This window comes from Schistocerca piceifrons, chromosome 3 (assembly GCF_021461385.2).
Source record: "Schistocerca piceifrons isolate TAMUIC-IGC-003096 chromosome 3, iqSchPice1.1, whole genome shotgun sequence".
NCBI classification, from domain to species: domain Eukaryota; kingdom Metazoa; phylum Arthropoda; class Insecta; order Orthoptera; family Acrididae; genus Schistocerca; species Schistocerca piceifrons.
The window spans coordinates 224,194,696-224,338,874 of NC_060140.1; the positions used below are offsets into that span (position 1 = coordinate 224,194,696).

General features: G+C 40.1%; 1 protein-coding gene across 1 annotated transcript; it reads left to right on the top strand.

Annotated features, from left to right (window-relative positions):
- Positions 1–28,647: 28,647 nt before the first annotated feature.
- Positions 28,648–99,223, top strand: LOC124787988 (elongator complex protein 2). The gene is made up of 12 exons (XM_047255020.1): positions 28,648–28,888; positions 29,694–30,018; positions 31,205–31,465; positions 31,542–31,790; positions 51,132–51,358; positions 57,482–57,634; positions 73,334–73,526; positions 73,780–73,920; positions 80,186–80,351; positions 93,004–93,143; positions 93,289–93,616; positions 99,045–99,223. The coding sequence occupies exons 1-12, from the start codon at positions 28,751–28,753 to the stop codon at positions 99,172–99,174; spliced, it is 2,451 nt and encodes an 816-aa protein (XP_047110976.1). The 5' UTR covers positions 28,648–28,750; the 3' UTR covers positions 99,175–99,223.
- The last annotated feature ends 44,956 nt before the right edge of the window (positions 99,224–144,179 follow it).

Here is a 144,179-nt window from a genome sequence, read left to right on the forward strand (position 1 = left end):
CAGGATGGCCTCCTCTCGTTCCACCTTTTAAATCTTACATCTAAACTGTCCCTTGCACTGGATTTCCCAGAATGTGGGATTACTGGAGGACTCACTTCCTCACGGCCTGTCGCTGTTAGCTTCTGGGAAAAAAGTTGAGACACACGCGCAGTACTGGCGGACATATTGCGTTAAAACAGTGTTTTATTACTCAACAACCTCCCATCATTTAGGACATAAGCATTATTGCCATCCAAAAAAGTGCAGTGGGCACCTGTCTGGCGGACCTCTGCACACAAACACAATACACCAGGCCTAATGGCTTCCTGTCCTGCATCTCACCTCCCTCGATGGTGGTGGCATATGCACGTTGAAAGAGCCCATATCTCTTCAGGACTAATGACTCGACATTGGCTCTTCCATCTCTGCTGTGTGAGGATTTGCTCAACATGTACTGAATAGGACTCTTAACTGCTCATTCAAGTAATCCTGCAGAAGAAGGAATTTGAATAAAATTTTAGTAGTCAGATGAGACAATCACTGATATTAACTTTACATTTTCTTTCATTTCTCGAAGGAAATTAGATTAGCTGGCTTCATTAATTTAATGGGGTTTGATTATGATGTGTGGGAGACCTAATAAAACGGTCACATATCAACAGCCCTAAGTAGCTATGGAGAGACGACTTGTCTGGTGTAGCGATGATAAATTATGTACACAAACCTTCCTTATGAATCAGTCCGTCTATTAGTGAAAACTGTTTCAAAATCCCTACCATACTTCCCAAAGCTGGCCCTCACATACAGCCAGAAAAGTACAGTGGGGGACTTTGATTTATAACATGTATGAATGGCAAAAGAAATTCACTACGCCACTTTGCTCACACAAATGACATTAAGATTATTTCAAATAACCAGATATAATAACCATGCCTAGCCTCAAGAGGACGTCATTATCAGGAGAAAGAAAACTGGCGTTCTACGGATCGGAGGGTCGAATGTCAGATCCCTTAATCAGGCAGGTAGGTTAGAAAATTTAAAAAGGAAAATGGATAGGTTAAAGTTTGATATAGTGGGAATTAGTGAAGTTCGGTGGCAGGAGGAAAAAGACTTTTGGTCAGTTGAATACAGGGTTATAAATCCAAAACCAAATAGGGGTAACGCAGGAGTAGGTTTAATAATGAATAAAAAAATAGGAGTGTGGGTAAGCTACTACAAACAGCATAGTGAACGCATTATTGTGGCCAAGATAGACACGAAACCCACGCCTACTACAGTAGTACAAGTTTATATGCCGACTAGCTCTGCAGATGATGAAGAAATTGATGAAATGTATGATGAGATAAAAGAAACTCTTCAGGTAGTGAAGGGAGACGAAAATTTAATAGACATGGGTGACTGGAATTCGGGAGTAGGAAAAGGGAGAGAAGAAAATATACGGTAGTAGGTGAATATGGATTGGTGGTAAGAAATGAAAGAGGCAGCCACCTGGTAGAATTTTGCACAGAGCATAACTTAATCATAGCTAACACTTGGTTCAAGAAACATAAAAGAAGGCTGTATACATGGAAGCAACCTGGAGATACTAGAAGGTATATGATAGATTATATAATGGTAAGACAGAGATTTAGGAACCAGGTTTTAAATTGTAAGACATTTCCAGGGGCAGATGTGGACTCTGACCACAATCTATTGGTTATGAAGTGTAGATTAAAACTGAAGAAACTGCAAAAAGGTGAGAATTTAAGGAGATGGGACCTGGATAAACTGACTAAACCAGAGGTTGTACAGAGTTTCAAGGAGAGCATAAGTGAACAATTGAGAGGAATGGGGGAAAAAATACAGTAGAAGAAGAATGGGTAGCTCTGAGGGATGAAGTAGTGAAGGTAGCAGAGGATCAAGTAGGTAAAAAGACGAGGGGTAGTAGAAATCCTTGGGTAACAGAAGAAATATTGAATTTAATTGATGAAAGGAGAAAATATAAAGATGCAGTAAATGAAGCAGGCAAAAAGGAATACAAATGTCTCAAAAATGAGATCGACAGGAAGTGCAAAATGCCTAAGCAGGGATGGCTAGAGGACAAATGTATGGATGTAGAGGCTTATCTCACTAGGGGTAAGATAGATACTGCCTACAGGAAAATTAAAGAGAGCTTTGGAGAAAAGAGAGCCACTTGTATGAATGTCAATAGCTCAGATGGAAACCCAGTTTTAAGCAAAGAAGGGAAAGCAGAAAGGTGGAAGGAGTATATAGAGGGTCTATACAAGGGCGATGTACTTGAGGACAATATTATGGAAATGTAACAGGATTTAGATGCAGATGAAATGGGAGATACGATACTGCGTGAAGTGTTTGACAGAGCACTGAAAGACCTGAGTCGAAACAAGGCCCCAGGAGTAGACAACATTCCATTAGAGCTACTGACGATCTTTGGAGAGATACACCTGACAAAACTCTCCCATCTGGTGAGCAAGATGTATGAGACAGGCGAAATACCCTCAGACTTCAAGAAGAATATAATAATTCCATTCCCAACGAAAGATGTGAAAATTACCGAACTATCAGTTTAATAAGTCACAGCTGCAAAATACTAACGCGAATTCATAACAGACAAATGGAAAAACTGGTAGAAACCAACCTTGGGGAACATCATTTTGGATTCCGTAGAAATGTTGGAACACGTGAGGCAATACTGACCTTACGACTTATCTTAGAAGAAAGATTAAGGAAAGACAAACCTACGTTTCTAGCATTTGTAGACTTAGAGAAAACTTTTGACAATGTTGACTGGAATACTCTCTTTCAAATTCTAAAGGTGGCAGGGGTAAAATAGAGGGAGCGAAAATCTGTTGACAATTTGTACAGAAACCAGACGGCAGTTATAAGAGTCGAGGGGCATGAAAGGGAAGCAGTGGTTGGGAAGGGAGTGAGACAGGGTTGAAGCCTCTACCCGATGCTATCAAATCTGTATATTGAGCAAGCAGTGAAGGAAACAAAAGAAAAATTCGGAGTAGGTATTAAAATCCATGGAGAAGAAATAAAAACATTGAGGTTCGCCGATGACATTGTAATTCTGTCAGAGACAGCAAAGGACTTGAAAGAGCAGTTGAATGGAATGGACAGTGTCTTGAAAGGAGGGTATAGGATGAACATCAACAAAAGCAAAACAAGGATAATGTAATGTAGTCAAATTAAGACGGGTGATGCTGAGGGAATTAGATTAGGAAATGAGACACTTAAAGTAGTAAAGGAGTTTTTCTATTTGGGGAGCAAAATAACTGATGATGTTCGAAGTAGAGAGGATATAAAATGTAGACTGGCAATGGCAAGGAAAGCGTTTCTGAAGAAGAGAAATTTATTAACATCGAGTATAGATTTAAGTGTCAGGAAGTCGTTTCTGAAAGTACTTGTATGGAGTGTAGCCATGTATGGAAGTGAAACATGGACGATAAATAGTTTGGACAAGAAGAGCATAGAAGCTTTGGAAATGTGGTGCTACAGAAGAATGCTGAAAGTTAGATGGGTAGATCACATGACTAATGAGGAGGTATTGAATAGAATTGGGGAGAAGAGGAGTTTGTGGCACAACTTGACAAGAAGAAGGAACCGGTTGGTAGGACATGTTCTGAGGCATCAAGGGATCACAAATTTAGCATTGGAGAGCAGCGTGGAGGATAAAAATCGTAGAGGGAGACCAAGATATGAATACACTAAGCGGATTCAGAAGGATGTAGGTTGCAGTATGTACTGGGAGATGAAGAAGCTTGCACAGGATAGAGTATCATGGAGAGCTGCATCAAACCAGTCTCAGAACTGAAGACCACAACAACAACAGCCTGAATATCTATAACTCACTTGTCTTTGTTAAAGAAAGTGTAAGTATGACCTATGAAGGACAATACATGATCATGAAAAACAAGTGGCACAGAATTAACATGCCATATGCTATGCTGGCAGAAACCAATAACAGCTAAAAATATATTAGTCTTTTCAGTTTCAACAAATCATCTGAAACTGCTTATGTAGTGCCAGTCAATAAATTTAAAACTGGTGTTGTCAAATAGATGAAAAGTAAAGGATTTTATCCTGCCCAAGACGTTCTTAATTATGAAACAAATGACTTATTTTTTATGTGAATGAACTATAAATAAACAACATACATTAAGTTATGACCATATACACTACCCAATAAAAAGTGAGTGGACACCTACCATTGACCATTAATATGGGGTGTGTCCACCATTCACCTTCATGATGGCTTGAATGCCTAGATGACCCTGTCTAAATGTCTGTGGAGGAATGGCAACCCATTCTTCCTAAAGAGCCGAAATCATAGAAGGTTTTTATCTCGGACTCTGGGATCTCAAGTGAAGTCGACATTATAATTCATCCCAAAAAATTTCCGTTGGGTTGAGGATAGGACTGTGGGCAGGGCATTCCATTTCGGTTATGTTACTATCGACAAACCATTGCCTCATAGATACTGCTTTATGACAGGTTGCACTGTAATGCTGATGCTGTCATCGTCTCTGAAATGTTCCTGTACTTATAAGCAGCACACAGTGCTGTAATGTGTTAATTCTTAAATGCAATAAGGGAACCAGACACTAACCACGAAAAACATCCCTACACTGTAACACCATATGCTGTCTACTTCACTTTAGGCACTACACATATTGGTAGCTAACGTTCTGCAGGCATTTGCCAACTGCAAACCCCTCCATCGGATTATCCACTGGGCGTAGCGCATTTTATCACACCAAACCACTCGTTTCCAGTCACATAGTGTCCAGTGGTGTCGCCCCTTACACCAGCTGAAGGTCGCTTAGCACTGACTAAAGAAATGTATGGCTGATGATGGCCAGCACAAAAGGTCTACTGCCATCTCTGCATAAGGGTTAGTATTCACTAAAGTGAGGTGTCGCAGGATGTGGGTACTGCGATGTTTGCGTACGTCTGGTTAGGATTAACCATTAATACGCGCTTATCTGGAGATAGATTGGTCGAAATCTGACGAAAGGTAGTGGTTTGAAGGGCAGAGGAAAATAAGTGCCAAGGCAAGAGCCAAGGGAAAAAATCCTCTGCGATAGTTAGGTCGGGTGGTAAGAGCAGTAGCGGTTGTCTTGCTGCCTGCGATAGGTTGTGCAAGGATAGGCTTTGTTAGTAGTGGGCATCATGCATGTCGATACCTTGACGTTGTGCTGCTCGGCGGCTGGCGCTGGGTGCTGGTACAGAGTCCTCGTTCAGCGTCAGCAACCTGCAACAGTTAGGTTTGTTATCGATCTTGTGTCCGATAGGTCATATACCGGAAGCACAGTGTGAGGGAATGTTGGCAGATTGTTTGTGCGTCTGTGGGCGAGCTCGTTGGTGTCCCTGCTGTGGCCTGTTGGTAGGCTCTAATAGCAGCTGGTAGTTGCCAGTCAGTGTTGCTGATATGCAGGGGCTTACCGACGTTTGTCGCTGTTTGCGTATGTTAGTTTACCATAGATGACTATGCCCTAGCTAGCAGTGTCTTTGGCCGCTTGTGCTTCCACCTGTGGTAGTGATCGTAGTTTCCCAGAGTGAGGATGAAAGGATTGTTCGACTGTCTCGAGCCTGTATAGTCGTGTGGCGTGTTTTTTGAAAACTTTCTTGAGGGTATCAAGGCGGTATTCATGGTGAAGATCCACGGTGCATGTGTAGCGTGGAGCGTTGCTAATGATTCGTAGCACCTTGTTCTGTATGATCTGCAGGAGGCGCAGTCGTGTAGGAGCTGCATATCCCCAGACGGGAGCTGCGTACGTCATCAGAGGTCTAATCAGTGTCATGTATATGGACCTCGACACCCTCCTATTCAGTGTGCTTTCCCTGTTGAGCATTGGGTAGAGCTGTTTGAGCCTCGCGTGCGCTCGGTTGGCAACGTATTCGATGTGGTCCCCCCATGTAAGTTTCCGGTCCAGCCAGACACCAAGGTACCTGACTTTCTCTCGGAAACGTATTGGGCGTGTGTGTAGTGTTATTGGTCTACAGTGTTGATGTTTGCGCAGTAGTTTCGGTCTGTGTGTGAACAGAACTGCTTCGCACTTGTCGACGTTTACTTTAATACGCCATCGCTCCAACCAAGGCTCAGCTGTTCTGAGTGCTGTCTGTATTCGTGAATTGATGTTCGACGGTTTCCAGTCTTGTGCAAGGATGGCTGTGTCATCCGCGTAGACGGCTAACGTCGTGTTTTGTGTCGCTGGGAAGTCATTAATGTACAGGTTAAACAAGATGGGCCCTAGGATGCTTCCTCGGAGTACTCTAGCTTGGATACCATGTTGTATTGATTGTTTATCCTGCACGTTAGTGTTGAAACATCTGTTCGTGAGATAGGAGTGTATGAGACGTACGAGTCCGTCCGGGAAACCAGCTTCGCTTAGTTTGAGTATGAGTCTGTTGTGCCAGACACGATCGAAAGCCTTTTCGATGTCCAGGAACACGGCCCCCGTGGCTTTGTTCATGTTGTAGCCGTGTGTTATATGTTCGACTACGTGGAGGAGTTGTTGTGTTGTCGAGTGGTGATTGCTAAAGCCGAATTGCTCCGGTCTTAGGTTGTCGTTGGCGATGCAATGCCTAGTGATACGTTTTAGTATTACCTTCTCAACAATCTTGCTGAGCGAACACAGCAGACTGATGGGTCGGTAATTTTGTGGGAGGGAGTGGTCTTTCCCTGGCTTCCTGAACATCAGGACCTTGGCCGCCTTCCAGAAATCAGGGAAGTGTTGGTGTGTCAAGATGGCATTCGTTAAGTTTGTGAAGTATTCTACGGCTTTATCCGAGAACTCCTGGAGGACACGGTTTTGAATGCCATCAGGCCCAGGGGCTTTTCTAGCGTTGGTGTGCTTGATAGCCCATGTGATTTCATTTGTGCTAGTACGTCTTATTTCGTTGCGCGAGGGCTGGGCTACAAGTCGTGTAACCTCCTGGTCCGTTTCAAGTGTGAATGCTGGGTCTGGAGGAACCAGATTCGTTATGAAAGACGCTGCAAGTGTTGTGGCCATAAGCTCTGCCTTGCCATAAACTCTGCCTTCTCCGTCGCGGAGTAGGCTGGGCCGTCTGGTCCTTGTAACGTGGGAATATAACGTTTCTCCCTGGTGAAGTGTCTGGCCAGCTGCCACACGCCAGGACGTGTGGTATCCAGCCCAGCGAGTTTCTGTCCCCATTGCTCGTTTCTGAATGTTTGTATTTTATACCGTGTTATGCCCTGGAGTCTGTTGACGTGCAGTTTATAGAACGGGCGCCTGGTACGCTGCCAGCATCTCCTGAGGCGGTTCCTCATTGAGATAAGGCCCAGGATTTCCTGGGGCAGGGCCGTCGAGTGTTGTCTTGGTGTTGAAAATGGAATGGCGTCAGTCATTGCGTCTTGGACGGCAGTTGTGAGAGCCTCCACAGCCTCACCGATTTGCTGTGTGTTGTTAATTTCGTGGGTGTCAGGAATGCTACTATCAAGCGTTTCCTCGACCATTGTATTCCATTCTTTTTAACTCCCCGTGCACAGTCATTCTTCTGGCTGGACTGCTAGTGGCACTTTGCGATTCATGGGTAATTCCTTCTGCTGCTTTTACGCGATTTTTAACAATGCCCTTCTGCAGTCCTCAACTCTCCCTGTCAGTCAGTACATTAGATCTGCGTAGTCTTGGTTTACATGTGGATTTCCCTTCACGTTTCCGCTTCACAGCCACGTCAACACCAGTCCACTTTGGAAGGACTGAAATGTGCCTGATGGATTTTTCCCTTAGTTGGCATCCGATGACTAGTCTATGTTCAAAGTCGCTGAACTTTCCTGACTGACCCATTCTACTATTACAGCTCCTCTATTGTCAACACAATCCTCCCTCCCTTCTTGTACATTGGCTGGACTACTTCTTGTGACTTCTAGTGGTCAATCCGACATAACAAAGGGGTGTCTGTTTACTTCTGAGCAGATAGTGCTCAGATAGTGCTCAGTAACTGATAGTGCTCAGTAACTATTTTGTTACTGTATTATACTTGTTGTCATTTAATTGTTTAATTACTTGTTGTCTTTATCATTCACCTAACTACATAGTACATTTATCTTGTAATTTGTTTATTATGTAATTATTTAATGCTGTTTTGATTTACTTATTAATACAGTGCATCTATCTTGTACTTTTTTCTCATGCCTAAATACATTTGGCTAAGTTTCTTTTAAAACTTTTGATGAAATCGATTGCATAAAATTTTGTACTTGTATTTGTTGATTCTGTTATTTGCACTTTTTGCTGGTCTGCCTGGTAAGTAAAATTCGTTGTGGTAGGCCTACTAGCTGCCAATAGACAACTTCAGCCACATCGCGAATCTGCTTGAACAGTGCTCATCTACATCACTCAGTAGGCACACACTCACGGAAGCACATGGCTGGCAGTTTACTCACTCAGTATCATGTAAAACTCACTCACATAATGATGGGAAACAGCCACGTGTCTTTACCATATAGGTAAGGAAACAGAGATTCTGCCTATACAGCGACGACAGAACCTAGTGGCAGAGATGGTACCGGCAAGCATTCAGATGCATTTAGAATTAGAATTTCTTTTTAGATGTTGATTTTCCATGTTTTCAGTGGAGAAGGTGTGCGCTATATACCTGAGATTCACCGCAGCATAACGAAAATTAAAGTTATAACCGAATATTGAATGTTATTGAAGGTCAGGTCATTGGTTTAGTCATGGAACTGTGTATTTCTGTGAAATAATAGCTGATGAATTAATGCTGCCCTTCAGTCAGCTTCTAAAATGGCACTGACAATTAGATTATTTGGAAAAAACAAATCAAAAAGATTTACGATGAGTCTGTGACAACAGACTATAACTGTCAACATTGTTTATAATTGACGAAAAAACTTCAATCTAGCTACACTGTAGGATTTCGTGAGTAAATCGGGCAGTGAACTAGTAGTACTAGTTACATTTGATGATATGAGCAGAAAGAGGAAGGAAGAGAAAGGTGTAGCGGTAAAAAGAGATGGGTATTACTCGAATATATTCCTGTCTGGCTAATTATTCGAATAAGTAAGTCATTCAAAGAAATTTATTCGCCAATAAATTATCTGTAAATTTTGTTTGTTTTCTTCATGTACAGAATCAATATTTGCTCCCTTGCCTTGCTGTATTTTCTGTTTTATAAACACCTTGTTGAAGGTTTGTCCAGAAATAAGCCTTTGTGGCTCAGTGGTTAAGTCCCAGACTGCAAAACTTAGTCTTAGGGTTCGATTTCTGGTTCTTTCTACGATTTTCTCTGTTCTTATCGCTTCATTCACCTGTAACGATGGCAATAATGCCAAGTAACGTTACAATATATTTCAGAGTCCATACTGAAATGTAAATCCGCCTGTCTGTATAAGTCTGTTCAGAGGTGAGAGGAAATCAAGGGCACACCACCATGACTACTAACGAACTACAATGCTGAAAGCATCCTTCAAGTTGAGCACAGTTTCACTTGATTTACAGTGTGACAAATGAAACATAAAATTACTTATAGGTGGACAGTCTCTGCAGTTTGGGCTGTAATGCACTAGGCAGCCACAATGTTAAGCAGCCAATTTAATCAGTCAGCTGATGGTTAGTTGTGACCAGTGGGCCAAGCGAGATGGACGTGGAATATATGTTATACCTTTCTCCTCACAACAAACGTACTTTACTACAATTATAAAAATAGTTTCTCCGTCGCTTTACTTGCTTTATGCGCTGCTGATTTTAGGTTCAGTTACATAGATGTTGCGGCATAAGGAAAATATAGTGACTCTCCTACTTTTATGCAGTCAGTTTTGCGTGAAAATCTCGCCAGTAAAAATTTACAAACATCAAAGAAAAGCCCCATAACAAACAAGCAAGTACCGATGCCATCTGGCTATAAATCTGAAGACATATTGTACGTCCCTACAGAACTGGGAATACCTCCAAGTTCTACAAGCTGTCGAAAGTCATTATGAAATTTGTTTCAGGATGCGAAGGAGGTCTGGCTGCTTTGACAAGTATACGCATACTGAAGGCAGCCACTTGTGTTAACCACGATACAGCCTGCTCACAAGTGGCAGTGCAGAGCCTGCTGGCTGTAGCAGTGGCCTAGTATGCGGCCCACAAGCACGCCATTTTTGTACTATCTGCTGCACACGGCGTGCCTGGCACGTTACAGCCTTATTACACTACTGCCTCGGCTCTCTTCACCTGTCTGTGCACCTGCCAACCCGTCTCCCCTCCCACTGCAAACATGGCATAAGAACTCTATGTAAGCAGCCAACGATAACATTGCAGCCGACAAAAACTCTCAATCTTCAAAACTTTTCTTGGATTGCGGATGCTATTGGAGATGTGTATCTACATGGATAAATCAGTTTTTTTTTCACATTGAGAATGGAATTACTGTTTTTCATTTATGTTATTAACAGTATGTAACTGCCTTTATCAATTTTTTTAAATTTTATGTTGATTGATAAAACGTTATTACACTGCAGATTATGTCTGGCTTTCCCTACAGATTAATTTTTTACAGGAATAGGTTTTAAAACTTTGTAGTTAGATTACTTTGCATCATTGTGTAGTATATGTGCCTGAGTGTTACCATCTTTGTCAAACTTCACTTTTGTATTCTGTGTTATCCAGTTTTCGATTGCTCTTCACCACAAATTATTCGTTGACCTATACATATGGATTTGGGTTCCTATGTATGTTTATGCATTTAACACAAGTTTTTCACAACTCGTATATTGCAGTTACAACTGACTGATCATATCAGGCTTTGAGTAGGTGGCTGATCATAAATCGTCATGTCTATGTTTGCACAATGTAGTTTGTGTAAGCAGTTAATGGTCTATATTTATGTGTAACTAATTTATACTGCAGTATTATCGCACATAACTAAGTTGTATAGTGCTGTTTTGAATGTTAGCAACAGAAATCTATATAATATAGTATGTGATATCCATGCTGCCTTGCTAATATTATAAATATGGAAGTAACTCTATTTGTTATGTGTATACAACTAAACTGCTGAACCGATTTTTTTGTTATTTATTTCTGTTGGTGTGTGGATGTGTGTGTTGTTCTCATCATCATTTTATTTTCATCGACATGCAAGTCACTGCAGTCCAATAAAAAGACTTGCACCAATCTCCTGAACATTCCCAGGCAATAAAGTCATACACATTTAATTTAATTTCATTTTACTGATATGATAGTGCATCCATGGGTAACAGCTATAATATGATGCTCATACAGCTTTCAACATGTTAAATCCATGTCAATCATTACTCACATACTACTATTACAAATGAGAAAGTTACTCTGTTCATTATTTATTCATGACTGAATTGCTAAACCGACATCCGTGAAATTTGGCGTGAGATAGATTCGACCTTGTTGAAGACAACAGGGTAATTTACAAAGTGTGTATTACAAGTTATTTATTGATTTGAAGCACTTTATTCAAATTAAGGGAAAATATTTACTCTTTGAAAAAGCTATTTACATTTTGCTTTTTGAACTTTAATGCTTTTTTGGGTGATATATTCTATGCTGTATGTTTCACATAATCAATGCAATGCTTATTCAATACCAGTGCTATTAATTGCAAAAGTAACCCACTTGTTAATTTATTCACGACTCTAATGTTGAACCGATTCCAATGATATTTGGTACCAAGATAGTCTGAATTCTGAGGAAGAACATAGGCTACTTTAGAAAGTTGTATCTTGAAATAAAACAACCCCTTTTTTTACATTTCTTTTTCGATACACTAATAAAAAAACTGTTTCAAGAGGCAATTTATTGCAAGTTTCATAATACCAATTGTATTAATTGTACCTGCAGAAAATAAGTGATTTCGTATAATACATTAAATTTCATAAAATTTATTATTTCATTTCTTTACTTGTATGTTATCTTCATCGAATATATGCTAGCATTATTTTGCATTCACTAATTAATCCATAATTAAGAAAAATTAGGTTGGTATGGTTGTTTTTCACTATTTTATACAATGTGATGTATATCTTACGTAAAAATCTTTTGTATTGTATACACAGGATTAGGCAGAAAAAATGAAATGTTTTTTGTATAATTGTTCATAATAACTTTGAACTTTAATTGTTAATTTTATAAATTTGCACTATAGTTGTGTTAACTTCATTGTTAAGAACATATAAATAAGGGTAGCAAAAGGTTGAGAGGAAGCCCAGTTGGAGACAGTTCACAGACATGACCACTGTGTCACACGTCAGTGTAATAATAATATAATCGTTGTACTACAGTTTTCTGACTGTGTAGCCTGTTATGTGGAAAGGGCTCACACCAAGAAGAAGTTGTGCAGCTTGTCATCAATAAACCACCATAAAACGACTTGGTACCTGGATTATTTCATGGAATTCACATAACTAGATCCAGTTTGCAGATGAAATGGACCGGGACAATAACTTCAGCAGCAGTGGCAGGAAGCAGATTACTCTGAGTTACACTGAACTAAGATATGTATAAGCAATGAACTAAACTTTGTATGTCACTGCAGAGCTAATTACTAAAGTGTAATGTTTGGAAACTGTTCTAGCAGTAAACATATGTATTTGTCTCAAAGTTATATTTGAGTGGTGGAGACCAGAATGATCATTAACAAAGACACCTCCATGATCACACCTTCTTGATGTCATTGGAACAGAAGTATAACAACAAACTTTTCAAATTCTCTGTTTAATCAAATAATCTTTCAATGAGTATTTTCGTTGTATTTTTGCCACAATTCCAGTCTTCCTCCTGCCAAATTCGTTACAATGTTTTTAGTATTATTAATATTTTTAAACATGTCACACATGAGTGGCATGCAGACGACGCTGGTGCGGTGGTTGACAACTCTTATTGTCTATAGACTGTTCTGTGACAAAGAAAATCCAATGTTAGTGTGGGTGTTATTTATGATATTGAGTTCCTACAGCACCAGGCACAGCCAGAGAGTTTTGGTGGAGATACAACACTAAAATCGGACGGTAAGTCCGAGAACCATATTGAAGACTGTTACTATAAGCCTCGCAAATGTAAGTCTGCTTTAGTGCATAGTTCTAAGAGAGCTCCAGCTCTGAAAGTTACTCGAATCCAACAAACCTCAGAGCAGTCCCATGTCCACTGGAACATGGGTGCAGAACGTGAGACAGCCTTAGGAGGTACAGAGACATAACAGTCAAAAGCCCATTGCATTTCAGATTCTGAGTGTCATGCGTCTCTTACAGCTTCCAAGGCGCCTGTATACTCAGATCGATGGCATCATTTATAGGCTGTACCACGAACAGCGAGTTGTACCTTTACATTTGGAGTATGGGAGGCACTTGGTTAGGCTGAAATTGACTCTAATCTAGTAACTGAGTATATTCATCATAAATTACTCTTCACAGGGGGATGGATTAAAAATGGCGGCACCATAATGCAATAAAATGGAGGGGAAAAGGTTGGTATGTGTTGTTCTGGTGGCAAAGTCTCACATCTTGTACTTGTTGAGCCAGAGAAACCCCTAAAAACTTTACTGCTGTGCAAATGACATTTTTAAATATAATTAGAAAATGCTTTCAGATTCGACAGAAAGTGAAATAACAAACACACATTCATTAGATACCTACTTACTGGCATTACATACATTTTTATATATACCTCTCTACACCATTACATACACAGACATACCACAAAATTACTGGCTTGCCTACTCACCATGACTCATCATAACCAAATTTCTGATATGTGAGCAAAGCAGCAGGTGACAGCTAGTATTTTTATAAATGTCAGCAAATACAGATATCTTTAGTTCGTACTTCTCACATTCTTGTAGTATGCCAAATGCTAGGATTCTCTAAGATTATCTCTCGTCTTTTTGGCTTTTTGAAAGCCATACTGAGCTACGGAAGTTTGGAACTGTGTTTCAATCACCAATGGCAGATTCGGTTGAAAGTTTACAAAGTAATATTTCAGAACTAGATCAGAAATATAAGGACTATGGTATGAAGATTAGCATCTCAAAAAGGAAGGTAATGTCAGTGGGTAAGAAATATAAACGGATTGAGTGCCAAATAGGAGGAACAAAGTTGGAGCAGGTGGACAGTTTCAAGTACTTAGGATGCATATTCTCACATGATGGCAACATAGTGAAAGAACTGGAAGCGAGGTGTAGCAAAGCTAATGCAGTGAGCGCTCAGCTACGATCTACTCTCTTCTGCAAGAAGGGAGTCAGTACCAAGATTAAGTTATCTGTGCACCGCTCAATCTTTCGACCAACTTTGTTGTATGGGAGTGAAAGCTGGGTGGATTCAGGTTACCTTATCAACAAGGTTGAGGTTATGGATATGAAAGCAGCTAGGATGATTGCAGGTACTTGTAGATGGGAACAATGGCAGGAGGGTGTCCACAATGAGGAAATCAAAGAAGAACTGGGAATGAACTCTATAGATGTAGCAGTCAGGGCGAACAGGCTTAGATGGTGGGGTCATGTGACACTCATGGGAGAAGCAAGGTTACCCAAGAGACTCATGGGTTCAGCAGTAGAGGGTAGGAGGAGTCGGGGCAGACCAAGGAGAAGGTACCTGGATTCAGTTAAGAATGATTTTGAAGTAATAGGTTTAACATCAGAAGAGGCACCAATGTTAGCACTGAATAGGGGATCATGGAGGAATTTGATAAGGGGGCTATGCTCCAGACTGAACGCTGAAAGGCATAATCAGTCTTAAATGATGATGATGATGATGATGATGGTTTTCCTACCCATGCATATAAATTGACAAACAGGAAGATGCAAGTGTTTCAGTTTTTTTCTTTTTCACAATCGGCATCCCAAGTTGTGTTTTACATTTGTAAAAATGTTCTTGTTTATTAGTAGCCATTAAAGATATATAGTAATAGTTGTAGGGCATCGGGAGATAACCTATGAACTATTTAATGGTGGATATGGCTCATGCTCAAAGATGTGCTGCAGGTTTTATAAATAGCCTGAGGTAGTTCTTCAATAGTAAAAGGCGTATATAGCATACATTAAAAGTTCTGTAGCGATGGAGGAGGAACAATAGTTTGTATTTATGAACTCTTCATTCCATACGTTATTAGAGAAAACAGGTTGGTTGGTTGGTTTGGGGAAGGAGACCAGACAGTGTGGCCATCGGTCTCATCGGACTAGGGAAGGACGGGGAAGGAAGTCGGCCATGCCCTTTCAGAGGAACCATCCCGGCATTTGCCTGGAGTGATTTATGGAAATCACGGAAAACCTAAATCAGGATGGCCGGACGCGGGATTGAACCGTCGTCCTTCCGAATGCGAGTCCAGTGTGAGAAAACAGGTGTTGTTGGTCATCTGTGCCTAAATTATCCCTCATAATTTTGTATCTGAGATAGCCTTGTTCATGGAAATGATATAACACTTGTGAAAGTCCACGTTTATCAACTTGTACTGGGATGTCTTCAGAGATTTTCGTTACCGAAAAACGTTGATCCTGTAGTAGAATGGGATAAACTAGATTCCCTCATAACACTTCTCTGTGATGTTAGTGTGACGTGTAGCATGGCCAACAATAAATACAGGCCTGAGTGCACATCTGTGTGACATCAACAATGCAGTGTTCGTGGCCAATGATAAATACTTATTGAAGAATATAGTAAGGAAGCTTTTATCAAAGATCTTTGATAAAAGTGTGAGGGCCATTGTTTACATCATGGCTGTGTAACTCATATAGAGACTTCTGGTATTATGATATTAGTTTGCTGTCAGCCCACTTGGTGTGTTACGACACTAGTTTGCTGTCAGCCCACTTGGTGCGCTGCAAGTTCATCAATCCATCATCTCGCTTTCTTACTGGCTAATTTTTAGTCTTCCATGTTTGTTTTCGTTTCATAGTTAACAGAAGTTGTTTTAATCACAATCAGCATCTGATCACGACTTTTCATGTATACTGTCTACAGAGAAGCCATGGACTACACAAGGAATAGAGGTATCTTGTAAAACTGTATCTGTCAATCCGAAACAGTTCTGATGTTGATGCTATAGCACATTAGAAGAAATACTACAAAATATTAAAGACTGTAATATGGAAATAAAAGCAAATATATTACAAAGAAAACATAGTCATATCAGATAACAAAATAAAGACAATATGGGATGTAGTGAAAGAGGAGACTGGTAGAACCAGACATGAAGAGGGACAAAAAGCATTAAGAGCAAATGATACATTGGTGACAGATGTGTATAGTGTTGCAGAACATTTTAACAAGCATTTTATAACTGTTAGTGAAAACAAGGGGTTGTCAGGTTCTGTATATGCTGCTATGGAATACCTCATACCAGACATTTCAAGTAACTTCCATAATATGAATTTGACCCTCACAACCCCAGCAGAAGTAATTTCCATCATAAAATCTTTAAAATCAAAAACATCTAGTGGGTATGATGAAATATCAACAAAATTAATTAAAGACTGTGATTCTGTGTTAAGTAACATATTAAGCTATCTGTGTAACCAGTCGTTTATCAGTGGAATATTCCCTGAATGGTTGAAATATGTTGAAGTTAATCCACTGTTTAAGAAGGGAGATAAAGAGATAGCATCAAATTTCTGGCCCATTTCACTTTTGCCAGCATTCTCAAAAATTTTGGAAAAGGTAATGTACAATCAGCTTTATAACCATCTTATCACAAATAACATACTGTCAAAGTCGCAGTTCGGATTTCAAAGGGTTCTGATATTGAGAAGGCTATTTACACTTACAGTGAAAATGTACTTAGTTCATTAGACAAAAAATTGCAGGCAACTGGTATATCCTATGATCTATCAAAGCCATTTGACTGCATAAATCACAATATCCTTCTAAGCAAATTAGAATATTATGGTGTAACAGGAAATGCTGCAAAATGATTCAAATCTTATATCTCTGGCTGGAAACAAAGAATGTTATTAGGAAAGAGACATGTATTGAGCGTGTGGCGACTACCGCACACGTCGATCGCAGCCGAGGCGTAAAATTCGCGCCAACCACAGAGATTATTCTCCACAGTTCGGACGGGAGCCACAGAGAAGAGAGCCGTCGACTGTGATTCTCATACCTACCTTTTTACTCTTTGTTGTTGATTCTCTCTTGTGTATTCTCTTACTTGACAACCTATTATATGGAAAGAAATAAAAAAGAAACTTGAGTTCAGTCTCCGTTGGTTTCCGATTTCTAACTGTGTTTGAATGGGTACACACCTAATTACGCAACATTGGTGACCCCGAATGTAAAACAAACAGCAGATACGGATATGGACACACCAGCAGGATCAAGACTAGCGGTTCGCTTACCACCCTTTTGGCCACGCAACCCAACGCTGTGGTTCGCACAGGTGGAAGCGAGTTTCACGTACGCGGGAATAACTGCAGAAACAACTAAGTTTTCCCTCGTAGTAAGCCAACTCGTTACGCAACTGAAGTTCAGGATATCATAACAGCTCCTCCGACAGAGATTGCATATGAACGGTTAAAGACTGAACTGATACGACGCTTAGCCATTTCTCAAGAAGGTAGAATCCGGCAAGTATTGACGCAAGAAGAAATCGGTGACCGGAAACCTTCGCAGTTCCTGTGCTATCTCCGCAGCAAACTGGACCCCGGCACGAATCCAGACAGCCTTCTGCGTACCCTGTGGAGTTCCCGCCTGCCACCGCAGGTAAAAGCAGTCATCGCCACGCAGAACGAGACGTCACTGCACGCAGTAGCAGAACTCGCCGACCGCATATTGGAAGCGATCACGCCGAACACATAGGTCAGTGTTGTAGACATACCTGTCAGCGTAGCAACTGCATCTACTACGGTGTCTCGGGCGGATTACGATGCACTAACCGCCAAGGTCGATCTCCTATGCACACAGCTCTCGAAACTAATGTCGAATGGCATCATTGTCAATCAGAGAAGCCGTAGCCGACAACGACATGGAAGTCGTTCTGCATCGCAATCTACAACCGTGAACAGGCAGACCATTTGTTGGTATCATAGTCGGTATGGAGAGCAAGCACGTAAATGCATTAGCCCATGCTCTTTCTCCAAATCGGAGCGGAAAGTGGCAGTAGACGCTACCTCCTACCCTCCTGCATCTCGACGCCTTTTTATAACAGATCGTGCGTCAGGCAGGAAATTTTTAATCGACACCGGTTCAGACCTCAGTATACTACCAAGACAGTCCTTGCAATGTTGCCGGCCGCGAACTGCATTTAACTTATCCGCCGCCAACAATTCGCATATTTCAACATACGGGTTGCAACAAGAGAATCTAAACTTGGGACTCCGTAGAGATTTTAAATGGAATTTCACGGTAGCAGACGTCACAGAAGCAATACTAGGAGCTGATTTCTTATCACACTTCAGACTTTTGCCAGACTTGGCCAATGCTCGCCTGATAGACAGTCTCACCAACCTATCAACAGCTTGTTATTATCGTGACACAGATTGTACCAGTATTAAGTTAATTCAAACGGCAGACGCAGAGTACCGCACAATCCTAGCGGATTTTCCTGAATTAACGAAACCGCCAGGAGCACCGCAGAAAGTGTTGCATGATACAGTACACTACATAAAAACCACGGACGGCCTGCCTGTGTCATGTCGAGCTAGCAGACTAGCACCGGAACGCCTCGCTATAGCTAAAGCGGAATTCGAGCTAATGCTTAAAGAAGGAATTATACGCCCGTCATCCAGTCCATGGGCGTCAGCCTTACACCTCGTACCAAAAAACCGTGGAGCCTGGCGTCCGTGTGGCGACTACAGAGCACTGAACGTCAGAACAATTCCGGATCGTTATCCTGTACCTTTGTTAAGGGATTACAATCACGCGCTGCACAGCGCCACAGTCTTTAGTGTGCTAGGTTGCGCAAAGGCCTATACACAAATTCCTGTAGCGCAAGAAGACGTACCAAAGACCGCCATAATAACACCCTTTGGATTGTTTGAAAGTAATTTCATGGCGTTTGGTCTGCGAAATGCCGCACAGACATGGCAACGTTTTCTGGATTCTGTATTACGAGGATTACCCTTCTGTTTTGCCTACCTGGATGACGTTCTCATATAGTCCGCAAACAATGAACAGCACAAGCAGCATTTAAAAGAAGTACTCCAACGCTTAGAGAAGTTTGGAATAATGTTAAATACAGCGAAATGCCTGTTTGGCCAACCCGAAGTGGAATTTCTAGGTCATCGCATATCCGCTACAGTTTCAGCATCCTTACCCAGAAAAGTTGAGGCTATTCTACACATGCCCAAGACTACTACGGTCAAAGAATTGAGAAGATACCTAGGCATGTTAAATTTTTACAGAAGGCATCTACCACGGACAGCTGAACAGCAGGCACCGTTAAACGCGTTATTAGCCGGCCCAAAGGTTCGAAATGCAACCATACAATGGAATGAGGAATCTGATGCAGCATTCGAAGTGACACGTCAGAGCCTGGCTCAGGCCGCACTGCTGGCACATCCTAAACTAGAAGCACCTTTGGCACTGGTGGTGGACGCTAGCCAGTTTGGTGTTGGTGCAGCCCTGCAACAATTGGTGGATGGCGCATGGCAACCTCTGGCATACTATTCGCACAAGTTGTCACCAGCACAACAACGCTGGAGTGCTTACGATAGAGAACTTTTGGCTATATATTTAGCGATCAAACACTTCAGACCACAAGTCGAAGCTCGTGATTTCGCAATTTTTACCGATCATAAGCCCTTGACTTATGCATTCAACAAGAACAGTGACAAATGCTCTCCAAGGTAGTACTCTCGACTGGAGTTCATAAGCCAATTCACCACTGACTTACTTCACATCTCAGGTTTAACTAACGTGGTAGCTGATTGTTTGTCACGAGTATCCAGTATAACACAGCCTGTAACTCTGGCAGAACTAGCGCAAGCCCAGCAGGAAGATGATGAGCTAAATACCCTGTTGAGGACGACAACACGGCGTTGAAGTTACAGCTAGTTGACGTGCCCGGGGAAGACGTACGACTACATTGTGATGTACAACATGGTCGATCACGCCCTTACGTTCCAATCACACATCGCAGAAGAGTGATTGATTGTCTCCACAGCCTATGTCACCCCGGTGTTCAAGCAACTACCAGACTGGTGTCCAAAAGATTTATATGGCCAGGAATAGACCGCGATTGCCGTAACTGGACTAGATCTTGCCCACGCTGTCAGCAATGCAAAGTGAGCAGACACGTGCGCCCTCCAATTGGACAATTCCCGGATGTCAAGGCACGCTTCTCGCGCATTCATTTGAACGTCGTAGGACCTCTTCCACCATCAGATGGTAATCGCTATCTGCTAACAATCACTGACAGGTATACACGCTGGCCAGAAGGAATACCTACCGATAACATCTCGGCGGAAACTCTGGCAACGGCATTCTTGTCAACTTGGATATCGAGGTTCGGCTGCCCACTCCATATAACGACTGATAGAGGACGACAGTTCGAATCAGAACTATTCACTTAGTTAGCAAGATTCTGCAGGTACTGCCATCACCACACCACCGCCTACAATCCGGCAAGCAATGGGATGATAGAAAGATGGCAGCGTACCTTAAAAGCAGCCCTCATGTGCCACAGTACTAAATGGACTGAAGCACTACCCATTGTACTGTTAGGTCTTAGGACGATCTTTAAACCTGATATGGACGCCTCCCCGGCAGAGCTGGTCTACGGAGAAACAATACGTCTGCCCAGAGAGTTCGCTGACTACTCAGTGGTACCGAATGCAGATGACCAGTCAGAATATTTACAAGGATTGAGAGAAACGATCAAGAAAATCAAACATGCGAAAGTGTCCAGACTTGGAGCCCCAGTAACATTCATGCACAACGATTTAAAAACTTGCATGCATGTATTGTTATGCACAGATGGCGTCAAACCACCACTACAACCGCCATACACTGGACCTCATCGCGTGATACGCAGAGATGCACACACCCTAGACATAGTACTGAATGGGAAACAAGCCACCATATCGCTAAGTAGAGTGAAACCCGCTTATATACTTCAAGACAATCCGCCGATGTCAGCGTCGAGCAGCGTTCAGCACATGACATCGATGCAGAACCCCACTCCACTACCTCCGCAGTCAATAAAGCAGCAGCCTCGATGCACCACACGTTGTGACAGACAAGTGCACTTCCCTGCCCGCTATAGAGAGGAACATCCGAGCTCCGCTCTCACCAAGGGGGCTCATGTGGCGACTACCGCACACGTCGATCGCAGCCGACGCGTAAAATTCGCGCCAACCACAGAGATTATTCTCTACAGTTCGCACGGGAGTCATAGAGAAGAGAGCCGTCGACTATGATTCTCATACCTACCTTTTTATTCTTTGTTGTTGATTCTCTTTTATGTATTCTCTTACTTGACAACCTGTTGTATGGAAAGAAATAAAAAAGAAACTTGAGTTCAGACTCCGTTAGTTTCGGATTTCTAACTGTGTTTGCGTGGGTACACACCTACTTATGCAACAAGCTATCAGGCATCATCCAGCTGGGAACTAATTGCATGTAGGGTGCCACAAGGTTCCATATTAGGGCCCTTACCTTTTCTTGTGTATATCAATGACCTTTCATCCAGAACATTACCAGATGCCAAGTTTGTTTTGTTTGCCAATGATACAAACATTGCAATAAACAGCAAATGAAGTATATTCTTAGAAAGATTGGCTAGTAAAATATTTGTGGACATTAATCACTAGTTCCTAACCAATTCTTTGTCACTAAACTTTGAAAAAACACACTAGATGCAGTTCAGAACTTGTAAGGGGTGTCCCACGAGTATATGATGACAAGAAGATAGAAGAAGTGGACAGTGTTAAATTCTTGGGGTTACAGCTTGATAATAAATTCAACTGGGAAGAGCACACCACAGAACTGCTGAAGCCTCTTAACAAATCTCTGTTTGCAATGTGAATTTTGTCAGACATAGGGGACATAAAAATGAAGAATCTGGCATACTATGCTTACTTTCATTCCATAATGTCATATGGGATTATTTTTTGGGGTAATTCATCAAGCCAAGCTACAGTTTTCTGGGCACAAAAACGTGCAATAAGAGTTACATGTGGTGTGAACTCAAGAACATCCTGCAGAAGCCTGTTTAGGGAACTAGGGATACTAACTACTGCTTCCCAATATATTTATTCCTTAATAAAATTTGTCATTCAAAATATATCACTTTTTCAAACCAACAGCTCAATTCATGCAGTCAGTACTAGAAATAAGAATAATCTTCACAAGCATCTAAAGTCACTTACTCTTGTACAAAAAGGTGTGCATTATTCAGGAACACACATTTTCAATAACTTGCCAGCAGCCATAAAAAGCTTAACAAGCAATAAAATTCAGTTTAAGATAAGACATAAGGATTTATTGGTGGTCGACTCCTTCAACGCCATTGATGAATTTCTCAGTAGAACTGACGGATTTGTGTGTGTGTGTGCGTGTGTGTGTAATTACAATCTAACTTCTGCACCGTTTCAGTGCAGTATTGTGTTCATTGTAAATAAGTATTGTAGGAGTTCTATTATATGTCTATTACCTTATAAATAAATAAAACATTTTTTTAAAATTTAAATTCGGTGCATTAATGTGATCTTAGTAAATGAGTGTTTGTAAAATGATTCTTTTATATAGTGTTCATTAAAAAAATGATGATCTTTCCACTTGGGACTCGTGGAAGGTACATCAGCTTATTCGTTTCAGTTGTAAATATTTGTCATGTATTATTGTTTTTCTGACACGTTCTGCATCCTGGAGGACCTCCTCACCATGGATCAATTGAAATGAAAGTAAATCTAATCTAATCTAAACTGCAATCTTTGAATTGCATCATAAATATGTTGCTCGTATTCTGATTGCATTCTTATCGCATCCAAAATATTGTGTGGGGTAAATGATTCCAAATTTGTTTTTCTTTCTTATAAAATGGAAGCTGCTTTCGTTGCATGGCGTTCGGCGGACTTATGTGACCTGTTATTGCTTACGAATCCGAGTGTGAACAGCTCGGCTCTAATGCATTGTAAGTATATTGCTCGTATTCTATATTATTTTTGTTTGCTTTTTTGTGCTTTCTTGCATTTAATGGAGAGATCCATATTATCAGGTTTTGACATTATTGGAATTCATCTTTATTGCATATTCTCATGGAATCAATGTGTAATTCTGCTTTGAATGATGTTGCTGAGTGTCATGCATGCCACAGTGTCTTGTAGAGTATGGATGTAGACGTTGGTGAGTATGACTATGCTTTTTGGTGACTAGAGATGATAAAAATGTGACAGTTGTTACGCAAATATTTCACAGGTATACAAACAGTACATTTTAGCAGAAGTCAAGGAAACTTTCAGTGCCCTCCTTTAAATGCGACGATACAAAGAACAGATGGGAACAAAAATAAAGTAGAATGAGAGCAATATACTTACAATGCATTTTATCAAGCAGATCACACATGGATTTTTAAGCAGCAACAAACAGTTATGGATCCACAGAATACCATGTGACAAAACCAGTTTCTTTATCAAATGAAACAAAAACAAATTTGGACTCATTTAACCCACATAATATTAAGGATGAAAGCAAAAATTAAGCAGAATTTAGGATGATATTTAAAGAGTGCAGTACACACAATAAGGACGTTATCAGGAACATAATTTCCAATTGATAACAGCAACAGGGAGTTGAAATTGCAACACTGGGTATTACAAATAAATCCATTTTACCACCACACTATCAAACCCACCCATAAAGTATAAAAGAAAAATGTGACCGTCTAGGTGCCCACATGTCAGAAAGCAAGAATACAGTATTATCGCTTCATATTTTCCAGAATTCGAATTTCACTGTCTGGCCACTCAGAGAGCTGCAGTCTGTCTCTGTTTCTGTATCGCAAAATGGATCTTGCACTTCTGATATTTTTGTGTTCTATAGTTTCTATGTCGGTTCACTTGCTTTAGTGGATTTAAGCTATAAAATAAGGAAGTATATTTAGTGCATGTCTACCACTACAGTGATCACAGCTAAGTACGAAGAATACGAAATTCTTCTTATCACAAAATGTGCTGACTACAAAAAGTTTTTGTAGTCAGTGCACTTTGTGTTATGAAGAATTTCTTTGGAAGATTTCTACCGCTTATTACAAATGGTTAGAATCTTCCAAAGAAATATGTAAAACGAAAGGATGTGGAAGGAGATGGGGATGTGAAAAGCCAAGTGTGTTCTGAGTGTACATAAGTGGAATAAATGTATTTATTTGTATGCTAAATACCTAACTTACCAGTAACGCTTACAAATTACTCATTAGGTGATTTAGATGTTGGTTCAGATGTGTTTAGAATAATATGTTAAAATGTTACACTGTGGGATTTGAGCTCTACATTCCAAGGTGAAACAGCTTTCGTCTGTTGTTACAAATCTTAACTTAGCTATGAGACGATCTTTAGCAGAAATAGTAATCATGATTTAAATAATGAAACACTGCACAGTTACGTATTTTTCCACGATTTGCACAATACTTTATGGGAATTTATTCTCATGATCAAGAGCAAATAGTTACGTAAGTATTTTATATGAAGTTGGACAAAAGAGATCTGTTCAAAGGCATTTCTCTAATGAGTATCATGTATGCAAATATGAGGGGCCACTTTCAGGAGGTCAAATCGAGATGTTTATTCTCCAGTTTTTAGATAATTTTCGTTGTTCTTTATGTCCTCGCACTGTAACTCAAGAAGCAAATTCTGGTCAACACTTTGAGCTCCTCCTCTCATTAGCCATAGTTTCACCCACAATCATTTCCGTTTCGCTTTCTTTTCAATCAATGTGCTCGCCACCAACATATGCTGTTGTTAACTATTTGGAACCCATTCCTGAACTATAACGAAAAAGTTTACTATCATGAAATAGTTCCAGCGAAGTTGTTTGCTCAAAGAAGTTAGATGAAATTTTTTACAAAGCATGCGTTTGCGTTGGCCATTAGCTAACATTAATACACTGATGTCACACTTACGTGCGCTTAGACATGTAGTTAACATTGGCCATGGACATGTACGTACCCAGTTCCATCATCGGGGACATCTATCGATTGTAATAGTTCTATCGAATTCTGAGAAGGAGGAGAAGACATATTTTATAGGTCGCTATTAGTATGGTCTGTTATCATTAAATATAAACTAAAAACATAATGGCTATTGAAGTCTTCACGATCATCAACTGTAAAACAGTCACCACTGGATCGCATCCTGCTACATCTAATGTTTTTCCATTCACTTGTCCAAAATATGCTGGGACCTCACATGGTTAAGGAAAGTATGTTCTCTAATAACTGACGTTATGTACACTCAAAATAAAAAGTATAAAAAAGATTGATGTATTTGAAAAATAACAAAAAATTACTAAGTCTCAGCTGACAGTAAAGTATAAAAGAAAAATTTACAAACTAGTTATTTTAGAAGATTTATTTTTCAAACAAGAACACTTTATATGTATGAAGATGAAATGTACTGGTACAGGACTGTAATAAAGCTGTTTTTCCTAATTTGTTTCAGTCACTCCCAAATGTGTACAGGAAGAAGTTCATTTTTCTTACAGTGAATTGTAATTTTTCGCACAAATTACAATGTACTTTATGCAGACACCACATGTTTACCATTGGGGCATCTTATTGTTAAGTGGTTTTTATAATACATGATTAATGTATGTAAATAATGAGTATGAAATTCGTAGGTTCTCACTTTCAAAGAAAGGAAAGGCAAGAATAATTACCAAAATTGCCATGAATATACGAATTGAAGACATGAGCTGCTGCTTTAATTTGTGAGCAAGAATTGCTACAACAGCTATTTTCATTTATTTTTATTTACACATCAAGTTCTGTAGGACCAAAATTGAGGAGCAAATCTCCAAGGTCATGAAACGTGTCAGTACAAGAAATTACAACAAAAGTAATAACAGATAAAAATAAAATGTTAATGAATCCGAAAAAAGTCAAGCGATAAGTTTAAGTAAATGCAACTAACAACACAAGAGTCAGCTTAATTTTTCAAGGAACTCCTCATCACAGTAGGAGTGACCTATGAGGAAACTCAAACTGAAAGTGTGTGGACTACCGCTAAGATTTTTGAATTCTAGTGGTAGCTTACTGAAAATGGATGCAACAGTATACTGCACACCTTTCTGCACAAGAATTAAGGAACTCTGATCCAAATGCAGGTTTGATTTCTGTCGAGTGTTAACTGAGTGAAAGCTGCTTATTCTTGGGAAAAAGCTAATATCGTTAACAAGAAATGACAGTTAGGAATACGTATATTGAGTGACCAATGTCAAAATACTCAGACAGGAGAACAGGGGTCGACAAGAGGTTCGTGAACTTACACCACTTATTGCCTGAACCGCCTGTTTCTGAGCCAAAAATATACTTTTATAATGGGAAGGGTTACCCCAAAATATAATACCATATGACATAAGCGAATGAAAATAAGGAAAGTGGACAAATTTTCGTGTCGAACGATCATTCACTTCAGATACTGTTCGAATAGTAAAAATGGCAGCATTAAGTCTTTGAACAAGATCCTGACAATGGGCTTTCCACGACAGTTTACTAACTATCTGACCACCTCGATATTTGAACCGTTCAGTTTCACTAATCATATGCCTATTCTGTGAAATTAAAACGTCAGGTTTTGTTGAACTGTGTGTTAGAAACTCTAGAAGCTGAATCTTACTGCGATTTAGCGTTAGTTTATTTTCTACAAGCCATGAACTTAAGTCATGAACTACACTATTTGAAACCAAGCCAGTGTTGCGCACAAAATCCTTTACTACCAAGCTAATGTCATTATCAAAGAGAAATATTTTAGAATTACCCGAAATACTAGAGGGTATATCAATTATATAAATAAGGAACATGAGTGTCCCCAACAATGATCCCTGTGGCACCCGCCCCCCCCCCACCCTCCCACTTGACCAACCCCACACAGTCGCAACAATACTGTGTGTGGTATCTTTTTACAGTTTCAGAAAATTGTTATGATGACAGCTACCACATGTACTATTTTGATATACAAAGCACATATAATTTTATATATGTGTATAACGAGACAGAATTATGACACATTTGTGGTCCTCAAATTATTAAACTTGTCAATTAAATTGAAGTCAGTAAACAGCTCAGATCAAACATGATGAGAGAATATGTGACTTATCCACTGTTACATAGCCAATAAACCCCTTTCAAGTATTTAACACTAATGAGGCACATACGATGATTGCGTGTTTGAAGGCAGTTTCTGAAAAGAACATAACTTCACCATCCACACATTACTTTAATGCTAGGAAATAATTAGGCATTGAAAACAGCAACCAGTCACATTATTTCAGATCTGTAAATTACTATTGCAAAAAGTTCCTTAGCTGGAATCATGAAAGTGCCAACTTCGAAGTGAATTCGTGAAATTGTAGCTCACTGCGTTGATATCTTTCCGCAAACTCAAGATGGATGATAGTTTCACAGGAGCCTCACCCCACTCAGAAAAGGTCTAAACCACGGTCTAGCATAGCAGTCTCGTTTTTGTTAACCACAGCGATAGCAGCGCTGCAAGCGGCCAGCAAACGGCACTTCTGCCTACGGTATCGGATGAGTTTGAATGCTAACATTTATGTTGATTTATAGCTTAGCTTTTATCGTAAGGAGCGTATTTAGTGCCCGAAAAATCAATAGTAGCGAAACAATGACACCAAATTTTTTAATATTTAGTTTCCTAATGGCCCTGGGAGGAAAGAAACAGTTCAGTACAGAATAGTTTATTTACTATTTTCTTCTAACATACAGACATTTACTGAATAATGTAATTTTCTTTTAATAACAAAGAATTGCTAGTAAATACCAGAACACCTGTCGTTCAGCAAAAAGACATATGTCCACCCAACAAAACAGTTTTTTTTGTTCGCTACACTTTCGGCAAAATAAGTGAATGTGGAACCTAGGAAACGTATATGGAACGTAATACCTAAATTATTTAACGTGCCAAATATGCCACCACAACTGTAGTTTGAGGATAACCACACGGACGCGATAATAAATCGTTAAAAGCAATAAAACTGTTTCCCAATACAGAAGAAACCAATTTCACGATTGTTGCGAAATCTGAGCCACAAACGTCAAGAATCTTGAATGCATTTGTTTTTGAAGCTAAAGTATTTACATTTATAAAAGTGTTTGTGTACCAAAATGTCGAGTGAAGTATAAGAAAGCGCGAATCATTAGCCTCCATATAAACGGCCTATATAATAACAACAGACAACAACAGAAACACGTATGTTTCTCATGCATGAAATATGTGTTTATGTTCTCTTGCTTTCAACGGAATTAACTACAAATATACACATATTCGAAAGTATTTATTCGTGAATAAGTTTGTAGCTTATGTCATTGAATCACTGTGATTCGACTGTTTTTGCATGTATTTCACAATAATTCATGTCTCTTAGTAATTTAGTAACGCATGGAACACACCTACGACGCATATGAGTGTCTGCTTCCTCACCGCTTGGGACACACGTGTCGCTACAGCTGTCAAACTGTAGTAGCGCTTTACCGAGTTGAATCTAGTGTCTCCGTAGCAGACACCACCACGATGTATCTCTGGTTTCTGGTCTGGGCAATGTGTTGTTATGGTGTTGGATGTGTTGTGACGATCTGATGTGCCGGTGAATGTGTTGCTTTTACTCATAAACATGCTGCGCCGTAATAGCGGTAATAACGACTTATACATATCGTGCTCATGTAATCGGACTCCACATTCTTCAGATTGGGGGCGTAATGGGTTAATATGTTTCGGAGCGTGCAACGCGGTTGCAATTTATGACCCGACGGTATGTACACCAAACGTGGGGCGTAATAGTATATGGTTTTAATGATATACAAGGCGTTCATTTCTCTTTCGCCGTGACGTCTACCTAAAACAAATTCACGCATCCACCAATTTCTGTTGCTGGCCGCCAACTGTATTTCTTTCATTTTAATTTGTGTGGCCCCTACTTATGTACAAAACTGATTAAAATCCCATTTTAATGTGAGATGTTTCTTTCTGAAATAGTCTAAAGGACCGATATTGTTATTTCTCTGAATCTGTTAAGTATTCAAGGTTCCTAGAAGCTTAGTAAAGATCACAGAATTAGTAATAACTGTAAAAGTTACGTGCCCAACACATTGAATAGAATGAAGAAAAAGAATGAAAGTTTCTTACAAAGAATGTTTATTCAAACAAATTTTAATAGCAGAATTATCACCTGTTAATAATATATGTATAGCACGTATCACTTGTAGCATCTCCCAGTACTTGATAATTGTGCTTAAGAATCAGGAACTATGGAAAGATTTCAATGTAATGTAATTGATACTAGTTGTAGGTTTCTTGTGACTCGGATATCAGTCTTCATGATTTGAAGCACCCCCCTTCAAATATAGATGGAAAAAGCGATTTTTGCTTGTGATGTTATCGTCAGAATTGCTTGATGAGCTTAAGCTTAAGGAATGGTAGAACTTTTTATGGCGTTCTATTTGTTTTAGTTAAGTGACACCGATATTATAAATATGTTTCCATGTGGACAACAGTAGTAATAAGTGTGTGGCTTCAAAGATGTTTAAACTTACAGCTTCTGCATGTGGATTTTACAGTATGCGGATGCTGGTAAGATTTTGAAGGTACTGTGCCACCACAAAGGAAGGGTAAATGCAGTTCAGTGGATCAAGACAGGAAATTGTTCACCAGAGACAGAATTTGTCTCTGCATCTTCTGATGGCACCGCTGTCTTATGGAGTGCAGATGACATGGGTGGATTTTACGTATCAAGTGTTCTTGAAGGGCATAATAGTGCTGTGACATTTGCTGATGGTATATATTTATCGAACACTGACCATCAAATATGCAAGCAACCACTTATTGTTGTTACTGCGTCTGCAGACTCCTCTTTGAAGATATGGAGAAGGAAGAAAGCTGAAGGTAGTACTCATTTATTTTGATTATAGGAGTGTCCGATTCCACCCATCTGCTTTGACCCATGACATCATCAATATATCGGAAATGGCTGTTGGAAGAGTCTCCAATACGGTGCCTATGATGCCACTACATACAAATAGCAACAAACAGAAAAATACATATAAATAAGAAAATAACATCTCCCTCCAAAAACACAGTCAAAATAACATGACAACTGCAGGAGATTGGGGTTTGTATATATATATATATATATATATATATATATATATATATATATATATATATATATATATATATCAGCTAAAACTACAAAAATTGGACTTGGTCACTTCCCTTACATGTATAGGTCAACCACAACTACTGAGAGCAAAAACCCAACACATACAACTACGAAAAATAAAACCAAAACCACACCTCAAAAATCTAAACATCAAACATCCCTACATAAATTAAAACATATTCAATAGACCATAAATACACACAAAAAAGAACTTACACGCCGACATTGCCACATGTACCTGTACCTTGTCCGAGATGACGGAATTGTGGTCAGCGTCATGTTCTCATGACAAATATTACGCTTCACAATCACAGCAATCAGTCCAAATAACTGGAGGAATTTAACAATGGACAACATGTACTCCTCCATGTCTGACCGCAACATAGCACTATGATATTTCGTCGTCATATCCATACCTAACAACAAAAGCCATACAATAAATTAAACATCTTACCGCACCACAAACGGAAGACTAATAACACCTAACAGAAATGCCAAACACATAAACAAAAAAATTAGTTTGTAACCCACTGAAAGAACTTCCAAACCTTACGTCCCAAACTACAAACACTGCCATTGCTTCACACACCCAGCACCAAGGCTCAAATGAACCCAATACAACACATTACCCCCAGCACAAGCGCGCGCGCGCACACACACACACACACACACACACACACACACACACACACACCAGAGGGCCCCATCAAACACATCAAGACGACATCTACAAACACAACCAACTTATAAACTCAGTGCTGTACTGACGTCACACACCACAACACCCTTACATCGCGGGTCAAGCAGACAGGTGAAATCGAACTCTTCCATTGACCCCATTTATTTATTTCTTTAGTGTAATGCAATGTTAATTTACCAATGAATGTCAACAGTTTATTCTATTTGCAGTAGCAGCTGTGTGCTCACAGACAGTGAATTTTGGTTCTGGATTCTGTTTGTGTGCACGCATATGTATTTTGCCATCCACATCAGACATTCTTATTGCTTGTGCTACTGATGACACCAAGATTCATCTATTTGCTGACAAACAGTATGAAGAGATCTGCATAAGTCCTAAAGAAAATGAAACATTACTGTCACGTTTTGTCAAAGTAGACAGTTTACTTGGCCATGATGACTGGGTGAGAAGCCTTGATTTTGCTATTGAAGGTAACTAGTTTTCTTACAGAAATTTACTTACATTCTCTTGTCAGTGGCCTTAGTTCTTGTACTATTTGGTTTCCAGATTCTGGAGATGTGCTTCTAGCAAGCTGTTCACAAGATACATTTGTTCGGCTATGGAGAATATCTGCTCGTGAATGTGGATCACAGTTACAAAGTCCAGTTAGTGAACTGCCATCATCAGAAGATATTCATGCCGAAGAACATGTATTTGAAATTAAAGGTCGCTGGTTCGTTTGGGCAGTAGAATCAGTGTTACCAGGGCATGAAGGTTGGGTTTACAGTGTCCGGTGGCATCCTGTTATTAATTCAGGTATGCTTAAGCTAAAGTCCAATAAAAGTCTAGAACAAGGGCAGTGCTACTGCATTAATTTGGTTGAGTAGTTTTGGGAGTGTACATTTATAAGGTGTGATGAAAATGGAGGCAATGTCAACAGTCAACTATAAGTATCATATGGACGAGCAACAGGGAAACAATGTGTTTTATAACAAATTATTGAAGCAGTTACATTAAGTCCTGGAACACACTATGTATTTGTGGAAAACAGTGATCATATCCCAAAAGTTTAAAAGATATTTGTCAATACAAAAATATTTTTTGGAATATCCAAGATCGAATAATGACAATGTTATGATGAGGATAGATTGCTACCCACCATATAGTGGAGATATTGAGTTGCAGACTGGTGCAACAAAAAGAAAACTAAACATGGAAGCTTTTGGCAGGAAGGCTGTCTTCTGAAATAGGCAAAACACACACACACACACACACACACATATATATATATATGCGTGCGCACATGCTAATGCAGCTCATACACGCCTGTCCACTGTCTCTGGCTGCTGAGGCCAGACTGAACAACTGCACATGATGGGAGGAGCATTGTGGGTGGTGGGAGTAAGGAGGAGGCTGGGGCAGGGAGGAGGAGGGAGAACAGGGTATGGGTGGGGGACAGTAAGGTGCTGCTTGTGGAAGCATGCAGGGATTAGGTGGAGAGAGGATAGGGCAGCTAGGTTCAGCCATGAAGTAAGACGGGAGGTGCGGGGGGTGGAGGAGTGTGGCAGCAGCAGGAAAAGGAGAGAAGTAAAAAGACGGTGGGTGGTTGCAGAATAGAAGGCTGTGTGGTACTGGAGTGGGAACAGGGAAGGGAATAGGTGGGTGAAGGACAATTACTAACAAAGGTTGAGGCCAGGAGGGTTACAGGAACGTAGAATATATTACAGGGAGAGTTTCCACCTGTGCAATTCAGAAAAGCTAGTGTTGGTGGGAAGAATCCTTCTATTCCACAAGCACACCCAAAGTGTTTTTACTTCTCTCCTTTCCTTCAACCCCCCCCCCCCCCCCCACCCCCCCACCCCTGGCCTCCATCTTACCTTCCAACTGAACCTAGCTGTCCTACCCTCTCTCCACCTCATTCCTGTATGTCCCCACAAGCAGTACCTTACCATCCGCTACCCATACCCTGCTCCCCCTCCCCACCCCAGCCTCCTCTTTACCCCCACCATCCAGATTGCTTCTCCCATCGTGCACAGTTGGTCAAAATCTGGCCTCAGCAGCCAGACAGTGGTCATGTGCATGTGAGCTGCATTAGTGTGGACGTGTGTTTGTATTGTCTATTTCAGAAGAAAGTCTTCTTACCGAGATCGTACGTATTTAGTAGACTTTTTGTTGTGACTATTTGCAACTCAACATCTCTGCTATATAGTGAGTATCAATCTATCCATTTTGTGATATTGTCAAAAAATATTTTTGTGGCATATAATAGATAGCTGAAATTATTGCTTACACTGTTCATTAATTGTAACTAAAATTTTTATTGTGGTATCATGTTCATTGGCTTTGTTACCTCATAACAGAAGTGTTAACCCTCCAAACTAATCTGGACCTTGAGCAATTTTACTGGTCAACCTGTTACCATACCCTTCAATGACAGAGAAGAAAGAAAAAAAAGTAATTGTGCCATCCTTTCATGACCCGAAAGCAACCACATATATTTTTCGAAGAATACAATGTGGTTTTAATTTCGACATAAAAAATAATGACATTAGTTACTGAAACTAACATAATGCCTATCTGTTTATCATAGAAGAAAAAAGCTTTGTCTGGCACAGCCCTTATTATAGACGTAAACCACTCAAAGGCATATGATCTATTTTGTACTAAGTTACCTAAGGTAAAAGTGTAATTAGTGTAATGTTATGGAAAAGCATGTGCAATTTTGTGTGGAAGATGCGTAATTTGGAGTGCCAATTGTGGATCAGCAGAAGCAGTTGGTGGACCCTTCTGCTTGTGAATGCCATTTAAACTCACTTTTGAGAAGCTATGACTGTTATCTGCTAAATTTCACGTGCTAATGACATTGCTACTCCTAACACTCAGGTCTAATGTTCTGTGAGGCTGTAAATCAATTCTTTTTTCTGTTATACTTCTTGCCATTCACCCTATTGTGGCCAGTTACAGTACTTCACTATTTGCGACCATCTTCTACATCGACATTGGCAGAGAGTATGTTCCATCGTACCAGTTATTAGTATTTCCTCCTGTTCCATTCACACATGGAGCACAGGGAGAACGACTGTTTGAATGCCTCTGTGTGTGCAGTAATTAATCTGATCTTATCCTCATGATCTCTGTGTGAGCGATATGTCGGGGGTTGTAGTACATCCCTAGAATAATAATTTGAAGCAGGTTCATGAAACTTTGTTAACAGACTTTCTTGGGATAGATTACATCTGTCTTGAATAGTCTGCCAGTTCAGTTCCTTCAGTATCTCTGACACTCTCCCATGGGTTAAACAAGCCTGTGACCATTTGTGCTGCCCTTCTCTGTAAACGTTCAATATGCTCGCTTAGTCCTGTCTGGTATGGGCCCCACACACTTGAGCAATATTCTAGAACCAGTCGCACGAGTGATTTGTAAGTAATCTCTTTCGTAGACTAATTGCACTTCCCCATTATTCTACCAATAAACCAAAGTTTACCACCTCCTCTACATACAACTAAACCTATGTGATCATCCCATTTCATATCCCTAGAGAGTGTAAAACCCAGGTATTTGTATGAGTTGGCCAATTCCAAGAGTGACTCATTGATATTATAGTCATATTATACTTCATTTCTTCATTTTCTGACAGTTAGAGCAAGTTGTCAGTCTCTGCACCAAGTTGAAATCTTATCAAGATCTGACTGAATATGTATGCAGCTTCTCTCAGATGGCACTTTTCTATAGATACCTTCATCATCTGAAAAAAGCTTGATTTTACTATTAATATTGTCTGCAAGGTCATTGATATACAACATGAACAGCCAGGGTCCCAACACACTTCCTTAGGGGTACACCCAAAGTTACTTATACATCTCATGGTGACTCTCCATCCAAGATAACATGCTGTGTCCTCTCTAACAAAAAATCCTCACAGTTTAACTAGATACCCCAGATGATCATACATTTGACAGTAAACATTGGTGCGGTTTCTTTTCGGGAACCAAGAAACACTACCTCTACCTTGTTGCTTTGATCCAAAGCTTTCAATATGTTATGTGAGAAAAGTGCGAGTTGGGTTTCACAGGACTGATGTTTATGAAATGTATGCTGGATGGCATTGAGGTGGTCGTTGTGTTCTAGATGAATCATTATGTTTGAGTTCAGAACCTCACTGGTTGCTGAATATGGTTCAGTGAGTCATTTTTCATAGGGACCTCATCCTTCAAACTGATGAAGAACTTGGGGCCAATCTGTAACAACGCGCAATTCCTTTTGTTCAGCGTGTTCAGAAAGGTTGTAAGGACAATCACATTGATACCATCACCTTTTTTCTGGCTTTTGAAGGAGGTAGCCTCCCAGAGAAGGTCAAGATTATGTATTATCAATGTGACATCAAGCCGTACATCCCACCGCTCATCAGACCCTCTGTGTGGTGACTGTGGACACGCACTCCCTGAGGAGAGCCCTTGTGTTCCACCACCCATGTGTGTTAATTGTCATGACCATCACTCTCAATGCACACCAGATTGCCCAGTGTATAAGAAAGAAAAGAAGATACAAATTTATAAGTGCCTGGATCGTTTAGCTTACATTGAGAATCATCGGAAATATGATGGAGTTCATCCTTTGTCGATGATGTCTACTTTTGCCTCTGTAACGTCTTTCCTCCTCCTCCTCCCTCTTCCTTACCCTAGATCCGTTCCCCCTGCGGGTTCGGGGGTAAGAATCGGCCCGCGGTATTCCTGCCTGTCGTAAGAGGCGACTAAAAGGAGTCTCAAACGTTTCGGCCTTCTGTGATGGTCCCCTCTTGGGTTTGACCTCCTTTTTTTTCCAAATTTCTGTTGTTAGTGTGTGCCATTTGGGGAAGGACGCCTTACGTGGTGTTTTCTATTGGTCCCTCATGCACCACCATCTTGCATGTTACCTATTGTCGTGTGGGGGGGATTACACGCAACATCTTCTGGGTTGTCTCCTTCTCGTCTTGTACGCAATCCTCTTCTTAGCGCCCACGACAACTGTGGACCCTTTCAACACCTAAAATCCAGCACGGTAGCCAGTCCGTTGTGGTGGGGTCGTCATGTACCCTCTTGGTGGTAGCCCCCTGACCACGCAGGGATCGCACTACAGATGCCAGAGCTGTTTCCTCCCCATGCATGCCAAGGAGTATGTGCCCATCTTGTCTGGGGCACGGGGACTCCGGGCAACGGGATATCGGCCAGGTACCCGTTGCTTTGGCTGGGTGGCGCCCTTGGGGAGAGCCCTCGTTCGGAGTAGGTGGCATCTGGGCGGATGTGGCGCAATGAAGCGCAATAAATCACACCAAGCTGGTGGTCGCACAGCCACCAGCGTCTCTAAGTGAGGCAGAGTAGACTTTGATGCTGCACAATATGACCCTCAGTCGTTCCCCTCGTTGGCTGCGCCATGGGAGGGACGTCGATCTAGTGCCAAACGGGAGCCTTATGTACCACAATACCTTGTCTGCAGCAGGACTGATGGTGACTCCTTTCTTACGACAAAGCCTCTGTTTTTTGTGGAACACCTGGAGGATAAGTTTGGGGAAGTGGCGGGGTTGTCTAAAATGAGGAATGGGTCCATCCTCCTCAAGACGTCTTCCCCAGCCCAGTCACGAGCGTTGCTCTTGTGTGATAAGCTGGGTGACGTCCCTGTTACTGTCACTCCCCACAGTAGCTTAAATATGGTCCAGGGGATTATTTACCATCGTGACCTCTTGTTACAATCCGACGACGAGCTGAGAGCCGACTTGGAACGACGTGGTGTACATTTTGTCCGTCGTGTACATAGAGGGCCCAAGACTAACAGGGTGGCCACCGGTGCCTTTATCTTGGCCTTCGAGGGTGATGTCTTGCCCGAGAAGGTCAAGGTAATGGTTTACCGTTGTGACATCAAGCCATACGTCCCTCCCCCGATGCGGTGCTTCCAGTGCTGGAAGTTTGGGCATATGTCCTCCCGTTGCCCATCCAGCGCTACATGTCGAGATTGCGGACGCCCCTCTCATCCCGATTCTCCATGTGCGCCTCTGCCTGTATGTGTCAACTGTGGGGAGCACCACTCTCCGTGCTCGCCGGATTGCCCCGTTCTTCATAAGGAGTGGAAGATAATGGAATTTAAGACCCTGGACCAGCTTACTTATTGAGAGGCAAAACTGAAGTTTGAATGGTTGTATCCTGCTTCGCTTCGCCCCTCTTATGCTGCAGCCACGTTATCGTCGCCCTCGCAAGCGACGGTTGTCGCCTCATCTGTGCCGCCTTCAGTGGGCCCTCGGGGCCGTGCATCTCTGTCTGCCCCCCTCATGTCTGGGGGCAAGCCTTCCTCTGTTGCCCCCTTAGCGGTTGGGGGCACACCTTCTTCTGTCGCTCCCCCCACGCTTACTTCGGGGGTGACATCTCCTCCAAAACCGGTGGGCTCGATCCCTCCCCCTTCTTCTCCACCGGCGTTGCCTCTGCCTGTTCCTCTCTCACGGAAGGGGTCCCTCGGGGCTCTCTCTTCCTCTGTTTCTTCTCCTACCCAGTCGGATGTCAGCCAGTGGCTGAAGGTTCCACCCCTGCTGGTCGTAGGGCTTCTGCGTCGTCGTCAGCCTCCGATACTCCTTCAGAGAAGCTCTCCCAGCACTCTCACCCTAAGGGCCGACGCGAGAAGAAGGAACGGAATGTGTCCAAGAAGAAGGATGTTCCGGTGGTTTCAGTACCGCCTGCTGTACATAGTCCTGGCTCCGAGGATGAGGTGGAGATCCTCGCCTCTGCCGCGGATCTCGCCCTCACGGAACCCCTGGGGGCCTTTCCTATGGACACAGCTGACTCTCCCCTGGTGGCGGCAGTTGGCTCTGAGGCGCCGTCTGCCTCTCAGTCGCATTCACGCCCTCCCAGTCCCCTCCTGCTTCCATTCTCCAGTGGAACTGTGGCGGTTATTTCCCCCACCTGCCTGAGCTCTGGATGCTTCTGAGTGTTTCCCCTGTTCTCTGCATTGCTCTGCAGGAAACTTGGTTTCCTGCAATGCGGACCCCCGCCCTTCGCGGTTATCGGGGATACTGTAAGAACCGTGCTGCCTGTCACCGAGCGTCAGGTGGAGTTTGCCTCTTTGTTCACCACTCTGTCTGTAGCTCGCCAGTACCCCTTCAGACGCCTTTAGAGGCAGTCGCTGCCAGGGTTGAGCTCTCGCCGGATATTACTGTTTGCTCTGTTTACATTCCTCCGGATGGGGAGTTCCCCTGCCATGTCTTGGCTGCGCTGCTGGCACAACTCCCGCCACCATTGCTGCTTCTGGGCGATTTCAATGCCCACAACCCTCTGTGGGGTGGGATTGTCTCCGATGACCGCGGTCAGACCGTGGAGCATTTGTTGGCTCAGCTCGACCTTAGCCTCTTGAACACCGGTGCTCCCACGCATTTCAGTGTGGCCCATGGCTCGTTCTCGGCCATCGATCTCTCTCTTTGCAGCACCGGACTTGTCCCATCCCTCCACTGGAGGGTGCATCCTGACCTGTGTGGTAGTGACCATTTTCCCATCTATTTGTCACTGCCTCAGTGTCATTCTTCTGGGCGCCTGCCCCGCTGGGCTCTCCACAGGGCTGACTGGCCGGCTTTTACTTCCGCTGCAACCATCGAGTCTCCCCCACAGGGTGACACTGACGAGGTGGTCCGTGTCTTAACCACGTCCATTATTTCGGCGGCCGAGGCTGCCATCCCCCGTTCTTCTGGACTCCCTCGGAGGAAGGCTGTACCCTGGTGGTCGCCGGGTCGCCGGAGATTGCTGAGGCTATTCGCGACCGTAGGCGAGCTCTCCAGCGTCATAGGCGGCACCCGTCTCTGGAGGCCCTCATCGCCTTTAAGAGGCTCCGTGCCTTGGCCCGTCGTCTTATTGCACGGCGTAAGCAGGAGTGCTGGGAGAGGTACGTCTCAATCCTGGGCTCCCGTGTCTCCCCCTCGCTCGTGTGGTCCCGGATCCGGCGGATTTATGGATACCAGGTCCCTATGGGTGTCCCTGGGATCTCCCCGGACGGCACTGTCTGCACGGACACTGCCACCATTGCTGAACACCTTGCTGCGCACTTTGCTAAGAGCTCTGCGACTGCAACTTATCCCCCCGCCTTTCGCTCTCTCAAGGAGCGGGCCGAGCAGACGCCATTATCATTCCACACGCGTCGTTCTGAAAAATACAATGCTCCTTTCAGCGAGAGGGAATTCCTCGCTGCCCTCACCGATTGCCCTGATACAGCACCAGGACCGGACTGCATCCAGGCACAGATGCTGAAGCATCTCTCCAGGGACTGCCAGCGACACATCCTCACCATCTTTAACCGCATTTGGAGTGAGGGCGTGTTCCCGTCGCAATGGCGAGAGGGTGTTATTGTCCCCATCTTGAAGCCCGGTGCGGACCCACTGGCGGTGGACAGCTATCGTCCCATTACCGTCACCAACGTTTTGTGCAAATTGCTCGAACGTATGGTGGGGCGGCATTTGTATTGGGTCCTTGAGTCGTGCGGTCTCCTCGCTCCATCCCAGGGTGGCTTCCGTCGGGGCCGGTCTGCAGCGGACAGTTTGGTGCGGCTGGAATCTGCTATCCGTACGGCCTTTGCCCGACGTCAGCATCTCGTTGCTGTATTTTTTGATCTGCGGAAGGCCTATGACACCACATGGAGGCATCACATCCTTGCTACGTTGCATGAGTGGGGTCTTCGTGGTCAGCTCCCGGCTTTTCTTCAAACCTTTTCATTGCGCCGCTCTTTCCGGGTGCAAGTGGGTGCCGCCTCTAGTTCCTCTTATATACAGGAAAATGGGGTCCCGCAGGGCTCGGTGTTGAGCGTCTCCTTATTTCTAGTGGCCTTTAATGGTCTGGCTGTAGCTGTGGGATCGTCGGTGTCTCCTTCTTTGTATGCCGACGACTTCTGCGTCTCATTTTGCTCCACAACTACGGGAGTCGCCGAACGCAGGCTGCAAGTCGCCGTTCGCAAGGCAGCCTCATGGGCTCTGACTCATGGTTTTCAGTTCTCTGCAGCCAAGACTCGCGTTATGCACTTCTGCAGGCGTCGGACGGTCCACCCTCATCCTGAACTTTACCTCGACGGGCACCTGCTTGAAGTGGTGGACACTTGCCGCTTCTTAGGACTCGTGTTTGATGCCCGGCTCACATGGGTTCCTCATATTACTCAGCTGAAGGAAAAGTGCTGGCGGCACCTCAACGCCCTCCGCTGCCTCAGCCACACATCTTGGGGTGCGGATTGCTGCACGCTGTTGCGATTGTACAGAGCCCTTGCGCATTCCAGGCTTGATTATGGGAGCCTGGCCTATGGGTCTGCATCACCCTCAGTGTTGAAGTTGTTAGATCCCATAACCACTGTGGGGTTCGGCTTGCAACGGGCGCTTTTCGTACGAGCCCCGTGGATAGTCTACTGGTGGAGGCCGGGGTTCCCCCACTGCGGATTCGCCGCCATAGACTGCTCGCCGACTATGCTGTCCACGTGCATTGCTCGCCGGGCCATCCCAATCGTCGCCTGCTTTTCCCTGTCACGGTCCTCCATCTGCCCGAACGGCGACCTCGGTCTGGGCTTTCCATAGCTGTCCGCGTCCAGTCCCTGCTGTCGGAACTGGGGTCATTCCCTCTTCTGCCTCCCTTCCGGGTCCATGCACCTACGCCTCCCTGGTGTTTGCCCCGGCCGTCCATCCGTCTGGACTTGGCACAAGGACCCGAGGACTCGGTTCCGCCTGTGGCCCTCCGTCGCCGTTTTCTTGCGCTCCTCGCCTCATTTCCGGGCTGTGAGACTGTCTACACTGATGGTTCCCTGGTTGATGGTCGCACTGCCTACGCTTTTTCTCACGCTGCTCATGTTGAACAGCGCTCCTTGCCGGCTGGCTGCAGTATTTTTACTGCAGAGCTGGTGGCCATATTGCGCGCTCTTGAGCATATGCGTTCCTGCTCAGGTACGTCCATCGTCGTCTGCAGTGACTCCCTGAGCAGCCTCCAGGCCATTGACTGCTGCTATCCCTCTTCTCCTCTGGTGTCCTTTATTCGGGAGTCTGTTTCCACCATTACCCGCTCTGGAAGTCCGGTGGTCTTTGTTTGGACACCAGGTCACGTTGGCATCCCGGGGAACGAACGTGTCGACAGGCTGGCCAAAGGGGCGATCGACGCCCCAGCTTTGGAGATCGGCCTCCCAGCTCGGGATCAGCAGTTGGTGTTGCGCCATAAGGTGCTTGGGATGTGGGCTGCTGAGTGGCATGGCCTGACATCCCCGAATAAACTGCGGACTGTTAAGGAGACGACCGATGTGTGGCCTTCCTCCCTGCGGGCTTCTCGCAGGGACTCTGTAATCCTGTGTCGGCTGCGCATTGGCCATACCTACGTGACGCACGGGCATCTTTTGCGTCAGGAGGATCCCCCCCTGTGTCGGTGTGGGTCCCGGCTGACGGTCGCCCACATTTTATTGGAGTGTCCCCGACTGCGCACCCTCTGGCAGTCTTTTAATCTCCCGGGCACTTTGCCTTTGGTTTTATGCGACGATGCCTCCATGGCTGATGACGTTTTAAATTTTATCCGTGGTAGTCCTTTTTATGGTTCTATTTAGGGAGGTCCTGCACCTTTCCCTTTCTGTATCTCTTGTCCTCGCGTCTCTCAATATTTGTTGCTGTTTTGGTGTGTCGTCGGATGGTTGACTCTTTCCCTTTTTTTTGTTCTCATGGTCAGTCAACCAGTCTCCGGCCATCTTCTTTTCTTCTGTTTCTTTCTGTCTGGTGTTTATGTGTACTCTTCTTGTCTTTAGTGTTTGTTGTTGCATTTGTGTTCTTTTAGTGCCTGGGGGGGGAGTCTCCTCCCCCCTTTGGTTTTTACCTGCTCCGCCGATTTTAGGCTCGCCTGTTTTTGGAATGGGGGACTGATGGCCTTTGCTGTTTAGTCCCCCTTAAACATCCCAACAACCACCACCACCTAGATCCGTCCCCCTCTCCTCTCCCTCTCCCCAGTGATTGCCATGCCCTTCCCTCCAGATGCCACTCTACCTCCCCAGCCAAAGAAGTGCCCCCATTCTTCGATGCCCGCTAGTGATGGGGGCTCACTTCCGAGACCTTTCTCCTCAGCATCTCTCAGGCTCCATTCACCTTTAGCCAGTTCCGTGGTGGAGCATAGCCATTGCCATTGCTGTTCATGGTCATCATCAAGCCTTGCAATGTCTTTAGCTACGCCGGTCTTACTACCTATAAATGTCTTCACGCCATTGCCCACTACTTAATGAAACGAAGTAAATGGGTGTTTCGGGAAGGCTTTATCTCCTCTCTAAGTTCTTTGGCCGCTTCGTCATGGTGTGGGCTACACTCTCCACACTCCAAGGTTGTCAGCAGCAGTCTTTCTTTCCGGGCCGTGCCCATTCCCGTGGCCTTTGTACAGATCCATTAGTTCTCATGGAACACCTCGGGATTCATTTTGCTATGGTATTGGCATCAGCCTACCATCCAGCTGCCTTCCATCTCTGGAAACAGCAGGCTGAAGTTTCCTGCTTTTTCACCCCTTGTCAGGTGTAATCCTACAATGAATCTTTTAATGAATGGGAACCTTTTGTGGAAACCTCTTCTCCCACAATTCAGCTCATGACCATGATTCCATCCAAAACCAATTGCTACAACACCAATATCTCCTTCTGGTGTTTAATGATATTTGGCTCCAAGACATTTTCCTCTCTCAGTGGAGAGAAAGAATTGTGGTTCCTGTCCTTATACCTGGCAAGGATCCGCCATCCCTTCTGGGTGGGATGATCTCTGATCGATCATCTACTTCGATTGGAAACCACAATTAATTCAGCAGGCCTTTTCTCAGTGCCACCATCTTGTCACATCTGTTGGGAACCGTTCTCAGCTCTCCATAGAACCAGGAGAATAGTGTTCCCCAGGACTCCGTATTAAATGTCTAACTTTTTTTCATCGCTATTAATGGACTTATGGCCTCTGCTGAACCACTGGCCACCTCTTCTCTGTATTTGCATGATTTCTGTATTTGGTGGCCTAGCCCCTGTGCAGTGGCCTATGCAGAATGACAGCTCCAGAGTGCCATCCGGCATGTTTCCACATGGACACACTCTCACAGTTTTCATTGGAGGGTGGTTCATTTCTCTACCTGTAGTATGGTCTATCCTGATCTAGGGGTTTGCCTTGAAGCCCAGCATCTGACTGTGGTCTACAGTTTCATTTCTTCGGTCTTATTTTGAACAACAATCTTGTTTGATTGCCCCATATCCATCATCTGAAGGTTGGCTGTTCTCATAAACTCAGTGTTCTTCACTTCCTTGCCCACACCTCTTGAGGTGTGGATTGTTTGACCCTTCATCACCTTTACTGGGCATTCATTCTGTCTCATCTGGATTATAGTTGTCATGTTTATGGATCAACTGTCCATTCTACTTTGCCCCTCTTGGACCTGGTTCACCACATTGGTATCTGTATAGCCATAGGAGCTTTTTGTACTGTCCCTGTTAATAGTCTTCTGGTTGACTCTGGCATCCCTCCTCTTTCAGTCTGGTGCTCCCAACTCCTGGTTTCCTATGCCATCACTATCCATTCTTCCCCTGCTCAGCCCTGATAGTCTTTCCATGGCATGGGGTTGTCACCTGCCAGCTGCCAACTCTCACGTGCATTTACCAGTTGGGCTCCACTTCGCTTCTCTCAGCCATGACTTCCCTCTCTCCTCCTTGTTCTCTTCCACATGTTCTCTGCCGATTACCCACCCTTTGTTAGTTCCTTGGCCACGGATTCGGATGGATATCTTCCGGGGTCAGAAAACCTCCATTGCTCCAATGGTGTTCTGTTTTTTGTTCTGAACACTCTTACAGGAGTTTCAGGGTGCCATTGTTTTTTATGCCAATGGCTCTAAATCTGCCAATCATGTGGGATATGCCTTCACATCTTTTGTTGACACAGAACACTACCTCTTGCCTGCCACATGTGGGGTGTTTACTGCAGAACTGATGACCATCTATCAGCCCCTCTGCTTCATTAAACTGTCCTTACTCACTTGAGTTTGTTATGTATGGACTCAGTGAGTGACCTCTTGCCTGCCACATGTGAGGTGTTTACTGCAGAACTGATGACCATCTATCAGCCCCTCTGCTTCATTAAACTGTCCTTACTCACTTGAGTTTGTTATGTATGGACTCAGTGAATGACGTCTTGCCTGCCACATGTGGGGTGTTTACTGCAGAACTGATGACCATCTATCAGCCCCTCTGCTTCATTAAACTGTCCTTACTCACTTGAGTTTGTTATGTATGGACTCAGTGAATGACCTTCAGGCTAAAACATGGAGTTTTTTCCACCATTCCTTGGTTTCTTCCTTCCATGACCTTCTCGCTGATCTTGGTGATGTTGCGTGTTCCGTTGGTTTCCTGGCCACATAGGTATCCCAGGTAATGAACTTGCTGAACATCAGGCTGGGGGGGGGGGGGGGGGGGGGGGGAGGGAGGGAATCCACCTGCCCTCCTCCCCTTTCTTTGTGAGTTCTCAATGGGCAGATTTGTGGCATTACAGCAAATGCATTTTTGCTCAATTGTGGGCTGACTCTTGGGAGGTTACCCCCCTGTCTAGTAAACTTTGCACTATCAAGAACACTCCCATCATGTGATGTTCTCCGTCTGCGTCTCCCGACAGGAATCTACCATTCTCAGCCATCTTCTTAGTGGCCATAAGGTTGACTTATCATTTTTTACTCCACAATGAGCTGCCCTCCTCCCCCCTTTTGTAATTGCGGAGCTCCTCTCAGGGTGATATGTATTTTGCTGGACAGCTCCTGCCTGTTGGCCCTTTGCACGAAGTGTGACCTCCTACCTTCCTTGTCTCGGGCGTTAGTGGATGATCCTCATGTGGTATGATTGTCGTCTGTTTTATTTTTACTCTCAGGTATAAGTCCTTGAATGCCCCTGTGGAGTTTGCGTTCCTCAGTTAGTGAAGGCCTTGATCCTGCCTCCACACCTGCCAGCTTCTCCCTTCCTTTTCCCTACATTTTGTCTGGTCTGTTGTGCCCCCCCCCCCCCCCTTTATTGTGTCTTCTTCCTCTGATGTTGTCCCTATTGTATCATGATAATGGTATTGTGTGGCTGTTGGGATGGGTCAGTGTCAGTGCTGGTGCTCCCACTGCATGCAGCGTTTCTGGGGCACCACTGTGCTCTCTGCATTTCCACCCACCCCACTCCTGTGCTTTCCTCTTCTTACTGCCCCGATGTCCGATTTTCCTCTTTGTTTGCATGTTATCCCGTCCTCTTTACTGGACTGCGCTGTTTGTGTTGTTCTTCCCTTGATTTCTGCCGTCCTAGATCATGGGCCCGATGATCTCACTGTTTGATCCTCTTCTCTGAATAAACCAATCAGCCAACAAACATGTAAATACGTTATTTATGCAGGGTGTTTCAGTGGCCCCCTGCTGCTGGGTTTTATGCAACCTGCAATACCTTCAAATGCCGCGAGCAAGATTTTCGTATTCTATCGCTCACAACACTCAAAACTATTACTCCTGCAGAAAAAATTAAAAGGACCTTTTTGTAGGAAATTTACGGAGTTAAATTTTATTCTAGAGTGTGTTTTTGCTAGTGGCCATAGTTTTTGAATTATTCAACAAAAATGTGCAAAAGTAGCCTTCAGATGCATTTTTCTGGAATAACTTGAAATCTATGCCCTTCAGTGAAAACATATCCCAGTACAAAATTTAACTACATTAAATGTCCTACAAAAAGGTCATTTTAATTTTTTCTGCAGGAGTAATAGTTTGAGTGTTATGAGTGATAGAATACGAAAATCTTGCTCATGGTGTTTGAAGGCATTGCAGTCTGCATAAAACCCATCGTCCTGTATGTAACTAGCAGCTATGAGGTTATGTCAGAAATAAGTAAATGAATGAATGAATGAATAAATAAATAAATAAATAAATTTACGACGTCCAAGTACACAGAGGAGCAAACATTGATTCAGACCATTACCTAACTAGAATTAAAATCAAGTTTACAGCACGAAGAAGTCATCAGAAGAAAACAGAAATACAGAAATATGACACCAAGAAGATTAAAGAATCTAAAGTAAAAGAAGAATGGGAGAAGGAAAAGGCAAACACATGGGAAGAATTTCATTCTAAAATCACGCGAATAGCTAAGGAAACTATTCCCTTGAAAAAGATATTCAAACACCCTTGGTGGGATTCAGACTGTGAAAATGCATTGGAAAGGAGAAAAAAGGCATTTCAAGAATATAACAGTAAAAAATCACAAGAAAGTCTACATTTATTTAACGAGGTTAGAAAACAGGTTTCAAAATCTATTAGGCAAGCAAAAAGGAAGTACACAAAGGCACAACTGGATGCCATAGAAGAAAATTTCCAAAACTATAATACAAGAGACTTCTACAGAACTTTCGCAGATAAAATACGAGGATATATCCCTCAAAATTTATGTTTCAGAAAACCAGATGGTAAATTAGCCCTAACAAACCAGGAAAACTGTCAAGTATTGGCTCAATATTTTTCTAACCTACTAAATTGTTCAGAACCTAGTTTAAGGTTTCCCAAAGAAATCAGTGCCAACGCTCAACCGGATTCATTACCACCAACACAGGAAGAAATCAAATGTCACATTAAAAACTTAAAAAATAATAGAACATCTGGCGAAGATGGCATTGTTGCAGAGCTATTAAAAAACCTAGGACCAAAGACGTTGCAAGAGCTCACAAAAATATGGGAAACAGAAAAATTACCAGAGGATTGGAAATGTGCCCTTATTCACCCGTTACATAAAAAAGGAGACAGAACAAATGTCAATAACTACAGGGGAATCTCACTTTTACAAGTCACCTACAAAATTCTCTCAACATGCCTGCTGAAAAGAACACAAGAGCAGCTGGAACGCCAAATTGGTGATTATCAAGCAGGCTTCCGCCCCGGTCGCTCATCCATAGAACAGATATTTAATTTAAAGACAATATTAAAACACAAAGCAATTAGAAATGCCCCCATAATTTGTACATTTGTAGATTTTAAGAAAGCCTATGACTCAATTGACCGGCAATCTTTGTTTAACATTTTAGAGGAACTTGGACTTTACTCCAAAACACTAAGGCTTATCAAAGAATCACTGACAGACACTGTATCTAAAGTTAAATTCAGGGGAGAAATCTCTGAACCTTTTCTCATAAAAACTGGAGTACGTCAAGGTGACGGGCTATCTCCACTTCTGTTTAATATAGTCCTGGATAAAGTCATTAAGGAATGGGAAAAAGAATTAAAAAATCAATCCTACTGGAAACCAATCCATCTTGGTAGAACCAAAGACAACGTGGAGATATCTTGTTTAGCATTCGCGGACGACTTGGCCATACTTGCAGATGATGAAGAAATCGCCACCAAACAAATAGAGATCCTTAAGGAATGCGCGGACAAAGTAGGTTTACAAATTTCGTTTCAAAAGACAGAATTTTTCTGTACGAAATTCCATATAAACAGTTTGAACACAAAATATGGAAAAATAAATAGAGTAAAACATTTTAAATACCTAGGTGAAATTTTGGAGCCAACCGGAGGAGAGAAAGTTGCACAGAAGATCAGACAACAGAAAATGAAGAGAGCATATGGTATGACACATGAAATATACAATAAAAAATGCATCTCCTCGAACACAAAAATCAGACACTACTGCGCAGTAATTAAGCCAGCAGCACTATATGCTAGTGAAACGCTCACACTCCACACAAAATGTGATTTAGAAAAAATACTAAAAGAAGAACGCAAAATTATGAGAAAGATTTTAGGTCCAAAATTAACAGAAGAAGGATACCGGATACAATCAAGAAGAACCACAGAAACTATATCAAACCTGGCAGCAGACATAAGAAGGTGAAGATTAAAATTTTATGGACATGTCACTAGACTTCCCCCCACACGACTCACCAACAGAATTCTCACTTACATAGAAAAAGTCAAATCAACAACACCATGGATTAGCCAAGTAAAATTAGATTTATAAAAAGCAAATATTGACCTTAAAGATGTCAAAGATAGAAAAACTTTTAGAAATAAGGTGGAAAAGTGGATTGTATTGTCGGAGAAGGAAGCACTAAAGAGACCAGGAACAAAATGGACAGAAGAAAGAAAAAGAAAACATGGAGAACGAATGAAAGAAGTATGGGAGAAAAGACATCAGAAAGCTTTGCGTGATCCTTCTGGGTCCATTCGCGATAAGTAAGTAAGTAGTAATAAATAAATAGAGCTTAATCCACTTGTTATGTATAAGATAATTTGATCATATGCTGTGCATAAGACGATATATGGAGATACATATACATATCTTGTTAATTTCTGAAGTAACATAATATTGACAATCAGCAACAGTTTCAAATTATATTGTTATACAACTGAGACTTCAAGTGCTAATAAATAAATAATGTAATCTACAGCTTTAGCAGTACTCTTTTAAATTACAAAGCCTGACAAGCCTAAACCTCGGCATACAGATGAGTTAAGACTGGGTATCATATAATGTAGGGTAAGTAATATGCAGGAACTGTTGTACAGCATTAGTATTATGTTACTCTACTGGCTAACTGTAGCCACAGACTATGTCAACTGTTCAAATTTTTCTGGTAAGTAACCATTTGCGCATTTGTACAATGACAGATGTCGAATTGTTCATTCTTTCTGTTCAGGCGAAGCCAATTTGTAGTTTTTTCTGTCACTTAAACCATTTATTGGTCTTTTGCTGAAAAAATTCTTTAGTGTTTTAGATGACTGAGCTATCTATTCATTCTTCTGACAAAAACTGGTAGTATGTAGTACTTTTATTTCGTGAAGTAAACCAATAGTGTACAACCAAAGTATGCATATCCCCGTATGATAATCTTACCGTGGGGTGCGTGATGACATCTCAGGGGGATACACAAAGGTTGAAAAGAGCATTATACATGTTCATTTAATTATGTGCCAAATTGGCTAATTCTTCTTAATTTAAAACTGATTATTAAGTTGCCAATTATTAAGTTGTTCCATATGCAGTTAACATGTAGCTAATTAAGCTGATGTATCATTGGGGGCTCAAAGTTAACCATAGAAGTTTCCTTGGGAGTATGGGAAGGAGAAAGGAACACTGCTGAATTTTAGTGATTGTTTGCATTCCATATTACAGAAAAAATGTGAAGATATCCACTGATTATATTACTATAGGTGCATCCTACTCCAGATTGAGGAAGGAGATAACATGCACTGAGAAGTCAGATCCTTCTCTGACAGAAGCAATGTGATTAGTTAAAGCCTATTAAACTGTCCCTACAGCTCTGAGTTTGTTAATGACAGAAGATGGTGTCATGGCAGTCATTCCTCCAGCACTGATCGTGTATGACGCGCCCCACCTCTGGCAGGGTTCTCACCTTAGTAATAGGACAAGTGACTGCTTTTAACAACCAGCTGGTCAATCACTGGTTTTTTTGTTCACTTGGTTTCTTCAGTTGAATGAAACTAGTCTCTGTGGCCACATTTTTGAATCTACCCCCTCCAGATTCTGTGTGCATGCTGCGCACTATATGTCGGCCTCATTCTGTCGCTCAGAGTAGAGCCACCATGAGGGCACGGCCTGCTACTGCAAGGCACAACAGGCGGTCCAGGTGCAGTTGCAGCCCAGGCTGCTGGTCTGCTTCCTCATGCTGGCTGTGCTTCTGACAGCAGCAGGAGACTGAGAGTTTCAGTGCCATGCACCTGACCCCAAGGCTGCTGCTACATACGGGAAAAGACTAAAAAAAAAATAGGTAAGTGAAATCGCTGAACAAAAAAACAGTTGACTGACCAGTTGGTTGTTAAAAACAGTCACTTGTCCTATCACTAAGGTGAGAACCATGCTAGAGGTGGGGTGTGTCCTGCATGATCAGTGTTGGAGGAATGACTGCCGTGACTTCATCTTCTGTTATAAACAAAATCAGAGCCGTGGGGGCAGCTTAATAGGCTTTAGCTATTCACATTGCTTCTGTCAGAGAAGGATCTGGTTTCTCAGTGCATGTTATCTCCCTCCTTAATCTGGAGTAAGACGCTATAGTATCCTTAATTAGAGAGATAGCTTAGTTCTGCCTGTGCAGACATTCAGAATTACAATTCCAACGTAATTTGTGTAGGTTGGTGGCCAGTCTGAATTAGATTTATTGCGGCCCCAGTTTTGGTGCAGTATCGTGCTTATTCATTTAAAAAAATGGTTTTGTAATAAAGGAAATATTGTAAGCAATTTGCCCCCCCCCCCCCCCCCCCTGGATTCATGAATGTTTCTAGTTTCTCTGTGTTAGATGGTACAGTTCAGGATTTCCTGGCAAGAACATTACATTTTGTCTTTCCCTGTCAGAAATTGGCAAACCAAAAAATGTAACTACAATCATTAGCGGTAAGCATCCCACCGTTCACTTGGTTCATTAAAGGGTGGAAAATACGTAGATACGTGTGGCATGGGAGACATACCTGTTGCATTTGCTAATGCATGTATGGTCCATAACTTTATGGCTATTGACTCTTGATAACTCCATGTAGTTGGCATCAGCTCTTCTTGCAATTGCTCCTTGATTGAAAACCCACGCTCTCGCCTAATAACAAAAATGTTGAAGTCTGGTTTGCACATGCCACAGGTTCTGCATCATTGCCATTATATACGTGATGTACACACACAATCAGTGGAGATTTGTATCAATTTATTGGACAAATAGATATATATTACAGAGTGTGTAGTGGTGCCACAGCAGTCGCCAGTAATGTTGTGTGAGATACTCGGTTTCCATAGTGACATAGCACAGCTACAGATAGCAAAACTCAAAGCTTCTCTGTCACAGGTGTTATATATTTCTTGTATTTCAAGCAGTTTTAATTTAGACATGGGAATGTGTTATAAATTTTGCCATGTTAGTTTCATTAATTACATTAGAAAAAAAAAGAGCTAAACTGAAATTTCTCCATAGTTTATCACTGACAACAGTTGAAGGAAAATGTAACAGTGAGTCAGATGCCTGAAGAAAGAGTGAAAATTTTGCAGGGACACAGTTTTGTGTACGGCTTAAAAGATCATTTTATTTGTGTTACAAAGGTCTGTTTCATAACATTTTATACCATCTTAGATGTTATATTACAGGTTAAGTGTTCGTAATAATGGGCTTCTGTACAAGATGCTTTGTTACAGAAAGTAAAAATCATCAGCCATTGCGAATGCTTTCGTCATCCCTTGACAAGACTATGGTTTTGTGGGCATTCGATGCACAGTCTGGTTTGTGGACAGAGGAAGTTCGAGTTGGAGAACTGGGTGGAAACTCCCTTGGATTCTATGGAGGCATGTTTGGACCGGAGGGCCGTAGCATTATGGGTCATGGTTATCAAGGTGCATTTCACATATGGCATCAGTCAGAAGAGGTATGTGCTGCTTTCCTGGTATCTTCAATGTTTTTTGTATGTGTGTTGGTCTTTTAGCTGCTCCAACTTATCCATATTGAAGGGGGTAACCATCATAAACTTCAGAACAAATTATTAAAAGTTTGAGTAATGTATAATGGTGTTTTAGGAAAACTGGTCTAAAAATAATTCTGCTCTAATTTAGGCGGGAAATTATGTTGTGTGAAGTCAAATGACAGAGGGATCATTCCATGAAATTTCAGTTCCTTTCTCTATGTGTCTCAGTGTTAATTACTTTTATATTTTAGTATGTCACAATACATACAGCAAAAATTGCCTGGTTTGTGGTGAAATATATGTTTTGTTATATTTTGTTAAAGTTATGATTAAAAGTAGTTTAAATATTTAGTGCAAAGCTAAGAAAAAAATCCAACTTTCTCTGAAACCAATAAATGACAGTAATTTTCTCTAGCTTCACATTAAACAAAACTAACATTAGAGAACATTTCTTTCAGAGCAGATGAGCCATTTTTTGCTACATCACACCAGGAAGGAAAATTTTAATAAGTAATAGTATCAGTTATGTTACTTTGATACTTTCCTGTTCTGTTCCAGGGGAAATTTAAGAAATGTAGAAAATTGGTGTCAAATCATGATTTATGTGGTAGGAAAGTTCAGGTAGAACAAAAATGTTTTAGGAGTAAAGGAGCCCACTCACAAAATAGTATAATAAGCATTTAGTTAACCTTACAAGAAGTCGCTGCAGTAATGTGACAATATGCCCCTACTTTATCGTTTCACCAATGAAGACTTTGATCAAAAGTCTGTTACCGGCCTTTTTTTTACAGCTCCATGTTAAGTTGCATAATTTTATGTACCCAGGTACTTTAGGGTGCTATCACTACTTGGCACTGGGGTTTAGTTATTGAGAGCCTCATTTCTTCAGAAGTTTTATGTCTCCTGAACATGAAGCAGAGCATATTATGAGGCCATTGTCTGCTACCTATACCTCATTAATTCCTCTTTCCATTGAAGACAGTGCAATTTGCAATAAAAATTTTACTTCTTAATCAGGATGCATGCAGCATATCATGCAACACTCTTAACAGGAAGCTGCTGAAGTGAATATTAACGGGGCACTCTACCACCAACTGGTAGTATTTCAAATATGCACAAATTCTCCCTCCAGCCTGCGTGCCCCTATCTCCACCACAACCGTTAAAACAGTCAGCCTGCCACAACAGAGACACAAGAGTGCAAGTGTATTGAAGCACAGTCATCAAAGCAGGCCAACTTGGGTTTCCGCAAGCCTGGCAAGCTTCACAGGACCCATTCAGCCTGTTGCACATGACAACAGTTAGTACCTTCAACCCAGCATGACTAGCCAACTATACGTTTGCATAGGTGGTTTCACTGCAGCTCATTTATCATAATGATGAGAGCAGCAAAACGAGCAAACTACACTTAAAGGGGAGTGAGGAGAAATTAAGAATTGGGGAGTGTATACCAGTCATGAATCACAACCCAAGTCCAGCAGGGGAAAAGTTTTCATGTGTTTGAGGCCGCTTCAAAAAATTGGTAGGTTTCTCACAATCTAAATTGTGTAAATAATTACTGAACACTTATTCATGACCCTTGAGTATGTTATGACATGTCTGTAAATTTGACCAACAGTTTCCTCATTCCATAAATATTTTTAAAGAGGACAAAGACAAGTAGCTGACAAGAGTATGGAAATGTATGCTAAGGAGTTGAAGCCATTTAGCAATACATTGGCTTTCTAAATTTAGTGCTAATATCAATTGAAGTAGGAAATATATGGCTCAGTGGATATTAACAACCATATTGGGATGGTGTGCAACATAGTGTGAAGAAAGCTTACATTAGTATGATAGAAAAGTTTCTTCTTTCTGACATGTTCTTTTTAGATTAACATAAAATGAAAAATGAACTTTGTTTTGCTAAAATGCATTTGGGGAATTTAGAATAAACTATTTTGGCCACTTAGAATGAATTCAGCAAACTTGCAATGTACACAGCCTGGAAATGTAATTAAAAACAGTAGAACTTGTGCCTTGTTTGGCTGAAACACACTAAGGTTACAGAAACTCGACTTCAAAAATCTTAGTTTAGTTGGTGTTGCAGTATAATAGACATCTTCATGTTCTTAGGTGCAAAGGATCTTGACTTTCAAAGATGGTTCTGCGCACTACAGAAAACATATACTAGAGGTGACTTGATGATGGTAGGAACTAACAACAGAACAGCCAGCACTGGTTGAAAGAAGGTGACATTGCAAAGAAAACCATTCAGATCGAAATAAACAAACAAGTCCGGAATATGCTGAGAAGGAAAAACAGGACCAATAAAATACACTATTTTCTGACTTAGAAATATGTAAAATGAATATATATTGAGCCTCATCTTGTGATACTCGGATGAAATAAGATTTTTCATTTGCTTCCAAACTGCTCATAACACTACAAGGAAAGTATACAGAATAAACTGCTACATAGTGTAGCGCAGTGGTAAGACAGACAGGCAGGCAAGCAAGATACCTTTTGCATGCTTGGATTGGGCATAGCTTGGCTTGGATGGGGGTAAAGCAGCTTGCCCATTCAGCTGGTAACATGTGGCAGCTTGTCTGCCTGGCTAACAGGCAAGCATGGGTAAGTTACAGGTGGAATGTGTACATCTCTGCTGTATTTGCAAAGTGTGATGTGTTGCAATGATAATTCCCACCTAAATGTATCAGAGAAGTGGGTGTTAGAGGGAAGGGCTCAGATGTCATGGGTTGTCAAGCCCCCTATTGAAATTCTACATGTTGTGCTTAGCCATGTGTTCTGCCACAAGGTGGTCTACTCTGCTTTTGGCTGCAGTTTGGCAGCAACCATTTGTTCTGGTGAATAGCTAGTTGGTGGTCATGCTCACATAAATGATGTGCAGAAATTGCAGCAGAACTGGTATGTGACGTAACAGTTTTTACAGACAGTCCTGCCTGTAATAGGATAGGATAAGCCTTAACAGGAGTGGAGAAGAGTGTGTTGGGATGGACTAGCACATAGACTTTCCATGGGAATATTACGCATGTGGCAAGGGTGTGAGATTAGACAGAGCATAAGGGTGGACTAGATTATTACACAAGAGGGTTGGAACTTAAATAGTGGCAACTATTTATTCACAACCAATTCAAAAGAGTTAAATGTTTGCACCTGTTGTGGTCCTTCAAAGTGGTCACCAGTGTCGTGTAGAACCCATTGCCAGCAATGTGGAAGGTGTAGTGTACCGTTATCAGAACCTGTTCTGTTGATGGTGTGAATGGAGTGGTCTACTGCCTGCCGAATCTCTGGAACAGTTCTGAAATGAATGCCATGAAGTGGTTCCATCGTCTTCATAATCAAATTAGTCACAAGGACTTATGTCTGGGGAGTATGGTGGATGGTACAGTACTTCCCAGTCCCATCGACTGAACAGAGCAGCCACAGCTTGCGCTGTATGTGCAAAATGATAGTTGAGTTGTGCAGAAAGTGTCGCCACTTCTTTTGCAAAGCTGGTCGCAGGTGATGCTCCAAAAACGAACAGTAATGCTGTGCATTGATGGTCTGCTGTGGAGGAACGTAATGAGTTGTGAGAGAAATTATTCAAAAGCAAAAATGTTCTGACCAGCTGTAAATAAGAAAGTAAATAAACATAATTGTGTTTTGTAAATGTATCATTTTTGTACCTTCCCTAATGAAGGGTTTTCAGACCCATTTCATATGAACTTTTTGTTATGTTTGATGTCAAGAATAAATCCCAAGAGTTTCTGACATGTTTTTATAATGCCCATATCCTGTGGAATGGTGTGTCAGTGTTCGGGCCAGCAAATTGCAGCTAATTATGTTAATTACAGTTTACAGAAGAGAACTATGACATGTGTGACTGAGATTAGCAAATTACCTCTCTATGATTCCAGCCTATGTATTGATGGCTATTCTGGAAATAAGATATTTGGTAAATTTAAATGCATAGGGTACTTTGAATGGGGGCCAATGCAAAAAATTAAAAAAGTAAATACAATATTTCATTTTACTACTGCATCAAAAAGAATGGAACACATCTAACGTAGGCGGAAGTGCATACAGATATCTCCTGTATATAGGAGAGACTTTAAAACCAAAATTCTGTAATTCGTCAGATGGTTTGATCCACTACCTGACTCGTCATTGTCCATACGAAGCACATCTGTATACATAATAGATAAATGATATTTGCAGTTGTGACAGTGCGGGCACTTAGGGACGTATATTATGGGACTGTGCTCTATGCCACTATACTGTGTTTTGCGACAGGTGTTGAGGAATGAGTTTACCTGGTCCTTCTGCCTTTACACTGCTGCCCAGTATCCAAGAACGCCAAGGAGACATTAATAAGAAAGTCGGCTATGTGACAGGATATTGCCTTCCTTGCCAGTCAACATTTTAGATTTATGAGTAGATGGTAACTGAAGTTGGCAAGCACCAAAGAAAGTTGATTGAAAGACTGTTTATTACAGAAGTGCACATGACTTCAGAAATGTGGCAGCGTGAGCAACTTTTTTTAAAAATGTGATTTTGTGAATTTTGTAATCAATTACTACAATAGGAACACTGTCAAAATGTCATTCTGTGGTCAAGTAATCTGGCAGGCAGTGAGTGTTTACCAGGGTAGATAACTTATCAAATAGTGAAAAACAGTCATGTGCAGCTTTAAATAGATTGGTTCCAAAAGGAAATGTTGAGTTTAATAAGTGAACTAATGAGGGAGGGCTAATTTAGCAGATGGTAAAAAGCAATCAATGTACAGTTTCAAATAGGTTAATTCCAAAAGGAAATGTTGGCTTTAGTAAGTGAACTAATGAGGGAGTTACTGTAGTGACAGTAGTCACAATAGCAGTGGTAGAAGCACTATTACTAGTAGCTGGATAGTGGTGTAAATCTGCCTACAACTCAAAATGTCATTGTGGGAAGTAGTGCCACAGAGTCTTTTATTATATCAAAAGTAAAACTCACCAAAGAAAACTGTAACTACAAAGAGACAAAATAACTGGCCAGTGCTCACCTTCAGGAGGTGAAGTTCCAAGTACTACCTATAGACACAAAAACCTCCTAGCTTTTGGAACCATTTGCTTATTCATCAGGAAGGGGAATAGATTGGGGAAGGTTGGAAAGGAGGAGCAGGTCACTCACACCCCAGGTTGCTATGGACCTACCAGTCCTGAGAGACAAAAGAAAAATGAAATGGGACATGAACAGTGCAGTTTAGGAGAAAAGAGGAAAAGTAGAAGTAAAACCCAAACAGAAAATGAGGAAAGGAAAGATGACGATAAAAAGTAAATAATTGAGTGGTGATGATAACAGAGGTTAAGTCCTGGAGAATGGTGGAATGTACTTTCCCATTCCTAAGTTCCAGGAAATTAGTACTTGGCGGCATAATCCAAATGACGTGTATGGCGTAGAAGGCAGTCAGATCCCTTGAGTAATTCTGAAGAGCATGCCCAGCAGATCTGTACTTTGTGTCATCCAGGCAACCAGTTCTGCGTTAGTTCATGCGCTGAGCCCTGTTTAGTGGTAATCTTCCTATGTAAAAAGCCGTGTGCTGAAGGCATATTAGTTGGCAAACAACATGTGTGGTTTTGGATGTTGTTCTGTCTTTGATATTATAGGATTTACCAGTGGAGGATATGAAGTGAGTGGTAATGAGTAGTTGCAAAGGGCAGGATTTTATGTGCGTCTGTTGACTGGACTCAGAATTTTGCCTCCTGAAGCTAAGTACTGGTAATCTATTCTATCTCCTCGTAATTTTAAAGTATCTTGTTAAATGGATGGGACAGTAATTATTCATCATGTTTCTAGCCTTCTGCTTTCTTGGTGATCTGCGTAACTCAAGTGAATTACAATGTATTAGATAGAACTTTTTCCAGTGAGAAATGGGATGTATAAAGTTATTTGTAAGTCTTGTGCTTCTTTCACTCCTCCTCATACATATAGTTAATATTTCATGCCTGAATCCTAATAACTATGTCTATATTACATTGCTTGTTCATAGAAAAAGAGTGTTAACAGTTAGCAAGCTGAATTCCACAGGAAAACTGACATTATTCACTTCACCATTTTTATTTTGTAGGGTAGAAATGAATGGCTACCAAGAACAGCAGCTGGAGGACACTTTGGCCCTGTGGTTGACTTACAGTGGGAACCAAGAGGTCAGTTCCTACTTACTGTCAGTACAGACCAGACCACTCGGTTGCATGCTCCTTGGGATCGTGATAACAAGGAGGTTTGTGTTTCTCTGTTTCTCGTATTTGTTTTATGTCTGAGCAGTACGTATCTACTTACTCTTAGGATGTCATCCTGCTTGTTATGTACGTATAGCAGTTAAGTAACCAAGTACATTGATAAGTGGGAAAACTTTGATGTAATTACAGTACTATTTGTTTGACGTCTTGACTGAATATTGTGTTTGGTGCAATATTAGTTTCATGACTTAAATAGTTCATGTGAATTTACCAGTTAGGAACCTCTGACAGTAATATTGTTGCACTCTACATTCATTAAGAATTTAATTTAACCAAGATTTTTCCGTTTCTTTTATTTTCTTATTGCGCGCGCAATAAAACTTGAATTACAATAACCATAGAGTAACAGACTTGTTTTTTTTGTTAAATTCCAAACAATAATAATGCTATTATGCCAACATTATCACAGCAAACACTTTACAAACATATGCAAATAGTAATTTGTCATGTTTCCCTATCACCCACTTCTCAGTAACATAGTTTGAGGACTTCAACTAATCCTGCTGGAAATCAAATTTCATGACCAGATCTTGTTGTTCTTCTTCTTGGTTTTTCAACCTCTGTAGAGTCTGGTTGTTGGTCCTGGACTGAGGGTTCAACTGGGCTGTCTTCAGGCTGTTTAGCATTCTCATTCATCAGGTATGTGGGTTTCAATTGATCAGTGGAGATATTCTTTCTGTGGTCTTTCACCTTAACTCCAAAAAATTTTGGAGTACTTTCACTTCATGTGGGCCTTCACGTGGAGGCTCTAATGCCTTCTTCACTTGGCCAGCCTTTGCAGTACATGTGTTGAGTTTCATAGGTCATTATGTATGAATGGTGTTCGTTTTACTTTGTGGTGGTATTGTACAAGTTTCATACGATTCATATACCATTTCACTTGTGACACAAATTGAAGTAAGTCTGCATCACTTTTTGTGCCGTACTGTTGAAAGGGGGTGGGGGGATAATCAACTGTTATGATAGACAAGCCATAAACAGTTTCTGCAGTTGTAGCTTTAGTGTTTTCTTTTATGGAGCATTGAAGACCAAGAGGATTACAGGCATCAGTGGAGTCCATCTAGCAGTTGTGTGGGCACAGATGACTGCTTTAAGTGTTCGACGAAATCTCTCATTTTTTGCATTTGATTGAGGATAATATGCTGTGGTTTGGATCTGATTACAGCCACATATTTTTGAAATTACTTGGAATATCTCCATGATTGGTCGCTGTTTGTATAGTGTTCCAAATCTTATGATCCAACAACTGAATAATGCTCATGCTATTGCTTTGCTTTTATGTCTCAAAGAGGTGCTACCTCTTCCCAGTTTGTAACTCTCAATGCATGTTAAAAAATAAGCATATTCGTTAAAAGGAGGCATTGGTCATATGTGAAGATGAATTATTTTGAAGCATTTATCATTCATAGAAAGGCATCCTAATGGGGCATAAACATTCATGGTACTTTGTTTTCCTGGCAAGCAGTGCATTTTTTCGCCCAGTTTCAGACATAATTTTTTTTATATTGATCCAGACATACCTTGATGGGATCATGTTTACAGTCATCTTAATGTCTGGATGAGACGAATTTATGATAGTGTTGGAACATAGGGTATCTAAATACTTCAGTAATATAAGAGCATAATTTGTGTTGACACATCACACCACAATTGTTTCCCTCAATGTGTCAAATAGTATTTTAATGTAAGCAATGCATGATGGATGCACTGTATTAGATGAAGCTCATCATCATCTTTGTATGCTTCAGCTGTATATTCATAGTTAATTGGAAATAATTCTTCAGGTCTTCATAAATTGTCAACAAAATTTTCTTTACTAGATACATGTCACAAATCTGTAGTAAATTGTGAAATATATTGGAGATAACGTAATTGGATTGGCATTACTCTCTCATTCTTTTGCTTAAATGGATATGTTAGAGGAACATAGTCCATGTAATTAATGAAGTCAACTTCCTTCTAACAGATACTTGAAATATTTGGCAGTAATGTATGTACTAAGCAGCTGTCTGTCATATGTGGAATACTTCTTTTGTGCCATTGTGAACCTTGGCAAAAAAAAAAAAAAAAAAAAAATCCAGTCAGTCTCCACTCTTATTGTGCCACTGTTGTAGTGTACAACCTGCTGCAGAATTTGATGCCTCCACAAATAATCCAAGTTGATTGCACAAACCAGGACATATCAAAAGCTTGTCATTTGCAATATCTTCTCTGCATTTTTTGGAACTGAGTGGTTGTTTCTTCTGTACAGTCAATACGTGTTTGGTCTGTTGAGTTGAATCTTCTATGTAATCATCCAGCAAAACTTGCTTTTCAGCAGCATGTTCCAAAAGCCAGTGATAGAAATGTATGATTCCTAAAAAATGCTCTGAGTTCACGAACTGTTTTGTGTTGTGTTTGTAGTTCATTATTGTCATATCCTTTTGTGGATCTGGCTTTGTTCCTGCAGATGTAATTAAATATCGCAAGAATGTTAGCTATTGTGCTCCGAACACTGATTTCCTACGTGTTACAAGACATATTTATTCAGCTGTTTAAAGAATGAATTTTGATGCTTGGCATGTTGCTCTGGAGATTCAGATGCTATTAAAATATAATCGAAACGCAAGAAATGGAAATCTTGTTTTGTTACAACTTCACGTGTAAACCTCTGAAACGTACTAGGTGCATTATGAAGTCCAAAGGGCGTGTAATTAAATCCATAAAGACCAAAAGATGTAATAATAGCTGATTTTGGTTTATCTTTTTTGGCTAATGGAATTTGTGATAGTCTCCAAAAACTCGCCATTGACCGTTTGGCTTCACACAAGTTGTAGTAGACTACCCCGTTGTGATTGTGATGAACCTATGTATATTTAACAGAAACTGAACTTCATTTTTAGCAAATTGCAATTTATGTGGGTCAAGTCAACAAGCACACTGATGGACCACTAGACATAGTGATGTAATGATGCACTTATTGCTTCAACACATTTGGTATTGTGGATGATTTTCTCAGCCCAAACAATTTCTCCGAATGTTTGAAAAACTGGCATGTTGCATAGAGTGAGCCTAATGTGCCTTTAGCATTCACAATGATTTATTCATCATGTCAAAAGTACAGAAATATAAAATATACGTATATATAAATGTTAACATAATTTTACACAGAAGAAGACCAAAAATTGGACACTTCATGTGCATTTGGTGTAGCTCTCATAAGGTCTTGCATGGTGCAGGTGGCTGGTGATGAGGAACAATGAAGGAAATGGCCGTTAATTTGTTTAGTGCCACAATGGCAAAGAACTGAGGCCACAGAGAAGCCACAAGTCTGCAGATTGGTCTTGCATCTTATTGTGTTTGATTGTAATCTATTGAGAGACCTCCATATTAACCACTTCTCCGAATGTCCAGGGGGAAGTTCTTCCTTTGGAGCCATCCATTCTCCCACATACTGACATTTCTCCCGCCATCGCGAGATTTTTGCCACATGTGGATTCTTGATGAGAGCCTCAGTAGTTGTCAAGAAGCTCGCTCTTGATTTCAGCCTACGATGTGCGGGCTGACAACCATATAGTGGATGGGCGTCCTTGTTGTGGCCTTACTTTTCTCATATCTCGCAGCTACCTCACGTCTGATTTCAGGAGGAGCTATGCCAGTGAGGCAATGGAGTTTGTCCACGGGAGTAAGTCTTAAGCAACCCGTGATAATCCGGCAAGACTCATTTAGAGCAACATCTATGTTCCTGGCATGACTGGACTTGTACCATACCGAATATGCATATTCAGCAGTGGAATAACATAGAGCAAGCACGCTTGAGCGCACAGTGCATGGATTAGCACCCCATGATGTACCTGTCAATTTTCGCACTTTGTTATTTCTGTCTGCCACTTTCTGTTTGGTGTTTAGACAATGCTTTTTATATGTTGGAGCATGATCCAGAGTTACTCCAAGATATTTGGGAGTAGGGTTATGTTAGAGTATGATGCCGCCCCAGGATATATTTTAGGATCTATTTGCCTGTTGATTCTCCAGGTGGACAGCGCAGGTCTGAGTCTTGGCAGGATTAGGTTTCAAGTAATTCCCATGATAGTAAACATTGAATTCTTCCAAAGATTTTGATAGTGTGTCTTTTACAGTATCAAAACAGTCAGCCTGAATAGTGATAGTCATCAGCATAAATAAAGCTTGGAGTTCCTTCAGGGATAGGTTGATCATCACTATAGATGTTGAATAATAGCGGTGCAAGCCGCAATGCCTTGTGGTAGCCCATTTTTCTGAGTTCTCCATTTACTTTTCTTACCCTGAAATTCGACAAAAAATCTGCAGTTCTGGAGAAGGTTTCTAATATAGCACATTAGTGTGAAGTCTTTAGTTATATCATAAACTTTATTCAGAAGGAGCCAATGGTTGATCGTATCATAAGCCGCAGATAGATCGATAAAGACAGCACCTCTAATGAGCTGTTTCTCATATCTCTCTTAGATAGTTGTGTTCAGTTTAATATTTGAGACATGCAACTTTTCCCTTCTCTGAAACCTGCTTGCTGTGGTATTAGAAGAGGCTCCACCTTTCTAATCATTCTCTGAAGAATGAGTCTCTCCAGTATTTTGTAGAGGTGACAGAGTAAGGAGATAGGTTTATAATTTTTGGGATCTTTCCTATCCTTTCCTGTTTTCACTATGGAAATTACTCTTGCTTTTCGCCATACTTTAGGAATCTTGAATTCTCGAATACAGTTGTTCATAAACTCCAGTAACCAAAACATTGTAGAAGGACCAAAACTCTTGATTTGTTCAGCTCTAATGTCATCCAGTCCTGCTGCTTTTCCCAATTTACATTTATTCAGGGCCGAATTCAATTCTTCAAGAGAGAAAGAATGATTAACTGTTGGAAAGGTTTTGCATAATTGTATTTGTGTGTGTTTGTAGTTCTTGTTCTTGTTGATGCTCTCATTCTGACTGCTAGTGCATAGTGTTTATTTTGTGAGCGCAGCTGTTTATGTTAGTCTTCTTTACAGTAGTAGTATTCTCTGAATTTTTTTGTTGCATGTGAAAGTCAGCCATTGTAAAGAAAGCCAGTTATTATAATTAATAAAATAAGTTCATACACAGCATTATTAATCTCTCTTAGCAAACCTCCACTATGCACATCAGGTTATGTGCCCAGTCATTGCTCAGTTTGCGTGAGGAAAAACTTTCAGTATCCCAACTCTGACGTGTTTGGACGAAAAGAAGAGAGAAGAAATCTGCAATGGCTGAAGAAATATCTTCAAAATACATCTCAGATCTGGACGTGAAGAATTGTCAGACATGGAAATTCCAGATAACTGCAATTTTGAAGGCTTATGGAATTTTTGTTGTTGTAATTTGTACACGAGGTCAACCTAATGAAGACGACAATGCCGGCTTGAAAGCATGGGCAAAAGGAAGTGCAAAAGGTATGTTTCTGATTTCCACGTCAATAGACAATACACAACTGCAAAGCCTGTTGGTTTGTGAGACAGCCCACGATATATGGAACAAGTTGAGATCAATACATGAGCAATGGTTAGAAGCCAGCAAACTAACAATAACTCACTGTTTTCATGAATGAATGTTGGATGAATGCAAATGATTGTGTAGTTGCACATGTAGCTAAAGTTGAAAATCTAGCATTACAACTTGGAAATGTTGGAGAAAAGGTTTCAGATGTAGCTGTAATGGCAGAAGTCATTGCATCTTTACCATCAAAATAAAATGCATTTAAAACAGCTTGGGACAGTGTGCCAGCTCGACAGCAAAACTTGGAAACCTCGACGGAACATCTTATTGAAGAAGAATCCCAGTTAAATATGAGTGACGAAGAAATTGGTGCATTTTCAGTGATGTCCATCTACAGACAAAAGGAAAAAAAAAGATATCCTGATAAAACCAAAAGTTCACAAGATCGAAAAACGAGATCAGATGTCGAGTGTTTTTACTGCAAGAAGCATGGTCATATAGCTCGCGAGTGCCAGTAGAAAAAGTGAGACACAGGGAAATGTAAGAGTGGTGAAAATAAATCCGGGTGTGCATTTATTGTGTCAGCAGATAATGTGTTGAGTTGTCAGAAAGTCTAGAGAGACGTACGCTAAGTGGTTTGAATGTGATCAGTAAGATGTGTGGCTGTTGAACAGTGGTGCATTGTGTCACATGAATTTTCGTCGGGAATGGTTTTCAAAGTTCTGTCCAGTGACTGGGGAGCATTCGTTACTGGGTAATGATAAAGAATGCCAAGTTGTTGGTGTTGGTACTATTTTTGTCAGCAAAGAAGTTAGCGCCAAATGGAGTGAGGCACATCTCGAAAATGTTTTGTATGTACCAGGTATCAAAAAGAACTTGTTTAGTGTTGGAGTATGCATGGCGAAAAGAAAATCATTGCAGCTTTCAAACAAAAACAATACGTGACGGAAAGACTGTAGCTGAAGGTGTGAAGGAAGAGAACAATATTTATAGGATGCGTTTCATGACAGAATCAACAATAGGGAGTGAAGTTAATGTTGCAGTGACTGATCTGAAACAGTGGCATGAACGGTTAGGACATGTCAGCACACAAACAATTCAACAGATGTCAGCATGATTTTTGTGTGAATCATGCCAGCTAGGCAAGGCACATTGACTGAAGTTCAGCAACAAAGAGACAAATCGTTCAACAAAACCGTGGGAATTTATTCATTCAGACGTGTGTAGGCCAATGTCAATTGAATCAATTGTTGGTTCAAAGATGATGATACAGAGTTGTTTATTTTTTAAGACACAAATCTGATGTTATTGATCGGCTTTGTGAATTTAGTAATCTTTATGTCGAACATGTTTGGTCAGAATGTTGACACATTATATGTGGACAGTGGAACTGAATACATTGACTATGGTATGAAACAGTCTCTGAGGAATCACAGAATTCAGGTAGAAACAACTGCTCCATACACGCCAGAACAGAACGGTCATTCTGAGAGGGACAGTTGCACAATGTCGAAAGTGCATGCGCTATATTGGAAGCCAAAAACTTGAAGTTTTTATGGGCAGAGGCTGTTAAGACTGATGTATACATATGAAATAGAGTTGCAACAAAACACAATTTGGAGCAAACTCCATATGAGTTGTGGAATGTACGAAAACCACATGTTGGACATCTTCGAGTGGTTGGGTCAGATGCCTTTGCTCATGTACCAAAACAATTTCACAGCAAGTTTGATGCTAGATCCAGGAAAGTTGTACTTTTTGGTTAGCAAGGAGAATCAACAAATTATCGACTTTATGATCCCACGAGTCACAAAGTGTTTGTATTGAGGAATGTCACATTCAATGAGGTTAGCAGCAGCTCAGTGTCTGCACAACAAGAAGCTGACACATAGTTAAACTTCAAAACTGATGAAGAACAAGATATCGTGGATTGGCACAAGGAAGTTACTGGTGAACCAGTGCAAGCACAGGAAGAGATGGAAATTTCAGGAAATGACGTAAGTAAGGCTAAACTGGAAACTGAAGAGCAACCTACCAAAGGGCAGTCGATGCACCTGTGAGATCGTTCTATCATCCGCAAGCCAGCAAGATATGAAGCTGATTTTGCTCAGTATAATAATCCTTACAGATTCAAAGAAGCAATTTCTGGTCCTGGCTCAAAACACTGGAAAAAAGCGATTGCAGAGGAAGTGGAAGCTCATGAAGACAACAAAACCTGAAAGATACTTCCTAGAACTAATAGTCAGAGAGTTATTGACTCAAAAAGGATGTTCAAGGTTTTATTTGACACAGATGGTAAGATAACTTGGTACAAAGCACGGCTATGCACAAGAGATTTCAAACAGAAGTATGGTGTTAACTACAATGAGATTTTTTCACCAGTGATACGACATGATTCACTCAGTTTTCTTGGCAGTTTTCACTTATAATGACCTAGAGATGGTACAGTTCAATGTTCGCTCAGTGTTTCTGTATGGAAGGCTTGAAGTAGTAGTTTACATGGACATACCTGAGGGAGTGGTGCCTAAAACAGAGAAACCTGTAGTTTGCTTCAGAAATCACTGTATGGACTTAAGCCAGCTCCTCGGTGTTGGAGCAATAAATTTATAGACTTTCTTTCATGTTGTAGTTGTCAAGTAACTGACGCTGATCCATGTTTATTCAGTAGTGTAATCAGTGGTGATGTTAACTTGTTAGAATTATTTGTAGATGATGGTCTTATTGCATCAAAGTCAGTTGAAGAAATTCATAAAGTTGGTACATCACTAAAAGAAATCTTTCAAATCACTGTCAGTGAAGGTCATTGCTTTGTTGGAGTGGAAATTGAGCGAGATTGTGTGGGAAACACCAGTATACGAGAAGAGTAATTGAGAAATTTGGAATGTCTGAAGAAAAGGTTTAAGTGTCCCTGCTGATCCTCATGTGAGTCTGTTACCTAACAATGAAGAGTTCAGTGATGAAAAAAATACCATATCATGAAGCGGTTGGATCTCTTATGTTTTTGTCAGCTATCTCTCGACCAGATATTTTATTTGCAGTGAACAGTGTGAGCAGATTTTTGAACAGCCATCCTAATGCGCATTGGCAAGCAGTGAAAAGAATTTACAGGTACTTACTTGAAACACCAGATTACGGTATGGAGTACTCAAACAGCGGGAGCAAAATGCAACTGGTTGGTTTTTCTGGTGCTGAATATGCAGGTGATCTTACATTGTGGAAATCAACAACAGGATTTGTATTTCTTTTGGCTGGTGGTCCTGTAACCTGTACTTCTCAGGGGCAAAAGGTTGTTGCTGCAAGTACAACTGAATCTGAATATTTAGCTGCTGCTAAGGATGCAATTTGGCTGAGAAAATTACTAGGTGGTCTGGGAATCAAGTTTCAAGAACCAACTACTTTACAAATCAACCACCAGAGTGCAATCAAGTTATCGAAAAATCATGAATATCACAAACGCACCAAACATGTAGATGTACACTTTCATTTCTTACGTGGAAAAGTGCAGTGTAAAGAGATAACAGTTTTTTACGTGTGTACCAAAGAACAACTTGCTGATATGTTGACAAAAGCATTAACCAAAGAAAAAATTGTATATTTGCACTCAAAGCTCAATGTTGTTAATTGGTAAATGCAATCACTTAAACAGTGGGAGTGTTGGAAAGGTTTTGCATAATTGCAGTTGTGTGTGTTCGCAGTTCTTGTTCTTGTTGATGCTCACATTCTGACCACTAGTGCGTAGAGTTTATTTATGTGAGTGCAGCTGTTTGTGTTTGTCTTCTTTGCAGTGGACGTATTTTTTGAATTTTTTTGTTGCTTGTGAAAAGTCAGCCATTTTAAAGAAAGCCAGTTATTTAATTAATAAAATAAGTTCATACACAGCTTTATTAATCTCTCATAGCAAACCTCCACTATCTGCATCATTACCTCTGCTGAAATGTTTAATTTGGTGATGTATATCAACTTTCTGTTTTTGAGATCAGTGAGTAAACCATAATGATAAAGGGAATTAGCTCCCAATATGCCTTTTGACGTGTCTTCTACAATGAATGGCAGTTCAAAATAGCATTTGAGCCCTAAATCAATGGTTAACAGCTTTGAACTGTAATTTTTATCTCTGATCGATTTGCAGCATAAGATTAAAGTTGGAGTCTTAACTTCCTTGCCATTTGAAACTGGTATGACAGACCTGCACTGCTATCTACCAGAAAATATCTTCCACAATTTTGATCTGTGACAATTAGGTGATACTGGCAGTTAGATGTGGGTAGTAGGGTAAAACTCTATTTCAACTTGCCGCAGAAAATGGTGGACTGCATGTTGAACATGTTTTGCGCTAGTCACATGGAAATTAATAATCCGATTTGATTTTGATTGATGCTTTTTATGCAGTTTTTGGCCTCATGGCAATTAAAAGCTGATTTTCCCCATTTGATGTGATACGACCTTGCCGTGGTGGATTGGCTTATGTAATTAACAGTATGACACCTGTACACCCATGCACGCTGAGTAGTACGGTTTGTTTAATGTCAAACTTACACCTTAGGCATTGTTATATGATTCATTTGTCATTCGTAGTCGACCACTATTAAATTATGATGCTTACAGCGTCATCTATTGCTACATTTTGTAACTATTTATTTTTCTTCTGCCATACATTTTCCCCCCTTCTCTGATAATATTCCGTTGCAATTTGACATCATTATGACCAGTGGTGTTATTTCTACAGTGGTTTGAAAGTTTAACTGTCATCATCCTGTACTACAGGTGTTAAATCGGAATAATTTAACGCATGTGGGGTCTATGGTAACTGGTGAAAGATCTCAAATCAAAAACTCCAGAAAACTAGACAAAAACTTCTGGTTAAAATTTTATGCTCACTTACATGAAATGAAGGAAGGCAAGCTCACAAAGAAAATTCTCAACGTAGCTCAATCGATGAGGAACTGAAACAAACAAAAATACCTAAAGGAGATTAGAATATGTGAAGAATGATTTTGAGGTAAAACAAAATTTAGTACCGTAACTAACAGTCAAAAATTTGCTGAGAAGTCTTATTGACAAGCTAGAGGATGGTCTGAATATGGAGGAAGAAACACAGTGAACAGATGAAGAAATATGGACAGAAAGAGAGGAAATGAAATGCTACATAAGTTCAGACATAACTTGGGTACAATGAGGAGAAAATTGAAAGGAGACCACATTACAAATGTGGCATTTGAAGGTAAAAGTTAAACAAATAATTCTAATCAGGCGTGCTTAGGTGAAATTCTGTTCACGCCTTCCCATTCCAACAGTGTTACACAACGTTGCGTAAAACATGGATTCTGTGTGTGTGAACATTGATTGTAACCACAGAGGCATTAGACTTAAGTACCAAAGGTTATGTCAAGTAAGCAAAATAAAGTATACTCATTTGAAAATTAAAAAAAAAAAAAAAAGAATTGTAATAAAATCTTCTAAAAATTGTAGAGTCCACCTGCAGCTGCTAATCCTTGTTTAATGTGAAATCAAGGCACAGCCAGTTTTGTGATAGTGAATTGCATCTTTAGGTTTAATCTACAGCAACATATATATGGATTAGAGGCTTTTAAGTGAAAAAAACTAATGGTGCAAACTATGAAGAAGATAGAAAAGTGGTCACTTTGCTGGATTACATTAAGACATTAAACCAAAGTGATGTCCCAATATTCAATAAGGCACATATCTTGACACCATCAAATGCAGTAGATGTTGAAAGATCCAACAGTAATCTTAGATAATTATGGGTCATCATTGGGGAGCATTCTAATTTGGAATTGGAAAAATAACATGGATAAGCAAAACAACACAAAAGTATGGCATCAGAATCCGGTAAATATAGTACAGTAGCAACTTACCAGTGTTGGACTCCTAATAGTACTTAGAAAAAATAGCTTTCTGGACTGCAATGAAGAAACGGTAACATTGTGTGAAGATGCAGTTAAGTCATAGCGGAAACTGACACAAGCTGTGAGCTGCACCTACTGTCAGAGAGCTATTGGATGCTGGTAGAGGGCATGAGTGTTGTGTAAGAACATAGTACCTTATTTTTCAAAGATTGGGAATTGTTTCACAAATGAAATTGTCAGTTGAAGATAAAGTGTACAATAACATGCATTTGTTGCTTGTCATTGGTAACATTGCTAAAGCTTTTAACACAGTGGAAAAACTCTGTATATTGTGCTTACTTTTTTTAGTTTTTTGTACAAATCCTACTAATTAAAAATTAAAACTAATTAAATTGTGAGTTACTGAAATTGGGATTTTTGTCCCAGGAACAACTAGGTTAAATTAGATTAACGAATATGATTGTGTAGTAAATTATGAAATAGCTGACATTGAAAATGGAATCATGCTAGATACAATGTATAATAAAACTAGGTGAGTGTGAACAAAAAGTCAAAATGCAGTGAATATAAGATAACTGTTGTTGTTGTTATTGCAAATGGGCTACTCATAGAGGAGGCCATAAAAAATCGAAATTCAAGAGAGTGGCTCTGTGTCTCAGATCCAGAGAAAGTTTTAGTATGTAACTTCCATTGTATTTTGTGTTTTGGTTTTCATTTACCTAGTTTTAGTATAAATTTTTACATAGCCCTTGTCAGTTTTAGCTATTTCCCTAATTTATCTCACATTTGTAATCATTAACCTAATTTAACCTAGTTGTTCCTGGAACTGGAAGCCCATTTTAATCAGTCTTATTTTTATCAAATTTAATTCTTAATTAGTAGTATTTGTACAAAAAAAGAAAGCACACTACACAGAATTTTTCCACTGTGTTAAAAGTGTTAGCAATTTTACCAACGAAAAGCAACACCTGTTGTTGTACTATAATTGCCAATCTTCGATTGGCCATTTCATTTGTAAAATGACTCCCAATCTTCGAAAAAGAAGATACTTTGGTCTTATACAACCCACACAACCCCTATCGATATACAGTCGCGTAACATGTACAGCCCACTGCTTGTGTTAATTTCTGCTATGACTTAAACTAGCAGCTGCGGCTGCACACATTGTTATCATTTCATCATTGCATCTGAGATAGCTGTACCTCCAAGTACTATCCTCCTCGTCAGTGTTTTCTCCATATTCCTTTCCTCTCCCATTCTATGCAGAACCATCTCATTCCTTACCTTATCAGTCCACCTAATTTTCAACATTTGTTTGTAGCACCACATCTCTAGTGCTTCGATTCTCTTGTGTTTCAGTTTTCCCATAGTCAAAGGTCGACAGATCCTATGAATGTGTCTTGATTTTTCTTTAGTCTTGCTTTCTTTATCAACTGCAATGCTAGAAAGCCTCTCTGGTGCTTTTACCTTTCCTAAAGCCAAACGGATTTCATCTGTCACATATTTGGTTTTCTTTTCCTTTCTTCTGTATACTATTCTTGTCATTAACTTGGATGCATGAGCTGTTAATGTGATAGTGTGATAGTTCTCACACTTCTCAGCTCTTGTTGTCTTTGGAATTGTGTGGATAGTATGTTTCTGAAAGTTGATGGTGTATCGCCAGACTCACATGTTTTATACACAAATGTGAATAGTCATATTGTTGCCACTTCCTCCCAATGTTTTGGAACTTATGATGGAATGTCATCTTTCTCTTCTGCCTTATTTGATCTTAAAGTCTTCCAAAGCTCTTCTGATTCTAATACTTGATTTTGTGTCTCTTCTGAATTGACTCCTGTTTTTTCTTCTGTCACATCAGACAAATTTTCCTCCTTGTAAAGGCTCTCCATGTACTCTTTCCACCTATACTCTCTCTCCTCTGCATTTAACAGTGGGATTCCCATTGCATTCTTAAAGTTGGCACCTTTGCTTTCAATTTCACCAAAGGTTGTGTTGACTTTCTCATCTGCTACATCAGTCCTTCTGACAATCATTTCTTTTTCGATTTTTTCATATTTTTCATGTAGTTATCTTGCATTTTCTTTTTGTTTCATTCCTCAGTGACTTGTGTTTCTATATTCCTGAATTTCTGTGAACATTTTTGTACTTCCTTCTTTCGCTGATCCACTGAAGTATTTCTTCTGTTACTCATGGTTTCTTCATAGTTACCTTATTTGTACCTGTGTTTTTCTTTTCCAACTTCTGTGATTACCCTTTTTAGAAATGTCCATTCCTCTTCAATTGTACTGCCTACTGAGCTATTCCTTATTGCAGTACCTATAATGTTAGAGAACTTCAACCATATCTAGTCATTCCTTAGTACTTCTGTATCTCACTTCTTCACGTATTGATTCTTCCTGACTAATCTCTTAAACTTCAGCCTGTTCTTCATCACTACTACATTGCATCTGTGTCTGTATCTGCTTGTGGGTACACCTTACAGTCTAGTATCCGATTTTGGAATCTCTATCTGACCATGATGTAATCTAACTTAAATCTTCCTGTATCTCCCGTTCTTTTAGAAATATACTTCCTCTGCTTGGGAATCTTGAATAGAGTATTTACTGTTCCTAGCTGAAATTTATTGCAGGACTTAATTAGTCTTTCTCCTCTCTCATTTTCTTCTATTCCTTCCCCTACAAATGCATTCCAGTCCCCCTTGACTATAAGATTTTCATGTCTCTTTATGAACTGCATTATCCATTCAATATCCTCATAAGTTTTCTCTATCTTGCTATTTTCAGCTTGTGAGTTCGGCATGTATACATGAACTATTGTTGCTGGTGTTGGTTTGGTGTCGATTCTTATGAGAACAACCCTTTCACTGTGTTGTTCACAGTAACACACTCTCTGCCCTACCTTCCTATTCATAATGAATCCTTCTCCCGTTACACCATTTTCTGCTGCTGTTGATGTTACCCTATACTCATCGACCAGAAATGTTAGTCGTCTTTCCATTTCACTTCACTGACCATCACTATATCTAGATTCAGCCTTTGGATTTCGCTTTCCATATTTTATAGCTTCTTTACCACATTCAGGCTTCTGACAATCCACACCCCGACTCATACAACACTGTCCTTTTGTTGGTTATTCAGTCTGTTTCTCATGGTCACCTCCCCCTTAGCAGTCCCCTTCTGGACATCCAAATGGCGGGCTGTTCTGGAATCTTTTGCCAGTGGAAAGATCATCATGACACTTTTTCAATTACAGGCTGCTTGTACTGAGTGAGGTGGCCCATTGATTAGCACACTGGACTCGCATTCAGGAGGACGACAGTTCAATTCTGCGTCTGGCCATCCTGATTTAGGTTTTCTGTGATTTCCCTAAATCACTCCACGCAAATGCCAGGATGGTTCCTTTGAAAGGATATGGCCGACTTCCTTCCCCATCCTTCCCTAATCCGATGAGACCGATGATCTTGCTGTTTGGTCTCTTCCCCAAAATAACCCAACCCAACCCAACCCAACCCAGGCCACATGTCCTGTGGGTACACATTATGTGTATTTAATGCAGTGGTTTACATAGCCTTTTACATCCTCATGCTGTTGATAAGTACTGATTCTTCAGCCTTTAGTAGCAGTTTCCCCATCCCAAGGGTAACAGAGTGCCATCAACCTCTGTCCACTCCTCCCCTCTCTTTGAAAAGGCCATTGGCAGAATGAGGATAACTTCTTAGACCAGGAGCATTTGGCTGCCAATGCTAATTATTATCCAAAATTTAAGTGGTGGCAAGATTCGAACCTGGGACCGAGGATGTTTCAATTACTAATCAAAGATGCTACCCCTTAGCACTGACCCTAGACCACTTACACTCTCTTTTTTTCAGGTCCAAATTAGAATATCCCTCAGTGATGACCCATAATTATCTCAGATTATTGATGGATCTTTCAACATTCATTGCATTTGATGAAACCAGGCTATATGCCATAGAGAACACTGGGAGGTTGTATTGGTTTAAGGTCTTAATGTAATCCAGGCAAGTGACTACTTTTCAGTCTCCTTCATAGTATGCTCTATTTATCTTTTCACTTAACATTTCTAATTCAAATGTATGTTGTTGCAGATTTAACCTGAAGATGTGATTAATTATCCCGAAACCAGTAGTACCTTGATTTCACAATAAATGAGGATCAGCAGCTACAGGTTGACTCCACAGTTTTGTAGCCTAGATGATTTTGCCACAATTTTTTTTAGGAAGAGTTTTCAAGTGTGCATAGATTAAGCTGTGGTTTCCCACACTGAAAAATTGTGTGTTAAAGCATTCTGAGATAGTTATTTTTCTAATATATGATTTGTTTCTGGTTTACAGATAACCTGGCATGAACTCGCAAGACCACAAGTACATGGCTATGATATGTCATGTCTTGCAATTCTTTCAAGGTATTGCTTTGCATCTGGATCAGAGGAGAAGGTTGTAAGAACGTTTAAGGCCCCCAGTAATTTTGTAACTAATTTTCAGTCCATATGTAAAGTGCGAGAAGATAGCACAGAATTTGCAGAAGGTACATAAACTTAATTTTCCAGTCTATAACTTGAGTATTGTATTACCTAAAAGATAAATGTTACAATTTGTGTTTGATATTTGTTTATGATTTTTTTTTAATATTTAAGTTGTGGACACCATTAATGCATCCACAGTAACTGCCACTTAAGAACAATTACTGATGTGCGCACATAAAAACTGCCAATGGAAAACAATTACTGGTTGCTTTAACTTCATGATAGGTAAATTTATGGCAACGAATTCTGTTTCAGAAATTCCCCAGGGAGCTGCAGTGCCAACACTGGGATTATCAAATAAAGCAGTTTATGAGGGACAACAAGTGCAGTTGGAAGAGAGGCATGTGAAAGATGAATTTCCTGAATCATCTTATTTTATTCCTGTAAAATTAACAGGTATTTTGTCTGGTTTTTGTATTGTAAGCTTACCTTGATTTCTCATTCATGGGAAGCGGCTGTGATACTGCTGCAACAACAGTCGTTCTTACTTGCTGATATTTATTTATTTTCTGTCTCTGCTCAAACAAGTTGCTCCCAAAAATTTGTGACTGATTTGGCCTTGTCATTAACCGTAGATGAATCCTCTTGGTTGCTGGGGTTGTCCAGCAGATTGTATTTCAACATATACTCTGGATCTTGCATTTCACCACAGACTTGGAGAATGTCCATTTCTATTCACTGTTCTTGCAGCATGGCACTCCTCATCCACATTCTGTTCAGCTTCCACCACACTGGGTAGTGGAGGTCACAGTTAGCAGTATATTGCTCTTTTGGTTGAGTATCTGGGCTTTTTAGTTCTGTCCTCCCTCTCTCCTGTCAGAGGTTATAATGGGCATCAACTACGACCTGAATTCTTAAGCACCTTCCGTCGGTCTGAGATCCATGCATTGGATGGCGGGGACTGGCTCCCACTGTTACCCTCTTCATATAAGTCACATTGGCATTTTGCACACGAGCGGGTGCAATAACAGTGAGTGAGCAGAGCTTCTGCACTGGTTTTGGCTGTTGTCAACTGGCATCTTGTCACATTGTGCACTGACTCACTATTTATTCACCTTCTTTGCTCATAATGCATTAAGAGTAATTCGTTCATGACAAGATGAGACCATACTTTTAAGAAACAAATAACAGCATATTGAATATAATAATGTTGGCTGTTTATTTGTCGCTTTCTCAAGCCTTTATGTTAGGTGGAGAGGAGAAAAGGGAGGAAGGAAGGAGGGAGGGCGTTAATAATGGCCTGTGACATTTGTAACATTTTCTCAACTACATATGATTTCTCATGTGGTAATTAATTATAAATGTGTACATTCTCTAGCATCCAATATCTGCTTTATCAGCCAAACCTATGCAGTGTGCTGTCTACTCATGTGTTCCGGTTCACTGTCTGCACTGTGAATGAAGTTGGATTCCTGCTTCATTCAGTATCAAAATTCTCAACACAATTTGTGGGCTTACAATGAGTTCTTGATGCCCACACAATAAAAGGGGTCTTTAAATTCATGTGTTGGGTCTCACTTTAACAAGATGTGACTATAAATGAAACCTTTAAATCAACAAAGAGATAGAGGGGCTGGCCAGTACTTACCTCAGCTCAGTACAGCCGATAGATACACAAAAAACAGAACCGATAATTTACGTTCCTAGCTTTCTGAACAAATGTTCCTTCATCAGGGAGGGGAGAGGGGAAAGAAAGGGAAGAAGGGAAAGTGGATTCAGTTACTCACAACCCAGGTTAAGAAGCAACAGGGAAAGGAAAACAGGGAGGGTAGCAAGGATGGAGGCATGATTGTCAGAGGGAAGCCAAAGATATTCTACTGTAAGTACTGTGCCAGCTTCAAACCAAAGAGGGTGCATACAGAAGTAAAGATGTATATAGTATAAAGATGAACACAACTATGTAGGATGAAAAGATCCGTGAATGGCTAAAGAGGAAAGGGAAAGAGGAGAAGACTGAAGAGTAAATGGGAGTGAGGTTATTTAGCGTAGGTTCAGTCCAGGGGGATGGCGGGATGAAAGGATGTGTTGGAGTGCAAGTTCCCATCTCCGCAGTTCAGAGGGACTGGTGTTGGTTGGGAGAAGCCAAATGGCACATACGGTGTAGCAGGTTCCTAGGTCCCTAGAATTATGCTGGAGGGCATGCTCCACTACTGGGTATTGGACATCTCCTAGGTGGACAGTTTGTGTCCGTTCATGCACTCAGCCAGTTTAGTTGTTGTCATTCCGATGTAAAAGGCTGTGCAGTGCAGGCACGTCAGCTGATAAATGACGTGTAGTTTCACACATGGCCCTGCCTTGAATTGTGTATGTTTTACCAGTAGCGGGGCTGTAGTAGGTGGTTGTGGGGGGATGCATGGGGCAGGTTTTCCAGCGGGTTCGGTTACAGGGGTAGGAACCGCTGGGTAGAGAAGGTAGTCTGGGAATATTGTAGGGTTTAACAAGGATGTTATGGAGGTTAGGGGGGCAACGAAAGGCAACTCTGGGTGGTGTGGGGAGAATTTTGTCAAGGGATGATCTCATTTCAGGGGTTGACTTGAGAAAGTCATATACCTGGCAGAGTAATTTGTTGATGTATTACGAGGCCAGGATAATATTGGGGGACAAGGGGGATGCTTCTGTGTGGTCTGGGGGTAGGAACATTGTTGTTGGACAGGGAGGACTGTATTTCTCGGGAGATCTGTTTGTGGACAAGGTCTGCAGAATAGTTGCGGGAGAGGAAAGCACTGGTCAGGTTATTGGTGTAATTGTTGAGGGATTCGTCACCGGAGCAGATACGTTTGCCATGAATACCTAGGCTGTAGGGAAGGGAGCGTGTGATGTGGAATGGATGGCAGCTATCAAAGTGAAGGTACTGCTGTTTGTTTGTGGGTTTGATATGGACAGAGGTGTGGATGTGAGCTTCAACAACATGAAGGTCAACATCCAGGAAGGTGGCTTGGGTTTTGGAGAAGGACCGGGCGAAATTCAGATTCGAAAAGGAGTTGAGGTTATGGAGGCAATTAAGGTTGGTTGGTTGGTTGGTTTGTGGGATTAAAGGGACCAGACGGCAACGGTCGTAAACATTAGTAATCTTGAGATTGGGTATGTTGAGTTGAGTTGATGTTAGTCAAGAATGCCATTCATGGCAATGGTGGACATAAGAGTGTACAATCACAAGAAGACCAGGCTCTGGATGGTCACGTAGCGCTACTGAGAGGGAACACCATTGTGTTGGGTGTGGGGCCATGGCGCATTGTATTGCATCTGCAGCAGCAGTTGGAGCAATAGTTGGCACAACGGTGACACAGTGAACTGTTACAGATTGGTTACTTCGAGGACAGCTCATTGGAAGGTAGGGTGGAGGTCTGTTGTGTTTTCTGATGAAAGTTGGGTCTGCCTTGATGCCAGGGATGGCCTTGTGTTTGTTAGGAGGAGCCACTTCAGGGCCTGAAACCAACCTGTCTACATGCTAGACACAGTGGACCTGCAGATGGAGTTATGATCTGGGGTGCAATTTGTACAACTGCTGGAACACACTCGTGGTTAACCCACACATCCTGACTGCAAATTTGTATGTCAGTCTGGTGATTCAACCTGTTCTGCTGCCATTCATGAACAGCATTCCAGAGGGTATTTTCCAACAGGATAATGTTTGTCCACAAACTGCCGTTGTAACCAAACATGCTCTACAGGGTGTATACATATTGCCTTGACCCTGCTCGATCACCTGATCTGTCTCCAGTCTAGTACATATGGGGTACCATCAGATGACAACTCCAGCATCATTCACAAACAGCATTAACTATCCCTGTATTGACTGACCAAGTGCAACATGCATGGCACTCCGTCCCACAAACTGACATCGACACCTGTACAACATAATGCGTGTAAGTTCGCATGCTTGCATCCAACCTTCTGGCATTGTTAAAGCACCAGCATTTCACATTTGCAGTGGCCTATCTTACACTTACATTAGCCTGTTATCTCGCATTGCTAATCACTTAAGTATGTTTCCTAGAGAAATGTTTTCCCGAAATTTCAATATTGTACATTAATTATTTTTTGGTGTTGTGAATTTTTTTCCCCTATCAGTGTATATACCTAGAATTAATTGAATATGCACTCCACTGTTGTTTTATTTTACTAGTTTAGCGCTTCTCCTTTATCCTCTTAAAATTTGTTCCATCATGAGAGAAACATGCTGTTAGTGAATGAAGTGCATTTAATGTATAAAAGGAATAATTCAATTTTTTACGCAAGTTTTATCATCATTTCTAGTAGACATACAGTGACAGAGGTAAATAATGGTAAACAGTTTTTAGGGAAAGGATAGTAGGTTTTAGTTTCTGCATAGGAGTATTCTCTTGGCCTTGGAGGAAGAAAGCAATAATATATTCAGCTCTTCAAAGCAATAAGTACATCATCATTTAAAACTCTGAAGTGGAGGTTCTTAAATAACTCACTTTAATAATTCATACTAACATTATAAAACCAAAAGGAACTCTATCTGTTACACTTTCATGACAAAAACCACTCAATTGTAATAAAACTTGATACAGAGACTGCTTGAGTGCTGAGGAAGGCTACATCAGAAAGTGTGTAGTACAACGTATTTATTGATTTGAAGAATATAAAGTGAAATATGGAACAGAAATTACTCTTTGAAAAAGCTGTTTACTGTTTGACTTTTGAACTTTATCATATTTGTGTAAATGCTTGTATTGGTTGATATGTTCTGCATAATATGATTCAAATTAATGAATGCAATGTTTACACAATCCTCTACATGTTTAACCCATAATTCCATACTAATACCAATGCTAATATCAATAATAATACTAATTAAATGCAAAAGTAACTCTGTCATGTTTTCACGACTCTACCACTGAACCGATGAACCAATGAAATTTTATATGGAGGTAGGTTGAACCCCAAGGAAGATCACAGGCTATCTTGTAAAAATGTATCTTTTTGAGTATAGTTAACATTTTAAAATATGGTGTATGTGAGTGGCATGCAGGTGATGCTGGGGTGATGGTTGGCGACTCTTAGTGTCTGTATATTATTGTGTGGCAGTGCAAATGAAATAATGTGCACCTGGTTTATGATATTGAGTTCCTTCACCACGTGGCATGGCCGGAGAGTTTTGGCGGAAATACAACAATAAAATAACATGGTAAACCAGAGAACTATAATTAAAACTACTACTATAAGCCTCACAAAACTACTGATTTAGCTCATAGTTCTTAGGGAACTGAAGCTGTGAAAGTTATTCGAATCCAACAAACCACAGAGCAATCTCATAACCAGTGGAGCTTGGATGCAGAACATTTGGCAGCCTTGAGATCTACAGAGACATTAGAACAACTTCAAGCCTGTTACATTTTAGACATTAAGTGTCACATGTCTCTTACAGTTTCCAGGATGCTTGAACACACAATGACAGCATCTGTTAAAGGCTGTACGGCAAATAGAGTCATACCTTTACATGTGGAATGCGGGGGACTTTTGGTGAGGGTGCTCTTGATTATGATCTATTAACTGACTGTTAATCGTAAATTAGTTATCATTAGGAGGATGGATCAAAAATGTAGGCACCACAATGCATTAAAATGGGAGGCCAAAAATGGTTGGTGTATGTTGCTCTGCTGGCAAAATTTAGTACTAGGTGAGCCAGAGAAACCCCGTAAAAACTCTGCCTTTGCGTGAATGTAGTGAATCGAGGCATTGTTAAATGTAGTTAGAAAATATAATACTTGCCTTCAGATTCAAAACACGTTCATTATTTACATCCATAATGGCACTGCATGAATTTTTTATACAAACGTCTCTAGATCACTGTACCTACGCAGATATCTTGTGGAATTACTTGTTTGCTTACTTGCCATCATTCATCACAGCAAAACTACTGATACATGAGAGAGGCAGTGGGAAACAGCTAGTACTTAATAATAATAATAATAATAATAAAAATAATAATAATAATAATATAATAATAATAATAATATTAATAATAAAAAGGTCCGCATCACTTTCCATTTTTAACCAGACATAACTTCTGAGAAAGGAAAGAATGTACATAATTATAGTACTAGACATTCTTGCAATTACAGTTATTGGTAACTTTTTCTGTTAAAAATAAATAAATAAAAAGAGGAAGAAGAAAGAAGTACATATTGACAAGACGAGCTGTAATTAGCTGCCCTCTGTTATCAAATACCTGCCAAATAGCCAGCTTGACTTTATTGCCATACTGAAAATATTTCTTCCTGACAATGCCTTCTATTTCACTGCTGAAAATTCCATTTTGGCACATCTTTGTGGATGTAATAGAAAAATGTTAAAGAAAGTACTGATGTCACTTTAGTTTAGCAGTTTTTAACATTATGCCCTTGTGTCCACAAATGTCTAGTTTGTTACCTTTTGCCCTTGATGTATAAAATCAGTCATTTTCAATAACCTGTGAAATTACTCTGTTCACATATTTACAATGTGTGTCAATAATTTAAGGAAAATTGCTCTTACTAAACATATGGATATTAAAAACACAAATGTTTGACTTGCTTAACAACATTCTGTCATCATTATGATACCACTTTAATGTAAAATACCTGTCACACCTTTGTTGTAGAGATGAAGTTATCTCTGGAACTAATTTTAAATTTTACATTTTGTGCGATAGAACCACCAACAGAAGATAATCTTCTACAGAATACACTGTGGCCAGAAATTCAAAAATTGTATGGACATGGTTATGAGCTCTATTCCTTAGCAGCAAGATCAGATGGGAAAGTTCTGGCATCAGCTTGCAAAGCTACGACTACAGAACATGCAGCGATCATATTGTGGTGTGTAACATTTATTTACAGACAACTTTGTAGATCATCTTACTTATCTGTAAACCTCTTGATTTTTTTCAACTCTAAAACTCTGTCTCTCACTAAATTATTATTATTATTATTATTATTTAAAGTGACATATTAGTCTTGCATTCTGTTCACCTCTCTTGTTCTTTTACGGTCTTATGCACATTGTACTGGAGTATTCCATGATTAATTGTATCTACTAAGATATGTGACTGAAGTGTATGTAATGACTAAGACACTTTTTGACATTGTGCTTATGTTGGCAGTTCATGGTCACTAGTTTTGTGTCGGCAATGAAGAGAGTGATTGCTGACCATGTGTTTTTAATGCAAGAATGGCAAATTTATGAATTTCAAATATACTGGATGTCTGGAAAAAAAAAATCAACAATGCTTAGTATGTTCTACATCTATACTTGGCAAACACCAATGAAGTGCAACACAGATTGTACCACCCATTGTACCACATATTAGGGTTTTTGCCCATTCTGTTCACATATGAAACACAGGAAAAATGACTGGTTAAATACCTCAGTGTGTGTTGTAATTAGTTTAATCCCGTCTTTGCAGTCTCTATGAGAGCAGCGTGTAGTGGGCAGTAGTCGATTTGTAGCTTCCTCACTTGATACCGATTCTTGAGACTTTGCAAGTAGCTTTCATGTGATATTGGCATCCATATGCAGTTTTTTGCTAGTTCAGGTTTGTCAACAGACCTGTCAGTCAGACAAACCTGTGACGATTTGTGGTTCCATTTATATTCATTTAATACCATCCCCTGTATGGATCCCACACACTTAAGTGATATTATAGGATGAATTCCAGGCGTGTTTTGTAGACTGACTGCACTTTACCAGTGTTATCAGTGAACTAAGGTGTTCCACCTGCATTACCCACAATAAGGCTTATGTGATTACTCCATTCCATACTCCCTTAATTTTTTTGCATGTAGGAATTCGTATGAGTGGACTGATTGCAGCCATGGCTCATTGATATTGTTTTCATAAGATATTACATTTTGTGAAATGCATAGTTAACATTTCTGAACATTTCAACATTTCTAAATCTTAAAAAGATCTGATTGAATATTTGTGCAGCTTGTTTCATTTGGTACTTCACTGTATATAACTGCATCATCTGCTAAGATTCTGAGATTACTATTCATATTGCCTGCCAGGTCAGTAAAATACAATATGAACAGCAAGGCACACAGATCATTCAATGATTGTCCATCCAAGATCTTACTCCGGTCAGAAATTTTCTTTGATACTCCATACGATCATGCTGTTGTTACTAAGTGTTAGTGTGGTACTGCATCAAGTACTTTACAGAAGTAAAGAAATAATGTGCTCCTACGTGATGTGGTAAAAGTAGCAGTTGGGTTTCACAGGACTAATACTTTTGGAATGCATACTGGTTGCTGTGGATGAGGTCATTCTGGTCAAAACACCTTAACAGGCCCATTGAAGGAAGGTTATCAGACAGAGTACTCCTTCAGAGGTCACACACACACACACACACACACACACACACACACACACACACACACACACACAAAACCTGTTGCCTCTGGGCAGAGTGAGCAGTAATCTCAGGAGGATTAGTGGTGTGGTACAGAAGAGGCATTGGATAGAGAGGGAGAGGGATACTAGGTACTAGGTTAGGGGTGGAGGGAAAATGCTGTAGTGGTACCTGTGTTAGTCTGCAGGATGGGGCAGGATGGGGGGCTGCTAGGTGCAGCATTTTTGAGGCTGTGCTGGATTCGTTTTACACCTGTTGTGCTATACTTGCTGTTTCTTCAGAAGTTTCTTTACTGTGACACCATACTGTTGAAATGTCTTTCATCTCAAACTCCTCTACTAGGTAGATACTTAGCCTGCGTGTGATCAACAATTCTTGTAAACATTAGCAATATTTCTCTAAATGCTCCTGACCAAAGCTGAATGTTTCAGGTTCTTCCCTGAGATATGAAATTGCTGTCTTTTTATCTAGTTTACTGAAAATATAAATCTTTCTGCTTGTTTTACTTGACCTTTCTTCTTCTGCAGTTGTTGTTGCTACAGCTGTTTTGTAGTTACTGACATTTTCCTTGAGGACACCTTCAAAGAGACTATGTCTATTTTTTGATAGTAGGTGTAATATATTTCAGAGGTCTGCTCTAAGTAATTTTAAGAGAAGGCTGCTACATCTGTTTCCTCATACAGCAAGGTCGATGGCCTGCTATATACAGTGCAATAGACTTGTCCCCTTTTGGCAATTAAGAGGTGGCTATCAACACCAAATTGGGATGAGGTTGTATAATAGGGCTACAAGAAGCTGAATGTTCACTCCACAGTATTGCAGAAAGACCTGGCAGGAATGTAGCCACTGTAAGATTCCTCGCAGCTGTGGCCAAGGGAAAGTGTGGTTGCAACAAAACTGGGCCCAGGACTGCCACATGACAGTACCGAGAGAGACCATCGTGTTTGGCTTGTGGCACTGGTGCATCATACTGCATCTGCAGCAGCAATTTGAACAGTAGTTAGTACCACAGTGACACAACAAACTGTTACAAATCACTTACTTCAAGCATACTCTGAGCTAGATGCCCAGTAGTGTTGTGCATTCAACCAACCCCAAACCACTGCCATTTGAGAGTTGATTGGTGTAAAGTGAGAGCACGTTGGACAGCAGGGTGGACATCTGTTATATTTTGTAATGAAAGCTGGCTGGAGCACTCTAGCAGTTGCCCCATGGACACGGATTGCAAAATTGTGCATCAGTCTGTTATGCTGCCATTCCTGAAAAGCATTCCAGGGAGTGGTCTCCACCAGGATAACATTTGCCCACACACTGCTGTTGTAACCAAACACTTTCTGCAGTGAGTCAACATGCTGCCTTGGCTTGCTCGATCACCAGATCTCCACAAGAAACATTAACCATCCTGTACTGACTGACCAAGTGCAACAGACATGGAACTCCATTCCAGAAACTGATATCTGACACCTGTACAGCACAACACATGCATGTTTGCATGCTTTCATTCAACACTCTAGTGGTTACACTGATTATTAATGTACCAGCATTTCACATTTGCAATGGCTTATCTCATGCATACATTAACCTGTGATCTTGCACTGTTAATCACTTAGATATGAGGGGAGTTAAAAAAGGAACGGGCTGCCATAATTACAGAAACCAGTACCTGTATATTAGAAGTATTGGCCCTGGCTGTTGAGACACATATCCCACTGTGACACAAGGCAGTGAATGGCTGTCTCATAAAATTCCCAGGTCAGCGATGTTAACCAGTTCCGCACGTACAGCTGGATGTCGTTATCTGTGGTGAATCGTTTGCCCCTCAGAGTCTTTTTAAGGGGACCAAAATTGGCGTAATCACAGGGAGAGAGGTCCGGACTGTATGGGGGGTGGCCGAGAACCTTCCATTTTGAATTTCTGCAGGAGTGCCACGACCGTGTCAGCTGTATGAGGCTTTGCATTATCGTGGAGCGGAATGGCCCATGGGTGAGATTGCCTGGTCATTTTGATTTCATTACTTGACGAAAGGTAGTCAAGGGGTTTTGGAGTAACACTGAGCATTCACTGTTGTCCCATGCTGCAGGAAGTGAATCAACAGGGGTCCATCTTGGCCAACGAAGAATGTCAGCATAACTTTTCCTGCACTCATGTGGATGGCCTTGCCGTTTTTGGTGGTGGTGACCCTAGATTCTTCCCCTGGAGACTTTGTCATTTTGATTCTGGTTCGAAGTGATGACACCATGACTCATCTCCAGACACTACTCGTGCCAGGAACGCATTCCCTCCCCGAGCATAGTGCTGCAGATGAGCAAGACAGTGGGCCATTCAACATGCTTCCTGGTGTGGTTGAAGACTGTGGGGCACCTGTTGGGCACACACTTTGTGCATGTGCAATCGTTCCTTCATGATGGTGTGAACACTTCCGATGCTCAATCTGACCATGACGGCTATGGCTTTCTCTGTCACTCGGCGGTCCTGTGTAATGAGCGCATCCACCAGCTGGACGATGTCATCTGTAATGCAGTGTGGTGCTCCAGACTGTGCGTCATTGGCTAACGACACCCGTCCTTCCATGAAGCACTTGTGCCATGTCTTGACCCTTGCACGGGACTTGCAGAGTTTGCCGTACACTTGTGACATTTGTTGATGAAAGTCTGTTCTTCCTACTACCTCCGCTGTCGGTAAATGAACGACACCTCTTTGCTCTTCTGTTGACACCTCCATGTCACTGTTTGCAATGCGACTGGCAGCATTGGACGATTGATGCATGCTGCTGCTAGTTCTGTATAGTCACGTGACATGCATGCGTGCCCTCTAGCGATGGGCTGTGAACTTCCACACACTGCTCGGAACCACACCTTCAATACAGACCACGATATTACCCTCCTGTCACTGGTTTGCGCATTCCAGACTTTGGCTCATTTCTTTTTGAATGCCCCTTTATGTTACCAAAAGACAAATGTATTCCCAAAATTTCATTACTCTACGTTAATTATTTTTTGGGGTTGCAATTTTTTCCATCAGTCTACGTAAACTGCTTTACAAGGAGCAGCAAACTGGCCATTTTTCAAAAGGGACCCCTGTCTGGGAATGCGTAATTTTGAGGCTGTAGAGTGTGGATATTTAAGGTGGTTGGACTCGAGAGCTTCTTCAGGTTGTGTTTAGTAACCAAATTACTGATGCAGCACGTTAGCTGCCTGTGAGAGGTGGATGCACAGGCTGTGCCTAATAGTTTTTTTTTTGTCGTTACTATAACTGAGTGCAGTAATGTTGTGGACCATGTTATAACACAAGTAGTGAAAGGATTGATTTGCTGTTTATATATCATAAAAGTGATGGAAATAGCAAAGCTTGTGTATGATTGTGTATGGAAATGTTTCGCTAACAGAACTACTCCACACCATTTGACATAAAGAACAGTTGAAAGGAGAATAATAGAGGCAAGAAAATTGTAAGTAAATACTGTAGCTTGCATCTTGGGTAACTTCAAAGCTGTAGGATGTGTGAATTGAAAAGTACATGTTGTTTGCTTGTTTCATTTACTCTTTGAAGAAACTGTGCAATGTGAAATTGAGAAATTTTCATATGGTATGCCTTTTGAATATTTTACCAATTAGTCTGCACTTCTGCCGGTGTTAGGTGTTGGAAATGATAAAGTGCATCTACTTTCAATTCAGACCATTGCTTCTGTGGAAGATGTTATGATACACGTCATTGGGAAGCCATATATGGTCACATGTGTCATTCTAACATGTTGAACTATTGTTTTTACACAACAGCTGTCACCATAGTAGTTGATGTCTATCCATTGTGCAATTGTATTGACAGCCTTGTGTATTTCAGTCACAATCTCAGACATTTTTGCTACTCACTGATGAATGCACATTCACTGAAGACACCTCCGTAAACTAGCACAACAATCATATTTAGGCATAAAATCCACATTCACACTTCCTACTGTATTGGACGTATTGTCAAAAAACGTTTGTCAGGAAATATGATTGCAAAACAACAGCGCTCCAGATCACTTTGAAGCAATTATGCTGCTCCATGTGGATGACACACACACACACACACACACACACACACACACACACACACACAGATTGGTGGATTGTGAAAAGGGGATCTGTTCATTTCCACCACAGTCAGGAAATTTTGCAGCTGTTCACTGTCTTCTGGGGGTAATATGAAGACAATGTAATCACCTTCTTGCATAGCTCCATACTGGAACTAAAATGACGAGTGCACAGTTGCACTTACTTTACTGTTTGTTCAAGTCTTTACATTGCTGATGTACACCCTACCATCAAGTGGAGATAGAAATTTTGCACTCCTTTTGAATTATTATTATTATTATTATTATTATTATTATTTTATTTTTTTCCCCACAGATGTACACACCGATATGTGAAATGTGAAACTTCTGGACATGTGTTCTTCCTTGAAAAATGAGCAGTTCATGATCCCACTAAACCAGCTAAGCATTCTACAGGTGCAGTCCATGCACCTTATACAAATAATTATGATAGAAAGAAACTTTGTAAATACTGTTCTCAAACTTCAGTGCCGCATTTTGGACAGGATATTCCTCTTTAGAAATGACTAACTTGCCTTTCTGCATAACATACTAATAATTGACATTTATATTTTATACAGCCTATGTATTTCAGCTTGTGGTTGTGGTTACATTGGGACACACAAGGGTATTGTAAATTTCCATGAGAAAAGTAAGGAGCACTAACAGATCAGCAGTCGTTGTCACTGGCTACTGACAGCCTTCGTTTCGGATATACAACAATCTGGGCAATCTGAGGTTGTGCTTTGGTTATAAAGGAGAGGTTAGCTAAAATTCATCTCTGGAAACATATAATTTATTTACTCTTTTGTCATTGGCCACTCATGGCAACTGCACAAAATACCGACTTCTATGAATTAGCTCTGCTGGATTTTTCAGTATCTGTTACAGGTATTGGAAGTGTTGTATATCATTGAAGATTGCAAATTCACACATTTGTGACATATTTTGAAAAAAGAAAACAATCGTTTTCTTGTGTACGAGGATGGTTTGAAAAGTTCTCAGAACAGAATAGAAAAAAAAAGAACTTACAGCACTGAAACATTTTTTTTATTTTCAATGTTGTCTCCTTGTACATTAATGCACTTAGTTCAATGACGTTCCAGAGCCTTGATCCCATCTCCAAAATGAGTTTCCTACGGGCCTGCAAAATAGTTGTCAACTCCGGCTATCAATTCTTTGTTTGAAGTGAATCTTCATCCACCAAGAAAAATTTTCAGTTTTGGGAAGAAATTGAAGTATGACGTAGACGTATCAGGTGAATAAGGCAGTTGTGGCAACAATTCATACCTTAGTTTGCCATGGCGACACATGTGTGGACACACATTGTCTTGATGGAAGATGACTTTCTTCCTTGCTGATGTGTGCGATGTCCTTAGGTTAGTTAGGTTTAAGTAGTTCTAAGTCTAGGGGACTGTTGACCTCAGATGTTCAAAGTCACATAGCGCTTAAAACCTTCCTTGCTGAACCTGGCCTTTTTTCGCATATCTTTTGTTGCAATTTGTCCAGGAGGTTAGCATATTATTCTCCAGTAATTGTTTGCCCAGTGGGGATATAATCTACGAACAGAATCCCCTTCGCATCCCAGAAAACTGATGCCATGACCTTTCCCGCCGAAGGAATTGTCTTTGCTTTCATTGGTGGCGGAGAATCAGCATGTTTCCACTGTTTTGACTGTTGTTTTGTCTCTAGGGTATAGTAGTGCACCCAAGTTTCTGTGGTCACAAACTGGCACAAAAAATCTTGTTTGTTTCTCCTAAAACGGGCCAAACATTGTTCTGATATGTCCATTCTCACACATTTTTGATCCAGCATCAAGAGTTGTGGCAATCATCTTGCAGATAATTTTTTCATTTCTAATTCTGCAGTTAAAATTTGATTTACCCTTTCAGATGACATATGGCAAGCATGAACAATTTCACGCACTTTCAGTCATCGATCCTCCATGACAATTTTGTGCACTTTTACAATGATTTCTGGAGTAGTCACACATCTTGGCCGACCACTGTGCGAATCATCATTTAAGCTTTCCCAACCAAATTTAAATTCATTTTTCCACTTGGCAACAGTTGAATATGAAGAAGCAGAGTCCCTCAGTGTATTCTGGAAATTGGGATGATTGTTATTTGCTTTCATACCTTTCTTTACGAAGTACTTAATCACTGCTAAAATCTCGATGTTTTTTTTTTTAATTAATTTTGTTTTTTTTATTTTTTTTTTTAATTTTGATTTTTTTTTTCTTTATTTGCAAATCACTCGCGGGAACAACAACAGAGCCACGTCACCACCACAGCTCTCTTCCAAGAGCACTGACACGGCACGTGTTTACAGGCAACAATCCAATGAATATCACGTGAACAACTCGTTGCACTAGTGCTGACTCTCGTGGTGATTCAGAGAACTTTTCAAACCACCCTTGTACATAGACTAAAGAAGTGGGTGAAATTTTGTACCAAAGCTGGGAATCAAACCTGGGCCTCCTGCTTACCAGGCAGGTGCACTAGCCACTAAGCCACTTTAGCACAATGGTTCACACAACTGCACAGATTACCCCGGCACGCCTCCCACTTCGATCCAAAGTCTCACTGCCACCCCAGTCTACTTTAAATCCCTTTACACATGAACAGAATTGCCGAAGCAGTGTGAACTGTTGTGCCAAGATGGCTTAGTGGCTAATGCACCTGCCTAGTAAACAGGAGACCCCGGTTCAGTTCTGTGCCTTGGTACAAATTTTCACTCAGCGATTCGGTCTGTATACATAAAATCTTACCTGTATGAGACAACCAGTAAAGTCTCTGAAACTGAGTCATTTGAATTATTTTCTTCAAAATTGAGCATTTATTTAAAAACAAATAACTGCTCAGTATTCCAGAATTGAGATTTTTGTAGTTACAAGTCAAGCTTGTTGCCATGCATGACCTGTTGAAATTGTCTGGTTGAAATGCAACATTTGCTGTTGTTATTGTATGTTGAAAATGAGCTTTTACAAAACTCAGTATGTGCTCTCAGCCAAGGACATCATTGTCAATAATAATGTGAGAGAGGTTTCTGTGGAGAGGGAGGGGTGTGGTCACGGTATAGGGAAGTATTTGCCACTTGAACCAACATTATAAATTAGTCATTTACACAACAACATACCTGTGTTAAGGAGAAGTTTGCAGTAAAAGAGTAGGTTGTTAAACTATGAAATGGAGGTTAATAGAAGTGATTCAGAAAATGTTGTATATTTGACTGAGTGCATTGGTTGCAAGAATTCCTGGCTGAGAGTGAAATCATCCAAAAGAAGAAGTGCAGTAAGAACAACAAAATGCCAGATAATGCACTTTGGAATGGGCTACCAGACATACCAGTGAACCAAAAAGCCTTAGGAAGAAAAGAATGCAGAACAAGCAGACCTCACGTATGATGATATCACAGCTTTTCATTGTCACATAAATAGTTTAAACAAAACTGAGTATGATAAATTGTTACTGAAATATGTGATAATCACATCACCAGAATGCAGGAACATCAAGAAAGAAGCAAAACGGAAGAATATTGGTCTGACAAAGGACAGTACAAGGAAAAATAGATGACCAGACAGTATCTGTATGTGCTCCAAAATTTCAAGCAACATAAGGTACCCAAAGAAACACTCTCAAATTTGGCCAATAAATTTCATGTAATAGGGAAGTTATCAGCTGAAAATGGAAGGGCAGGCCACAGCACTACTGAAGATAAGAAAGTTATACAAGTTATAAGGAATGATATCAAAACATTCAGGTGTAGAGAGAGACACTATTCAAAGAAAAAGTCCGAAAGGGGATATTTACAATCCTAACTGAATACAGTCAAAATGTGGAAACATTTCTGTAAAAAAAAAAAAAAAAAAGGAAGTCTCAGGCCTTCCTACTTGCTCTTTATCGAAGTAAAAACATATTTTCTGTCACTGCTTTACTTGACATTTAAAATTCCCCATACAGATTCATGCTCAACATGCAAAATTGTGTACTGAAATTAAAAAAAGGCACACAATCTGAAAAAAAAATCAGTTAGTAATAAACTACTAGTTGCACAAACATTGTACAAAAAGAGTTCTATGCAGTAATGAAGGAGTAAAATACAAATGTGGTTAAAATAACAACAGAAATAATCAGTTATTGATAATAAATGTAAATGGATTGATAAAAAAATCTACTCACCAAGCGGTGACGGGACACACACACACACACACACACACACACACACACACACACACACAAGGATTTAACTTTTACAAGCTTTCAGACCCGTTTGCTCATTCTTCTGGCAGAAGAGTTGAAGGGGAAGGAAGAGGGGTGAAGGAAAAGAACTGGAGATGTTTAGGGAAAGGGGTACAATTTAGAAAAGTCTCCCAGAACCCCGGGTCAGGGGAGACTTACCGGGCAGGATCAGAAGGAAAGACAGATTATTGGGGACTGCCAATGGTGTGCACACCATTGATCTTCATGGAAGAAAGCAGAAAATTTAATAAGCTGGTACCTTATTTTCTATTCGTGATCACAGCTATATGCCTCTTGACAGACTGTTTGGTAGAGTGGAAAAAGACTACCAAAAAAGTAAGATATGTGTTCACCGAATGAGTACTGTAAAATGCTGAAACAAAAAGGCATTGTCAAGATACAAAATAAAGATTTGGAAGCAAAGGACCTCAACTCCATTGCACCTAATCTAAGATACCTTTCAAAATAACTGCTCAGAGATTGATGACTTATGAAAAGTCTAAGAAGAAGATATTGTTGTCAGTATCGGACACTTAAAATGTAGTCCTGTAGATTTTGAAGTATGAAAATCCAGAAACTGCAGCCAGGAAGTGAGGAAAGCAGCCACACTGGAAAAGAAGAACATGGTTGGCAAAGAAAAGAATACGGATGTTCTAAAACTTAAGAGGCATTTTAATATACCATAAGGAGCAGAAGAGTTTTATATGGAGCTTATTGAAAGTGATCAATAGATTTCCACTTCAGTATTGCTGTAGCCAGTGTTTTGTGTTCTATGTCAATTGTTTGTTACCATTTTCACTTCAGCTTATCAAATATTAAGGAAAAAGTGTGATACTAAGGTGTGACATTGTAATGCGTTATTGTTTTTCTATGCAAAATGAACAGTAAAGTAACTTTCTTTGTAATTAATGTTAAAGATAAAAACAAGTAGGAAAAAATCGCTTTCAATGTGTACATTAACCAAAATTTTAGCCTCCATCTTTGCATGTATCAACTTCTGAAAAAACTTGGAAACTTTAGAATGATAATTTTAGGAAATTCAAATGCACAGCCAGAATCGTGCTTACGAAAGTAGTGCAAATATTAAATTATCTCATTTATGTAATTACTACTTCAGTGTGATATTTAAAAAAAAAAGTGTTTCCTCAGTAAAATACATTTTGAAGTTCTTGATTTCTGAAAAAGTGCTCCTCAATTGCTTAGTCAGTGTTGCCTGAGAATGACTAGATAAGAGAGGATGAGAAAAATTTCATGGTAAGAGAGAATGGGACTGAGGCAGGAAAAGCGAAAGCAGTGCACTCATTTGTAGTTGAAAGGAAGAAAAAGGGGAAGAGAGAAAAGTTTGTGGTAAGGGGAGGTCAGAAAGAAACACACATATTTAGGTATAGTTAAGCAACAACATTGATGATTGTTTCCAAAGCTGTTTTCCTCAAATTATTCAATTTGTTGGTATAATGTTAGTATTGGATAGTTGCTGTTCTTTTTATTCATTTACTGGACAAACATAAATGTTTGTGATGTTTGACATAATTACAACCAGTTTTGTATTATTTGGTGTTAATACACTGGTCAGCCAGAACATTATGACCACCTACGAATAGCCAGTATGTTCACCTTTGGCAGGAATAACAGCAGTGATGCATCATGGCATGGAAGCAGTGAGGTCTTGGTAGGTTACTAGAGGATTTTTCATCACATGTGCACACACAAGTCACCTAATTCCCATAAATTACAGTGAACAATAACGATGAGCTGTAATGCCACATTCAATCACATCACATGTTTGTTTGATCGGGTTCAGATCCGGCAAGTTGGGGGGCCAGCACGTCAATTGGAACTCACCAGTGTGTTTCTCGAACCACTTCATCAGAAAACATTATCGTCATGAAGGGGTGTATGTGGTCTGCAACCAGTGTATGACACTCCTTGGTGGTAATGGTGCCTTGCATGAGCTCCACTGGACCCATGGATGCCCTTATAAATGTTCCCCAGAGCATACAGGAGCACCCACTAGCTTGTCTCCAACTTGCAGTAGAAGTGTCAAGGGGCTGTTCTCCTGGAAGACAGCAGATTCGTGCTCTCCCATCAGACTGATGAAAACCGTATCAGAATTCATCAGACCATGCAGAGCTCTGCCACTACACCAATGTCTTGTGCTGATGATCATTTGCCCATTTTAGACATAGTTGCCGATGTCGTGGTGTTAACTTTGGCACTTGCATGGGTCTTCGGGTGCAGAGGCCCATCATTAGGAGTGTTTGGTGCACTGTGTGTTCACACACACTTGTACTCTGCCCAGGATTAAAGTCTGATGTTAGTTCTACCACAGTTCACCACCTGTCCTGTTTTAGCAGTCTGCCCAGCCTACGACATCCAACATCTTTAATGAGTGGTGGCCGCCAACCCCACGATGTTTGGACATTGTTTCTCGTTGGTTGTGTCACTTATTAAAGGTATCCCCAAAGCACTTCTTGAACACCCGACAGTTCATGCAGTTTCTGAAATGCTCATGCCAAGCCTCCAGGCCTTTGTGATCTTCCCTTGGTCAAACTCGGATAGATGACACACCTTTTCCATTCTACACAGGGACAGCATGCTTACTAATACTGTGTGCTCCGTGCATGTGTCTGACGAGTAGTCATTCCTCACCAGGCGACTGCTATTCCTTGGAATGGGTTTATATTGATAGTGTGTCAGTGGTCAAAATGTTCTAGTTGATCAGTGTATTTGCAATAGTTGTAGTCAGCTACAGTTACGTTTTTCAGTTAGCAGATGTCACTAGCCCTTCAAATCTTCTTTAGGTTAGTGGACTCATGGCAGCAGTATCAGAAGCTCACTTTTCACCAGTTGACTGTGACACAGTTGGCCTTTTCTCCTGATGGTGTGTACTTACTATCTGTGTCACGAGACAGACGTTGGGGCTTGTTTCAGCGAACTGCCAGTAAGATGATGATCTGTATTATTATATGATGATTAATATGTTGCTTGACTTGGAATTCTGATTGAAGTTATTTTATTGAAATAATTTCTTTTCCTGGCTTTATAATAATTCTGTATTATAATAACTTTGTGAAAATATTTTCCAGACAGCGAAAGATATGAATTAGTTGTTGGATCAGATAAAAAGTCAGGCATACATACTCGTATTATATGGTGCTGTGCCTGGACTCATGATTCATCTCACTTTGCAACTGGATCCCGTGATGGCAAAGTGGCTATTTGGAATGTAAAAGGGGAAAGCAGGACAGTACCTTTGGAGCTGAAAGGACAGTCAGTAACTGCACTGGCATTTGCACCTCATTTACCCACTGATGAAAATGCTCATGTTCTGGCTGTGGGACTTGATTCTGGAATAATAATGATATATGAATGGAATCTTTCTGAATGGACCAAGTGCTTGATTTTAGGTAATAAGTATCCTTTTCTCTTGAATTTATTGTGTTGTATTTATTTGTGAGCTTGTTGCATAGAAAAAAAGTCAGTTGAAACCCTGAAGTGTGTGTGTGTGTGTGTGTGTGTGTGTGTGATGAAAATTTTAAATAGTAAAGCATTAACTGTGCTTACATACTGTGGCTTAGGAAAAACTGGAGTAGGACTGACTGACATAGAAATTAAAGTGCTTTGGTGGATCTTATGTATTTAGAATTTTTGAAGATTGCTTCACCAGAAATAGGGTAAAGTAAGGGATTTAAGGAACAAAAGAAATAAAAAGAAAAGAGAGAGAGAGAGAGAGAGAGAGAGAGAGAGAGAGAGAGAGAGAGAGACAGGTTTTTATAATGTTTTTATTTCCATTATTCTTGCTATTTCACAGAAATGCTGGAGGTTTCCAGTCATTGCATTACAGATCATTTGTGTTGGTCAGATTTGAAATTCGTTCGGTGCGCATTTTGAAAAGCTGTGCTAAATCAAGCATTTGTAGGATATGATCTTTTGGAAAATAGCTGTCTTAACTGCTTTCCTTTTTAAGTCTTGTGCTCCAATATTTGACAATACAGACAACATCTGGATAGAGTTGACGTGAAAGATCAGTTGCCAGATTTAATGTCCTTATTCAATTGCTCATGAATCTTAGTTGCTGGGATACAGTTTTCTCCATAGGAGATCACAGCATCCTTTGGTGGAATGCGCCAGCAGAATGGTAGAGGAACGTAAGATTATTTACATCAATACTATAGTTGGCTTCTTGTTAACTTATCGAGGAGTGCTTTGGAGTTGAATTTCTTTTACGCATTCTTGCAGTGATGCTTAAATGACAGAGATTGGACAATGGTGACTTAAGAGATTTTTGTACAGATGTCATATCATCGACACTATCAAAGCTTATATGCAGTTCATTGCAGGCTGCAGGTGGGACACACACACTTCATATTTACTTGGGGTTTGTTCAATCTCCTTATCACTATTATTGCACAGTATTTCCTTCACATTGCTCAGGATTGACAGGCTAATTTAATGTCATTTGCAGAAAATAACTCCATCTATACAGTAGCGAACATTCTGGAAATACAGGATGAACAACATAGACGCTAAGATTGACACTTGCAGTATCACATTATCATAGATCTCCCTGTACTCGTTTCTGCATTCAGAAATCCTTCAAAACTAATTAAGAAGTGAATTATTTTTCAATCAGTCCGTCATGAGACTGGGAAATGCAATTGTTGCCTTTATTCCTTTATTGAATCCACATTCAATGAGGTACTGATAATGAGTAAGTCAAAGATAACAAATAAATTCAGAATAAATCACAGTTTGCAAATGCAGACTAAAAATTCGAGACTGAAAAAAGAGAAGAAAAGATAGAGACGGGGGACGGGGGGGGGATATGATGAAGATGAGAAGAAAGTAAATGTTTAAGAAATGGCTGCAGCTAATCTAGAGTGAGATATAAATATCTTCATACAGAGAGACCAGTACTCAACACAAAAAGGCATTGAACAGCAGACAGGCAAGTACAGGGTCCACCAGAGAAAATACTTTTATTTGTGAACAATAAATACTATGCCATATTACAATAGCTGGTTTTTAAAACTTCGTCTGGTAAATAGCGTACTCCATTGTTGACAGATTGGTGAAGCCTTTCTTCATGGCATTTCCAGTGGAATTTCAGCGACTTGTTGGGCAGGTGTACCTTTAAGCGGTTATTACATGACAATCCGCTGCAAATGGTACTGGTCTGTCGGGACAACCATCTAGTGGTAGAATGGGTGTAACTACGAAAATTAGCAGACATTATCTGTGCCAGAATAGAGAGCAGTTCTAAACTGCCGTCAATCCACGCATGTGCAGTAGGCAGCGATAACTTGCACACATGCAGAAGGGTGGACCACAGTGGTTTCTGCGTGTTGTTTGGTTAATGTTAGGCGGCTAGTGTTAGGTGGCTAGTGGCTGATTTCAGATTTTCGTGTTGGGGATTTTTCATGTTGGGGATTTTCCACACTTTTTTTTCAGTTAGCAGGTTTCATAAATGCAGAAAAGAAACTTTTTTTGCAGTAGACTCTTTTATACTAGCTATTTGTGAAAGGACTTTTTCTATTGATAGCTTCATATTCTAGTAATGAATTGGAGCAAAGAGGCGTTAAGCATCTTAAATCAGGCGTACAGCGGGGAAAGATGAATGTATGACCCATTGTATGATAATAAGGTAGTTAGAAATCTTTTCTTTCTGAGTAATATGCATTGTACGGTGATTATCGGTTTGTATCATAATGCCTTAGTTTACGAAAGTTCAGGTTTGATTTGACTGCATCTCTTGCCTGATTTCAGAATGCCAGAAAAGAGAAACTGGCAAAGAAAAGGAGAACGTTCTTGCAGTTTGGTCCAGTGCGACAGACAAGGACTGCAAAACTCTTAGTAGCACATACATAGTCCAAACTTGGAAAAATAACACAAGTACACCTTTAAGTATTGGTCATTTAAAGTGTTGCAAATTGAAGTTTGTGTATCCACAACAACTTTTGAAATGGTGGGCTGTGCTATTCCGTAGCTAAAAGCCAGACTCTTAAAAGATTCCCCAGTCACCATGAAATGTAATGTTACATCCAGCCTGCAAAATTACAGGGCATTTACCGGTATTTTGTTTGTGAGCTAGGCTGGTATAATCACAAAACATACAGACATATGATTTAATTCTTACTTTTGAGAATGTGAGGCAGCCTCCCTCATGACTGTGTCACACTTGCTAATTCCATCTTCTATCATAGACAGCAGCTTCTCGAAACAATCCATGTCCATTCTCGCGAAGCTCCAAAATTCATGTGGATCTTTGAGCCTCAGTTCTTTCATAAGCAGTGAATATAATCCCCTGCCTTTGTCCCTTCTTTTCAGCCAGGATTGAACTCAGCATTGTTATGCCCTAATCCGAAGAATTACTGTCACTACCAGGGAAATAGCTCCAAATACAAGTGGATCCTCCATATGCATAATGCTGTATAAATATGAAATTAACTGTTATGTCTGTAATTCAGAACAGTAGTAACCTACATAAGAGAATAACAATTACTTAATAAATAAGGATAAACATTTTCTTATGAAATAGGCACCTTGAGTCATATAAATAATTCGAACAGATGACGTTCCAATATGTCACATGGTCCCCCTTGCATTTCGTGTGGTAGAACGAATGACTTTAGAAGAGATCAGACAGTTCTGTTTGTGTTTCACATGTTATCACTGTCTACTGCACATGCATGCAGGGTATATCCCACTTGGATGGTGTAATAGATCTACGTGAATCAGCCTGTAGTTACAGATAAGGGTGCTGGTGCATAGGTCTATGGTTTAGGTGCTTTGAGTAATAAGGGCTTTAAGCACTTTCAGGGTTGTGGGGGCAACGTGTGTACACTTGAGTCTCGAAGTGTCCCCAAAGAAAAAAATTACAGGGTGATAAATTGAGTGACTTTGGGGCCAGGTGATGTCTCCTCATGAGCAGCCATCTAGGAAACAACTCTCACAAAATTTCTAGAAGTGCTTGTGACAATCTTTGTGCAGGATTCTTCTTAAACTCCTCTATATGACAATCTCAGGACAGCTGCATGTTTTAGTGCTGAACTCTTTGGAGATTGATGGATGGACACTCTCACACTCACCACATTTTCCAGCATTGTTACTGTCCGAGGTCAGCCAGTAGATTTTCTTTTCAGTGCAGGTCCTGATTCTCTAAATTCTGATACCCAAAATTGAATAGTTTTTCTACGAGGAACAGAATGTCAGTCACATTTGAACTGAATGCGAAATGCCCACTGACTTCTACTCATAGAAACGCCATTACGAATATACTCTTCCATGACAAAAGCATGATGCTCACTTAGCCAAAGCTGAAAGGGAGTGATAATGCAGAATGGAGTAGAAAGGGAGGAGAGAAGCTGAAAGGTCAGATCTAAGTATTGACCGGTCTGAGTGAAGTGCTTATGAAAGAATCAGGTCCAACGTGTGGTTTTTGAAGGTCCTGGATGGAATATTGACTATATTATGAAAAGGATGGATTGTTACTCACCATATAGTTGAGTTGTTGATAGGCACAACAAAAAGACTGTCAAACAAGTAAGCTTTTGGCCAAAAAGACCTTCCATCTGAATTAGACAAAAAACACATTATCTGTTTGCAACTCAACATTGTCGCTATGTCATGAGTAGCAGTCTATTCTTTCAATAATATTGTCATTGGAAACTTTGAAGAAAGCAAGATTAACATTTTTGGTGACAAGCAGGATGTTGTCTAGAAGCCGAAAAAGTACGTGGGTTTGATACCGTGAATTAAATTATTTTTTTTTTTTTTTTTTTTTTTTTTTTTTTTTTTTTTTTTTTTTTTTTTTTTTTTTTTTTAAAATGTAATATGCTATGGGGGCTTTGAGTGATTGAACTTAATATACTGATCAGTAAGTACTAAAACAAACACGTTAAATCCTTCTATAGTCTTGACATCTAGCTTTTGCATTTCTAGGAAAGGGTAGGAAATGAAAATTGTAAACGATACATTTAGTGGAGCAGCAAATAAAATAAAATTTAATTTTAAAGAAAGGATATGATAAAGGAAATTTTATGTTCCTATATTGGATATTGACCAACATTTAAATAGTGTCATTTAAGAATGAGATCTTCTCATCTTTTGGTGGAAGTGAATAGGGATGAGGATTTTCAGTTTCATTTAAGAATGAGATCTTCTCATCTTTTGGTGGAAGTGAATAGGGATGAGGATTTTCAGTGAAGACCTACATTGAAAGCTTATGGAGCAGAATGTTTTCTGTTTGATAATTGTTTTCAGAAGTACAATCACATTAATTTATAAATGAAAGTTTTGTCTGTGAAGATCTCAAGGAAATAGAGAGCAATAGCAATTCACTTAAGAAAAGTATAAATCTTACGTGGGCCTAATTCATTTCTGGCATATGACTGCTGTAGATAATTCCTTTGCCAAGGCCAGATTTTAAACTCTATATCTAATTTTGAGAGTTATGTAAATATACGTAAAATGCATGTTACTTTGAGTATTTGTATAAAATTTTTGCCTTGTAAACTTATTATAAGGAACTAGGCAAAATTGATTTCCGCCTGTTTATCAAAAACATGTCTTCTTGAAAATATTTTGAGGTCTGGCCTGCTCACTGATCGGATTTTTAAAGAGCCGCGGTATTTTGACCGTGCAAAGGTAGCATAATCATTAGTCTCTTAATTAGTGGCTGGAATGAATGGCTTGATGAGAAATCAACTGTCTCTTAATAAATTTTTGAATTTAACCTTTGAGTCAAAAGGCTTAAATTCTTCTTTAGGATGAGTGTATGTGTAATTTATTGAAAACATTTTTTTCCTGAACTTGTTAATGTTTTGCCTTAATTTGAGTATAGTTCTGCTCATCATCTTACAGTGAAAAGAGTGGCTTTTAGACCAGTGGAGAACGAAGAATCACCTAGGCTACAACTAGCTAGTTGTGGTGCTGACCACATTGTGAGGATTCAGCTTGTAGATCTTAATTAAATTTTTTATTCATTGCCTATGGATTTTGAAATACATATTTTTTATATCACTCTCTTTCTTTCCCTCTCTCTTCCTTTCTCGCTCCTCCTATGCATCCTTCTCCCCAATCCTCTTTTCTGTCTGCAGCAATATAGCAGTATACCTGTACTATTTTGCCATTTTAATTCAGTTTTACAGTTTTCTCTGTCACTGGTCTTTAACATTATTATTTTTTTTTTTTTTTTTTTTTTTTTTTTGTTTTTGTTTTCTATTTCCTCAAGTTTTAATGCAAAAAAACCATTTTGGCTCCTTATCTTCAGATGTTGATAATACTTTTTTGCCATGTTTTCTGTAGATTCCTTTAGTTGGTTATGGGAAATGCTGGGGTTGTTCTTTTGAAAAAGATGCAGCCTATTTCCTTTAAAACCAGTCCAAATTCGACGTTGTGCTCTGTGCCTCATCATCGATGGACTTTAAATCTGAATCTTCCTTTTTATACACACTTCACAATAAAGTGAGATTTACATGTAAGGACCTGGTCAATCCACTGCAGACTGTGTAGATGTGTTGCACACCATCAGCTACACTAGTGACTGCTTTGGAATGGTAGGCTGTGCACTCTGGGAGCTTGGGTGGGGTCATAACATGCTGCTATTCAGTTGATATGAGGGTCCCCAAATGGCTGGTTGAAATAATATGGGGCTATTCTGGATATAACAATTAGCAGAAAATGCTCATCTTCACTTTTTGCCAAACTCTGATACTGGAATGGTTGTGAAAAGAGTTATGCATATCTGCTCCACCAAATTTGCTGGAAGCTCCTGAGCTCTTGATGGCATAGCTGATGATTTGGTATGCCAAGAGAAAAGTCAAGTAATTGGGTTGACACACAGTTTCACTTTCACAATTACATGTTTATTGCACAGAAACTGTTACAGAACTGTCACAAAACTGTCACCGTCAAAATCTGTAGCAAAACTGGCCCTCCATGGCTGATTTGCCTGTGCATAAATATTGTTCTAATAATTACACGTGATGTCATTCATTATTACAAACAGAAAATTTTAAGATTACAATCAAAAACTTGTCGGGGTTTACAAACTGACAGTAAAAAACTAGATATTAGTTCAGTCCTCCCACACTGGTACATTTACATAATACATTTGCTAACAATGCATTTTACAATGTCACTTATATCCTGAGAATTATTAGCTGGAAAATGTTCCTAATATGTACAAGAGTTTTTTGCGTAAATAGAAAAGAAAAGTTAGTTTGCCTTCTCAGGAACAGTATTCTGGAAGTACGAAAAGACAATTGTTAATGATTTATGTTCAAGTATTGACTAGTAGCAGTTGAACCGGAGCACAGATGTTTGTGTGCTCAATAAAAATGAAATGAAATTAATGAAAGTGTTATAAATTGATTTAAAATGATCAGATAAGTGAAATAAAAATCCTAATGATCGTACACTCCTGGAAATTGAAATAAGAACACCGTGAATTCATTGTCCCAGGAAGGGGAAACTATATTGACACATTCCTGGGGTCAGATACATCACATGATCACACTGACAGAACCACAGGCACATAGACACAGGCAACAGAGCATGCACAATGTCGGCACTAGTACAGTGTATATCCACCTTTCGCAGCAATGCAGGCTGCTATTCTCCCATGGAGACGATCGTAGAGATGCTGGATGTAGTCCTGTGGAACGGCTTGCCATGCCATTTCCACCTGGCGCCTCAGTTGGACCAGCGTTCGTGCTGGACGTGCAGACCGCGTGAGACGACGCTTCATCCAGTCCCAAACATGCTCAATGGGGGACAGATCCGGAGATCTTGCTGGCCAGGGTAGTTGACTTACACCTTCTAGAGCACGTTGGGTGGCACGGGATACATGCGGACGTGCATTGTCCTGTTGGAACAGCAAGTTCCCTTGCCGGTCTAGGAATGGTAGAACGATGGGTTCGATGACGGTTTGGATGTACCGTGCACTATTCAGTGTCCCCTCGACGATCACCAGTGGTGTACGGCCAGTGTAGGAGATCGCTCCCCACACCGTGATGCCGGGTGTTGGCCCTGTGTGCCTCGGTCGTATGCAGTCCTGATTGTGGCGCTCACCTACACGGCGCCAAACACGCATACGACCATCATTGGCACCAAGGCAGAAGCGACTCTCATCGCTGAAGACGACACGTCTCCATTCGTCCCTCCATTCACGCCTGTCGCGACACCACTGGAGGCGGGCTGCACGATGTTGGGGCATGAGCGGAAGACGGCCTAACGGTGTGCGGGACCGTAGCCCAGCTTCATGGAGACGGTTGCGAATGGTCCTCGCCGATACCCCAGGAGCAACAGTGTCCCTAATTTGCTGGGAAGTGGCGGTACGGTCCCCTACGGCACTGCGTAGGATCCTACGGTCTTGGCGTGCATCCGTGCGTCGCTGCGATCCGATCCCAGGTCGACGGGCACGTGCACCTTCCGCCGACCACTGGCGACAACATCGATGTACTGTGGAGACCTCACGCCCCACGTGTTGAGCAATTCGGCGGTACGTCCACCCAGCCTCCCGCATGCTCACTATACGCCCTCGCTCAAAGTCCGTCAACTGCACATACGGTTCACGTCCACGCTGTCGCGGCATGCTACCAGTGTTAAAGACTGCGATGGAGCTCCGTATGCCACGGCAAACTGGCTGACACTGACGGCGGCGGTGCACAAATGCTGCGCAGCTAGCGCCATTCGACGGCCAACACCGCGGTTCCTGGTGTGTCCGCTGTGCCGTGCGTGTGATCATTGCTTGTACAGCCCTCTCGCAGTGTCCGGAGCAAGTATGGTGGGTCTGACACACCGGTGTCAATGTGTTCTTTTTTCCATTTTCAGGAGTGTATATTGGTATGTTTCAGTGCCCCTCCCCCTCCATCTCCCCCAGAGTGTGTAGGTGAGAATCAATATTATGAAAAGGGAAAATGCTACTCACCATAGTGGAGATGCTGAGTCGTAGATAAGCATGAACAAAAAGACTGTCACAAATAAGCTTTTGGCCAACAAGACCTTTGTCAAAAATAGGACGCGCGCACACACACACACACACACACACACACACACACACACACACACACACACACACACACACGACTGCAGCCTCTGGCAGCTGAAGCCACATTGCGAGAAGCAGCAGCAGCAGCAGTGCATGATGGGACTGGCAACTGGGTGGGGGTTAGGAGAAGGCTGGGACAGGGAGAGGGAGGGATAGTAGGGTAGGGGTGGGGGCAGTGAAGTGGCACTGTAAAGTGCACAAGGATAAGGTGGATGATGTTTGGTTTGTGGGGCTCTCAACTGCGCGTTCATCAGTGCCTGTACAAAGTCCCAGTTTTTCCAAATTCCAATTTTTTCACAGTCCAATCTAGCCACAGTCACAAATGATGAGGATGATGATGAAATGATGAGGACAACACAAACACCCAGTCCCCGGGTAGAGAAAATCGCCAACCCGGCCAGGAATCGAACCCGGGACCCTGTGATCCAAAGGTAGCAATGCTAGCCACTAGACCATGAGCTGCAGACAGGATGAGGTGGAGAGATGGTAGGGCAAGTAGGTGCAGTCAGGAGGTTAGATGGAGGGCAGGGGAGGGGGGGGGGGGCGGTAGCGGAAAAGGAGAGAAGTAAAAAGACTGGGTGCATTGGTGGAATGAGGGCTGGAGGGCTGTGTAATGCTGGAAAGGGAACAGGGAAGGGGCTGGATGGGTGAGGACAGTTACTAACAAAGGTTGAGGCCAGGAGGGTTACAGGAACAGAGGATATATTGCAGGGAGAGTTCCCACCTGCGCAATTCAGAAAAGCTGGTGTTCATGGGAAGATTAATACGGCACACCGTGCGAAGCAGTCATTGAAATGAAGGCTGTTGTGTTGAGCAGCATGCTCAGCAACAGGATGGTCCACTTGTTTCTTGGCCACAGTTTGTTGGTGGCTATTCATGTGAACAGGCAGCTTGGTGGTTGTTGTGCCCACATAGAGTGCAGCACAGTGGTTGTAGCGTAGCTTGTAGATTACATGACTGGTTTCACAGGTAGCCCTGCCTTCGATGGGATAAGTGATGCATGTGACTCAAGTGGTGTAGGTAGTGGTGGGAGGATGTATGGGACAGGTCTTGCATCTACGTCTTTTACAGGAATACAAGCCATTAGGTAAGGGGATGGGAGCAGGGGTTGTGTAAGAATGGACGAGTGTATTGTGTAGGTTCGGTGGACGGCGGAACATCACTGTGGGAGGTGTGGGAAGGATAGTGGGCAGGACATTTCTCATTTGATGGCATGACGAGAGGTGGTTGAAACCCTGGTGGAGAGTGTAATTCAGTTACTCTAGTACTGCGTGGTACTGAGTTATGAGGGGAATGCTCCTCTGTGGCCAGACTGTGAGACTTTGTGAGGCTGGAAAGATAAGGCATGGCTGATCTGTTTTTGTACAAGGTTGGGAGGATAATTACAGTCTGTGACGGCTTCAATGAGACCCTTGGTATATTTTGAGACGGATCACTTGTTGTTGCAGATGCGACGACCAATGGTGTCTAGGGTGTATGGAAGGGACTTCTTGGTATGGAACAGGTGGCAGTTGAGGAAGTGGAGGTATTGCTGATGGTTAGTAGTTTTGATATGGACAGAGGTACTGATGTAGCTATCTTTGAGATGGAGGTCAACATCCAGGAACATGGCTTGTTGGGCTGAGTAGGATGAGGTGAAGCAAATGGAGGATAAGCTATTGAGGTTCTGGAGGAATGTGGATAGGGTGTCCTCACCCTCAATCCAGATCGCAAAGATGTCATCAATGAATCTGAACCAGATGAGGGGTTTAGGATTCTGGTTGTTAGGAAGGATTCCTCTAGATGGCCCCTGAATAGGTTGACATAGGATGATGCCATGCAGGTGCCCATAGCCGTACCCCAGACTTGTTAGTAGGTAATGCCTTCAAATCAGAAGTAATTGTGGATGAGAATATAGTTGGTCATTGTGACTAGGAATGAGGTTGTTGGTATGGAATCCATCAAGTGTTGGGAAAGGTAGTGTTCAATAGCAGTAAGGCCATGGGCATTAGGGATGTTAGTGTAAAGGGAGGTGGCATCAATAGTGATGAGCAGGCCACCTTGTGCTATAGGGACAGGAACTGTGGAGAGTCGGTGGAGGAAGTAGTTGGTATCTTTCATATAGGAGGCTAGGTTCCGGATAATAGGTTAAAGGTGTTGGTCTACAAGAGCAGAGATTCTCTCAGTGGGGGCACAGTAACCGGCCACAATGGTATCTTCTGGATGGTTGGGTTTATGGCCTTCAGGAAGCAGAGAATCAGATACAATGCTCTGCGAAAAATCAAACTGCAATCAATTGCTAGAAACATAGTATAAAGGAATAATCCCCTGAAAGCTACCATTCAGCACAGTGTGAAGTTGACTTTCAGAGTTCAGTGAACATTAGCTGTAACAATGACTTTAGCAGATCTGGTATGCAATTACTATAAGTATATATGCAAAGCATAGCTTAGTAAAATGATTCAGATTCAAACATTGTCCATTTCCACATTATTTGAAAAAGAAATAAAAGAATCAGTTACGTAAAGATGTAAAATATATACTTTCTTTAATGTTATATGTTTGTGCCTGTGCTTGAGAAAATCCCACTCCATTTGTGGTAACACCTCCTTCCAGCCTCTTTATATTCCTATGGTGCTCCCAGGCACACAGACTGTGTTCAGTAATTTCTGCGTATGCATACAATTGATTTTTAGTCACTATTCACCAGTCCCACATACACATCATAGTGTACAAAGAAACAGAACAGGAAACATGATATTAAATAGTTCTAGCTTCATTAACATTGTGCAACTATGGTTTCATAAACAGTAGGTTCCTAAGATAAGTTTTGTCAATTTTACCAATACAAGTGCTTCACTACCCTAAAAGTCATATGTGGGTAACACGCACATTCTCAAATATCTCCTCCATCATAGAATGCAAGTTAAAATAGTGTATAGGTAGCATGATAATTAGTTTGTGTTTTTGTTGACATAAGTTACTTTCTTATATATATATATATATCTGAAACAAAGATGATGTGACTTACCAAATGAAAGTGCTGGCAGGTCGACACACACACAAACAAACACAAACATACACACAAAATTCAAGCTTTCGCAACAAACTGTTGCCTCATCAGGAAAGAGGGAAGGAGAGGGAAAGACGAAAGGAAGTGGGTTTTAAGGGAGAGGGTAAGGAGTCATTCCAATCCCGGGAGCGGAAAGACTTACCTTAGGGGGAAAAAAGGACGGGTATACACTCGCACACACACACATATCCATCCACACATATACAGACACAAGCAGACATATTTAAAGACCAATATATATATATATATATATATATATAATTTGTATATTCATTTTTGTATATTCATTTTGACATTACACTTGCTCTCTCTGCAAATTAGTGCATAATTCATAAAACATCAAAATATTAAATAATAAAAATCTTTTGTTGAGTAGAGGGAAACACTGCAGGCATATGGTTTTGTTCAATAATTCCCCACATTGATATGTAAAAAATTTTAATATAATGACAGATTGATATGTTTAGTGTTCTAATTATACAATTAACAGTTAGTAATCCAGTCTGATGTATTAAGTTCTGTTCAACCATCTCCTTTTCTGATCTAACAATGTTACATTACAGTGAGACGATAATTATCCTATACCATGTCTCATCCAAAGTAACCCTCCTTTCATATTCAGTTACAAATTCTGTGTAAATGGCATCAATTGTGCTTGTAATACAAATATTCTTTTAACATAACATGCTGTAAGTGTACATGTCATGGTGTGATTAGTAAATTCGCATGTCAACACCTCTGTGACCTATCATAAATAATTCACATAAGTGTTGCAATTATGTATATCTCAAAGTGCAATAAAAGTGAAATTGTGTATACAAGTGCATACCTCATCAAACAAATGAGTTTAAATAAAAGTTTACAAGTATGCCACTGACGCTATGTGCCTTCACCACAGTAAATGTGAAATACAAGTGTAATAAAATAACATGATACGCCACAAAACTCTCTAGTCATCCTGATCCTTACAATATGTGAACAGTGAACTGTTCATAAATACAACATTGTAAGAATGTGTGAATCTGACAAGAGTATTGACTAAATGGGTTCACAAACGACTGTGACTTAAATCACTCGGACAAACTTTTCAACATATTATTGAATATTCCTTTGCATTGATTCTGTATGTGTACCCTAAAGCATAAATAATTCGTTTCATCAATAGGATATTTACAGTAACATCATAGGGTATGTACACTCAGTTAAAATCACTTTTCGTAGTAGTGTAGACAATGTAGGACTCTTTCACGTGTGAATGTTTGAGCCGTTATGTCGACACATCCCAACTACTTCTTCGTAAAAGTCTGCCAGACCCTCAACAGTTTGATGGCAAAAACAATAGTTTAAAGTAATATTCATCACATTCATTGTGTATCACTAACTCCATTTTCCTTGACCAGTACCATTGAAATCATGGGAAATAGCATATGAAGGCAGTATGTATCTATAAAGTAGCTTCAAGTGAAATGCGTGTTCGTTAGTTCAAAACAGTATCCATTTCCTCATTATTCATTACAACTGGACCAGAAAGTTCTCCACAATATGTATGTAAAGTACATAAAATGAATTCACAGCAGTATTTTCAAAATAATATTGTCGCAGAAGAAGCTGAGCAGCACAGTCACCGTGGTTGTGATACTACGCCGTTGCGTGGAGGGTCGTGTGTTCAAAACTCACCTGAACTGTAAAATTTTAATTTCTATATTCGGTTCAAGTACAATCTAGAAATATCCACAAATGTCAAGAATCATTATACTGGAATGTTCTGTAACTGTGTATATACCGTATGTGTTCAGGCTGGAGGCAGTTCACTCCGCTATCTTGTATGTGCAAGTGCTGAATAAACCTTCATTAAGTGAAGTTAGTGTTTGTCATTCATCTAATTACACCTTCTTCTATGTGACATTATTCTGGTGGAGGCGCTGGGTATTGGAACTTGTGATAGCGCACATTATCGATGACACAGTGGCTCCCATCAGGCCACAACAGAGCTGCTGTTTACGTGGCGAGAAACATGAGTTCGAGCCATATTCAACAGATCAAAATCTATCGGAGGCAGAAGAAGAAGACATTTTACAATGACAGCAACTGTGTGCCACCACATGAGAAATCCTTCCGGGTCCTCTGGTGACGATGGCCAAGATCCAAACAAGTGGCTGAAGGTAAATGAGTGTATAGCCAAATTTAACAAATGGGATGACACCGTGCGTTTGGCTAATGTATTTTCCTACTTGGAGAGCACTGCCAAGCAATGTTTTAGAACAACAAGGAAAAGTTGATAAGCTGGGAAGTATTCCAGGTGGAACTGCACTAGTATTTTGGCGACAAACAATGACAGAAGATAAATTATTAAAGTGCAAGGCAGAGCGTCTAGGAGAAGCGACAGCATCCTACATTCGAGACGTCTTGTAGCTGTGTAAAATAGTGGATCCTCGAATGAAGGAGGAAGATAAGGTTGCACATTTCATGTAGGGTGATACTGAGGACATGTATCAAGCCGTACTCCTGAAGGAGGTTTCGACACCAGACAACCTCATAAAATGGTGCCAGTATATCGAGACAGTGCACCAAAAAAGAATTACACACAAGAAGTTTGAATGGCTTCAAAACATTGTATCAATGTCTGTGATGGAGGAAGGAACTGGTTTCACAAGTGATCTTCATCAGATAGTGAGAGAGGAAGTTGAGAAAGCACTTGGATTGCATGGCGAGCAAAAGGCCGAGACACTTTAAGAGGTCATAATGGAGGAAGTGGAACAGACATTGAACCCAACTCTCGTCCATCATTTCCCTTTAAAACGGTGAAAAATTCGAGACCCAGGCGAAGTTACAGTCCTACAATGCTGCATGAGGAACCTGTTTGGGCACCAAGGAAGACTGACGTCTGGACGACCCAGGATAATCAACCAGTATGTTTCCACTACAGACGACAAGGATATGTGGTGCGCTATTGTCAAAAAAGGCGGCGGATATTTGATGACGCCCACGCCAGAAGACAGCAGGCCGATCTTACCTGACCACCAACTCCGGGACGATGAAGATGAACAAGATGATGTGGGTGCAAGATGACGTAGGTCACCATTTCTGCAAGCCAGACGCTGGAGAGGATGCTCCCCAACATGCCGATCAAGGTCTCCATCGCCGTTTAGAAGCTCCAGCCAATCACCTAGCTGCTGCAACCTGGAAAGCTAAAGGAGGTGAGGCCACCGAAGAGAAAAATCCTCCACTCGATCACTACGAAAATGATGAAGAATGACATCATTCAGCCTTTGCAGAGCCCATGGTTGTCACCAGTGGTTTTCGTCAGGAAGAAGAATGGCAGTTGGCGCTTTTGTGTTGATTACAGGAAGCTTAATAAGATAACTAAAAAGGACGTTTGCCCCCTTCCACGAATTGACGATACACTATATTGTCTGGAGGGGGCTAAGTTTTTCTCAGCCATGGAAATGTACGCGGGATACTGGCAAATCAAAGTACAAGAGGCTGATCGTGACATTTGATGAACACACAAAAAGACTGAAGGCTGTTCTGAAGTGTCTCCAACAAGGCGGACAGGAACTTCATCTGAGGAAGTGTCTCTTTGGAGTAAAAGAAATCAAAATGCTTGGACACCTTGTGTCAAACGAAGGTGTGCAGCCAGACCCAGAAAAGGTGAGGTCTATAACAGAATTTCCTGTTCCTAAAAGTATTAGAGATGTGAGAAACTTCCTCGGATTATGTTCCCAATACTTTGTATCAAATCCAGGCCACTCCAAGAGTTGATAAAAGCCAATGCTAAATATATCTGGGGTGGCGCTCAGCAACATTCTTTCGATGAGCTGCGAAAAGCTCTGATGACTGACCCTGTACTTGGTCTGTATGGTGAGAGAGCACCTACAGAATGACACAGATGCCAGTGGGTATGGGATTGGTGCTGTTCTGGTGCAAATTTCGGATGGAAAAGAGAAGGCTATAGCCTATGCTTCTAGGACACGTACAAAAGCCAAGATAAACTACTCGACTACAGAAAGAGAATGTCTTGCTGTGATCGGGGCCATGTGCAAATTTCAGCAGTATCTCTATCGAAGGCCATTCACAGTTGTTACAGACCATCATTCACTTTGTTGCTTGACAGGTCTTAAGGATCCAACAGGATGACTCACCAGATGGGCACTACGTCTTCAAGAGTATGACATTACAATAGTGTACAAAAGTGGAAGAAAACACCAAGATGCCAACTGTCTCTCAAGAAATCCTGTGCAAGGCCATCAAGACTTTGATGAAGATAGTGACTGTCTCGCTGCACTCCAGGATCTCTCTGCTGAGCAGAAGGAGGACACCAAGATATCTCAAATTATGCTTGCCTTAAATCGGTCAGAGGATGTGAAAGGACAATTTAAGGTAAGTAATGGATTACTTTGCAAGAAAAACTTAGATCCGTTTGGAAAGAAGTGGCTACCAGTGATTGCTAAACACATGTGCTTAGATGTTCTACAGAAATTCCATGACACACCTGAGGCCGGATATCTAGAATTTATTAAGACATATGACAATATTCACAAGAGATTTTTCTGGCCAGGGTTATTTAGGAGTGTCCGTCACTGTGTGTTGCACTGTTGAGAGTGCCAGAGGTGGAAGGCAGTTCTTCAGGCCATCTGGCCGACTCGTACCAATTCCACCAGCCGAAACGCCTTTTCGTCAAGTTGGGATTGACCTCCTCAGACGATTTCCAACATCTGCTAGTGGCAATAGATGGATTATTGTTTACACTGATTATCTGACACACTATGCCATTACAAAAGCCGTGAAAACAGCCGAAGCATTCGAGGTAGCCAAATTCATTGTGGAAGGCATTGTATTAAAACACCATACCCCGAGGCCGTTAATTACGGATCAAGGGAAAGTTTTTCAATCGAATCTTGTGACAGATAAACCGCCAGTGCAACATTACTCATCACACGACGACTGCCTACCATCCGCAAACTAACGGGCTTACTGAACGCCTTAATAAGACCTTGGCCGACATGCTATGAATGTTTGTCACTGCTGAGCAGAGCAACTGGGATGAGATGCTACCTGTTGTGACGTTCGCCTACACCACCACCAAACAAGACACTCAGGACTTACGCCTTTTTTTCTGGTGGGCGTGAGGCTATTACGACGATGGACACTGTGTTTCCATTACATCCTGATGACGTGGATAATGACTACATCGGGAGGGTGTTAACTAGAGCTGAGGAAGCTCAGCAGTTAGCTCGACTCTGCACGCTGCAGGCTCAAGGAAATGATCGCCGAAGGTATGACGCGAGCCACCGCCCTGTTGTCTACCAGCATAGTGACATCATCTAGATCTTCACTCCTGTTCGGATGGTTGATCTCTGAGAAGATTTCGACCCTGACACAAGACGACAAAAGATCAGAGATACAGTCCACATCCTTTGCATGAAGCCCTATAAGGATGCTGCAGCCCAGGGTAAATTTGAAGCTCCAGCGACAGGCAATAAGTGGAAAGGTGACGAAGAGTGTAGCGGCAAAGGAAGTTCTAAGAAGATCACCACCAGGGTGAACATCAGTCATCAGGAGTCAGAGGACCCATGACTCGTTCCTGGACTAGAAGGACGTAACACTGCGATGCAGTTCTCGTAAGGAGGGAGCAATGTCGCAGAAGAAGCTGAGTAGCACAGTCACTGTGGTGTAGCGGTTATGACAATAGTCTGTTGCATGGAGGTTGTGAGTTCAAAACTCACCTGAACTGTAAAATTTTAATTTCTATATATGGTTCGAGTACATTCTAAAAGTATCCACAAATGTCAAGAATCATTGTACTGGACTGTTCTGTAGCTGTGTATAAACTGTATGTGTTCTGGCTGGAGGCAGTTCGCTCTGCACTCTTGTATGTGCAAGTGCTGAATAAACCTTCGTTAAGTGAAGTTAGCCGGCGGGAGTGGCCATGCAGTTCTAGGCGCTACAGTCTGGAACCGCTAGACCACTACGGTCGCAGGTTCGAATCCTGCCTTGGGCATGGATGTGTGCGACGTCCTTAGGTTAGTTAGGTTTAGGTAGTTCTAAGTTCTAGGGGACTGATGACCTCAGAAGTAGAGTCCCATAGTGCTCAGAGCCATTTTTTAAAGTGAAGTTAGTGTTTGTCATTCATCTAATTACACCTTCTTCTACTTGACTATATAGTGCTTTATGGCAAAGTACTTGTCACGTAGTAATTATTTAAACAAGGTAGCTCCCTTATGTCTTCACAACCTAAAGAAATATTTCTTTCAGTCTGTGGCTTCTCTCTTAAGATTGCTAGTACAACTGATTGATTTCAAGTATAAAATTTTCTGTGTGTAGTTACATATTCACTTCAAAACAGCTCAGCAAAGTTTAGTTTTAAATAGTGTATGTGTATGTTTCTAAGTGTGTACAGCCCACTCCATCAACGAACTCTTCCAACATCAAGTCGAATGTCTCTCGTGTGTTACATAACTTTCAGAATATAGTTGTTTAGTTGACTGACTTATAGAATACAAGTAACATGAAATTAATACGTAAAGAAAATAAAGTTTATGTACTTAGACTGAGATTCTTTGCAAGATTAACATTTCATCTTTTGTAACTGACTAACTTTTCTATGTGCCTTAAGCATTTTTCTTCCAAGTTTGCAAAATGAATATAATTCCACAGCATTAGTTAAATGAAAATTGACATTTACAAGTCATACATCAGTACCAAGGACAGACTAAAAGAATAGTCAGAGAATAACTATACTATCAGAACTTACAGCAATAAATGGTACAGGGTTGTGGGTCCTTAGAGGTTGCCACACTCTTAATGTGGAAAGATAACACTTTTCCTTGAGGAAACAATGAAACTTTGGTAAAATAAAAATCATATATCACACTTTATGTATTCAGAAAATAGTATGTAAAAGATTTCTAACTTTTCCATTCCACATCACATGCAATTTTCTTTCTCTTTCCTTGCCTTTTTCTTGTTTTTGGGATAAACTGATTTTTAAGCATTTGGATGAGGATTTGATATCACTTGCATTAGTCCAATGTGTATGTCAAAAAACTTTGTGTTTCTTAGCTAATTAGTCTAGATCTTCCATTGGTCTTCACAAGGACCAGATCCTCAGTTCTGAATTGTTTGGTTTTTATGTTTCTGTCATGTCTCTGTTTGAAACTCCCTGGCAGATTAAAACTGTGTGCCGGACCGAGACTCGAACTCAGGACCTTTGCCTTTCGCGGGCAAGTGCTCTACCATCTGAGCTACCCAAGCACGACTCACAACCCCTCCTCACAGCTCTACTTCTGCCAGTACCTAGTCTCCTACCTTCCAAACTTTACAGAAGCCCTCCTGAGAACCTTACAGAACTAGCACTCCTGAAAGAAAGGATATTGCAGAGACATGGCTTAGCCACAGCCTGGGGATGTTTCCAGAATGAGATTTTCACTCTTCAGCAGAGTGTGCACTGATGTGAAACTTCCTGGCAGATTAAAACAGTTTTAATCCGGCACACAGTTTTAATTCACCAGGAAGTTTCACATCAGCGCACACTCCGCTGCAGAGTGACAATCTCATTCTATGTCTCTGTTTTCTTAAATTATGCTGCTGTTTCATGGTCCTTGTAACAATTTCTTCCCCAGTTTTTTTGTTCTTAGTTAAGGTTATTAGCCGCACTAACTTTTGAATTTACCAGTTCACAATACCGCCTTCTTCTTGTTCTCATCATTGCTGCATTCTTCATCAGTTACGTAGCTGCTGCCCTCATTATAAACACTCTCTTCTATCTGATTGGTTTCATATCATATGCGTTGCCCCCCTCCCCCTTCAACCCCCTGCCCCCCCTCCTGGGTGAATCATCGTCCCCACTTACAGCGTCATCTCCCTTTAAAACATCATCTTTACTCTCCACATCAATCATCCCATCTAACCCCTCGTTAAAAATAATCTCAGTTCTGAAAACATCATCAGTTCCATCTACAACATAATCACCTACAGCATCACAGACTCTCAGTATTAATTTTATAAATCACAGAATCATTATCAACCTCCTCAGCCTCACAAACCATAGAATCATAATCAAGATCTTCAGCCTTGGCATTGCAATTAACACTTGTTTATTTCCCCCGTTGACACAAAATCATCAGACTGACTAGTTTCAACATAATAACAAACAGATTTACTCATACTTCCCATACCTTCATTACTCATCTTGTTATTTATACCATAAAAATAAAAGTTATCATCATTAACACTTCCACTCCTCATATTCTTACTACAGAGGAACGATTTTACTTTTTTCATGATCCTGTGCTGTAACTCATAAATCAGTGCTAAAAATTCTCCAATTTTACATTTCTTCCAAGTAAGGTTTACCATGATTCTAGATTTTTACTCGACGTCTCACTCGACTTCATCCCATTTTCTTACTACCTACATTTTATGTGACTGAGTGAGTTATAAGTGAAACAAGACAAATGATTCACACTGCGGGTGGTGGTGGATTTCAGGGAATATTTCAGGCCACTGCGAAGAGGGGAGACGTGAGAGATCGGCATTGCCAACACAACTTGCAATGTTCAGTGTCACCATGCAATTATGATACAATTACTGGTAGGTTGCAGCAGCAATGGAAAAACATGACAGTCGACGTGAAGGAGTTCAGAGTGAGCCGACATGTGATGAAGTGGCCCAGCGGCCACCTTTTCTTGTGCCACTTTTAACTTGGACTCATCTTTTTGCATTTATTTCCAAAGTACTGTATTTAGTAACAATATTGATTGTCAGTGTTTTTAATTCAAACACTGTGTCTCGAAGAATATGCTCAGTCAGAATCAACGAAACATCGGTCATTTCCATCTAGTGAGCTGTTATTGACCAAAGACTTGTTACATCTCCCAGCAACCGCCAGCCACACTAACACACATAAAATGAGCTTGCCACTTTGCTTAGCTCCAAAGAGATAGAATGTACATAGGGAGGCTGTGACACATTGTTCAGCACTCCCTGCAGTGCCACACTAGACTGTTATCCACTACATTTTTGGAAGTCATCATGTATGAGTGACTAAAATCAGGAAGTCTGTTGTGTGCAACTGGCATTTGAAAATTGGTCGCATGGCATTAATTGTTTGCTGTGTGGTGCGATGTTTGTCTTGGCCGCCAAATTTATGAAAACGTTGTTAAGGATTTGATGGCAGCTAAATATTGGTGGCAAACAAGACTATAAATATGACTGCCGTGTATTTAATTTGCAGTAGTTCAAGCTGTGCTCTTAGATTCCTTTCTATTCACGCACTCTGAAGTCTCACCATATTTGGAAATAAACAGCCAAGTATTATGACATGCCATGTCGCAGCTGCTCATTTCACTCACAGCTATTGTATATGGTTTCTTCCTAACCACACTCTTTGAAATCATGAAATATTCTGGTGGAATGGAGGAGAGGAGGGGGAGGTCAGATATTTATGACAACAAGAGATATAAATGTCATTGCTGGTTGTTTCACTCACATCATTCTTTTTTTAATCTGAATGAAGTCACGAAATCAAAGAAACTCATACCTGATGGAACAAGCTCTTATATGTAGATAACATTGAATGTTGCAGCTTATAATTTTGTTATATGAATAAGAAAGTCCCAAAGTGTGTTACAAATGCTAAGGTGGGGGGGGGGGGGGGGGGGGGGGGGAAAGGGCTTGTTCCAGGACGTAGTTCCTCCGATTCCCGTATTGCACGTCTTAACCACATGACCTCAGCAATCAGTTACAATTTCAAAAATTATCATCATTCAATTTAGTCTTGTAAGGACTTCTACAGTTGATGTTTCCTTAACTGACATTTAATTATAACAAAATGTAGAGTGACATGATCGTGATAAATCTCGGTGCTCTGTTGCGCTATAACAGCATACTATCATACCACGCGAGTTATAATACGGAAACAATGAAATATGATGAATCTTCTCAAAATTAAAGAACATCATGTGATAGATGTCTGATTTCAGATGAATACAAGTCGAAAGCGGTTGTGGCTTCTTCATTTTAGTCATTTGTCATTCTGTGATTGTTTTAAAAGCGAGATAGTATGTACGCAAACTTGCAAGTTATGCAATTGCGGAATTTCTTATCGATATCATGCCTAAGGTTTGCGCAGTCCATAACTGCAGGCACAAAAGCAGTAAAACTATGAATATACCTCATTTCATGTGTGCACTCTTTAAAAATGTTATCTGTTGGTATTTTTGTTAATTTGTGTTATACCTGAGCACAGAAAGAACTTTCATGAATTTAACTTTACATGAATTTGTTATTTTAGGCTAGGTTTTGTAATTTCCTGTACCATGCCCCTTTGTTTTGACTTCCAAAAACACAGCAAAGGGCTGTTCTATTTGTTTCATTCTGATTGCAATGTTGCCTCTCTATGGTATTCTAGCTCTCTGTTTAGCTCACTACCTAATAAGTTTACAGACTTTAGCCTACAAACCATTTGAAATTCCTGAAGTACTGGATTATAAAGTATAAACAAGCACAGAAGCTATAAACCAAAGCCGTTGTGAGAATTTCATTCTTCTCCTCCTAGGTAGCAGTTTTGCCAACACTCATAATGCCAGCTGACATACCCAAATCACTAATCTTTAAACAGGCAAGAAAGAAATTTCGAAGTTTTGTGTCATGATAGACCTGTTAGGAAAAAAAAAAGTGGGCTTTGTCACTAGTAAGACTGTGTGGTATGTAACTGGAAAGACTGCCACTTTCGCTAATGATATACGAGGTAACGGAGCCATTTCCCAACACACCACTGTGACAGATTTCATTTTATGTTCACCTCAAAAATATCAAAAATTTATAGTCTTCATGGTGAAATAAACTGAAAACTGTCAAATATGGTGAAAATTGCTGGATTACACTCAAGTGTTTGTAACATTTTGGATGTTTGTGTTCCACATGCAGCGAATAGCTGTGGAGCAGGGTGATGTCATACTAATGCAGTGGCATGTAGCATATAGTGAGATAAACAGCAGACTTACTTGGCAGCTTGTTCAAAAGTATGGCTGATGAGATTGGTGTAGAGCAAATGTAATGGCCAGGGATTCCACTTAGGTTTAATTTATATAGTTATACATCGTAAGCTATTCACTACCATGCATTAACTTTAGTTACAGTAGTTCTACTCAGAACCTGCGACAGAGTCTGGAACTTATAATGCCTCTACCGACTGCAGCCAATGTAGGCTACTCCATTTGCTATGTCTATCAAATAGGACGTGTGCAGTGAACAGTTGTGCAGTGGCCTGTTTGTCTGTGTTACCGCCTTCGATGGTGTGTAATGCTTGTGATGGCAGATCGCTTGTTATAAATGTAACGGATCGCTGGGACAGAGAAACACTGAAATCACAGAAAGCTTAATTTTATTTCATATTCATTGATATAACTAGTAACACACGTGAAGGAAAACTTGTGTGTATATACATGCTTTCATGAAACAAGCAGTGTGTACACTACGGCTGTGCGACGAGTTTGAAGTGCAAACGGTGTGCATAGGCAATACTGTAGAATGCTCCACTTCGACCACTCAGCACAATGAACAAAGGAAAAGCTTACAAGCAGTACATTAGAGGTCACTGCTGTTGCGTCACAAGAGTATGCTGCACTGCCATTGGCTTTATAAAGAAAACACAAACCTACACCTGTTAGACTCCGGTGCCTTTCACCATACTTCACGATTTTTGGTTTAATTCATTAATTCACCATGTTATCAATTTTTTTCTGGGTGATCAGAAAGAAAAGATATCTCAAAATCACATGTTTTGATGTATAATTTGTGGTCATAGCATGTTAGAAAAAGCGCGATCACCTTGTACCCAGATAACAATTCGGTTTTTGATAAGTTTTTACTTGCTGTTACACATCCGTGATTTTTTAAGAACTCATGAAATTCTTTACCACAAATTTTTGTATAAACATTGTGTAGTACATTTTATTTCCTTCACTTATTCAGATTGTATAAAATGTATTGGAGAGGATTATGATCTTTAATCATATATGCCATTTACATATGTTTTTCCTCATATTTTGGAGGTTTTAACAGTTTCCTCAATTTTGCATTTTTTAAGTCTGGACTGCACAAAATGTAAAATAGAGGTTTTACTGTGTTCTCTTAACTGTACAGAATATGTAAACTTTCTGCATCCAGTTGACATTCACAGCTTTCCACACTTCCTAAATTACTTCTACTGCATTCATCAAACTTCATTGCCCTCCAAACATTCTATCAAAGCATAGTCTTGGTGAGACACCTAACTACTGGATGTGTGGGATTTTACATTGCTTCTCTTGTCCTATAATGTTTTGTGTGATCCAGAAAATTTCTTCTGCCCCAAACTGACAGGCAGCTGTTGAGGTGTCCTTCAGTTCCTGATGGTTGCCTCTGTTGTCTTGTTGCAAGTTATGATAAATTCCCTACTCTCTCTCTCTCTCTCTCTCTCTCTCTCTCTCTCTCTCATAATCTGTTCCGTTATTTGCTTCTCTGTTTCTGTTCCTATCTCTATCTCTCTATTGATCATCTGTTCTGTTTCTTCCCCTGTGCAATCATTTCTGAAATTTTTGCCATCTCTCCTCACACAATTAACCCTGTTATTACAGTAGTCTCTTAATTTTTAGTATTCTACGCCTGACTTACTATTGTTTAATACATTTTTCAATGCAACACAATTACCTTCTTCAGAACAACTCTGAAATTGTGTTTGTTATGAGCAATTTCCCCTTTGAGTTCTGTTTTGGCAGGAAAATTTCTGGCTTCCACAGATCCAACTCGATCATCAATCTGTTTCTTTGGTATCTCCTCTTCATTTTTAGTCAGTTTTATATTAGTATTTTTCACTTGTGTTTTAAGGTCCTTCAAAGTATTGATTGTATTAGCAAGCTGGCCACCTAAGGTACCAGCTAAAATGTTAACTGTTTCAGTACTTCTGCCACCTAAAGTGTTAGTTGTTAAAAAAATTCTCCCAGCTAAAGTGTTAGTTGTTTCGATAATTTTGCCACCTGAAGCTTCACCTGCTTCAGTAATTCTGCGAGTTATATTCTTAGTTTTAGCTGTTAAGTTGGACAATAATTCTACAGTCCCACTGTTTGAGCCTGGAGCTTCAGTTTTGTCAAAACCAAGGAGTGATTAACAAGCTCCCACATTAACACTTCCTGTGGCTGCTGTTCAAACTCACAACATTATCTATTACCTGTTCCTGATTTTCTACTGGTGTATTACCTTGATTACTGTTTTCCGTGCCACAAATGTCTTCCTTTTTCTTTTTTATCTTTTTGTGGCCAGTTTTTACTTATTGCCTCTTTAGTCGCCTTCTTGCATCAATAGGCGTATATAGTCAATTTCAGATTTCCATGCCAGTGCTTTCTTTTAAATTTTCCAATGTTTCAGGGTCCATTATTCCGTAAATCAACCTAAACTCCAAATTCTGTTAGCAAAACCTCATAACCGGGGCAGCTGTAATACCAGGATCCTGCACCACAATTGAAGTATTATGTGGTTATTCTGGGTGTAGCAGTCAATAGAAAATACTCATCTTCATTTTTCATTGAACTGTGATGCCACAGTGTCTGTAAAAATAATTATGAATACCTGGTCCATCAAATTTGCTGCAACCTCTTGAACTCTTTACAGTGTAGCAAATGATTTGCTGTGCCAAGAGAAATTGCATGCAATCAGGTTGACATGAAATCTCACTTTCACATTACATGTTTATTGCACAAAAACTGTTACAAACTATTGCACAACTAGCACCCTCAAAAATATAGCAAAACTGCCCCCCCCCCCATTCCCATGGCTGATTCACCACCCAAAGAAACTGGCATAGTCATGAGTATTCAAATCCAGAGATATGTAAACAGGCATGGCCGGGCACTGCAGTCTACAACATCTATATAAGACTAGAAGTCTGTAACACAGTTGTTAGATTGGTTACTGCTGCTTCAGTGGCAGGTTATCAAGATTTAAGTGAATGCGGTGTTATAGTTGGTGCATGAGCAATGAGACACAGTATCTCCGAGGTAGTGATGAGTGGAGATTTGCCCGTACGACTACTTCACGAGTGTACTGTGAATATCAGGAATCCGGTAAAACATTAAATCTCTGACATCGCTGTGGCTGGAAATAGATCCTGCAAGAACGGGACCAACGATGACTAGAGAATTATTCAACATGGCAAAAGTGGAACTCTTCTGCAAATTGCTGCAGATTTCAATTCTGGGCCATCAAAAAGTGTCAGCATGTGAACCATTCAACAAAACATCATCAATATGGCCTTTTGGAGCAGATGGTCCACTTACCCTAGATGACTCCATGACACAAAGCTTTACCCCTTGCCTAGGTCCGTCATCACCGACATTGGACTGTTGATGACTGGAAACATGTTGCCTTGTCAGACAAGTCTTGTTTCAAATCATATTGAGTGGATGGGTATGTATGGGTATGAAGACACCCTCATGAATCCACGGACCCTGCATGTCAGCAGGGGACTGTTCAAGCTGGTAGAGGCTCTGTAATTAGATTAGATTTAATGGTGTGGGGCATGCGCAGTTGGTGTGATATGGAACCCCTGATATGTCTAGATAAGACTTGTTGACAGGTGACATGCATGTAAGCATCCTGTGTGATCACCTCCATCCATTTATGTCCATTGTGCATTCCAACGGACTTGGGCAATTCCAACTGGACAATGCGACTCCCCCACATGTCCAGAATTGCTAAAGAGTGGATCCAGGAATACTCTTCTGAGTTCAAATACTTTGCTGGCCACCAAACTCCCCAGACTTGAACATAATTGAGCATATCTGGGATGCCTTGAAATGTGGTGTTCAGAAGAGATCTCCACCCTCTCGTACATGTATGGATTTATGGACAGCCCTGCAGGATTCATGGTGTCAGTTCTCTCCAGCACTACTTCAGACATTAGCTGAGTCCATGCCACGTCATGTTGTGGCACTTCTGCGTGCTCGCGAGTGCCGTACACGATATTAGGTAGGTTCACCAGTTTCTTTGGCTCTTCAGTGTATATCATTGTAATAATTACATGTTATGTCATCCATTATTGCAGACAGAAAATTTTATGGATTACAATAAAAAACCTATTGTCACTTTTGGCATTTACAAACTGATAGTTCCTTTTTAGTACTGAAATTTACAAAATATGTTCGCTAACAGTGTGTTTGAGAATGTCGTTTGTATCATGAGAGTGTTAGCTGGAAAATGTTCCTAACATGTACATGAGCTCTTTACATAGATAAAAACAGAAAGTTAGTTTCTCTTCTTGTGAAAAGTTTTCTGGGATTACAAAATGAGAATTGTTTGTGGTTTACCTTCAAGTATTGAATAGTAGTGGTCGAACCAGATCAGAGATGTTTTTATACTTGATAAAACTGAAATTAAATTAATGGCAGTATAATAAATTGATTTTTAAACTGATGGATAAATGAAATATGAATGTCACAAAGCTTATCTGAGCCTGCAAATATGCCAGCCTGACACTTGTGGCCAACACTTCATGCAATACTTATCCCAAAGATCATATATTGGTATGTTTCATGGTCAGTACTAGAGCAGATATCATCACTAGAGTATCATCTATATGTGCACAACTGCAGGTTGCCCAGCTGGATGAGTTGGAGAGGTGCCACATCTTGGAGCTGCTGGAGGCTGGGTGGTCCTGTCATCATACTGTGTGCTACAACAGTCATATGGAAATCACTATTGCCCGTTGTTAGCAGCAATGGATACAGGAAGGCACACATCCTCATGTAGCATCTGGATGTCCAAAATGCATCACAAAGAGAGCACACTGATGGATTGTGTGCTAAATGCGAGCAGATCCAACAGCAATGATAGAGGCCATTCAGTAAACTGTCCTGCCTTCTACGCACCATTCTGTAAGTGCTAATACCATTGACAGTTGATGGCATGACACAAGGATTGTTGCACACTGACCATTACAAAGCCTTCCACTTACACCCTCGCAGTGTTGTGCCTGACTCACCTGGTGTTCACGACATTGGATTTAGGTCCCTGCAGACTGGCAGCAGGTTATCTTTGATTAAGTTCCACTTCTACCTTGAAGGGGGAGACTACCAGCTTTTTTTCTGGTAGCACAGTGGAGAGTGCCATGAAGAATGGTTTGTGGTCTCCCATCACACATCTCGCCAGCATCATGTGAGGAACGATGTCCTTGGGTGTTCATCCACTGTTAGTGCTCCTAATGGACTGAGTGACAGGTGCATGGTTCATGGATGAAGTCCTGCCATCTGTTGCTCTGCTGTTCGTGAACTTCCATACCCTATTTCAAATTGACAAATCTTGTCCTCATACTGCCGCCACCTCCCAAGCATGTCTTGAAGCTGTGGGTACTGTACCACGACCAATCACATTGCCCAGTCGGGAATTTGTGGAGTGCCTTGTGGAGTGTGTCATCAGAACTCCACACTCTCCACCCACCAGTGTGTTTGATCTGCACACTTGAGTGCAAGTGGCATGGGATGGAGTGTCACAGGACTACATCCAAGACCTGTACAACATCCATGCTGTGACGTTTGGAAGCTTGTATTCACAACTGTGGGGATCTGATGCATACTAGCACATATGTTTTGGTATGTTTTCTTGTAATGTAACACAGTACAAAGTGTTGAAGGTATAATCATTTTGTACGTGTGGTATCATCTGCCTGCCTTCCAACAATGACCAAAATCTGTAGTGTCCTTATGGATGTAGCTAGCTACTTTTTGTAAACAATACTATAATTGTACCAAATTTGCAGAAAGTTCTCCCTGCCCACCCTTTCTCCCCCCTCTCTCTCCCTCCCCCGCCTCCTCTCTCCCTCCCCCGCCTCTCTCTCTCTCTCTCTCCCCCCCACCTCTCTCTCTCTCTCTCTCCCCCACCTCTCTCTCTCTCTCTCTCTCTCTCTCTCTCTCTCGAGTGTGTGTGTGTGTGTGTGTGTGTGTGTGTGTGTGTGTGAGAGAGAGAGAGAGAGAGAGAGAGAGAGAGAGAGAGAGAGAGAGAGAGAGAGAGAGAAATATTAAAAAATATCTCTTAGGCTTCCAGAAGAGCAAGATAACAGATAACATGCATGAGATTTTCCATGATCTGATACTAATGATCTGATACTATACAGTTTGATATCTGTTCAGATTTGTGTGTTCTATGGGTCTCTACATTGCTCAGTGTAGCTGCTAAACCTAATGTGTCCATTGTGAATTAAGTATTCTATTGCTTTCTCTAAATTTATCTAAGTGATGGTTCTTGTTGCATGCACTGAATATGTGCATTAATTGAATGACTAAGGCACTTTATTTCTAAGGTAAGATCTGCAATATTGGCAGGACTAATTTTATCATGACAACAAACTTAAGCTTTCGGAGAATTCCTTCCATTGTTCTACACAAATACTGACTCTTCTTCTTTTTTTCTGTTCCATTTCATGCATATTCATGGAGCTGGCATGTTCATCTGGATTTAGCAATGTTACAGTACAGGGTGGCCAATGCCCTTCTTCTTGTCACAACCCACAACCCCTCTTCACTCCTGGAGTAGAAATTGTGTACGTGTCTTATTGCATCTGTTATCATCCATGCGAAAGTGTGAGAAAGTTTTAAAAAATGTTTGTGTGAATGTCCTATATATGTTGAGTGATATTAAAGTAACTTTACTTGTGGAATTTTGGATATCCAGTTACGTAGATTTTTATACATGCTAATCATTACACACACCCATAAAACAGGAAAATAAATAAACCAGACAGTAGTATACAGTATCCACAAGAAACTCCAGAAACAAGTGAGATGAAGATGTAATGCTACAGATTGTCAACAGAACATGGACTGCTATGTTCTCGGTATAGGAAAATTTTAGTAGTATAATGAATATTACACTGTTATTCTTTCTACATATTATTGTAAAAGTTTTGCATCACTTAAGATTATTATTGTTTGTTAAACATGTGAAGAAATTCACAGCACTTTGAAGTTTTTCATTTGATATTTGAGCTACTATTTCTTTATCTCTTCCTCTTTAGTTCTTTCATTCCTGGCATTTATTTAATCCCTGGAGTTCCTTAAGACTGTGTTCTACCATTTGAAATCAATATAGAACATTGCCGACATATTACTTTATAGATGCTAGCATCTTCTATGGCTCATGATCGCAGTTTAATTTCTGCTCCTATTTGTTAGTTGTATACAATCATATTTTTTATCTTGTTTGTTTTGAAAGAGGTTGTGAAGTATTGCCAGTATAGGGGATGTTAATTATACATAGATTCTTTTTTACTGTTTGTTTTGGAAGAAAACTCTCTTACTGCAGCAAGTAGTCGAATACAGCAGGAAACAGAATCTTTCTTCATATGCAGTGTAATAAAATGAGGAATGTGTCATGAAAACATAAGAGGCATGTCCAGAAAGTAAGTACCATTTTGATCTACTGCCACTGTAGCACTAGAGTTGCAGTTCTGCACTCGTCTCTCTGGTTCATGACCTTTCACTGATGCCATTACAGCCAGATTGTGTTGTGTTATCATTTGTTAGTGATCATTCGAAATGTTTAAAAGACAATCACTGAGCCTGCTAACTATGAAGTGTGTTCTATAATACAGTTTTTCAATGCAAAGAGTGATAAGCTAGCTGAAATTCATTGACAACTTATAGAGGTTTGTGGTGAAAAGTAATGACTGATAAAATGATGAGAAAGTGGATGACACAGTTCAATCGTGCACGAACCAGTGTTCATAACGAAGCACAGAGTGGGCGGCCTTTTGTCGTCAGTGATGGTTTGGTGGAGAAAGTGAATGAGAAAATTCGTGAAAACAGGCAGTTCACAATAAGAATGCTTTTTGATGAGTTTCCACAAATTTCAAAAGCTGTTTTGCATGATATTGTCACAAATTGCTTATGCTTTTGCAAATTGTGTTCCTGTTAGGTTCTGAAACTGCTTATAGTTGTATACAAAATTAAGCAAGCTGGCAGTGATTTGACATTTCTTACCTGATACAGTGATAGAGGAGAATTCTTAAAGAGAATTGTGACTGGTGATGAAACTTTGGTCTGTCATGACACTCCTGAATCAAAACAACAATTGATGGAATAGATGCCCTCACAATCCTTCACAAAACAACATTGTCAGCACAAAAATCAAATGCACTGTGTTGTGGGACAGACGGGGCAATCTGCTTCTCGATTTCCTTCCCAGAGGTGAAACCGTCAATGCAGTATGATACTGTGAAAATTGAGGAAACCCCAGTGCGCAAGTCAAAACAAAAGATGTAGGACACTCAGCCAAGGCATTGTGTTGCTTCATGTCAATGCACGTCCCCATTCAGCTAGTGTCACTCAAAGCCTTATTCAACAATGCAGTTAGCAGCAGTTCGATAGCCCTGATCTCGCACCTTGTAATTACCAGAGTTTCTTGAATTTGAAGAATGATTTTGGAGGAGGTCTTTTGGACAGCAGTGGCAATGCAAAAAATAAGTGTTCAGCAGTGGCTGTGTTCTATGGCAGCATATTTCTGTGAAGATGCCATACAAAAGTTGGTTTCCAGCTATGACAGATGTCTGAACAATGATGCCAACTATGGAGAAAAATAGTTTAAGATATGCTCTACCTTGTAAAAATAAACTTTGGTTGAAAAAAACTTTTTTTCCCAGGACAGTAATTACTTTCTGCACATATCTCATACCAACTTTAGAATGGCAATGTCACAAAGGTTTTTGTGTCTCTCTCTCTCTCTCTCTCTCTCTCTCTCTCTCTCTGTGTGTGTGTGTGTGTGTGTGTGTGTGTGTGTGTGTGTGTGTGTTGAGAGAGAGAGATAGAATGGAAAAGAAAAGGTATTGAATTAAACTGGATTCACCTTATCACTGAAAACTAAAGAAGTTTTGGGTGTTATCTGAAAGGGTTAAAGAATTGATTCTGGTTGTTGTTGTTGGTGGTGGTGGAGATGATGGGACGCTTAATAGCATGGTTTTAAGGGCAGTTACTGGAACATTCTGATATGAAATGTGGCTCAAAGGCAACTATAATAGGGGAGAGACTGACAGATCAACTGTTGCAGAGCATACTTTGCAGCCAGGAGACGACCACATTCATTTTGATAGGGCTCAGTTAGTGGCAGCCACAAGTGGATACCATGAAAGGCTCTACAGAGTGGCCATAGAGATTGTTAAATGCCTCAGGAATTTCAGTAGGAAGGAGGAGGGTGTAAAATAGAATGACATCTGGATCTCAGTGCTGAAGAAGATGTGCAACAGTCATTCATCAAGGGAAAATAGCAGCAGCGGATGACAGCAGCTAATATCTGCCAACTGCGCTTGGGTATTCAAAGTATGTGATATCATACCAATCCATGAGAGCAAACACAAACAGAATTTTGGTGCAGTCAGTAGCAAGCCGGGGTGTGAATGAGACACTCAAAGAAGCTACAATTCCTTTTGAAAGTACCTTCTGCAGATGGGTACAAAACATTGTGTTTTAATGTGAAATCCAACCAACAGTGGCATAATAGCTCAGAATATTTTATTAATTAGAAAAAAGAATATCCAGTTATGTAGTACACAAATTGTATTATACTTCGATTGAAATAAATTATTTTCAACAAAAACGAGTGTTTAATCATTTCTTGTTCCATCCCCCATATTTGCAGCACTTCCAAAAAAAGTTAGAGAAAATAAAAACCAACTTAATTCTGCAATTATGATTATAAACTGAAATGAAGTGAATTTTTAAAATATGTCACTCTGTTGTCTGTAAATAGAAAGGCATTTCAGATTATCTGTCTTAAAAATATACACTATTTCACTGTACATTATAAGAGCATAAATTCAAAGCTTTTCTTATTGTGTCTTCATGTTGTGTAACAACAGTGACTGAAAATATGCAGTAAATTATTCTTTGCGGTGAATGTGTGAAGAAAGGATGTACTTTCTGAAACATGACAGCCAGCCAGCAGATTGACATGGTTATTAAACAGAGATATTAGCAGATCAACATGTAGTGAAAACACTTACCTGCACATATAAATATTATGGTGTCTTTTATGAAAGTGCAGCCTAGTTTGTGATCAGACATAATGTGCCATCATCACAGCTGGTAACACACACAATTACGTATTATAAACCAGAAGATAGTAATGACTGCCATGTAAGTTGTGCAAGGGTGTGACTAGCAAGTATAACAGAAAACAAAATTTGTAATAGTCTTTTATTACTGGTATGGTAAAGGATTTGGGAAACCTTTTTTCAAAAAACACAGTAAATTACAAGAGAATGCTTCCTAACAGTAAACTGCATCACGAGAGAAAAGGTGGTAGAAGCAACCGCAGAAAGAGTTAAGAAGCAAATCAAGTAGTGATGGAAGATTGTGAAACAGACTTTGGCAGTATCATAAGCCCAGTTACAAATAAAAAGGAAGGCAACCACTAGAAATAACAAATTTTATGTAATTAGTTTTTTACTCTGTGATGCACTTATTGCTAACTTTTTGTCATGCTCTTGATTCCTACTTGTGAAAGTGTGTTTACAATACACATTGCTCATAATGGGCAATCACTTTTTGAGGGATTGAGAATAGAATAAAGTAAACTTGAAATAATGATAATATCAGCTTTATGTTACAATGTTCTGGCACTACTGCAAATGGCATTAATCAGGGTGATAATGTGCCATAATAATCAATGGTAAGTAAACACATTCAACCATGTGAAGTAATTTGCATTAATGTATTTCACTCATCACTTCCTAATTATTGCCTCTTTTCAAGAATTACACATTGATACAGTAACGTTTCACTCCATTAACATTCTTTGTTTATTACACACTACAGGTATGAATAACTTTCAGGGTTTTCTTTCTCGTTGTTATGGTTGTTCATGGTTTTCGTAACTTCTCATTATTGTATGATTTGTTATGGCTGACACCAAATTTCACAATGATACATTCTGTTATCAATGCTAATCTCGCGTTTCACTTGCTAGCACTTCTGCTTAGTCAGCAATTGTTCCAACCTACAATGAACACAGAATTAGATTACTTGACAGTTATATTAAAAAGTCTTATTTAAAACAGAAAGTACAAAATAAATGAAAAAGAGAGAAAAATGGAACAACCATCTTCCCTAGCAAAACAAATTACTATATGCTTGAAATATGAAAGGGACCTGCAGCATACTTAAAATTTCAAACACTAGAACTGAAGTATTATGAGCTTAAGCTAAAGAAAAATTTGTTGAGTCTTCATGGGAATGACACATGGAAAAAACAATCACAAGAAGTAGCCAGCATCATCAAAGAAATTAATTTTGAAAACTAACAGCTTTATTAAGTATTATAGGAAAGAATATGTTCACGTGGTGACTCTATACTGTATTTACTTACTGAAGAGAACCTAATAGGAATGCCGGGGAAAACTTTTCCATGAATAATGACGGTAAAATAATTTCCTAAAAGTGGTTCTGATTATATCAACATAAAATGTTACAATGTTCTGGCACTACAGCAAGGGGTATTAATCAAGGTGATGATGTGCTGTAATAATCAATGGGATTCAACCATGTGGAGTAATTTGCATTCACATATTTCACTCATCACTTCCTGATAATTACCCATAGTTGAGAAATATACATTGATACAGTAATGTCTCATTCCAATGACGTTCTTGGTTTATTGTTCACTGCAAGTATGAATTATTTTCAGGGTTTTTCTTTCCTACTATATTACCATTCTAATTAAGGTCTGTAGCATTTTGTAATATGAAGCAATGTACTGTTGTTTCTTACTTTGACAGTAAATTTATTTTATTTACTTAATTTGATCACATTAGGACCTTCAGGCCCTGTCTTACATCAAAACTACACTGACATCAGTAATGACACTCATTTCTTAATGTCTTTTTGAGACTGTCCCTGTATCAAATCCCCTGGTTACACATTTGTAGTACTGTGTACATGTGCCTTTAACTCAATTAGTGAAACTGTTGACAAATGATATGTCTGAATTGCATGAGTGAGTGGTATGAAATTTATGAAGTGGAAACAATAGATCATCCAAGAAAATCACATAATTGTAACAGCTGGGTGCTACTTTTAATGAAGTTCAAAAATATTATTGTTATCACTTTTGTACAAAAATATGAGTAAGTACCCTACCCACAGAATTATAACAGATACTGCTATACTACTTGAAGATTTTTCTCCCTAGTAGGGCTTTTTTCTACGTGTGACTGTGACAAGATATAACAACACTACTAATGTGGGTACTGTTTCAGGCAGCCTTCATCAGAGTAGTCTCCACATAACTTACGTATTTCCAGAATTAAATATGCTGGCTTCTCCACTTATTTGATTTGATTATTCATCCCATGACAATTTACATTGCATGGGCTTTGTCCACTTATCTGTGAAAGTTACAAATACAAAATTACAACGTGAAGTACAAGTAAATAAATTTCAGTCTGTCCCTCTTTTGCACTACATAAATAATAGCAAATAAAAAGTTATCGGTTTGGCACTTCACTTATGATTCGTTCTCAATATATACGTGGCAGATGCAAAAATTTTCACTTTTCGTTAGTACCTGTAATTCAGTAATTTCACATCAGATGCATAATTTTCAGTTGAATTGCCTTCTTGTACACCACAAAGAATACACCTATATAAAATAAATATGATACCACATAAAGTATGCTGTTTTTCATTCAGTCAACACTTCCTTTTTTATTCGTCTACAGTCTCAATTGCAATGACATACCCCTCTGTGCTGAGTAAAAGCAGCTGTCAATTAAAAAAGTTTCTAAATTTTACAAGCGATTTTGTGTATTGTGGCAGACTGTTAATAGTTCTATACTATGGTAATAAATACTCTTGAAGCTATTTTTCTGTTCATCCTTGGAATGTGAATGTCTTTGTGAAGTCTAATAATAGGGCTGTGAACAGATCTGTTTGCAGAATATGTGGTAATGTGTTTTTATATCTGAAAGCACAGTTAGGATGAAAGGCATTTTTAACGCATTAGTACAGTGTGTATTTCTTTTACTACTTGTTATGATTCTTGTACAGAATTCCAACACTTAAATATGGTAAAAAGATTCTGAGGATTTTTTCCTCAAACAAGAACTTAAGCTTCCATGAACCTGTGTAAAATACCGTGTTCAGAAGCACACTGTTATGTATTGAGGTTAGAATTCTAAGAATATGAGATACAGAAAAAAATCTTTTTGCTGTTGTGCTAGTGTGCTCATCCCAGTTCAGCTGATGATAACTAATCATACATGGAAATTTTGGCTTTGATACTCTTTCAGGTTTGGCCTTAGGTGCATTTAAAATTGTGGTATGCTAATATGTAAAGGAAGTCTTAAACCAATGGCCTAGTATGAGGAATGTGTCAACATTTAGTAAATTATCATTTACATGTACTTAAATATTCTGGATGCTAATGGGTTGAAACTTTTCTCTGTACTTTTAAACATTAAAACAGACCAATTCCTACTGTTTTTGACAGAACTTATAATGCATACTCATGTGACCAGTAAGAAAAGGAGAGATACAGTATTCATCTTGTAGTAGTGTAGCAGTAATGGTATCTGAGTATGATAATTTAATCATCTAAAATAAATAAGTTGTTTTATTTGTAGTTATTTCTTGTTCAGTTGTGGTAAGAAATTTCAAAATTTACTATTAACAAATGTACTCAAGATAAATCAAAGGAAACCATAGTATACCACAAATGACTTGAAGAAGAAACTGCCTGGTAGTTGGAAAAAAGCACAGGTCACACCTGTCTACATGAATGGTAGCAGAATTGGGCCACTAAACTACAGTCCAATATCACTGACATCCATTTGTTATAGAATTTTAAAACACATTTTGAGTTCAAATGTAAAGAGGTGTATCAAACAGAGATCTCTCTCATTCCACCCAGTATAGATTCTGAAAACATCAGTCATAGAAATCCCTACTGTTCTCACCTGATATCCTGAAAGCCGTAGATTAAGTCAATCAGGTAGGTGCAGTGTTTATTGACTTTCAGAAAGTACCACACCAATGTCTGTGATCATATGATGTATCAAATGAAATTAGTGGCTGGGCTTAGGGTTTCTTGGTGGGAAGAATACATGTTATCTTAGATGTAAATACATGAGCAGATACAGGAATAACTCAAGGCATGCCCCAGGGAAGTGTATTGGGATACTGGGTGTTCACGTTATGTATTTATAACCTGGCAGACAACACTTCGCAGCAACTTCAGACTACTTGTAGTTATCTACAGTGAAGTACTATCTGAAAAAAGCTGCACAAATATTCATTATATTTTGATAAGTGGTTCAACGATTGGTAACTTGCTTGAAATGTACAGAAATGTAAAATTGTGCATTTCACAAAAGACTAAAACTTAATATTCTGCAACAATAATACATGGCAAAATGGGAAGTGCTCTATGCCATGCACTGTACAGTGGTTTGCAGAATGTAGTACCAGACACAGAATCAGACACACACTTATGATTTCAGTGAACTGATACTTGGCACTGAGAGAAAGTGCTTATTTACCTTGGAATTATTTGCTACTGCTCTCCAATGAGCTCTGTGGTTTGCAAAATTCAAACCATAATATTTCTTACAAAGTGGTTAAAAATTGAGACCTGTTGCATCAGCATTAAGAGATAAGAAAAGTTGTTCCTATAATTTATTTCTTGTATTGTTTTAGGCACTGGAAATTTTTCTTGTTTGGGGCAACTTTTACAATTAACTAACTCAAGAAAAATGGAAGTGAAGTAGATACATTTAAGTCAAGTAGTACAATTGCCTGATATTTGACAGAAGCAGTGTAATTTAAACATTGTGTGTCAGAGCAATTCCCAACCTCTATCTTTTGCAGTGAGCGGAACTTATGAATAGCAGATTCAAATGACGGAAATGACATGCTCAACATTACCTTGCATGACATTGATAAACTCAAGATTATTTGAGGCGCTGAGAACGTTAAGGGCCTAAAGTATGCTTTTGTTGAGTCTAAATTTAAGTGAATGTCAGAGAAACTGGTGAGACAGCTTTTTGGAATGTTCATATATACCATGTGGATGTACAGCACACACAAGCATGAATACATGCCACAATCTCACAATTGACGATGATGTGGTTTAGGCTGTTATTGTTTTCAGTGCCTCATTTGACTATTTTTCCCTTTTCGAGTTCATAAGGATACTTCTCCATAAAAGCCCTTAGTTAGTTTCTTCCATGATTTTATCAAATGTAATAACATCCTCTGAGAGAAAATGAGAAACTAACTTGCTTCTTTTATCATTGAAAAATATAAATATACAGCTAATGTCACCATTGTGGCACAGGAAAAATTAACTGTTTCATACAAATACTTATGTTTTGCTGCATCATAACTATTTGGACAGGGCACTAGGTTTTATGGTCAAAATTTCTGATCTACAGTGGGCTTTAATCAAGAGTTAAATGCATCATGGAAGGAATTTTGGTTATTTGTAACAGAACTAAAGATGTGGTAGGCAGTATATTTTTCCCAATAAGCGCACTGTATGCCGTTGCTCTGCTGAAAACTGGATGTATTTTGTTAGATCTTTTATAGTTAGCACATATTAATTTTTGATGCTGCTTCAGCCACTGGGAAGAGTTATTAAAACTGATAACATTAAAAAGACATTTAACTATATTGTAGCAGGAAAAAGAACCATGCAAAATAGTGTGGAAAAGCACAGACATGCAGCTGTTTTCATAATATAGAAGGTATTTTTCTTTAATAAGAAGAATTATAAAAAATGAAACAGTAATTCATGTCAGAAAATAACAATTCTGAAAATAAAACTAAAACAATATGGGATGCGATTTGAAGTGCGACTAGAAAATCTGGCAGGGAAAAAATGATCTAGTAATTAAAAACATTGACCGAATTGTAAATGACAACAAATATGTAGCTAGTGTGTCTAACAGGCACTTTCTGAACATAAAAGAGAAGTCTTTCATAGTCAGGTCAAAAGAAAAAGCATTGCAGTATAGGTAACAGTCATCAGTATGACAGCTATTCAGTCAATTTGAGAATGCACCAACTTCTCCAGGAAAATAATTAACTCTCTGAAGAGCAAAAATTCTCAAGCACTGTTAAATCTATTATTTAGTTCTCCTGCCCACCTCTAATCATTCATTTACTGCATACCACATCTTTCAGGAATATACACAAATAGTTATTTATTCACCTGTCAACTTACCAAATAATTTTTAAAAACATAGGTCTGTTAATTTCTCTGTCAGAGATGAAAGCAAAGTTAAATTCAGTTCCTCCAAACCTCTCCAACTCTAGGCTATTAAAATATTTTCTCTGCAATCATTCATGAATATACATAGACAGAAATCTTTTATTATATACTGAAGAGCATTATTTTCCACCATAACTACCTTGTATTGATAGCTACAGAATCTTTTCATTTGTATATTGATTGTTAATTTGATTTTAAGTAACTTATAATGTCTGAAACTTCATATAAATGCACATCTGCAGCCAGACCTCATAACCATTCTCTTTTTTGCATCCTGTTTGCTGTTTTTGACAATAAAATCATTTTATTCTTCTGTTCTCACACATCCATCTGCAATGAGAGGGACAGTTAAGCACAATACCAAGGACTAATTGTAATGTTGCTAGTTTCCAAAGCTGGAAGAGACAGTTAATTTATTATTATTTCAAAGAGAATACTAATTGCTTCTTGAATGCTGAAAACAATAACGTACATGCAGATGCATGCATTTTGGAAACAGTGGTTTCTGTTATGCCACTAAAGAGCTTTAAAAATACTTTCAAACACATTACCAAAAAAGGAGCACATCAAGTATTGAGACATTTCCATAATTCTATAGTATGTAGTCAAAATATATTGCAGCTTACTGTAAAATCTTATGTACAAGCTCTGTGTAGGATGAGATACTAACTGCCTTCCATCTTCTGTTAACTTAAGATCGTAGTTGTACATTTAGGGAGGCACAAATGAGGAAATACAAAGGATGTTACACAAAGGCACAAGTATTGTCATTCATGATGTTGGCAGAAAGAGAGAGAGAGACATACACAGACCATTGAAACAATATGAATAACTAGTGTCCTAAAACTTCTTAAGATTATATGAATGTCTCATGTACAAGCATTTTTTAAGATTATTGGTTTACTTGTTTACATATATGTATACAGAAAACAACATATGTAAAATGTAAAGCCTTTGGCAGATAAAATGAGAGATGTATTTTTTATCCCAATAGGTTCATAACAAGATTATCTTCCAGGATGTAGAACATATGTATATAATAATGTGACTTTAACTATGAAGTGTTGAAGCTATAGTGTGTCGAGATGAAGAGTGTATAATCATTTTTTTAATTATTATTAAGCCAACTTGTTCCAGGTATGTACAAACATACAAGAAATACATTGCACATAACTGAAAGACACAGTACATTTGTTAAGACACTGACATCAGATTCAGGAGGATGAAGGTTTATGCTCAGTCTGGTCATCTTGATTTAGGTTTCTCATTTATTTCCCAAATAACCTCAGATGAGTGTTGGGATGGTTCTTTCAAGAAGGCCACTGTCAACCAATTGACCTCTCCTCTTTATATAAACGTGTGTGTATTCATATTTCTGTAAATATGATCTTTGTTTTTCCAAGTATTAAGCTGACAAATCCCCTATGACTGTAAAATGGGCCTAGGTAGAATGAAGTGCTAGTATTAATATTTACAACTTAGCTTTTCAGTTGTGGATCTCTTTGTATTAAGATAACATTAAAATATATTTTGAAAGTGATCTATGGGATAACTTAAATACTTCTGTGATATTTGCATAAATAGATGCAAAGTTAAAAAAATGGCATATTTATTTAAGTTACACACCATCCATGAGTTTCCAGGTGGCATATGCTTAAACTGCACCCCCATGATTTATTTATTTATTTCTTCCTCCATCAATCCAAATGTGATAAACTTACAAGAATATAGAGTGTCTCAGTAAATATGATCAAGAGTAATGGTCCATATTTATCTGTTTCATTCCCTCCTCTCCCAAACATATATAATGGTGCATTTGTAGGAAGTCAATAAATATCTATAAGATTTTAAGGCTTGAGTGTGACTTATCATACTTATTATTCTTTGTGACAATTTATAAGCATTAACGCAGTATTTCTGTAGAAATGACGTAAGTACTTTTTCAATTTGCTTTTTGAAAAAAAAAAAAAAACCAAATACGTCTATTTGAGGCTAACTGTGCTTCAAGGTAGTCTTACCTTTGCCAACAGTTATCTGTATTTATGAGTTTTACAACAAAATAAACATCTGGATGTCATAATGAATGAAGATGTTTGTACTGCTTGACTGGTGGTGGTCAACTAATACAGAAAACTGGTAGTATTGCGAGAAATGTTGTTAAGATGGGATTCTCATTTCACCAAGGAACGTCAGTCGATATTGAGGAATTATGTAACTAGGCGCTACTTCTAAGCAGTATGTGGTTTTTCTGTCTCCAACAGTTAAATTTGACAGTTAGAATTTGCTGAGGTGGTGGTTATTATTTTTTATTTGAAGCTAACGGACCTATTCTTCTGAAGAGCTCGGAGGCATATCATAAAGTAACGTTAAATGTTATTCAGAATTAGAATTAGTCACGGGGAATCAAATTATTAGAGCAATCTACTTTTTTTTTAAGGCATGGAACCAGCTTCGTGTCTTTAGGAGAAACAAAGACGAGGCGTACATAATTCCTGAAGAGACTACAATACTCTGAGTTAATTTAAGAAGTTTTGTGGTGTGAGAGGATCGTGTTTTTTCATTAAGTGTGGAAACTGAAACGGTGTTTGCGGTAGTGTGGAGTCGCCGGAGCGCAAGATTCGAAACTTCGCGCGACCGCGAAATTTAAATGGCAGTAGCTATGCTACGTCGCTACAAATATGATGCTACTGTTCCTATGTTTAACGGGCCACCGACAAATTATTTCTACGGTATTTCACCTTCCAAAATGATTCCCAAACAACTGAGAGTCGAGACGCTATCAAAAGTCCTTTAAAAAGTCCCGTTACAGGTGTAATTTCAGTTACGTTACCTGAGGTGTTTAAAATTAAAAAAAAAACTTTTTCCTAAATAACAGGATTTACTAACATTTACTTAGCTCGAAATGAAGTCTTATTTATGTACTTCAGCTGGTAAATGATATTTGTAGGTTAAGTGCTGACGCCCAGCCCGTCAGCGGGAAATACAAGATGGCGGCTCATATTATTGATTACGCCGCCCTCACGGAGCGTGCGTGGGGACCCAGCAGGCAGTGCGAGGGAAGTTGAGCCCGTTTAGCGCTGGAGGTTCTCATACTTATTCAAAGCTTCGCCCGGAGTTCTACCAGATGGCAGCATGGAGAATGTTCCAAATTTTATTGAACTTGAAGTCAGAGCTGTGCAAAGCGTCGGCTGCTCAGGTCGATAGTGTTGGGGCTTGGCGTTTGGAGGGGAAAAACGGTGTGATTTGATTGAAAACTGGAATCCTGATATTGCACAATGGCCGTGGAAAATGCCGTTAAAACGTAAAAAATGTGGTGGTTATTCTGTGGACTGGTTCTGTCTCTCGCCGGAGCGCCGGGGCCAGCGGGGACCGCTTCAACATCGAAACGAGGTAACAATGTTCGATTGTGTCATTGCAGTGATGTGAATTTTCGTGTGCGCTGTTTTTCGTCGAATGTGGTTGCCTGTGAAAGCTGTCGTAGACACTGCTAGTTGTCTGTGGTATTTTTCGCCGATGTAAATACACATCCCGCCGAAACAGACGCTGGATCAGCAAGTGTTTGACATGAGCTGTGGCTGAGACAGACGAAACTGTCATTCGTCGTGGAGAACTGTCATTCCAGCATCTGCAAAATTTCTTGAGAGCGGAGACGCGGAGATGTAGGATGAAAATTCTTGGAATAGTTGCGTGTGTCGGCGTGCACGTCGGGCGGTGTAGCAGGGAAGCGTGGTTGTTTGTTTACTTTGTCAAAAATGCGTGGTGATTCCATGTTTAACGAGACGTATCTTCTCTTACCAATGACCGTCACTGTTTAAATGTTTTTAGATGACTTTGACTTAATTGTAGCTCCAAATACTTGCAGACGGAACATCGTAACGCTGTTGTACGTGGTTGTAGTAGGAGTGTATTACACAGTTGTTTCAGAAAAGTGCTTTCGCTAAGGTTGTCGCGTTAATGCGCTCGTAGGTTGGAAAGAGAATACTTATTAGAGCGAATACGTTATATTTTGGGAATGACAATCTGAGAAATTTGTCAGGACACTAAGGGAGATAGATAAGTTGTTTTACTTTCTTGTTTGGGATTATCTTATATTTTAACATTAAATGCGGTGTGCTGTTAACTTCGCATTTTCTAGGCATACGGTGCTGCTATTATTTTACTAAAACCCTTTAATTAGACTCCTTTTGTTTAGAATTGCTGTTATATTGCGTCTTTGTTAGTACCGAAAGTTGTTTATCGTCAAAACTCCGAACATTTGGTGCTTTAAACTTCACGCAAACCCCGGATCTACTGTATATTCCATGATCCATAGCATGAAAATTCAATTACTGGTTTTCGCCACAGACTGTATGCTGAATACCAAACTTTATTGCGAATGCCGAAAGCCACATTCGTAAATCGAATTTTGTACAATTTCCATTAGAAGGAAACAACATTACTGCTTGAGACTAACTTAACGTAAACGTCGAGGTTATCGAAATTCTACACGTTAGTTTTACGGTGCATCGACAGATTCAAAAACTGTATCAGTAGGTGTTAATTTTAATTAATCCAGATTCTGTTAAATATTTTCGAAGTTCAGAGTATGGGTTTGCAGTGACAACGTGCACTAATTTAAGCTCACGAAGTAATAAAATCGGAGTATATTTTTTTCATTTAAACCTGTACTGTATCAATATGAAACTTGTGCACATTTGCCACAGATTCATTTCATAAATTAGCTACCATCGTTACAAACAACAGACAAACATAATTTTTTGAGACGGCAGAACGCCCAATCCATCAGGATACTGTGTTATTCGTTACCAATAACAGCAATTTTTGTCGATGCCTTTCAGTCGACATCCAGTGAGCAAAAAGTTTCTAATGACTTACATACTGTCTTTTTCCGTGTCAAATTTAGGGTAAAACCCAGATTCATAGTAAACTGTCTAAGATAAACGTGTGTGTTGATGTTAACGAAATGCTCTGACGGACCATTTCTCTGCAGAATAAACGAATTACGATATGTAATAATACTGTTTCCTGACTTTGTCTTTCCTGTAAATTTTTACGCCTCTCTCTCTCTCTCCCTCTCTCCCTCTCTCCCTCTCTCCCTCTCTCCCTCTCTCCCTCTCTCCCTCTCTCCCTCTCTCCCTCCCTCCCTCCCTCTCTCCCTCCCTCCCTCCCTCCCTCCCTCCCTCCCTCCCTCACGTTCTCGCCCTTGGAGTAACGGTATCTGACTGGTTAGAAAAAGGTCGTTTTTTTTTCTTTTTCTTTAGTAATATAAAGACAGTCCTTTCCAAGAAATAACGTAAGTTTTATTAGACCTATTCAACATTTTTTTCAAAACCAGCCGAATGTACGTATCCTGCATGAATATTTGGTTGCGGGAATATTATAAACTCTAATATCTGTTTTTAAAGAAAAAAATAGTTGCTAAATAGTGCAGATACAAGACCACGTGGCTGTGAATTGCCACAGTTAAGATGATGTACTTAAGACAAAATACGGGAAAGAGAACCAGCGCGTCGTTGCTTTGATGACGCACCATTTCCTTCCGTGGACTGGAACGCGCGAACTTGCTACGGAATGACGTTTAGCAACCACGTTGTCGGCTTCTTGCAGCAGGCAGTCTTCAAGCGAACGCCAGTGCAACAGACCTGCCTTCTTCCACGGCGTAATAAAGTCCACGCACGTCCTTCTTGCGCTCGCAACACGGCTTCAATTGGGGAGAAATTACTGACTTTCATTAAATTAAGAAAGAACCCAAGAAAATCCGTTTATCTGTTACAGCGGTTTATGTTTAACGCAAAAAGCTACTACTGTCTTGTTCGCGATTAATTGTTTTTTTGCATTCTATTTTGAATTTTAGGAGGAGGATTAGGAGAGAAATATTGCCACTATTTTTGTCCATGAAGATTTTTCTTGGTAGGAAGTATCAGGTTATGTTAATTACTGCGCGAAATATAAGTACAACGTGATGTACTTTCTGACGGGAAAATACATCTTATGTTTACTTAGGAAGAGACACATTCGAATTAACTGCAACCTAATCTCTCTTCCGTTTCACATATTACAGTACATAGTATCGTTCTATTTTTGTGAGCAGATGTCGAACGGTTTTTTTACGGTAGTTTCTCATTGCTTCATGCACTATCAAGTTGTTAGGGCGACAGCATCTTTCTTCTCCAATGAAATGTATCGCGGGCGTCTGTCTCTCTGTTACCTACGCATAATAAAATCTACTAAATCAATAAGTGATCGAATGTTAATCTTACATGTAAGATTTTCCGAATCAGAATGTACTGCCCAAGGCTTCTGCAAATTATTCAACACTAGTCGAAGTTTTTTTTGTTTTGTTTCGATGCCTAGGAGCTCGAAGATCCTCTTTTTCTTGTAATTTTTCCCCACGCTATACAGCTTTGGATAAATCGGACTGAAAAAACAATACCGAACAATCGTTCCAGATGACATAGTATATATCTTTTTTTAAAAAATGAACATTTTCGATGTAGATATCGCTTCAGTCGCGATCTGTTTGATTCTTCCATTGCTCATATTTAAAAAGTTTGTTTACTTTTTGTTTAATTTTATTTTTTATTTACTTTTTGTACGTAGGCTATCGCAGCTTTTCGACGACAATTACGTAAGTGATGTAGTCGGAAGATATGAACTGCTGAAAGACGCTGATTTCTGTCCTTATTTCTAAAGAGGAATTTAAGGTCGATGCACTGTTTGTGCTCAGAAATGTCTGCACGCAGTGAAAGACGAGATTATTATTTGCTTGAAATTCAGAGTGTGCTCTAGTCTGCCGGGAAAACGAATTTCATCTGTTGTCGAAAAGGGACAGAACGAAGTTATTACAAAATTAAGGTAAATCTTTCACCAATTTCTGCACTAGGCACAATTAGACATTTCGTAGTGAGACTAGTGATTTCTATAGGTAATAAATTGCAAGTGAAAGACCTTGAATAAAATGCGTCAGTTACTGGAGCACCACCGAGATAACGTTGTGCTATAAATCAAGTGCAATAATCTTTGCTGTGCATGCCAAAAGAGACCCAAATTAACCATATGTGCAAATGCATATTGTAGAAGTGTGCACATCTCATGAAATTAACGAACTCTTCTAAGGATGGCTTATATACGTGTTTCGACGCGAAGGTCCCAGAGATGCCTTCTCGGCAGTTGCCCGTGAAGGCAGCAGAAATGCTGGCTTCCGTTGATGTATCCCTAGAATCTAACAAAAGATGTTAACAAGCAAAAAATGCGTTGCAAATTAAGTTAGTTTACTCACTAAAGAAATGACAATGAACCATTCTATATAGACATTAAATAAATAAATCGAAAGATCTTGCTCTTGCTGTGCCGACTTATGAGTCGAGAATGTTTGGCGAAGGGCGTTTTACTGATTACGTTCAGTATTCCGTGCTTTTATAACTACCGAAAAACGTCGCTCTTTCTGTTCCAGATTTTTCGCTATTTTTACTCCTGTTTAAGTTCTTATGTCTCTTTTGTCCACATCATTTGTCTGATTGTACCAGCATTTCCTTTGGATAACACTTAGAAATCGTTATGAGTCAAATTTCCATTATGGAGACAATGCAGTGGCTTCAACGTTTTCCATTTCGTTACAACTTTAAGGCTTCACAGTGATCTCAATGCTTCAGTTTATGCTTTGTTAAATCGTACTTCGAGCAACCCACTGCTGATTTTTGGAATTTATTTCTTCGGTGGTTTTTGTATATTATATTTCCATCACACAGTCATTTTTGTCGGCATTACTTCTACAGTTAATATTTTTCTTGATACATGTTTGATAGATGCGCTTTGGTAAAAACAATAGTCAACTTTTATTTCCAACTCTCACTACCGCCACTGCACGCACACGGTAATAGGGTTATTTTCAGGTTTCTTGATCTCTTCGAGGAACTATCATAAAAGTGTTCTTTACTACGTATTGCATGTTCGTGAAAGACTTTTGGTAATAGGCCACAATTTGTATTTTCTGTTTCATTTGACAAAAAAAAAAAAAATCCGGCATGTGTTTGCTTCTTCGCAAGTTCATCTGCGGAGGGCTTGCGTAAAGTGATACATATTTAACTTCTGATAACAGATTTAGAGCTTCATCGTTCGCAGTCTTACATGGAATTGCCATACAGTATAAGAGAACGTTAGGAAGCTGTACTAGAAAAAAAGTGGAAGTGTAATAACCCATCACGTTTAAAGTAATAATCTCCGTAGCGTTGCGTGCGTGAAAATAGCTTTTACGTAAGGTTTAGCGCCACAGCGCTGCATGACATTTGTATGAAAAGTAGCATGTCTATAGAACCAGTCCACTGGATGTTGTCTCACATCTCGAAGCCATCCGTCATTCATATAATGTAAATCATGTACCGCAATTCATATGAAGACGAACCCACTACAATCTGAAACAACCACTGGTATTAGCCTCTTCGCTTAAATAGAACAACAGTTTCTTGCAGACTTTTCTTTACAAATGATAAGTAGCTATAGTTATAGCAAAGACGTTTCACGTCAACGCAAAAATAGTGTTTTTTATTTCACAGTTTCAACAGTATCTCCCAACGAATTACGTCGGGAAATGTTGCGTGTAAAGCTGACCTAGGGATTACTGCTGTTCTTATAAATCATTATTGTCTGCGTCTATTTTTTCCTGAATGATAGAACGTTCCGTGTTTCATTCTCATTAGCGTTTCCTGCACTCGTGAAAGAAGGACACTTATTTAGAATTTTGCTAACAACGCTTTTGTTCAGCCTTTGTGTTGAACTAGGATCATTTAAGTTTGAATGTTTCACGGAGTTCTTGCCGCGTCAGATGAGACTGGCGCAAGAACTCCGCGAAGCATTTACTCAAGAATGTCGCCACGAGAAACTAGGTCCTCATGTAAGTTCACTGTTAAGCCGGATCTCGGTCTGCTATAGTAACTATCTTCTCTAAATTAGTGAATTAGATGGCTGATGTATGGTTGACAATGGGATCGTGATGCGAATTCGTACGCAGTGGTATTTTGATATCCATTTGTTTGAAGTGCTCTTTGCTGTGATGCTAAGTGCACGATTCAGGGTTGGCTTTCTTTCTAAAATGGATTTTAATTCTGAAATGAGGGAGTAAAGTTAACAGCTAAATACTGCATTGAAAACAATTTAACAAATATAAAGCTATTTGCATGGTCAGGAATTTCTTTGAAAACTTTTTCGCTTCATAACTATTACAGTTCTCTCAGGATCGAGAAATGTTGCTGGAAATGATTAGTACTACTTCTTTACATTGCATTTAATATAGTGAAAATTTTTTATATCGTTTTCAATATTTGTTGCTAGTTTTCGCGTGAACCTGAACGAGAGGACTTCTAATACATAAATAGTTATCGCCGACCGCTACGGGCAGAAAATACGAATATAATCATTAATGATTATAAGTGAATTTAATTTTGTTGTTTATCGGGATGCAACACCCTCGTCACGACAGGGTAATTGGAAATCAACCGCATGCTCATTTTTGACATGTTTCAGTAGTCGACTTTCAAGGAGAACCGAGTTCGGAAAATCGCTTAGGAACCACGCCCAGTATGAGGTGCTGTGACCTGAATATGGTAAACAGCGAGTCTTACAACGCCAGTACGCAAAGTTTGAGTGCTGCCTATTGAAATGACCAATTGGAATAAAATTATTGTTAAGAACGTGCACGTTTTACTATACAGTAGCAGCATAAAATAACTAAAGTCCCTTAAAATTTCTACCTTCTTTCGTGAAAGTTACCGAAGTACTTAAAATTTCTACCTTATTTTGTTACTGTTTTTGTTTTCTTTTGCAGTTATTAGTTTTTCTTTTCTTATGTTTATAATATATGAAGTCAGTTGACTCGTTTTCTGTCTTACAAACAGCTCTCTGTACTCATGTTGCCACTCGGAAGAGCACACTGAAATTGTTGGCTTTCACGTGGAAACCGAACTGAGGTCGTGGATTCATATCAAACAGCTTAACAATCTAATTCGAATACTACCAAATTTTTGAACTGGTAAACAGGGTGAAGCTAACTAATCTGCTAATCTATAATGCTTCCAGAACAATTTGACAAATCGTAATTTTTTTCCGTACAGATGAACAGTGAGAAAGTCCTCAGTAAGTGATATATAGTTTATTTTTCGTAGCTATAGTAATTAGAGATATCGGTGCGAGCTTGGTTTTTCAAATCGAACTGCGGGAATTCTGGTACTTGTACGGTAGACATGGAATATACTAATTCGGCAGTGTTACACTCTCCGAATTCCCGCGAGTACATTCCGGGAAATTTTGCAATTTCTCCGTTTTTAATATCGATCTCATTCCTGTTATATGCCGAAGTTCGTATCAATGGATATGTCGCTCGTGGCTCCAGCTTGAAGGAGTTACATGAGCCTAATTACAGATTCGGAATAGAACATAAGAGTTTAATTTAGAAGTTGATGCAGATAACAACAAGGTTGGATCAATACTCTAACTGGAAGGCAAAAAGATGTCTAATTCGGGGATGGTTTACCAGTTAACGACACTATCTGTTTTTTATTTTATCCATGATGGCGTGATTACACCGCGGCTGAAGAAAAGGAGAGAAAACTACAACCAGCCATACTAATTTTAAATTAATAAATTTAGAAACTAACAGTTATTCGTTTAAAGTAAGGATAAAATGTGAAATTTGACAGAAATCTTCGCTGCCGTCCGATGATGGGTCTTGGGTCGAAAATGGTTACGCTGAAGAAGTTATTTATTAAAAAGAGTGTGTCTTTCTGCAGAGTTCTTTCTCACTGGCAACATTTTGCTTTTTTACGTCAAACTCTTGAAGGAAACACGAATGCCACAAGTGGAATCGATATGTAAAACAGAGAACTGAGGAATTGACATTTCTTAGTAAAAACTTCATACAGTATTAAAAAAATGAAAGATTTATTTCGATTTTCACATTTACACTGCGGAATGATACGTTTAGTAGTATCAACAACAGGGAGCCATAAAAGAATGAGGCGTAAAAACTTCCATAACGGTGAATTGCTATGGTTTCCAAAGTGTCCACAACCATTGCAATACACGTTTGAAGTCGTTTCTGCAAAGACTTCCAGACAGACCGAAGAGTTTGTTTCTATATCGTTGCGCGTTCTGCGACACAGCGATATTGCAGATCGTCAGATCTTGTGTATAGGCTCCCTCTTGCAGATCACCCCAGCAAAATAGTCCGTCAGAAGGCTACCTGATAACGCCTTCACGCTTTATCCAGGGACAGAGAAAGAGCGGGCTTAGGTCTTTCGTATCTACAAGCGAGCAGCGAGTCAGGTACCCATCGAACTTGCACCGCGTCTAGCGACGAATTTCAGTGGTTCTTCTTCTAAAAGAGTCCGCAGCATTTCGGCAGCAAATAGTGCTTACGGTTGAGGTTCCCTAAATGAAGTAAGAGCCAGTTGCATGCTTTTCAGTAAATCCAAACGTTCACGTTGCACTACTGGTGTTCGTCCTGCCTTAGCCAGTGTGGATTGTCACAAGACCAGCGCCTATTCATTACGGCCAAATCATTAATTACAGTATAAATGTGGCTTCATTGG

What these genes read in the sequence shown, in the direction of transcription:
- LOC124787988 (XM_047255020.1), top strand. Translation starts at nt 28,751, where the DNA reads ATGCTGCGCCGTAATAGCGGTAATAACGACTTATACATATCGTGCTCA. An exon ending in GGGATCGTGATAACAAGGAG is followed by an intron (nt 57,635 to 73,333) that starts GTTTGTGTTTCT and finishes TCTGGTTTACAG; the next exon opens with ATAACCTGGCATGAACTCGC. An exon ending in CATGCAGCGATCATATTGTG is followed by an intron (nt 80,352 to 93,003) that starts GTGTGTAACATT and finishes AATCTTCTTTAG; the next exon opens with GTTAGTGGACTCATGGCAGC.